The sequence below is a fragment of the Bufo bufo genome, chromosome 2 (genome assembly GCF_905171765.1).
Source record: "Bufo bufo chromosome 2, aBufBuf1.1, whole genome shotgun sequence".
Classification (NCBI taxonomy): domain Eukaryota; kingdom Metazoa; phylum Chordata; class Amphibia; order Anura; family Bufonidae; genus Bufo; species Bufo bufo.
This window is the reverse complement of record NC_053390.1, coordinates 462,996,687-463,140,865: the sequence shown is the minus strand read 5'-3', so window position 1 is coordinate 463,140,865 and position 144,179 is coordinate 462,996,687. Positions and strand designations below refer to the sequence as shown.

Here is a 144,179-nt window from a genome sequence, read left to right as displayed (position 1 = left end):
GATGCATGAGGGGGGGGGGGGCGGCACGTCTGGTTCCTATACTATATGTGTATGGATGCTTGGGGCACATCCATACACATATATATACATATATACAGTTATATTATAAGTATATGCACAATCATGGATGTTTGGGGCACATCCACAAATATGCATACACCCACACGTGACAATAAGCCCATCCATACATATATATATATATATATATACATAGAGATGTATGCCTGTCAAGGAGGCCTACATACATTTCCATGTATATCCCCTGGTCCCACCTGGACGGGCCCACAGTCAAGGGCCAATATACATGTATATATGTCAGGGCATATATACATATATATTTAAATATAACACTTCCTTCAACAATCCCCCTGTTGTCGGGAATACGACAATAAACATTTTGGGGGAAGGGTTGGGAGGTATTTACCCCCTCTCAATCGCACTCTAGGTGACAATTCAGGAAGGACTGAAGTAGTATGACCCTTAGGTACCTAGACATCACCTGTCATGACTAACATCTCCGACCTGCCCTTCACCAACGCCTCCGTCCACCGAATACACCGTCTTTTCCTTGGATAACTTCCTCGGCATCTTACATTATGTTCCTCAGGTGTCAGCCACTCCCTATGTAGTCTATTTCTGACTCCGGAATGGCTTCACCCTTGCCGTCTCTCTCTTGGCCAGTGTTGTTCTTCTGGCGTCCGTTACCCCCAATGTTAGTGCCGGTAATTCATGTAGCACCTCCTTATGGGGTATGGACGGCCGTACCTTTTAACACCAGTATGATTTTCATCTTAATTGAAGACTGAGTTGTTAGAGAGGTTCTCCCATGGACAGATACATAGGTTTTTACAAGGCAGGTCAGATTTTCTGGGGGGGGGAGGTGATGTCATAGTACCTAAATTCTACCTGCGGGAAAGAACCCCGCACTACCATCATTCAATCCAACCCCTACAAAAAGTCACCATTGTCGATATTGAAGCGGCAAATACTTTAGTAGATGAGGGGCCTGACCCTAGGGAATCTACTCTACCCCACTCACACGAACATGTCATATCCCTCCCAATACAGCCCAATTCAATTCAGTGAGTACCCATAGAGACTCATGCCTTGGCCTACTCTCTATACCTCCCAAGACACTGGTAGTTAACAGACCTTTGTGTCCTTGGGGAAACGACTATAGGATGCAAGTGTGCGTCCAGCCATATTGTAGTATGGCTGTCGCACATCTACACCTAGAGTGTCCATGGGTACATGAGGACACATATATACAAATAATCAATGTAAATCTATACACAATATGATGAGGTCACAGGGTGGCCTATGATTATACCCCTATCCTTCTTACGAAAATCTACTACAATACGTGATATACATGTACATAATGCTATGAGGTCACAGGATGGCTTTGGATGTTCACCCTGAACCCTCATAGGAAAAACCTACTACAACACAATATTTATATACACCCACCCCCACACACAATACTATGAGGTCACAGGATGGCTTTTGGATTTTTCATCCCGACCCTCATAGGAAACAGTATGTCCATGCGATCTCTGGCTCCAGGACTTTGTTGGAGCTAAGTCCTGAGCCTCCTACGATTAACTTCGTGAAGTTCTGTCTGGTTCTGGTTTAGTTGGTCCGCAAGTCTCTTGACCCTCCTGTAGATTAGACACAGTCCCGTGTACATGATGATTACCAGAACCAGAAGAACTATCACCGGATGAATCAATAGGTTGAAGAAGGATGTTGCCTTTGGACTGTAGCCGAACAGACTTTCCCACCAGGAGATCTTGGAGTCTTTGTCCAACGCAGTTGTGATTGCCGTTATTTTATTCTTGTCGTGCATCAGTTGGATGGTGGCCTGTTTCTCTGTTTCTCGAAGATTCTTAATTATTTCGTCTTCTTGGCTGAAGTCTAGCAGGAGATGTTTGAGTTCTATCCCAAAGCCAAGAGGGATCTTCTGGAGTCTCACGGGTACGTCAGGGCGGATGTCGAGTCTCTTCTCCGGGGTGATTGGTGTCCTTCCTTGTAACTCTGCGACATCTAAACCTAGGACGGGACTAAGGGTGCAATACGCTCCAGGGAGGAGCTCTCCTCTCTCAGTGCAGTTAGTTCCATAGATTGTATAAGACATGTTTTGCCTTTGGTACCAGCACCAATACCCCTGTCCCAAGTATTTAAGGGAGGAGGGTATTGGGCTGGCCTTCATCTCACAGGACCCCTCGGTGCTCCAACATTGGTGTCTTAACACCCGATCCTGACTACCTTGACAGAGGATAGCATCCTCTTTCTTCCAACATCCCTCTGTGTCTAACAGATAAGGATGGCCTCTTTCATAGGTTAGAACGCCCGGGGGGAGCTGTGGATGAAGCACCGTCTGGTTATTTATGACAATCCCTAAGTTAATTGCACTGTAACCCTGTCTAAGATGGCCAGATACAGGAGCCAATGATGAAGCAGTGCAAGTGAGATTCCTACAGCCGTGCCACTGGACTACCCACCAGTTGGTGTGATTGGCTGCAAAAGGAGATATAAGAGGACTTACCCGTTGGCGGAGGTTAAATGGGAAGTGGCCGCCGTACAATGATGATACAATATGTTTAAGGTTGCCTGAGAGTTCACTCTGGACCTGCGTACACGCCAGAGCGAGCTGAGCTCTATCCTGTTCTTCCAAGAGACCCACAACTAACCTTCTAAACTTCTCTCGTAAAGCAGAAGATAGGGAGGTAGTGGCATCTATGTGCGAATGCTGCAAACCCTCTAAGACGTGGTTTACATCAAGCTGGGTCTCGAATCCTTCTCCGGCGTGTCGCGCAACATCCCCAAGTTTACCTCTCAGGACTTCCATATCCATAGTGTTCAGGGCGCCCACTCCCAATGCACCTCCGCCTAGTCCCATGGCTATCAGATCTCTTCTTCCCCGGTGATTTCTATGTATGAGATCGTCTTTTCTTACCTCTTGCCCTGCCTCTATCCAACCTCTTATCATGTCAATTTGGTTCCTCACAAACTCCCCACATCTGTGATCCCACTGGTCGACTCGGAAGTCATCTACAGAAATTCTCCAAGTAAATAGGACGAATTTTGTCCCCGTGATGATCTTCCATGGGGAGGACAGTTGAGGAGCTATAGGATCTGCCAATTGATGGATAGGGGCGTTGCAAGAGTCTAAATGCATTTTTACAGGTTGTAGACCTGTCGCTTCATAGGGGATCCTTACCACCGTTACACAAACTTGCCCTCTACCTCTGAACGGATACCATTGGTCATTTTCTCCAACCTGTAGCACTAGTTTTCCTACGGGTTTGGATTTAGACAGATAGGCCCATTGTGTAAATGTCCAGCACCCTTCATCTACTGCCTCGCAAAAAGGCCATCTAAACGAACCATCTATATTGATGTCAAAGTTAATATCCCTGCCACTGGGGTCTTTCCAATCGGAAGACACATACCTACCCCGGTATTCCTCATTCATAGGGGTACCGTCCATCCATACATCCACTGTAGGGGTATCCACCCCATTGCACACTAAATCCCAACTCCAGGGATTAGTGTCCAAGGTTACCATCTGGGTATCTTGTTCCCAGTGGGCATAGGTGACGAAATAATATCCAGTCACCTCCTGAACACAATTGTCTCTCATGATGGTGATCATAAAGGACCGTATGGATGGAGATCCCTTTAACTGAGCATACCTGGGATCCTTGGCATCTGTCCGTACTTTTAAAACGGTGGCTCGGTAAAAGCCTTCCAGTTTTACCGGACCACTCTGGTCATTCCATAAGGCCTGGCCAGAGTTACTGCAGTTTAACTTTAGCATCACTATACTGGTTCGTATGTAATCTGTGGACACATGTCCTTGAACATAACTGGATTCCCTAGTGATAATCATCTGGGAATCTCTTAACATACAATAAGCTTTTAGGGTGCCCTTTACCGGAATGGGTCTGTCAAAATATGTCCTTACCCTCAGCCCATCTTGGCTATCCCTCCTTATGAAGGTAGCTTTAAGGATATACCAGCCACTATACTCTGCACCCGTGACATCCTCGGGACTCAGAACCCCCTCCTTGGTACACAACACTGTGGTAGTGTTGGCTTCCACTTGTTTGTAAGGATGTAAGTGAGGGTCCTTAGACACCCATCTTAAGGATCTCATAGGAGTAGGGTCAGAGTCCCGAAAATGTCTGAATTCTTTGAGGCAGAGTGCATGTAAATCATGTTGTATGGCAGACACATTCTCCACAGGGGTATAATGTTGAATTACACCTTGGGCAAAACTCTCCCTCTGGAAACCATACAGATACCACTGTCCTGGTGTAAATGAAAAGTTCTCGTATGGTGTCAGGATTTTGCCCTCCAAACATTCCACCATTAAAAGGCCGGGTTTATTCATAGATATGTCAGCCATATCTATATTAACTCCCAGGCCCTCCCCCAAAGAGGTTGAACCTGCCATCATCATGCTTACCACCAGTACCACAAGTTCGGGATATGCCATGTTCAGAGGATTTCTATATCTTTTCAGGCTAGTCGTAACCTTGGTGAGTCTCCCTCCCGTGATCTGTTAATTCAATGTGAATGTAATTAGCTTCATGGATCCACCTTCGACCCCACCAAAACACCCCCCCCTCCCCCCGGTCACCCAACTCTGTGAGGGTTCATGTTATTGAGTTGGGGAGGCTCGGGTGGCTTTGGCCTGGTCGATATGGATCCATAAAACTCCCTGTCGCCTACGTGACTTTTTCTTGGTCGTCATCGGCCTTTGCACCTTTAGCATGGTGTCACCCATTACTTCAAGGACCTGATAGGGTCCTTCCCAGTTTGCATCCCAGGGGCCGGCCCGACGGAAGATTTTCACCATCACTAGCTCTCCTACAGAGGGCATTGGCGTTTCCCCCTGTAGATACGGTCTGTGTAGCCGTATCGCTGCATGAGGCAATAACTCCTTCAGGTTTAGTTGTACCTGTTGGAGAAACAGGTCTCTGGCGATGGCGTTCTTCACTGGTTCTGACACTAGGGGTTCATTGGGTAGGCATAGGGGCATTTTGCGTCCGGTCATTAGTTCAAATGGGGTGATACCGGTACTAGTAGCCTCGGTAGCTCGGATTCCCATTAGCACGGCTGGCAGAGAGGTTACCCATGAGGAACCTTTCTCCAGTAGTGCTTTAGAAAGTCGTGTTTTTATGGTCCGGTTCATCCGCTCCACGATGCCCGCAGACTGAGGGTGGTAAGGCACGTGAAACCTTTGCTTTATATCTAAAAGACCACAAAGTGCTTTCATTACCTTACCCGTGAAATGGGTCCCTCTGTCCGACTCTATCAATCTGGGGATACCCCATCGTGACAGAACCTGTTCCCAGAGAACACGGGCAGTGGTTGTAGCCGAATCATTAACCGTGGGGATGGCTTCTACCCACTTAGAGAAGACATCCACTACCACCAGTGCGTAACGATAGTTACGACTTCCTGTTGGTAAAGGTCCTAGAAAATCTATTTGTAGTGCGGACCATGGACCATCTGCAGGAGGAACTCGCTGCAACACCGGCTTCAGGGCTGACGCCCTTGGGTTAACCTGAGCACAAACCAGGCACTGTTGTGTTACTTCCTCTACTGTGTTGGACATTCCCGGCCAGTATAATTTGTCTCTCAGGAGAGACAAGAGTTTATCCCGGCCCAGGTGTCCAAACAGTTGGTGGTTCAATCTGGTTAGCTCTGCTTGCAGATGCTGTGGAACCACGGGAAGAGGAAGTTGCTGTGTACCGGTATCGTAACACAGGATCCCCTGCTGTATTGACCAGGGATGCTGTGGAGATGTGAGGTGTGTCATTAGAAGAGGATCTTTTGCTTGTTCCTCCTCAAATGACACCGGGCCTTTACTCAGGTTGGTACGAACTGCAATCTGGTAGGCTGGTAACGGCTCAGTGTCTGTTTCCTGAAGGATCCCAGACACTGCCGCTAGTTTGGCCAATTCATCCGCCTTGTTGTTACCCAACGTCAAAGGCTCATCCCCTTTCTGATGCGCAGGGATTTTTATGATGGCTGCTTCCGCCGTGTGTGCCATGCCCCATTCCCAAAGTTCTTTCAGGACCGACAAATGAGCCAGAGGTTTGTTTTGGCTATCCACAAATCCTCGTCTTTTCCATGTGTCCAGGTGCAGGGTGAGAGAACGAACTACATATGAACTGTCGCTATATATAGTTCGTTTCCCTGGGGGTTGAAGAAGCAAGGCTTCCTTGACCGCCTCCAGTTCCGCCCGCTGTGCCGACATGTGACCTGGTAACTTGACCAGATTCTGGGTACCTGTGGTCTCATCCAGCACAGCAAAACCTGTGACATAGGTCCCATCCATGAAAAATCGAGAGCCATCCACAAAGATGACTCTGTCTTCTGGATGTTTATCGGTCCTGAAAATTTGTGGCGCGTTGATATGCGCTGGTTGGCCACAGTCATGTTCGGTGCCAGTTAGGTTCAATAACTGGGACAGAACATACTTGGCTTTGTGGTTCACCTGCAGACTCCGGCCACTGAGATCCATAATCCACCTCCCGAATCTCTGTTGGGAGACTCCAGGGAGTGTATCACGGAGCAAGAGGGCCAATGGAGAGTGTGGAGTCTGTAAAGTGAGGGGCCTGAAGCCTACAATATGCTCAGTGGTTTTGACGGCATAGTGTATGGCTGCCAGTTGTTTGGCACACTCATCGAACCCTCGTTCAACAGGCGAAAGTAACCTGGAGAAGTATCCCAGCGGTCTAGTGTCATACCCTATCTGCTGTAGGAGGACCGCTGAGATAGACTCCGTCCCTGCATGCGCCTGTATGGCTATTTCCCCTTCAGGATGGGGAGTGGCCAATACAGGGGCAGAGGAGAGGTCCCTTTTCAAAGTAGAAAAGGCCCCTTCCTGTGCATCAGACCAACCTTTGATTGAGGGGTCTTCTCCTCTGAGGAGTTCATAGAGGGGTTTTGCTTTGGCAGCAAAATCCTCTATGAACTCCCTCATAAAATTAGCAACTCCCAGGAATTTTCTCAAATCTTGTAGAGTGCCCGGTCTAGGTAACTTTACCATGGCTTCCACTCTGGCTGCCACGATTCCTTTGGCTCCAAAAGAAATTTGGACTCCAAGGAAAGTTACCTCTGTTCTGGCCAAATTTGCCTTGTGGGGACTCAGCTTGAGTCCTGACTTGGCCAGGAGTCCCAATAGTTCTTTTAACAGAACCAAGTGTTCTTCTATGGTTTCTGTGTGTAAGAGCAGGTCATCCACGTATTGCAGAAGGCATTCCGGCCGTGAGAATACACTCAGAACGGCCGCCAATGCCTGGTGGAAATACGTGGGACTACTGTGGAACCCCTGGGGGAGTACACCGAACATGTACTGTTTGTCCCCTACTGTAAAGGCAAATTTGTACCTACAGTTTTCAGTGAGTTCAATTGAGAAGAACCCATTGGCAACATCTATGGTTGAGAATATGCGACTTTTGCCGCTTATTCTGGCCATGATGTCAGGAGTCTGTGCCACCACTGGAGCGGACATTGGGGTGTATTTGTTGAGGACCCGGAGGTCTATGGTGAGCCTCCATGCATTGGTGTCCTTTTTCTTTACTGGCCAGAGGGCATTGTTGCATTTAGAATTGCCCTCTATGACCACCCCCCTAGTTTTTAATTCTTGGACGGTGTCCAAAATTGAATGGGTGGCTTCTGGCGGAAAGCGGTATTGGCGTTGAGGTGGAGGGTCGGGACCCTGTATGTCCACCTGAACACCAATCAGTCTGCCACAATCGTTTTTTCCCTGGGCCCACAGATCGGGGTACTCATACACAATAGCCTCAAGGTCTGGATTATGTGAGATATCAGGCCATTTGTGTTCAAGTACTTCAGTAGAGTCATCTATTGTTGGCAATGGTGGTCCCAGAAACTGGCGTTGGATGACAAACACCTTGGATTGTCTGGGACCCTTCCATACAATACTATTTGCCAGATCTAAGATCCACCCATTTTGTGTCATTACGTCGGTTCCAATAATGTTGTCAGAACCGGGGTAATACCACATGGGGATCCTAAGGGTCGTGTGACTGGTAATCTGGACAATTACTTCTTCTATTCTGTGGGCCCTCACCCCCCCTTGTTGGTGATCAAATCCGATCACCACACACTGAGGGCTGTTGGGATGTAAATCATGTTTGACATTGGTAATGGAAATTTCCGCACCAGTGTCAAGCATGATTTCGGCGTCCTGATTTTTGATTTTGGCCTTTATGTGGGGTCTCCCTGAAGAATCCAGTATGATGGGACATACTGGCGCCAGATCTTTAGGGATCCCTGATCTTCAATCAATTTCTACCAGACTCCCAGTAGGTACCTGTGAGGTACATACTGCCACTTGTGGGTTCTTGCTATGAACCCTTCGTGTGGATTCCAGGGATTCCACACTCATTACCGAACGCGCTGGGTCATTCACAACAGCCACACGTTTTGGTGTCTGGACCTGTGAATGTCCCAGATATTCCCCCACTGGTTTGGCATAATTAGGTTTCATCTTGAAACCGTTATTATTGCCTGTTCTCTCAGGATTTGTCCGGTTGTTACGTGACCATTGTGGACAATTCCTCTTTATGTGCCCGTATTGTAAACATAGGAAGCATCGAATGCCTCCCATCCTTTCCAATGGCGGGGCTGTGGGGCGAATAGCCGAGTTCCCTTTTGTGTGCTGTACCCGTTCATCTTGAGATGTATCGTGTACAGGCGCACGCTCCGTCACTTTGACGGATTTCTTATTGAGCAGTGTATCCTGTCTGCACTGCTCAATAATCATAGCAGCATCCGTGAGGGATGGCTCCCTAGCTGCACTCAACCGGATTGCAGTGTCAAGGTATGGAAATTTTTCCACAAACATACGTATCATACCCTGTGGAATTCCAATACCGTGATCTTTCGTAACCCTTCTGTACATTGCTTCAAACCGACTACACATAGACAGAGGTTCGTCATGTATAGTGGGTTTGAACTTGGACAGGATATCCGGAGTGACGTCCCAATGGCCCGTTGCCAGTCTCATGAGTATGGAGAGACGTTCCTCCTTGTCATAAAACTGTCCATTCATGGGTTGCGTCCTCCCCGTTACCTCATACCTTTGGTTTAGGTGTGTAGGTAACCATAACTTGAATAACTCCATGCGATATTCGTGAGCCACTGAATACTTGTTACAGTGACCCTCGAAGATATCACATGAAGTAAACGGATCTACACTGGGATCGTATTTTGGGATCTCCTTGCAGATCCGTAACAGGAAGTTTATCCTTTCCATACTGGAATGGTTAGGATAAAAATCTTCCTGTCTTTCCGGACGCGTTGGCGGATTGGAAGTGGTAAATGGCCAACCACTTTCCTCTCTCCAATCGTTGCCCTGTTCCTGGGATCGGTTGCTACTATTCTCCCTGGGTGTGTGGGTGAATTGTAGCGTCCGTTCCACCTGTCCCCTAGTGTCTACTGTATCGGATGTTTGATCCGTGGAAGATCTTGGCGCTGTCGCCGCTATCTCCCCCTGTGCCGTTTCCGAAACACAAACCTGTTTCGTGGGCACCATACTGTTAGCACCAGGCCGTGACAGATTCGAGATGACCTGCTGCAAATCCGCAATGGTTTGCGTTTTTGCAGCCAGGTCCTCTCGAAGTTGAACAATCATGTTATCCATAGATACCGTATTGTTCCTGAACTGGTTTATCTCAGTGTACAGTCTGAGCAGTTCCTTATCCATGTCAGAGTAGAAACTCTCCTTGTCCGAGAGTCTAGACTCTAACACGCAAATTTCCCTGCCCCTCTCGACCGTACACTGGGATTTCTCTTGTAGTTGTGTTTGTAATGTGTGTAACTGTTTAATGTTCTCAACACAACAATTGCAGTGGAAGTTTGCAGTGTTGGAAACTTCCTCTGCCTTTGCCGTGCTGTTAAGTGTTTCCAGATGTTCCGGCTTCCAAATGATATCCTCAAAGGTGTGAACCAATTTGGCTAACATTTGGAGCCGTTTTTTGGTTTTTTTAAACATGCTGCGATTAATGCAGAGTTTGTCATGAGCGTATGCCTGGTCCAATAAAGTGGACCATAGCAGCTCAGTGGATTTGTAGGTGGTGGGAATGATGGGGTTGTATGTGCTATGTTTGCTGAGGTGTTGCAGTGTGGCGAAGTTCATACTTACTTTTTGACGAGAGGCCATCTTCATTGGTGTCGTTTGTTGTGCTGTGTTGCTGCGTGGAGGAGGTCCTTCAATATTCGGAACGCCTTCTCCCGACCAGCCAGACGACTTATGTTCGACTTCAATGACGACGGTTCTCTCTTCAGTGGTGTAGGTGATGACTTCTCTCCAGTGGGCGTGTAAGGGAATCAGAAAATATTAATACAGAAAAATCAGAAAAGATTTTAGATTCTCTGCTGTAGAGATTGCTCTGTGTCTGGTTCTGATTGAACAAACCGCTTTACCTATACGAACTATCAGGCAATGGACGCTCAGAATCCACTGACCGCGTCCCTCCCGCCTGACTAGTTCACAGCGTAAGCGATTCTTTTCGCCAAAACCAAACACAGAAAACAAATTCTTAGCAGTGGGCCTGGCTCGCCAATGTAAAAGGGGGAATATTACTCACCAATATTTATGCAAATATTGATACTTAATATTCATAAATAGGAGGAGCCGTCTATTGATAACTCCGCCTATTTATACCTTTATATAATAATAACAATACCTTCACTATGCCTTACACTGATCGCTACACTAGCTGCATGCGCCTTACTAACTAACTATCGCCAATAACTACACGTTACCGACGGATACAAATATAACAGTATTTATTAACAATACACTACGCAATACATTTACAATACAGCACTAGATATACAGTACTCAACTACACTACACAGTCCCAATTCCACCCACAAACTAACTATACGATACACACATTCAATATTAACAGCCCACCCACCTAGTACTATAAACTATCCCTATGGGGTAGACGAAGGTTGACGGTGGTCTTACTAGAGTGTAAGCCAACCATAAAGCATAAATATACCGCGGGAGGTGATTAGGGTAAATCAGGGAAGGGATTACTAGGGGTGTTGGATTATCAGGGGTAATAAGGGGTAGGGTACCAGGGGTATATAGGTTAGGGTTACCAGGGGTATATAGGGTAGGGTACCAGGGGTATATAGGGTAGAGATGGCCCGAACTATCCGACGGCGAACAGTTCCCGGCGAACATAGCTTGTTCGCGTTCGCCTCTGCCGGGCGAACACATGCGATGTTCGGTCCGCCCCCTATACATCATCATTGAGCAAACTTTGACCCTGTACCTCACAGTCAGCAGACACATTCCAGCCAATCAGCAGCATACCCTCCCTCCCAGACCCTCCCACCTCCTGCACAGCATCCATTTTAGATTCATTCTGAAGCTGCAGTCTTAGTGAGAGGAGGGAGACTGTAACTGCTGCTGATTTAATTGGGAAATCGATAGCTAGGCTAGTGAATTCAGTGTCCACTCCAGTCCTGAAAGACTCATCTGATCTCTGCTGTAAGGACAGCGTCCTGACAGCACCCCAAAAAGCCCTTTTTAGGGCTGCAACATTAGTCTGCTTTTTTTTTTTCCTTTATATACATATTGCAGTTGCCTGGCCTGCCTGTGTGTGAGGAGCTGCAGGCCCACAGACTGTAGTGTGCCCACTGCCAGTGCTCACCCCTGTCATTCCGTGTGGCACAGGACTTTGCTTAAAAAAAGGCACTTCATTTTTACACTTTAATCTAAGGTTAGTTGCCTGCCAGTGTGTGTCAGGCTGACTTCCACTGACTGTAGTGTGCCCACTGCCAGTGCCCACCACTCATACCGGCTGGCACAGGACTTTGCATAAAAAAGGCATTTAATTTTTACACTTTAGTGTAATTTCAGCTGCTTGCCTGCTGCTAGTGTGTGTCAGGCCGACTTCAACTGACTGTAGTGTGCCCACTGCCAGTGCCCACCCCTGTCATCCCGTGTGGCACAGGACTTTGCTTAAAAAAAGGCACTTCATTTTTACACTTTAATCTAAGGTTAGTTGCCTGCCAGTGTGTGTCAGGCCGACTTCAACTGACTGTAGTGTGCCCACTGCCAGTGCCCACCCCTGTCATCCCGAGTGGCACAGGACTTTGCTTAAAAAATAGGCACTTAATTTTTACACTTTAATCTAAGGTTAGTTGCCTGCCAGTGTGTGTCAGGCTGACTTCCACTGACTGTAGTGTGCCCACTGCCAGTGCCCACCACTCATACCGGCTGGCACAGGACTTTGCATAAAAAAGGCATTTAATTTTTACACTTTAGTGTAATTTCAGCTGCTTGCCTGCTGCTAGTGTGTGTCAGGCCGACTTCAACTGACTGTAGTGTGCCCACTGCCAGTGCCCACCCCTGTCATCCCGTGTGGCACAGGACTTTGCTTAAAAAAAAGGCACTTCATTTTTACACTTTAATCTAAGGTTAGTTGCCTGCCAGTGTGTGTCAGGCCGACTTCAACTGACTGTAGTGTGCCCACTGCCAGTGCCCACCCCTGTCATCCCGAGTGGCACAGGACTTTGCTTAAAAAATAGGCACTTAATTTTTACACTTTAATCTAAGGTTAGTTGCCTGCCAGTGTGTGTCAGGCTGACTTCCACTGACTGTAGTGTGCCCACTGCCAGTGCCCACCACTCATACCGGCTGGCACAGGACTTTGCATAAAAAAGGCATTTAATTTTTACACTTTAGTGTAATTTCAGCTGCTTGCCTGCTGCTAGTGTGTGTCAGGCCGACTTCAACTGACTGTAGTGTGCCCACTGCCAGTGCCCACCCCTGTCATCCCGTGTGGCACAGGACTTTGCTTAAAAAAAAGGCACTTCATTTTTACACTTTAATCTAAGGTTAGTTGCCTGCCAGTGTGTGTCAGGCCGACTTCAACTGACTGTAGTGTGCCCACTGCCAGTGCCCACCCCTGTCATCCCGAGTGGCACAGGACTTTGCTTAAAAAATAGGCACTTAATTTTTACACTTTAATCTAAGGTTAGTTGCCTGCCAGTGTGTGTCAGGCTGACTTCCACTGACTGTAGTGTGCCCACTGCCAGTGCCCACCACTCATACCGGCTGGCACAGGACTTTGCTTAAAAAAAAGGCACTTCATTTTTACACTTTAATCTAAGGTTAGTTGCCTGCCAGTGTGTGTCAGGCCGACTTCAACTGACTGTAGTGTGCCCACTGCCAGTGCCCACCCCTGTCATCCCGAGTGGCACAGGACTTTGCTTAAAAAATAGGCACTTAATTTTTACACTTTAATCTAAGGTTAGTTGCCTGCCAGTGTGTGTCAGGCTGACTTCCACTGACTGTAGTGTGCCCACTGCCAGTGCCCACCACTCATACCGGCTGGCACAGGACTTTGCATAAAAAAGGCATTTAATTTTTACACTTTAGTGTAATTTCAGCTGCTTGCCTGCTGCTAGTGTGTGTCAGGCCGACTTCAACTGACTGTAGTGTGCCCACTGCCAGTGCCCACCCCTGTCATACCGAGTGGCACAGGACTTTGCTTAAAAAAAAGGCACTTCATTTTTACACTTTAATCTAAGGTTAGTTGCCTGCCAGTGTGTGTCAGGCCGACTTCAACTGACTGTAGTGTGCCCACTGCCAGTGCCCACCCCTGTCATCCCGAGTGGCACAGGACTTTGCTTAAAAAATAGGCACTTAATTTTTACACTTTAATCTAAGGTTAGTTGCCTGCCAGTGTGTGTCAGGCTGACTTCCACTGACTGTAGTGTGCCCACTGCCAGTGCCCACCACTCATACCGGCTGGCACAGGACTTTGCATAAAAAAGGCATTTAATTTTTACACTTTAGTGTAATTTCAGCTGCTTGCCTGCTGCTAGTGTGTGTCAGGCCGACTTCAACTGACTGTAGTGTGCCCACTGCCAGTGCCCACCCCTGTCATCCCGTGTGGCACAGGACTTTGCTTAAAAAAAAGGCACTTCATTTTTACACTTTAATCTAAGGTTAGTTGCCTGCCAGTGTGTGTCAGGCCGACTTCAACTGACTGTAGTGTGCCCACTGCCAGTGCCCACCCCTGTCATCCCGAGTGGCACAGGACTTTGCTTAAAAAATAGGCACTTAATTTTTACACTTTAATCTAAGGTTAGTTGCCTGCCAGTGTGTGTCAGGCTGACTTCCACTGACTGTAGTGTGCCCACTGCCAGTGCCCACCACTCATACCGGCTGGCACAGGACTTTGCTTAAAAAAAAGGCACTTCATTTTTACACTTTAATCTAAGGTTAGTTGCCTGCCAGTGTGTGTCAGGCCGACTTCAACTGACTGTAGTGTGCCCACTGCCAGTGCCCACCCCTGTCATCCCGAGTGGCACAGGACTTTGCTTAAAAAATAGGCACTTAATTTTTACACTTTAATCTAAGGTTAGTTGCCTGCCAGTGTGTGTCAGGCTGACTTCCACTGACTGTAGTGTGCCCACTGCCAGTGCCCACCACTCATACCGGCTGGCACAGGACTTTGCTTAAAAAAGGCATTTAATTTTTACACTTTAATGTAATTTCAGCTGCTTGCCTGCTGCTAGTGTGTGTCAGGCCGACTTCAACTGACTGTAGTGTGCCCACTGCCAGTGCCAACCACTGATACCGGGTGGCACAGTAGCTTGCCGATAAATAAGGCATTTAATTTTTAGACAGTAGTCTAAATTCAGTTGCTTGCCTGCTGCCAGTGTGTGTCAGGCCCGCTTCCACTGACTGTAGTGTGCCCACTGCCAGTGCCAACCACTGATACCGGGTGGCACAGTAGCTTGCCGATAAATAAGGCATTTAATTTTTAGACAGTAGTCTAAATTCAGTTGCTTGCCTGCTGCCAGTGTGTGTCAGGCCCTCTTCCACTGACTGTAGTGTGCCCACTGCCAGTGCCAACCACTCATACCGGGTGGCACAGTAGCTTGCCGATAAATAAGGCATTTAATTTTTAGACAGTAGTCTAAATTCAGTTGCTTGCCTGCTGCCAGTGTGTGTCAGGCCCTCTTCCACTGACTGTAGTGTGCCCACTGCCAGTGCCAACCACTCATACCGGGTGGCACAGTAGCTTGCCGATAAATAAGGCATTTAATTTTTACACTTTAGTGTAATTTCAGTTGCTTGCCTGCTGCCAGTGTGTGTCAGGCCCGCTTCTACTGACTGTAGTGTGCCCACTGCCAGTGCCAACCACTGATACCATCTCCCCGTTCGAAAAATCTATTCAATAAATGGCACCCAGATTGGGGACGTTAGAGGGATTAAACTGATGAGAATAGTACTACAGAAAATACCACTCATATCGGGTGTGACAGTAAATTGCACGGCGCAGACGCAGTCACCGTGGATAAAAACAAAGGGGAGGGAGCCAGCGTTTTTTTTAACCATCTCCCCGTTCGAAAAATCAATTCAATTGACCTTTCGGGGACCCTTGGTGTTGTACGTGGCTGGGTGGAGGAAGAAACCTTCAATGACATCACGGGACGTGGCTAGCTTGGTATCCAACCTTGTGCAAATGGGGAGTTTGCGGTTGTGCAAATGAACTGTTTGCGGTGCATTAAAAGGGGAGTTTGGTCTGTCAATGTCTGTGATGCGGGCGTAACCCTTACACTACCTGATCGATACAACATCATACCTGATCGTATACACACACTGGATGTTTTAAAGCACGTTATTCCAAACAATTTAGGAATGTTAGTTGATTTATGCCCTTTATGGATTAAAACCCGACTCTGCGTCCACTACGTAATTTTCCATGGGAGTTTTGCCATAGATCCCCCTCCGGCATGCCACAGTCCAGGTGTTAGACCCCTTGAAACAACTTTCTCATCACTATTGTGGCCAGAAAGAGTCCCTGTGGGTTTTAAAATTCGCCTGTCTATTGAAGTCTATGGCGGTTCGCCCGGTTCGCCAGTTCGCGAACATTTGCGGAAGTTCTCGTTCGCTGTTCGCGAACTGAAAATTTTATGTTCGCGACATCACTAATATAGGGTAGGGTTAGGGTTACCAGGGGTATATAGGGTAAGGTTACCAGGGGTATATAGGGTAGGGTTATAGTGAGTGAGAGTAGTGGGGTATATAGAGTAGTGGGGTATATAGGGAGTGAGAGTAGTGGGGTATATAGTGGGGTATATAGGGAGTGAGAGTAGTGGGGTATATAGTGGGGTATATAGGGAGTGAGAGTAATGGGGTATACAGTGAGGGTGAGTGTAGTGGGGTATATAAGGAGTAATGGGGTATATAGTAATAGGGGGGTATCAGAGGGGTACTTAGGTATAATGCTCGTTGTCCAGGGGTTGCTCGTTCGTCCAGGGATGATCCTCTCCGGCTGGGGCTCTGTACAGAAGTGCCTCAGCGTAGCGCCGCCTGACTATTTAAGTTTGGCGGCGCTCGCTCCCGAGGCAGCACGTCCGGACGTGCACGTGCGCGCCGCCGGCCAGAACACGTGGGCCGGCGCGGTGATATGACGTCACCGCGCCGGCCCGCGCATCCCGGAGCGCGCTTCCAGGCGGAGGGTTCCTTTGATCCTCCGCCTGTAGCGCATCTGCATACCATGCGGTGCGATAATTATCGCGCCGGAGGTGTGCAGATAACAGAGGGAGGGACGTTTGTTCCTCTCTCTGTTATGTTAACTATCCCCAACGGTTGGGGATAGTTAAATACCAAAAGGCATCGGATCTCTATTGATCCCATGCCTTTTGAGGTCACCAGAGGCTGGACATAATTGTCCAGCCATCTGGAGACCTTCTCATCCCCAGCAGGGATGCATGAGGGGGGGGGGCGGCACGTCTGGTTCCTATACTATATGTGTATGGATGCTTGGGGCACATCCATACACATATATATACATATATACAGTTATATTATAAGTATATGCACAATCATGGATGTTTGGGGCACATCCACAAATATGCATACACCCACACGTGACAATAAGCCCATCCATACATATATATATATATATATATACATAGAGATGTATGCCTGTCAAGGAGGCCTACATACATTTCCATGTATATCCCCTGGTCCCACCTGGACGGGCCCACAGTCAAGGGCCAATATACATGTATATATGTCAGGGCATATATACATATATATTTAAATATAACACTTCCTTCAACAATGACCCATTCTCAAGATAGGTCATCAATATCAGATCAGCAGGGGTCTGACACTAGCAACCCCCCCCCCCCCCCCCCCCCCCCCCCCCCCCCGCCGATCGGGTGTTTGAAGAGAAAGCAGCATTCATACAAGCACTGTCTTCTCCTCATTGTTTGCCTGCTTGCCCTCGCAACTGCATTCACTTCAATGGGACAGCTCCTTCCTGTCCAAGTGAGTAGTAGGGTAATGTCCTATAGAAGTGAAGGGGATGCCATAGTTGCAATTACACTGCTCTTCACTGCAGTCGGTAAGCAGGTTAACAATGAAAAGAAGACAGCGCTTGTATTAGTGCTGCCTTCTCTTCAAACAGCTGATCGGTGGGGGTGTTGGGAGTCGCCCCCACCGATCTGGATAGGTCATGAATAGAAAAAAAAAAAGACAAAGCCATTAAGGCCCACTTCACACGGGTGTCGCGGGTGAGGGCCGGATGCGTTCAGGGTGCATTGCAAGAAACCCGCACGAGTAGGCACGCAATTGCAGTCAGTTTTGTCTGCGATTGCGTTCCGATGTTCAGTTTTTTCCACGCGAGTGCAATGCGTTTTGCACCCGCGTGAGAAAAAACTGAATGTGGTACCCAGACTTCTTCACTGGAGTTCGGGTTTGGGTTAGGTGTTCTGTAGATTTTATTATTTTCCATTATAACATGGTTATAATAGAAAATAATAGATTTCTTTAATACAGAATGCAAAGTGAAATGTCACTTGAGGATTAAAAAATAATAAAAACATTACTCACCTCATCCACTCATTATAGACTCCAATGCTAGTTAACTACAAAAAGTTTATTTTTTTTCCAGTATCAAAACGCAAGAAAAACTATACATATATGGTATCCGCCAGATTTATACTGACCTGGAGAATCAAGATCACCAGTGAAAAAAATACCCCTGTAAAACTGTGGCAAAGTTTTTCCAGTTCCACCACCTTTGGAATTTTTTACCACTTCCCACTACATTTTATGCAATATTAAATGGTTGCGTTGGAAAGTACAACTTGTCCTGCTAAAAACAAGCCCTTATACAGCTATGTGAACGGAAAAATATAAAAAGTTAAGGCTCTGGGAAGGCGGAGAGCACAAAACGAAAATGCAAAAGGAAAAAAAGCCTCTGGGTAGAAGGGGTTAAAATACAACCTTTGAGAAAAAAGTTTTTTCTTTGCATCACCATTTTCTGACCGCCATAACTTTTTCATATTTCTTTATGAGGGCTTTTATGTGGGTGAACTGTATTTTTTATTAGTACCATTTTTGGGGTGCATGCAATTTTTTGATCATTGTTAGGTCATGCACACAACCGTATCCACTCTGAGACATACATTCTGTGAGCGAGCCATATGTCCCGGAGCGGCATTGATCATGTGCACAGGAGCGCACAGCATCATAGGTTATGTGCGCATTGGGTTGCACGCGAGACTACTGTCTCCTAATCATACGTTTTAGTAATCTATGAAGCTGTACGCTCCCGTGCACATGATCAGGACATATGGAATATGGTCGAGTGCATGGGCCCTTATTCAATTTTTTTGTTTGGTGCGTGTGTGTGTTGTGGGGGAGAGGGGGGAGTTGGTCACCAAAACTGTGTTTTTAGTATTTTTATATTTTAATAGTGAAGACTTTTTTTTGTTTATTTTTCTTTATTTAAAACATTGGGAAGGGGGGTGATGCTGTCTATAGCTTCCAGTATATGGCAGCCTCCCCTTTCTGCCCGCTGTTCTGACATGTACTAGTGCTTATTATGGCACATATAAGCGAACACCCTCTGCATATATAAGAGTAACAAAATAAGAAGTAGTAGATGGCAGAACAGCAAGCAGGGGGGCGCAGACAGTGGCCAAGGGGGCACAGACAAGGGCCAGGGAGGCGCACACAGGGGCCAGGGGCGCAGACAAAGGCCGGGGGGGCACAGATAAGGGCCAGGCCCAGGGACGCAGACAGGGGCCAGGGAGGCACAGACAGCAGACAGGGAGGCGCAGACAGTGCCCTGGGGGCCCACAGGCCAGGGCGGGCACAGACAAGGCCCAGAGGGGTGCAGATAAGGGTCAGGGGCTGTGCTGAAAGAGCCAGGGAGGCACAGACAGGGGCCAGTGGCTGCCCTGGCAAGGGGGGCACACAGGCAGAGGGCACAGACATGGATGGACGATGGAAGGATGATGATGGACAGGCCGGGCCCGGGCCCCCAATGTCCCCGGCGCCGCACTGTATGTGAAGGGGTCTGGCCTGAAAAACTGTATTAAAGAGGACCTTTCATGGGTCTGGACTTTGTTAACTAAGTAGCAGGACATGTAGAGTGGCGCCTAGGGATCTCCCTGCACTTACTATTATATATCTGGGCGCATGTCACAGATGATGTTGCAAATAGCTGGAACTTATGAATAAACGTCCGACTGGCTTGATCACAAACTAAGGAGCATATAGGTGAGCCCTATAAAACCCTAAGAGCTCTCCCTGACTGCTATGCCCATGCAAGGGTCTCAATGGTAGGCGATTGCATGCCCACGTACCTAAGACTGTGTGACACCTGAAAACCCTATAATAGTGAGGGGACACGACCACCGGCTCCCTGCACTTAATACGGACGGAGTCAGGGTCACCTAGAATCAAGCCAGCAAGGAAACACAATACATGAAAAGACTTATCTGAGCAAACAGCAGCAGCAGCCTCCAGCAGTGAACACTTCATCCAGGAAGTAGTATAAACCGCAAAGTGAGGCAGTATGGGAGGGAATATAAAGGGAGACGATTAGTCTAAATAGGTGACATCTGGGAGAAGGAAAGGAGATGACAAAGTGAAACCAAAACAAAGAACGTCATGCAAGAGGTAGAGAAAGACGTCTGCCAGACCTTCTCACAGAACTGGCGGTGACAGTACCCCTCCCTCTACGGGTAGACTCCGGACACTCAGAGTCCACCTTCTCAGGATGAGATGAGTGGCCTTAATGTCCGCCACTGGGACCCACATGCTCTCCTCAGGACCATAACTGTCACGGAACCATGAACCAGACGTACAACAAGAGATAAGTGAAAATAAGAAGGCTTTATTGAAAATAAAGCTGTAAAGCAAAAGTCCAAACGGATGGTGAAACCGAGCAGAGTCTTTGCGAAGCCAGAGGTCAGGAACCAGAAGGGTAGTCAGACGAAGCCAGGATCAGGAACCAGCAGGGTAGTCAGACGAAGCCAGGATCAGGAACCAGCAGGGTAGTCAGACGAAGCCAGGATCAGGAACCAGAAGCAGCAGCAGTCTTAGAAGCATGTGAACACAAGAGGACCAAGCAAGGAACTGAAGCCACAGACCTCCTATATATATGAGCTAGGCATCCAGCTCCTCCCAGTGGGAAGGAGGAGCCGCAGGGTGGAAGGCTACAAGAAACCCAGAAACCAAGATGGCCGCCAGCACATGTCAAACAAAGGAGAACAGCAGGAAGGTAAGACCATGACAGTACCTCCCCCTCAAGGGCCCCTCCTCCGCGGAGCACAAAACGGTTTCTGAGGGAAGCGTGCGTGGAAGGCTCGGAGCAAGGCAGGAGCATGGACATTTGCGGAGGGAACCCAGGAACGCTCCTCTGGACCATAACCACGCCAATGGACCAAAAACTGCAACCAACCGCGGACCAGGCGTGAGTCCAGGATATTGCTCACCTCATATTCCTCACGATTGCCCACTTGGACCGGACGAGGCCGAGGAACCGAGGAAGTGAAACGATTATACACCAGTGGCTTCAACAGGGAGACATGAAACACGTTGGAGATCCGCATGCCAGGAGGAAGCGCAAGGGCATAGGCTACCGGGTTTACCCTGCGAAGCACTCGGAAGGGACCAACAAAGCGAGGCGCCAGCTTGGGAGTGGGCACTCGAAGGTTGAGGTTGCGGGTGGACAACCATACACGGTCTCCGACCTGGTAGGAAGGAGCAGGCGCTCTTCTGCGATCAGCCTGGAGTCTCTGGCGCTGCGCAGAGACCTCAAGGGACTTCTGGATCTGTACCCAAGAAGCACGTAGGACGGAAAGGTGATCCTCCACAGCCGGAATATCCTGGGGAGAGAATACCTCCGGTAACACGGCAGGTTGGAACCCATAATTGGCCATGAAGGGAGACGTCCCAGAGGAAGAGTTCACCGCCGTCTTCCTGGCAAACTCAGCCCAAGGCAGGAGGTCAACCCAATTGTCTTGGTGATCGGAGACATAGCAACGAAGGAATTGCTCCAAGGCCTGATTGGATCGTTCTGCGGCCCCATTGGACTGAGGGTGGTAGGCCGAGGAGAAGGAGAGATGAATCCCCAACTGGGAGCAAAAGGCGCGCCAGAACCTGGACACAAACTGACTCCCCCGATCCGACACAATCTCCTTGGGCAAACCGTGCAACCGGAAGACCTCCCTGGCAAAAATCGTGGCCAACTCTTGTGCAGAGGGTAACTTCTTGAGAGGAACACAGTGGCACATTTTGGAAAACCGATCCACAATCATGAGAATGACCGTATGGCCTCGGGATGCAGGGAGGTCCACAATGAAATCCATCCCCAGGTGTGACCATGGGCGCTCCCCGGTGGCTATGGGTTGCAGAAGGCCCAACGGAAGGTGCCGAGGGGACTTACTCTGGGCACAAACGGAGCATGCCGCTACATATGCGGCAATGTCGGAACGTAGGGAAGGCCACCAGAACAGACGTGAAACAGCCCAGGACAGCTGATTCTTTCCAGGATGCCCCGCGGTCTTGGAGTTATGGTAGGTTCGCAACAACCGAGTGCGCAACTCCTCAGGCACAAAACATCTGCCGTTGGGTCTCCCAGAGGGAGCACCAGATTGAGCCGCCAAAATCTGCTCACCCAGGGGAGAGGTCAGGCTGGTGCGAATGGCGGCCAGGATCTGATTCGGAGGTATGACCGAAGTCGGAATCGACTCCTCCCTGGACAGCTCGGAGTACTGCCGTGATAAGGCATCCGCCCTGATGTTCTTGGAACCGGGTAGGTAGGAGACCACGTAATTAAAACGTGAGAAGAACAGAGCCCATCTGGCCTGACGTGGTGTCAATCTCTTGGCCTCAGAAAGGTAGGTCAGATTCTTGTGGTCCGTCAGGATGAGAACCGGAACCACCGAACCCTCGAGCAAGTGCCTCCATTCTTTAAGGGCCTGCACGATGGCCAATAACTCCCTGTCACCAATCTGATAGTTGCACTCCGCGGAAGACAGTTTCCGGGAGTAAAACCCACAGGGAAGCAGAGGACCCTCTGGTGTTCTACGCTGAGACAGAAGGGCGCCTACTCCCGTCTCAGACGCGTCCACCTCGAGGACAAAGGGCAACCCAGGGTTGGGATGCGAGAGAATCGGAGCCGACACAAAGGCGGACTTTAGGGCCTCAAAAGCTCGGATGGCCACGAGCGGCCAGACCTGGGAATTACTGCCCTTCCTGGTCAGATCCGTGAGAGGCTTGGCCAGCATGGAAAAGTCCCTGATGAACTTCCGATAATAATTGGCGAAGCCCAAAAAGCGCTGCAGGGAACGAAGACCACTGGGCTGGGGCCACTGTAAGACAGCCGAAACCTTCTCAGGATCCATGGAGAACCCCTCAGCGGAAATGATGTAACCTAAGAAGGTTACCTGGGATCGGTGAAATTCGCATTTCTCAAGCTTACCGAACAGCTTGTTCTCTCGTAACCGTTGCAACACTCGTCTGACATCCAGAATGTGGGCCTCCATGGATTCAGAATATACCAAGATGTCATCCAAATAGACCACCACACACTGCTGCAACAGGTCACGGAAAACATCGTTGATGAATTCCTGAAAGACTGCGGGCGCATTGCACAACCCAAAGGGCATAACCAAGGATTCATAATGACCGGTCCTGGTGTTAAACGCGGTCTTCCACTCATCGCCCGCCTTGATCCTTACCAGGTTATATGCCGCCCTCAGGTCGAGTTTGGTAAAGACCGTGGCCCCTTTAAGGCGATCGAACAGCTCGGAAATCAAGGGTATCGGGTAAGCGTTCTTGATCGTGATGCGATTGAGACCCCTGTAATCGATGCAAGGCCTCAACTCACCGCCCTTCTTTTTCACAAAGAAAAATCCAGCCCCTGCCGGGGACGAAGATTTGCGAATGTGTCCGCGTGAAAGCGCCTCCCTCACGTACTCCTCCATGGCCTCATTCTCCGCTACCGACAGTGGATAGACTTTGCCACGAGGAGGAACGGCACCAGATTGTAACTCTATGGCACAATCGTATGGGCGGTGCAGAGGTAGGGCAACCGCGCGCACCTTATCGAATACATCCCGGTACTCCTCGTATTCAGGAGGCAACAGAGAGTCCGAGGAAGTACACAGCAACTTGACAGACCCATGGATGCAACTAGCCCCACACTGCGGTGACCACGAGAGGATCTCGACTGATCTCCAATCGAAAGTCGGATTATGCTTCTGGAGCCAGGGGTACCCCAAGACCACCGAGTAGTGTGGAGACGAAATAACCTGGAGGCAGACCGACTCTCTGTGAACGGCACCAATGGCTATCCCCACTGGAAGGGTCTCATGAGTCACGTGTGGCGGCAGAAGGGGTCTGCCGTCTATCGCCTCAAGAGCCAGTGGGGAACCTCGAGCCTGCAGAGGAATGGAATTGGCGGCAGCGAACACACTATCAATGAACAAACCACCAGCACCAGAGTCCACCAACGCCTGGGTCGTCACCGAGCCCCCGACCCAGGAGAGGACAACAGTGATCAGTGGTTTGTCAACACGGGAAACCGGGGACGAGGAGACTCCACCCAAGATCTGCCCCCGACAGGATCTCAGGTACGAGCGTTTTCCCGGACGGTTCGGACATGCCAACCGAAAATGCCCACCGAGACCACAGTACATGCATCGGCCCTCGCGTCTCCGGAGTGCCCTCTCCCCCTCGGACAGGCGAGCAAACCCCAGCTGCATGGGTTCACCCCCAGACAAGTCATCCCCAGGAGGCGTGGGAGGAGAGGGAGGCACGGGTGGGACAGCAAACGTAGGCACCAATCTGTTAGAAGACCTCCGCAGGTTCTCCTTAAAGGAAGGTCTCTCCCTGAGTCTGGTGTCAATCAAAATCAGGAAAGAAATAAGAGACTCGAGCTCAACTGGTAGGTCCTTAGCTGCAACCTCATCCTTCAAGGCATCCGAGAGACCATGAGAGAAAGCAGCGACCAGAGCCTCATTATTCCAGCCCACCTCTGCTGCCAGGGTACGAAACTCTATGGCGTATTCAGCTACGGATCGTGAACCCTGTCTGATGGACATAAGGAGCTTCGCAGCAGAGGCAGCACGAGCCGGCACATCGAATACCTTCCGAAGAGAAGCAACAAAACCGGAAAACTCGGCAACCACCGGATTGTTGTTCTCCCATAAAGGGCTGGCCCAGGCCAAGGCCTTGTCCGAGAGCAGCGAGATCAAGAAGCCCACCTTTGATCTCTCAGTAGGAAAGGCATGTGGCAGCAACTCAAAATAAATGCCCACCTGGTTAAGGAAACCTCGGCACTGAGTTGGCTCTCCCCCAAAGCGCTGTGGAAGAGGGGCAGAACCGGTCATACCCCGAAACACCGCAGGCGCAACAACAGGTGTCGGGGTAGACTCTGGCGCAACAACCGGAGCGGCAGTAGGAGCGAGCCCAGGAGCGACAACCGACCCATCGGCAACGGGAGCGAAATGAGCCGTGCGTTCAAGCAGGGTTTGCAACGCCATAGCGAACTGACCCAACAGGTGATCCTGCTGATCAAGTCTGGCAACCAGCGTGGGTAGCGAGGATGGCCCTGTACCGTCAGAATTCATGGCTTGGTCCTAATGTCACGGAACCATGAACCAGACGTACAACAAGAGATAAGTGAAAATAAGAAGGCTTTATTGAAAATAAAGCTGTAAAGCAAAAGTCAAAACGGATGGTGAAACCGAGCAGAGTCTTTGCGAAGCCAGAGGTCAGGAACCAGAAGGGTAGTCAGACGAAGCCAGGATCAGGAACCAGCAGGGTAGTCAGACGAAGCCAGGATTAGGAACCAGCAGGGTAGTCAGACGAAGCCAGGATCAGGAACCAGAAGCAGCAGCAGTCTTAGAAGCATGTGAACACAAGAGGACCAAGCAAGGAACTGAAGCCACAGACCTCCTATATATATATGAGCTAGGCATCCAGCTCCTCCCAGTGGGAAGGAGGAGCCGCAGGGTGGAAGGCTACAAGAAACCCAGAAACCAAGATGGCCGCCAGCACATGTCAAACGAAGGAGAACAGCAGGAAGGTAAGACCATGACAATAACCCTCCCAATAAACGAGGTACTGGAGAGAACCGCGGATAATGCGAGAATTCACAATCCTAGAGACCAGAAATTCAAGATTACCATCAAAAAAAATTGGAGGAGGAGGCAAAGAGGGTACAGTGGATTGGACATAAGGTTTTAATAGGGACCTGTGAAAAACATTATGGATCTTCCAAGTCTGAGGAAGATCAAGACGGAAGGGAACGGGATTGATGACGGACAAGATCTTGTAAGGCCCAATAAACTTAGGACCCAACTTCCAGGAGGGAACCTTCAGTTTGATATTCTTTGTAGACAACCACACTAGATCACCCACATTCAGGTCCAGACCAGGCACACGTCTCTTATCCGCCACACGCTTATATCTCTCACTCATCCTCTTCAGATTACCCTAAATCTTTTGCCAAATAAATGACAAAGACGAGGAAAAATCTCTCCTCATCAGGTAAACCAGAAGACCCCTCTCCAGAGAATGTCCCAAACTGCGGATGAAACCCATATGCACCAAAAAATGGTGACTTATCAGAGGACTCCTGGCGACGGGTATTTAAAGCAAACTCAGCAAGGGACAAAAAAGAATACCAATCCTCCTGATTCTCCGCCACAAAACAGCGCAGATATGTCTCCAGATTCTGATTAACGCGTTCGGTCTGACCATTCGACTGCGGGTGAAAAGCAGAAGAGAACGACAACTGAATCCCCAAGCGAGAACAGAAGGCCTTCCAGAATCTGGAAACAAATTGCATGCCCCTATCAGAAACGATGTCTGAAGGAATGCCATGCAATTTAACAATGTGATCAACAAACGCTTGCGCCAACGTCTTAGCATTAGGTAACCCAGGAAAGGGAATAAAATGTGCCATTTTGCTAAAACGGTCCACTACTACCAGAATCACAGTCTTCCCCGAGGAACGAGGCAGGTCTGTAATGAAGTCCATGGACAGATGCATCCAAGGACGGGAAGGAATGGGTAACGGGAGGAGAGAACCCGATGGCCGTGAATGAGGGACCTTGGCACGAGCGCAGGTCTCGCAGGCTGCCACAAAACCCTCAACCATCTTACGAAGAGCCGGCCACCAGAATATCCGAGCAATGAGATCCACTGTGGCTCTACTCCCCGGGTGCCCAGAAAGGACAGTATCGTGGTGCTCCTTAAAAACCTTGTGTCGTAAAGCGAGAGGCACAAACAACCTCCCAGGAGGACAAAGATCAGGAGCCTCTGCCTGGGCTGCCTGAACCTCTGCCTCCAAATCAGGATAAAGAGCAGAGATGCCACCCCTTCAGCCAAAATGGGACCCGGGTCTTCAAAGTTCCCCCCTCCCGGAAAACAACGTGACAGGGCATCCGCCTTCACATTTTTAACCCCAGGGCGGAACGTGACAACAAAATTAAACCTAGAAAAGAACAAAGACCATCTGGCCTGTCTCGGGTTCAGACGCTTGGCCGATTCCAAGTAGGCCAGATTCTTATGGTTGGTAAACACGGTAATAGAGTGTCTGGCTCCCTCTAACCAATGGCGCCATTCCTCAAAAGCTAATTTGATGGCCAACAACTCCCTATCTCCCACATCGTAATTTCTCTCTGCAGAGGAGAGTTTCCTTGAGAAAAAGGCACACGGTCGCCATTTGGCAGGAGAGAGACCCTGAGATAAGACCGCACCCACACCCACCTCAGAAGTGTCCACCTCAACAATAAAAGGTAGAGAGACTTCAGGTTGTACCAAAATGGGAGCGGAAGCAAAACTCTCTTTGATACTAGAAAAGGCTTTAAGCGCATCTACCGACCACGAGGAAAAATCTACCCCCTTTTTAGTCATATCAGTGAGTGGCTTAACAACAGAGGAATAATTCTAAATGAACTTTCTGTAATAATTGGCAAAACCCAAAAACCGCATCAGTGCCTTCTGATTCTCAGGAAGCTCCCAATCAAGCACATCGCGGACCTTCTCAGGGTCCATACGAAAACCAGAAGCGGAGAGAAGAAAACCAAGAAATTGAATCTCCGGAACCGCAAACACACATTTTTCTAGTTTAGCGTACAATTTATTCTCCCGCAGAATCAGCAAGACCTGACGTAGGTGGTCCCGATGAGTCTTGAAATCAGGAGAAAAAATCAAAAGTCATCTAGATACACCAGAACAAATTTCCCCATTAAATGATAAAAAATGCTGTTCACAAAATGTTGGAAGATGGCCGGAGCATTCATTAAACCAAAGGGCATAACTAAATTCTCGAAATGACCCTCAGGGGTATTGAAGGCCATCTTCCATTCATCCCCTTCCCTGACCCTGACTAGGTTGTATGCCCCTTTTAAATCCAACTTAGAAAAAACATTAGCCCCAACAATATGGTTAAACAGGTCCGGGATCAGAGGAAGCGGATATGGGTCACGAATTGTGATACAGTTCAGCTCCCTGAAATCCAGACAAGGTCTTAAAGAACCATCTTTTTTCTTAACAAAAAAAACCAACGGCAACAGGTGACTTCGAGGGTCGGATGTGTCCCTTTCTCAGGCTCTCAGAGATATAAGTACGCATAGCGACTCTTTCAGGTTGGGAGAGATTGTATAAACGTGATTTTGGCAGCTTGGCGCCTGGGATGAGATTAATAGGGCAGTCGTACTCCCCGTGAGGGGGCAACTCCTGGACACTACTCTCGGAAAACACATCCGAAAATTCAGAGAGAAAAGATGGTACAGTCTTGGTAGAAACCTCTGAAAGAGACGCCGTGAGGCAATTCTCTATGCAAAACTCCAACCATTTATTTGCCTTGCTTGCCAATCAATAGTGGAGTTATGTTTAGTGAGCCAGGGTAGCCCCAACACTAGAGGAGTAGGTAATCCGCTTAGGACGAAACATGCCATATCCTCAACATGAGCGTCACCCACAGTCAAATGGATATTGCGAACTATGCCCTTTAACGATCTTTGAGAAAGTGCAGCTGAAACGATAGCAAAAACAGGTATATCCTTTTCCAAAGTGCATACCTGGAAACCATGCAGTATTGCAAATTGATTATCAATGAGATTGACAGCTGCTCCACTATCTACAAAAATCTCACAAACAATGTTCTTGCTGTCTAGCACCACCCTGGCAGGTAGGAGAAAACGGGAACGACAAGCAAACGGCAAACCTTCAATTTCCGCATCAACCTTGCTAATAGTAGCAAATAGAAAGTTTTTAGAGGGTTTTTTTTTTTTTTTTTATTACCCTCAGAAAACTCCATGAATCTCCTAGAGGGGCAAACATTAGCCAAATGATTTATACCCCCACAACAGAAACAAACAAACTCTCCTCTGAGAGCTGAATCCTCTACTATCATAGGCAAGCAAACCCAGCTGCATGGCCTCCTCCTCAGAGGGGATTGAGAGAGACTGAGACCCCTGCGCACTGAATGAGACAGCCCAACTGTCCTTGGGTTGAATATGACAGGAAGGAGTAGTCTCCTCTCTCTCTCTCTAAGATGCCTGTCAATACAAACAGCTAGAGACATGGCAGATTCTAACGAGGCTGGTCTCTCATGAAAAGCAAATGCATCTTTCAATCTTTCCGAAAGACCATGACAAAATTCACTTCGGAGTGCAGCATCATTCCAACCAGTATCAGCTGCCCATCTCCGAAATTCAGAACAATATATCTCTGCGGACTGTTTACCCTGGCATAAAAGATGCAGTTTAGATTCAGCAAGAGCAATACGATCCGGGTCATCATATATCTGCCCCAGGGCTACAAAAAATTAATCCACCGATCGGAGAGGCCGTGCCCCCACCGGCAGCAAAAAGGCCCAAGACTGAGCGTTATAACTGAGCAGCGAGATGATGATCCCCACCCTCTGCTCCTCATCACCAGAGGAATGGGGAAGTAGGCGAAAATGGAGTTTGCAAGCCTCTCTAAAGCGAACAAAATTCTCACTACCCCCGGAGAACGTATCCGGAAGCGAGATCTTAGGCTCGGAACAAACTCCATGAACGCCAGCAGAACTGGTCACCTGAAACTGAGACACAGTTTTACGGAGATCTGCTACCTCCAGCGAAAGACCTTGCATGCGGTCAATCAAGGCTGAAACCGGATCCATGCTTAAGACGGTTACGGCGGTTTATAATGTCACGGATGATGTTGCAAATAGCTGGAACTTATGAATAAACATCCGACTAGCTTCATCCCAAACTAAGGAGCATATAGGTGAGCCCTATAAATCCCTAAGAGCTCTCCCTGACTGCTATGCCCATGCAAGAGTCTCAATGGTAGACGATTGCATGCCCACGTACCTAAGACTTTGTGACACCTAAAAACCTATAATAGTGAGGGGACACGACCACCGGCTCCCTGCACTTAATACGGACGGAGTCAGGGTCACCTAGAATCAAGCCAGCAAGGAAACACAATACATGAAAAGACTTATCTGAGCAAACAGCAGCAGCAGCCTCCAGCAGTGAACACTTCATCCAGGAAGTAGTATAAACCGCAAAGTGAGGCAGTATAGGAGGGAATATAAAGGGAGACGATTAGTCTAAATAGGTGACACCTGGGAGAAGGAAAGGAGATGACAAAGTGAAACCAAAACAAAGAACGTCATGCAAGAGGTAGAGAAGGACGTCTGCCAGACCTTCTCACAGAACTGGCAGTGACAGTGCCACTCCATTCGCCCACTGTGACCCCCGTTACCGTCTCCCGCGCTGTATGATAATTACTACTATCCGAGCAGGGAGGAGGAGACTGCCCTTTTTTCTCAATGAGCGTTTCTTCTCCCTGGCTGTAGCGCTGTCCAATCGCAGCCAGGGAGAAGGTGAGTTTTTTTTTCTCCCTGGCTGTGACGCTCTGCGCTGCTATTGGACAGCGCTACAGCCAGGGAGAAGGAACGCCCATTGAGAAAAAGGACAGTCTCCTCCTCCCTGCTCTGATAGTAGTAATTATCATACAGCACGGGAGACAGTAACGGGGGAAACAGCGGGCGAACGGAGCGGCGCCCAGATATAATAGTAAGTGCAGGGTGATCCCTGGGTGCCTCTCTACATGTCATGCTACTTAGTTAACAAAGTCCGGGCCGATGAAAGGTCCCCTGCTTCCCCGGTAGTTACGCCCACTGTCCATTGCTTTGTCATCTCTATGTTATCAGTAAACTATTTTTCTATATAAGGGTTGTATGATACTCCTGGGGTGTATGAAGGACTGGAGGGGTGTATATCATACACAGAATAAGCAGGTTATATAGGAAACAAAGACAACAGTCCAATCTTGTATTGTATGTGTAGTGGCCCAAAGAGACACTACCACTCATACATTCCTATTGCTAGCCTGTTTGCCGCCATTGTATTGGCTTGCTTCACCAACTGTACCATCAGAAGCAAAGTATTATTTTTTTATATGCAAAAACTGTTAAGTTCATGTACTGTGCCTGGTTCATCAGCAGGTGGCAGTGTATCTGGCAGAGAGAACCTTTAGATACAATGGAACTTACCATTCCATCCCCCCCCCCCCCCTATTTTTGGGAAGAAGTGGGGAACTCCTGCTTCCTACCAAGTGAGAGGTTGCAAAGATTTGAGCTGGAGTTCAGTTTAAGAGTCCAAAGGGACCAGACCTTGGGCCGTGAGGGGAGCATTTCCCCCTCCTGCAGCAAGAATCTTCCAGGGGAAGCACCTCGTAAAGCCCCCATCTCCTTGCAGTTAATAGACGGAGTATTACTAGGGGGTCAATGTCACGGCTGAGGATGGGGGAAATCCTCAGCCGTGTGAAGCCCGGTGATGTTTCGGCTGCTTGGCCATGAAGACAGGATTAGGGAGCATGTCACCTCCTAAGGCATCCCTAACCTGACCCTAGCTCCTAGCTGCATGGGCCAACCTTGATGGTAGGAGGGCCCATGCTCCGGAACCTAAAAGTCCCTGCTGGCCCTCAAGATGACCCTCACCTAGGAGCTGAGTAAGACAAGCCCACTCCTCCTAGACACGGAGGAGCAGGAGTCTCAACGGCCAAGCTGCAGGAAAAGGGGAGACATAAACAGCTCTATGGATATGGCAGGTGAACTAGAGTTCCACCTACCTGCCACAGCCTTGCTGACTGGATCCCTGTGTTAGCAGGGTGCAGATCATAAACGCATCCCCACACAGGGACCCAGATCCATAGCTGCACAAAGGGAGAAATATAAAACATCACACGGACATCACACATAACTGGAAATAACTTAAAGCGACATTATGGTTATGACATTAAGGTTTATGACCACAGGGGTGGCTCTTACTGGCAGGTAACAAATACATGAGGCTGCTCTCAGCTAAGCATGGCTGAAGCAACCAGCAGGCCTACAAAAGCAATGAGGCTTTATAGGCCAAGAAGCCACACCCCACAGTCGGACACACCCAGTGATCACACACACTAGGAAGGGGATTAACCCTTCCAACACCAGGGAAGGGAAAACACCACTTAAAGGGGACGTGCACACAATAACAAAACACAGTGCACACATCCACACATCACACACAAAACCGCATGCGCAGCGTAGCGAGCTGCATGGCACAGCTCAGCCTGCTACGCTGCCACATACATACTGTTGCCAGCGGCAACCACAGGTGAGGCCAATACCACAGCCCTCACCTGTGATTGAACACCAATGAAAACCGCTGACAACCGCATGCGGTTCAGGAGTCACGGTCATAGCCATGGCCGTGACAGTCAACAGCTAAAGGTACCCCACTCAACAGTACCAGAACTTCTAGAAAGTCCAGTAACTAGACTGAAGACAGAGATTAGCAGAGTAGCAGAGAGATAAAGCAAAGTATTCAATCCACTTGCCAGTTTAATTATTTCATAATAGGCATGAACCCTAAAATATACACCTTTATTTAGATACTTTAAAAATGTTTATAAATGATGATGCTCAAAATATAAGTCAACAAAAAGAAAGAGGTACCATGACCAAAAGAAAACACATGAAAAAACACAGGCAAATGTCGTAAATAAAAATTAGTATACTCGCGAGTTCAAGTGTGGGTCAGAGGAAGGAGATAGAGAGGGAAAATCTATCCCTATAGCTCTGTGAAGGTTCTCATTTATCCAGGTCATGGTATATCTGTAAATAATAAATCAAGGCAACTGGACTTACTGTAGATTTCTTGAAACCGTTTCACTCGTTCTTCCAACGAGCTTTCTCAATTCTGAGTGACTGTACAAGAATTCTCTGGGATTAAATGTGTAACTGAATCAACATCTGGTAATTATACCCAGCATGGGGTCAGAGGTCATTATACCCAGCATGGGGTCAAAGGTGTTGATTCCATTATCCTAATTGGAGTCAGTAGGTGATAATGACCTCCCAGAAAAAGGTGTCAAGACAGCAAGACAGCATTGTATGTGACAGACAATAGATGTCTAACACAAGATGGACAACATTGTGTACGCATCCAGTGCAATGAGGAATGCTCAGACCTGTATATCAGCGAAACAAAACAACAACTACGTCAGCGTATGGCTCAGCATAGAAGAGCCAAAACCTCTGGTCAAGATTCAGCCGTGTACTTACATCTAAAAGAAACAGGTCACACCTTTGAAGACAGTCAAGTACGTGTTTTGGATAAGGAGACCGATTGGTACAAACGAGGTGTAAGGGAGGCCATCTACGTAAAAATGGAGAAGCCAAGCTTGAATAGAGGCGGGGGGGGGGGGGGGGGGGGTTAGACATCTATTGTCTGCGACATACAATGCTGTCTTGCTGTCTTGACACCTTTTTATGGGAGGTCATTACTACGTACTGACTCCAATTAGGATAATGGAATCAACACCTTTGACCCCCATGCTGGGTATAATTACCAGATGTTGATTCAGTTACATATTTAATCCCAGAGAATTCTTGTACAGTCACTCAGAATTGAGAAAGCTCGTTGGAAGAACGAGTGAAACGTTTTCAAGACATCTACAGTAAGTCCAGTTGCCTTGATTTATTATTTACAGATATCCCTATAGCGCCCTATGTATCCCTCAGCACAAGGATGCCCCAAAATGGTAGGGACTCCCTGTCCTCGTGCCTTACCTGGAACCACCTAAAAACCCTATGAAATCCGGTGATACCAATATCCCGCACCCTGACGCATTTCCCCCAAAAAGTGGGTTCCTCAGGGGGTATGTACAGGGAGAAAAAGTTATATAGATAGATGTAGGGTAATAAAAAACTAGATATTAATCCCTTCTACCCGAGCCAGTTTTCACCTTCCTGCCCAGGCCATTTTTTGCAAATCTGACGTGTCACTTTGTGGTAATAACTTTAAACTCTTTTGCTCATACAGGCCATTCTGAGATTGTTTTCTCCGTCACATATTGTACTTCATGACAGTGGTAAAAATTAGTTTAAAAAAATCATTATTATTTATAAAAAATACCAAATTTACCCCAAATTTTAAAAAATTTGAAAATTTCCAAATGTCAATTTCTCTACTTTTATAATAGATAGTAATACCTCCAAAAATAGTAATTATTTTACATTCCCTATATGCCTACTTCATGTTTGGATCATTTTGAAAATGACATTTAATTTTTTTAGGACGTTAGAAAGCTTAGAATTTTTTATGACCAGTTCAGTTATGAAGTCACTTTCTGGGGCTTACATATTAGAAACCACCCATAAATCACCCCATTTTAGAAACTACACCGCTCAAGGTATTCAAAACTGATTTTACAAACTTTGTTAACCCTTTAGGTGCCCCATGAGAATTTAAGGAAAATGGAAATGAAATTTCAAAATTTCCCTTTTTTTTAGCAGATTTTAAATTTTTATCTATTCTTTCTTCAACACATTAAGGGCTAACAGCCAAACAAAACTCAAAATCTATTACCCTGAATCTGGAGTTTACAGAAACACCCCAAGTGTTCTCAAAAACTGAAGTATGGGCTGTGTGGGCTTCAGAGTGGAAGGAGCACCATTTGGCTTTTGGAGAGCGGGTTTAGCTGGAATGGTAATTGGGAGCTATGTCGCATATGAAGACACCCTTGGAAACTACACCCCTCAAGGAATATTTCAAGGTGTTAGTGAGCACTTGGACCCATCGGGCATTTCACAGAATTAGGAAACGCTTGGCTGGGAAGTGACACCTGTGTCTGTTTGTCCCCTCCCTGACCTAGGAGGAGACATGGGCTGATGTCATCAGCCACTCCCACCTCTAGCCGAGCCCCCCTGCAGCTCCATACATTGCCGGTGCTGCGATGGGCCGATCTTCACTAACCGGCCAATCGCAGCGATCGGGGCTGCAGGGGGGGCGGAAAAAAAACTCCTCCTCGCCCTCAGCTAAGATGGCTGCCTGCCAATTAGTGCAGCCATCTTATTCCGGTCACCGCACGATGCAGTCACGGTGACCGGAGTTAAACCATGATGCACTATTATGTCATGATGCGGGAACGCACTGGCTTCCATGACGTAATAGTATGTCATGTGTCGGGAAGGGGTTAATGAAACTGATGTAACAATCAATGTAGAGGAGCAGTACACACATTATATAAAGGCCCGCCCCTTCTAACAAGGATACATTTTGTTCACCCCATGTTAGTAAAATAGATAGGTGTAGCTGTACTATAGCAGTGCGGTACCTAAAAAAGAAAACATAACAACAAATGCTTAAAGGAACCTGTTTACCTGGATTTTGGGTATAGAGCTGAGGACATGGGCTGCTGGATCACCGCTAGCACATCCGCAATATCCATTCCCCAAAGCTCTCTGTGCTTTTATTGTGTAAAAAAAAACATTTTATATATAAGTAAATGAGGCTACTAACGTTTCCGTAGCCAGCCACGCCCACTGTGAAGGAGCCCAGCTCCTGCCCCCCATTTTCTGTCCCATGTGAGTATCTTGGTTTTCGGTTTGCCTACATGTTTATTGTTTGGAAGGCTGCATTAAGCATCTGTTATGTTTTCTTTTTTAGGTACCGTGCTGCTATAGTACAGCTACACCTATCTATTTACTAACATGGGCGGACAAAATGTATCCTGTTAGAAGAGGCCTTTATATAATGTGTGTACTGCTCCTCTACATCGATTGTTACATCGGTTTCATTAATATCTAGTTTTTTATTATCCTAAATCTATCTACATTACTTTTTCTTACTGTACATCCTCCTGAGGAACCACTTTCTGGGGAAAAAGCGTCGGGAATGCGGATTATTGGTATCACCGGCTTTAGTAACATAGTTTATAACAGGGTTTTTTAGGGTGGTTCCAGGCACGAGGACAGGAAGCCCCTACCATTTGGGGGTGCCCCTGGGCTGAGGGATACATCTCCTTCCTCTGACCCACACTTGAACTCGCACAGGCTCGGACTGCCCCACAGGGGTACAGGGGAATCCCCGGTGGGCCCCTGAGTAAGGTGGGGCCCCTAGTCTCCCACTCCCTGCCCAAGTGGCACATAACACATAGATTTACTGCACTACATATATATATATTCAATGTACCGCACCTCAACCAGCCTATGTTCATATAAAAAACTTGTTAGATTATTTATTATATTTGAATGTATCCATCCGGTGGGCCCCCAAAATAAATGTTACTGGTGGGCCCAAAGTACCCCAGTCCGACACTGAACTCGCGAGTATACTAAGTGAATTTTTATTTACGACATTTGCCAGTTTTTTCATGTGTGTTTTCTTTTGGTCATGCTATCTTTTTCTTTTTGTTGATCTATATTTTGACCATCATCATTTATAAAAAATTTTTTTTACATATTCAATTTTTATTGAGGTCCTTAGTATAACTGTCACCGCCAGCTCTCTGAGAAGGTCTGGCAGACGTTCTTCTATACCTATTGCATGATCTTTGTTTTGGTTTCACTTTGTCATCTCCTTTCCTTCTCCCAGCTGTTACCTATTTACACTAATTGCCTCCCTTTATATTCCCCTCCCATACTGCCTCACTTTGTGGTTTATACTACTTCCTGGATTGAAGTTTCACTGCTGGAGACTTCTGTTACTGCTTGTTCAGATAAGTCCTTTCATGTATTTGTGTTTTCCTGCTGCTTGATTCTAGGTGACCCTGACTCCCTCCATATTAAGTGCAGGGAGCGGTGGTCGTGTCCCCTCACTTTATAGGGTTTTCAGGTGTCACACAGTCTAGGTACGAGGGCATGCAATCGTCTACTCTGAGACTCTTGTATGTCCTTAGCAGTCAGGGTAAGCTCTTAGGTTTTATAGGGGTCATCTTTATGCTCCTTAGTTTGGGATCAAGCCAGTTGGATGTTTATCCATAACTTCCAGCTATCTGCAACATCATCCGTGACAATAACATATTCTGGTCATAAACAAATGATACAAGCTTACAATAATGATGCATGTGAAAGAGCACACATAACATATAGTTCTCAGAAGTAATAAGCCACGCAACAGCGTGGGTAATGAAAATTGCAAAAACTGGTATATAACAACTGACAAAATAACTTAAAGGTGATGAGAGTAGTGTTGGGAGAGCATGCTCGGCCCGAAGCAATATTTTGACTCGCCAAACACCCGTGTGCTCAAGCACGATGCTCGAGTCTCCTCCCCGCACGTTTACTGGCACTCACTATAATGCCGTAGCCATGGTGGTTTCAGGCTTACAGTGATTGGCTGGCAGGTACGCGTCATCGGGTGCTATATAGCACCCAATGGACACGTGGTTCGGCTCAGTACTTAGTCAGGGCGAGCTGCAGCAGAAAGGGACAGGAATTGTTTTGTTTTTTAAGGCAGGGTTTATTCTTGAAAGGTGTTAAAGACCCAAAAGTCCTTTTAAGGACTATTGTTTTATCTGGCTGCAATATATATTACTAGCGCAACTGCGCTAAATTGCTTGCAATCTTTAGCCGCTGCTAACAGTGACACAACCTCTATACATCTGTTGTGTTACATTTGCGCATCCTAATTACTGTGGACATTTAGCGCAATTGTTTGACTGCTGCTGACAGCGACATTACCTGCGCTACATCTCCTGTATAATGTTTGCGCATCCTATATACCTGTGACATTCAGTTTAGTTTTTCACCGCTGGTGACCGCAACATTAATGGCGCTACATCTCCTGTATAACGTTAGCGCATCCTAAATATCTGTGACATTCAGTTTAATTTTTTCACCGCTAGTGAAAGCGACATTACCTGCGCTATATCTCCTGTTTAACGTTTGCGCATCTTAAATATCTTTAACATTTAGTGCAATTTTTTTGCCCATAGTGACTGCGACATTACCGCGCTACATCTCCTGTATAATGTTTGCACATCCTAAATATCTGTGACATTCAGTGTAATTTTTTTTAGCCGATGGTTGACAGCGACATTACATGCGCTACATCTCCTGATATAACGTTTGCGCATCCTAAATATCTGTGACATTCAGTGCAATTTTGTCGCCGTTGGTGACAGCGACATTACCTGCGCTACATCTCCATGTGTAATGTTTGTGCATCCTAAATATCTGTGACACTCAGTGTAAATTTTTTTGGGAGCTGGTGACAGCGACATTACCTGCGCTACAATTCCTGTATTACGTTTGCGCATCCTAAATATCTGTGACATTCAGTGTAATTTTTCTTAGCCGATGGTGACAGCGACATTACATGCGCTACATCTCCTGTATAACATTCGCGCATCCTAATATTTGTGAATTCAGTGCAATTTTTTCGCCGCTGGTGACAGCGACATTACCTGCACTACATCTCCTGTGTAATGTTTGTGCATCCTAAATATCTGTGACACTCAGTGTAAATTTTTTTGGAGCTGGTGACAGTGACATTACCTGCGCTACATTTCCTGTATACGTTTGCACATCCTAAATATCTGTGACATTCAGTTGAATTTTTTCACCACTGGTGACAGCGACATTACCTGTGGAACATCTTCTGTATAATGTTTGCCACATCCTAAATATCTGTGATATCCAGTGTAATTTTTTCGCGCGGGGTGACAGTGAATTGTGGCGTGGTTATAACCGGGGGGAGCAATTCCTCCGCATGTGATCCGTTTGCTAACGGCAATCCCCCAGCAAAATGCATACAATGGGAGGATGTTGGCAGCGGACCACATGCACCACAAAAGCATCTTACATAGATGGGATAATGTGTGGTGTGAATATAAAAAATGCATAAATCACTGCGAAAGGTGCACCATAATGATATGCAACTGACAACACTGGCTAATCCATCAAGCTGATGTTAAGAACTGAGACTTTAGCAATGTATTCCTGTCAGGAACACATCGGAGCCCTTTTGCACACCGTCAAGGTATCTCAGTGTGCCATGGGTTCCTACCTCTAGACTACCTACGGTGTGTGAACACGGTCTGAGAGGTGCTAAGATACAACTTACAAGCCAAGCTCCCACATACCTCCATAGTGAGATCACTCAGGTAGTTAGCATTTCCTCCCATTTAGGCCACTTCATTTCAGTTATTTTTCTTGATATGTTTAGAATGTGCCATTGCATACTGCTGGTAGCATTCTTGTTGCCACCTGGTAGCCTGGTTCACATGGCCTGTTATAGGTGGGGCTTACTGCCTTATCATTTCTCCCACTACCTGAGTGATTTCACTATGGAGGTATGTGGAGAGTTTAGCTGTAAGTTGGAGGGAAGAAAACCAAAAAAAACTAAAATAGCGTGGTTGCATATAACTGGGGGTGTAGCTCTGTTCAGAATTAAGCAATCACGTTCAAAATATGTTAATAGGAGTCAGCATACCACCTGCCATCATTTAAAGTGCCTCTGTTATCCATCAAGCTGCTCTAGTTGGTCTTTCCTGAAATTTTCTTAGTCACATCCCACAGCAAAAGCCATGGTCCCTGATGCCTCCCGCCTGCACCTGGACCTTGCAAGCACTATCATCTAGCACATCCACTTCTGTGTCCCAGCGCAGCGTACAGATGTCCATACCCAGGCCTTTGAACGAAAGCGCAAATACCCAGCCACCCACCCACAGGCCATAGCACTAAATGCACACCTTTCCAAATTGCTGCTCTGGATATGTTGCCATTTAGGCTTGTGGACACTGAGGTTTTCAACAGCCTGATGGCGGTGGCCGTCCCTCGTTACTCAGTCCCCCAGCCGCCACTTTTTTTTCCTGGTGTGCCGTCCCGCCTTACACCAGCATGTGTCCCGTAACATCACCCGTGCCCTGATAAACTCAGTATTGAGAAGGTTCCACTTAACGACTGACACATGGACAAGTGCTTATGGGCAGGGACGCTACATTTCCCTGACGGCACCACTGGGTGAACATTGTGGAGGCCGGGAGCGAGTCGTACCCTGGGATGGCACAGGTGCTACCCGACGCCAAGGATTGCGGACCCTACTTCCATCAGGATTTCGCCACCACTACATTAGTGGCTGCAACTCCTCCTTCTCCACTTCCATCTCTGAATTCTCATCTTTTTTTTGCATCGCAGAAGCATATGGCGTCATTGGTTGCTATGACGCCGTGCGCTCCTTCAATGCCAGTCGGTATCTCACGGACGCGTTCCACGGAGTCTGCATGAGGCTTAATAAAGGCTGTATGAGAGATGCCGGTTCCTTGTAATTTTTGGCAGCCCTTTCACTTAGTGCATAGGCTTTATGAGTGTAGGAGTCCCCACTACATGAACAATTGTACCACAATGTAAATGAGGCCCCTCCTTTATTGTGATATACAGGTTGGTATCGGAGTGCCTCTTCCTTGTAATTCTTGGCAGCACTTGCACATTACACTCACCTAAAGAATTATTTGGAACAACTGTTCTATTTCTCATTTAATGCATTTATCTAGTCAACCAATCACATGGCAGTTGCATCAATGCATTTAGGGGTGTGGTCCTGGTCAAAGACAATCTCCTGAGCTCCAAACTGAATGTCAGAATGGGAAAGAAAGGTGATTTAAGCAATTTTGAGCGTGGCACTGGTTGTTGGTGCCAGACGGGCCGGTCTGAGTATTTCACAATCTGCTCAGTTACTGGGATTTTCACGCACAACCATTTCTAGGGTTTACAAAGAATGGTGATGGAAAAGGGAAAAACATCCAGTATGCGGCAGTCCTGTGGGCAAAAATGCCTTGTGGATGCTAGAGGTCAGAGGAGAATGGGCCGACTGATTCAAGCTGATAGAAGAGCTACGTTGACTGAAATAACCACTCGTTACAACCGAGGTATGCAGCAAAGCTTTTGTTGAAGCCACAACACGCACAACCTTGAGGTGGATGGGCTACAACAGCAGAAGACCCCTCCGGGTACCACTCATCTCCACTACAATAGGATAAAGAGGCTACAATTTGCACGGAGCTCACCAAAATTGGGACTGTTGAAGGACTGGAAAAATGCTGCCTGGGTTGATGAGTCTCGATTTCTGTTGAGACATTCAAATGGTAGAGTCCGAATTTTGGCGTAAACAGAATGAGAACATGTATCCTTCCTCTGATGGCTATTCCAGCAGGAAAATGCACCATGTCACAAAGCTCGAATCATTTCAAATTGGTTTTCTTGAACATGACAATGAGTTCACTGTACTAAAATGGCCCCCACAGTCACCCAGATCTCAACCCAATAGAGCATCTTTGGGATGTGGTGGAACGGGAGCTTCGTGCCCTGGATGTGCATCCCTCAAATCTCCATCAACTGCAAGATGCTATCCTATCAATATGGGCCAACATTTCTAAAGAATGCCATCAGCACCTTGTTGAATCAATGCCACGTAGAATTAAGGCAGTTCTGAAGGCAAAAGGGGGTCCAACACCGTATTAGTATGGTGTTCCTAATAATTCTTTAGGTGAGTGTATATACAAGTACTGTATTTTTCGCTTTATAAGACACATTTTTTCCTCCCAAAAGTGGGGGGGAAATGGCAGTGCATCTTATAAAGCGATGGTGCCATTTTTACATGGCTGACACTGATGTATCGTGGGCCGGTATGCAGCACAGCACGGCCGGCGATACATTAGTTACAGTTATGCGGGGTGAGAGGAGGGGCTGGAGGCTGGCAACTCGCGGCGGGGCCCGATGCAGTCACTGTATTACACCAGGCCCTGCGCACTGCAGTCTCTTTGTATGTAAAGTCGATTTCTTTAATGCTGAAGTAATTGCTCTCCTTTGATAAACTAGCCTAATCGCCTGAAACAGTACTCACTCTATGAATGCAGCGGTCCGGCCAGCGCGTGGCGTCAGTCAGTCAATCGTGCTCCTTCTCCTGCTTCATTAATGAAGTGGGAGGAGCGTGACTGACTGAGCGACGTCACGCGCCGGCCGGACCGCTGCATTCATAGAGTGAGTACTGTTTAAGTCGATTAGGCTAGTTTATCAAAGGAGAGCGATTGCTTCAGCATTAAAGAAATAGACTTTACTTACAAAGAGACTGCTGTGCGCAGAGTGTAATGGGACCCATATTAATAAAGTAGTGATGTGAAACATAGGGCCATGAGGGGGACCAGCATAAGATGCCATATGTGTGTCATCCACACATATAGCATCTTATGCTGGTCCCCCTCCTGGCCCTATGTATGTGTCACAGCACACATCTCCCATAACAGTGTGTCATCCACAGATCCTCATAACAGTGTGACATCCATAGGTCCCCCATAACAGTGCGTCAGCCACAGATCTCCCATAACAGTGTGATCCACAGGTGCCCCATAACAGTGCGTCAGCCACAGATCCCCCCCATAACAGTGCATCAGTCACAGATCCCCCCATAACAGTGTGTCAGCCACAGAAACCCCCCATAACAGTGCATCAGTCACAGATCCCCCCATAACAGTGCGTCAGCCACAGATCCTCCTTAACATTGTTATCCCCATATCCCCCATAACAGTGCCTCATCCACAGGTCCCCCATAACAATGTCATCCCCAGACCACCATTAGTTCAAAATCCACCCAAAACACACCTTTTGGTTCACAATATTTTTTTTCTTATTTTCCTCCTCAAATACTAGGTGCGTCTTATAATCAGGTGCATCTTATAAAGCGAAAAATCCAGTAAATATACAGGAAAGAATGTTTCCTAACACTTTCTCCTCTAAAATCGATTTTATCTTTGGTTTTGTGCGTATTATTGTCAGTCTGTAAAAGTGGCGTACTACTCGGACAACATCATTCCCCGCAGCGACCTGGGAGTCCAAGATGCATCCAGACATCCTCCCCATGCTTTTCCCGAACCATTTCAGTGGTGTTTCCATCAATTTCTGACCTTTTCCTGTGAACCAGACACCCTCCCCTCTTCAGAGCAGGGGGTGCCTGGTTTAATGCTCTGGTTCTCCCATTGTGCTCCCGAGCATCCCCAAGTGCACTTTGATGCTCGATCAACACTAGAAGAGAGACAGTCAGAGGACAGTATGGAAGGGGCGGGGGAGGGTAAGGAGGGGTAGGGAGTCAGATATGGAGAGTCACATCTGTATATTCCAGAACATTCCTCCATTCTCTGGTATACTTCCTCGAACCATTCCTCTGGTGAAGGAGGGGAGGGGGATTTCCAGTGTTGTGGAATAACTGCTTTTGCTGCTTGAATCATGTATTTGAGGAGTGAGTTTTTGTAGGCAGGGATATTTAGGTCGAGTACAAATAGTAGAAGAGCTTCAGGGGAGTTCAGCACAGGAATGCCCGTCACCTCTCCGATGGTTTTGTGCATAAAGTTCAAAAAGGGGCACAGGACAGTACAATTCCACCAAATATGAATTATCATACCCTCCTCTGTGTGACATCTCCAGCAGCGATCTGACACTGTGGGAAAATATTTATGGAGAAGCGCGGTCACCCTGTACCATCTGAATAGCATTTTATAACTCGTTTCCTGGGCGTTAGTAGAGATCAGCTATTTATGAGATAAGAGGAAGCTCTTATTACACTGAGATAGAGTAAATTGTCCACCTATATCCAGCTCCCAAGCTTGACAAAAAGGGGGCAGGTGTGAGAAACGTTGATGTATTAGTAGTATAAACATTTTTTAAGTATCTAAATAAAGGTGTATAATTTTAGGGTTTATGCCCATTATGATATAATTAAAAGATTATTTTCATGACTCATGATAGGTATCAACTAATATCTTTTTATATATTTGGCAGTTTACCTGCCAGTTTACCCTTAGCCTGCTGGTGCCAAGAGAAAGATCAAGTATTGTTTGGTTGACACAAGTTAAGGGCTCATGCACACGAACGTATTTCCTTTCTGTGTCCGTTCCGTTTTTTTTTTGCGGATCGTATGCGGAACCATTCATTTCAATAGGTCCGCAAAAAAAAACAGAAGGTACTCCGTGTGCATTCCGTTTCCGTATAAAAAATAGAACTTGTCCTTTTTATTGTCCACATTACGGACAAGGATTGTACTGTTCTAGTAGGGGCCAGCTGTTCCGTTCCGCAAAATACTGAATGCACACGGACATCATCTGTATTTTTTGCGGAACCGTCTTTTGCGGACTGCAAAATACATATGGTCGTGTGCATGAGTCCTTATTGCGAGTTTATTTAAATAAAAACCATTGAACTTCACCAAGTCTGGACTTTTACTCCACCAACTACAACTCCTTTGCTGCTACAGAGCCTAACCCAGGGAGCGACAGTATCCAGGTAGAAGCAACGTGACACAAACTATTAGGGCCACAACATATCTCTCTGCATTACTAAAACTTGGGACCCGATCGGCCCTGGGGGGCGGCACATTGCATATGTTCAGTGAAAATAGTCTATTTCTGTTTCTCACTTTTGCCTCAATTGTAGTTTGACATCTGAGGAGGTTCCAGGTTTAAGTTGACCCTGTGCCCCATTACATGTGGACATCTAAAAGAATAGACCTGAAGATGCCTCATATGTGAAGAGACTTAAAGGCTATGGACTAGGGATGAGCAAATAGATTTGTCTCCTCAACCTGAGTTCTTCACCTCTGAGGGCTATGCCTCCCTGCTAGTGAAGAATCTTTAGATTCCTTGATTGACAGGGCATCCCTGACAATCTCACACCTGCGCTGCTGCTCTGAGTAGCATTGCAAGTGCAGAGGCTCTGCTTCCACTTCCAGACCAGAGGATGTTCATATTCTACAGGGTGGGCCATTTATATGGATACACCTTAATAAAATGGGAATGGTTGGTGATATTAACTTCCTGTTTGTGGCACATTAGTATATGTGAGGGGGGAAACTTTTCAAGATGGGTGGTGACCATGGCGGCCATTTTGAATCCAACTTTTGTTTTTTCAATAGGAAGAGGGTCATGTGACACATCAAACTTATTGGGAATTTCACAAGAAAAACAATGGTGTGCTTGGTTTTAACGTAACTTTATTCTTTCATGAGTTATTTACAAGTTTCTGACCACTTATAAAATGTGTTCAATGTGCTGCCCATTGTGTTGGATTGTCAATGCAACCCTCTTCTCCCACTCTTCACACACTGATAGCAACACCGCAGGAGAAATGCTAGCACAGGCTTCCAGTATCCGTAGTTTCAGGTGCTGCACATCTCGTATCTTCACAGCATAGACGATTGCCTTCAGATGATACGAGATGTGCAGCACCTAAAACTACGGATACTGGAAGCCTGTGCTAGCATTTCTCCTGCGGTGTTGCTATCAGTGTGTGAAGAGTGGGAGAAAAGGGTTGCATTGACAATCCAACACAATGGGCAGCACATTGAACACATTTTGTAAGTGGTCAGAAACTTGTGATTAACTCATGAAAGAATAAAGTTACGTTAAAACCAAGCACACCATTGTTTTTCTTGTGAAATTCCCAATAAGTTTGATGTGTCAAATGACCCTCTTCCTATTGAAAAAACAAAATTTGGATTCAAAATGGCCGACTTCAAAATGGCCGCCATGATCACCACCCATCTTGAAAAGTTTCCCCCCTCACATATTAACTTCCTGTTTGTGGCACATTAGTATATCACCAACCATTCCCATTTTATTAAGGTGTATCCATATAAATGGCCCACCCTGTACTATCTGAAAGTGTAGTGGTCACATGCACAGTTGCTGCTCCAGTTGTAGAAGTAGATCCTCTGCATGTGCACTGCTACTTGAAGCAGTGGCACAGGCTTGAAATTGTCAGGGCTGGGCGAGATGTCCAGCCTTGTCAATCAAACGACAGGGGGAGATTCTTCACCAGCAGGAATGGCCCCTCACAGGTGAAGAACTCTGGTTGATGAGACAAATCAATTCATAAGAATCAATTCACTCATCCCTACTATGGACATGGCTATGCATGCATTAGAGATGAGTGAGTCCATTCGTATGAATCAATTCATTTACCAAAACAGACTCATTGAGATAGAGATAGATTGTGCATGCACTCCTACATATCCCAGTACCAGAGAGACAGAAGTATGATGCAGAAAGGGGTTGCATCAAAAAAGTTTATATAAACATATCACCATAACATTAAAATTAAACATTTAAAATATACCATTTAAAACAAATCAAACCATTCTATAATATTCGAATATAAATCGATGTTATAATCGACTCTTGAGAATAATAGTCGAATAATATCGATTGAAATACTCAAAAGGATCGGTTGTTAAGAGCATCGATTATTGGAAGAACCACAGAAAGTAAAGGATAATAGGGAAAAAAGGGGAAACGTAAAAAAAAGTCCTCCAGGTGCTATTCCCAATGGTAGCATGTAAGACCACTTAAATTTCCTTTGTTAGGATATATAACCAGGATATATAATAGCTTGAAATAAACAGATAAACGAACATATGGATAGAAACAAGCAGTCTCTTTACCGTGTCTTCGCCACTTCCCAGTGGTATTTTTTATTTAGCAAGACAGACCGCACGCTTGATCAGCGATAATTTCTTTTTCCAATAGTCCGATATAAGTGTGGGTTTCAGTAACGTATCAAGCAAAACTTTCGAATGGTGATCTCATATATTCGGATAGTAATCGCGTACCTGGTGGCGTCTCACGTGGCATCCCACGTGGTTTCTGTACGAAACCTATTTACGAATTACAGCGCGCTGTTTCTTTCAGATTATATCATCCATAATTATTGTAGTCAAATTGCCATACGCGTTTCGAGGTTTGAACACCTCTTCTTCAGTGGCTGTTATAACATATTGTGCAGCACACAACTGCCGCACAATACAAATGCACTATAATATATTTTCTAACATAGAAAGTATATTATAACATTGTACAAGGAAGGCAATCTATTAGAATATACATAAAGATAAAACGTAACCTTTAATAATGTTACTATGAGGGTCCATTCACACGTCCATAAGTGTTTTGCGGATCCGCAAAACACGGACACCGGAAATGTGCATTCCGCAATTTGCGGACCGCACATCGCCGGCACTATATTGCGGACAAGAATAGGACATGTTCTTTTTTTTGCGGAAACGCAGCACATTCCAGCCCCATTAAAAAATGTATAGGTCTGCACCCGTTCTGCAAAATTGCAGAACGGATGCGGACCCATTTTGCGGACGTGTGAATGGAAAAGATATCCCTCAAAATGAAAATTTATTATTAAAGTTAAGCAAAAAGCATAGATGTGGTAGGCAATAACAAGTGCTCAGCGGCACTAAATCAGGTGCTCGGCGACACCAAATCAGAAACCATATGTCCTACCACAATCCGGGGGCTTCCAGTGCACATCGATGAATCCCGGAGGGAAAGCAAAAAACCTATCCCTGGGCTAGATGATGACGTGGTATTGAAGGACAGGGTGGGCAAAGAACTGTCCCTGATATTGCCCTACAGGGGGGTGCTATTCTGGCCCTGATAGCCTAACCACAGACCACCCGCCCTGATAAGAGCGACCCCGTCTGGAACCTTACCCTATATAAAAATGGCCCTAGTAAGCTCCTAGCCCCTAGGCCCCTGACTTCCAGGTGATCACTATATAGATCTATGTGTTTTTGACTAATTATAAAAGTATATTATAAGTATATCGCACCCCTATACCAGTCCTTAAAATGACTTTTGTGGCCCTATTAGCTAGCGTTTGGTGTCCCTAACAGCCTGTCCCTGCTCCACACAGCAACCTCTCCCTACAAAACACTGAATGTAAAATGGCGGCCAGATCAGGTTTATTTATAAGGTAGGTGGTATGTCCATGTGCTGAAAAATCTCAATTAGCTGTCCTGTACCACCTGATGGATGTGTCATGGGTCAAAGTTCTTCACAATGTAAAAGAATATGGCGGACGCGAATATCTCCATATGTTCGGCGAATCGCGAACACGCAAAGTTCACCGCGAAACGACCGCCGGGCGAACCGCAAGGCCATCTCTACTCACTGCCTTTCTCAAAATGGCAGAAGCACTGAACTTCAGCAAATGTGGGACAGGTGCTGGAATAGAATGATGCACACAGTTTTTAGAAGTAAATTATGGTTTATTAGTAAGTTTATTTCTTTTACTTTACGAAGAAATAATTTTTCAGAAGGGGTGGTGCTTAGCATGATGTTCCTATAGTAGATGTATAAATATATTTTGGATTGAAATCTAAAGTACATTTCCATGATTTTACTCTTGGATTTGTGATGCAGATTTGCTGCAAATGTGCTGCAGTGTGTGCAGCAGATTTGCATAGGTATTTATTGTCATTCAATAGGGCTAATCCTCTGTGTTTTTTAACCAAAATAAGTGATCAGAGTACATATGTATGGGATATGAATTTAGGCATGGAAGCCGCGTCAAAATCCATATGAAGTCATACGTGTATGAACATATACTAATTTGTTTCTATTTTAGGAAATAAACACGAAAAAGGAACATAAGCTTCAAGTAGCATTTATACATAGTTTTTTTGAGGAAAATAAAATGGCCCAGATTTACTAATTTTCTGGACAAAAATGTCTAAAAAAGTGGCGCATCTAGGGTTTCTTTCACAATAGCACTATTGAGAATACCCCGCCCTGTAGGGATATGAAGAACCCACGAAGAGAAGTTTAAAAGCCTCCTCCCATTCCTCCCCTTTCAATGATTTACCAAGAACCTCCAAGGCAAGAGTAAATTATAATAACTCCATAAGAGCACTGGGGGGAAAACCAGTTACAGGCAAGTGCAGTTATACGTTTCCCTAGTTGTCTCCACAACAGCACTGAGATATAGCAAAAAACTAATTTTTAGGGAGGGACCTAACACAAGCGGCATAATAAAAGCTAAATTGAACATGCTGAAATATCAAAAAACTATCACTGCATAAATTTTTTTAAATAGAGTTTAGTGTAATTTTCAATTGTTACTTTAAAGGGACACTGACAGGCCAAAACAGCATATATAGTTAGATATATCACATTACAGGTCTTATACAGTCTTTTAAAAGCATATAAGTATCCCCCCTGTCCACCTTATAAAGAGCGAAATATAAAGTTTTATAACCTGCTTCTCCGGTCAGCAATCTGCCCAAGGGGCGGCGTTTCATGTGAAAATGCACCCAGCCAGCCTTCCCAACTGCCGTTTGAAGCCCCGCCCAGCTCATCAATATTCACTTCGCTGGGCGGCGGCTAGAATTCTCCCCAGTCCCGATCCTGCGCCTGCGCAATTCAATCCTCCGGGCATCGTTCATGCCCAATCTTCTGCGCCTGCGCCCCGCCGTGCCGTTAGATCGCGCCTGCGTACACACACCAGCCTGCGTCTTCGAGGCAGCTGCAGCTGCCTCGAAGACGCAGGCTGGTGTGTGTACGCAGGCGCGATCTAACGGCACGGCGGGGCGCAAAAGATTGGGCATGAACGATGCCCGGAGGATTGAATTGCGCAGGCGCAGGATCGGGACTGGGGAGAGTTCTAGCCGCCGCCCAGCGAAGTGAATATTGATGAGCTGGGCGGGGCTTCAAACGGCAGTTGGGAAGGCTGGCTGGGCGCATTTTCACATGAAACGCCGCCCCTTGGGCAGATTGCTGACCGGAGAAGCAGGTTATAAAACTTTATATTTCGCTCTTTATAAGGTGGACAGGGGGGATACTTACATGCTTTTAAAAGACTGTATAAGACCTGTATTGTGATATTTCTAACTATATATGCTGTTTTGGCCTGTCAGTGTCCCTTTAAGCTTCCAGGCAGCCGGACAAACTGAGTAAGCGGCAGCTGTGGGCCGAGGTTCAGAAGCTGTAAGGCAAAGCCCAGAGGCAGCAGGCCGAGGCTCAAAGCTGCAAAAGTAAAAAACTGATTTGCCTGGGTTCCCTCTGTAGCTATGGTATCAATTCCAACTGTGGACCTTCCAGAAGCAAGGGCCATTCTCAGAAGTCAACCTGGGATAACTCCAGTGCCAAGGTAAAGGGTGGGAGATCTCTAGGGTGGCACAAATTAAGAGCAGAAAGCTACTTGGACTTGAAGGTGAAACTGAAAGCCCCAGGTGTATGTGACATGGTGTTGTAAGAGAGACAATAAAGTGTGGAGGGAGAGGTCTGCTAGAAGTTGTATGGAGGAGCCATATATTGGATTGAGACAATCTCCCGTGCCTTCCACATGATGGCCTCTTTTTGTTGGTAACGAACTCTGCATATGACATCCCTGGGGTGGTTAACATCCAAAGCGATGCGATGAGCACAGTCTAGCTTTAAGGGTGTCTCCTTGGAGACCCCCAAAAGATCATTAAAAATGGAGCACAGAGTGCGAGTCTCTGAGAGGCCCCTCACACTTGTTTTGATGGCTTTTGTTTCCAACATCATCCAACATGTTTGCCAGGTACTGCAGTTGAGAAGTGTGGGAGGTCAATGTACAGTTGTGGCCAAAAGTTTTGAGAATGACACAAATATTAGTTTTCACAAAGTTTGCTGCTAAACTGCTTTTAGATCTTTGTTTCAGTTGTTTCTGTGATGTAGTGAAATATAATTACACGCACTTCATATGTTTCAAAGGCTTTTATCGACAATTACATGACATTTATGCAAAGAGTCAGTATTTGCAGTGTTGGCCCTTCTTTTTCAGGACCTCTGCAATTCGACTGGACATGCTCTCAATCAACTTCTGGGCCAATTCCTGACTGATAGCAACCCATTCTGTCATAATCACTTCTTGGAGTTTGTCAGAATTAGTGGGTTTTTGTTTGTCCACGCGCCTCTTGAGGATTGACCACAAATTCTCAATGGGATTAAGATCTCGGGAGTTTCCAGGCCATGGACCCAAAATGTCAACGTTTTGGTCCCCGAGCCACTTAGTTATCACTTTTGCCTTATGGCACGGTGCTCCATCGTGCTGGAAAATGCATTGTTCTTCACCAAACTGTTGTTGGATTGTTGGAAGAAGTTGCTGTTGGAGGGTGTTTTGGTACCATTCTTTATTCATGGCTGTGTTTTTGGGCAAAATTGTGAGTGAGCCCACTCCCTTGGATGAGAAGCAACTCCACACATGAATGGTCTCAGGATGCTTTACTGTTGGCATGACACAGGACTGATGGTAGCGCTCACCTTTTTTTCTCCGGACAAGCCTTTTTCCTGATGCCCCAAACAATCGGAAAGAGCTCATCGGAAGAATATGACTTTGCCCCAGTCCTCAGCAGTCCATCACCATATTTTCTGCAGAAGATCAATCTGTCCCTGATGTTTTTTTTGGAGAGAAGGGCTTTCTTTGCTGCCCTTCTTGACACCAGGCCATCTTCCAAAAGTCTTCGCCTCACTGTGCGTGCAGATGCGCTCACACTGCCTGCTGCCATTCCTGAGCAAGCTCTGCACTGGTGCACTCCGATCCAGCAGCTGAATCCTCTTTAGGAGACGATCTTGGCGCTTGCTGGACTTTCTTGGACGCCCTGAAGCCTTCTTAACAAGAATTGAACCTTTTCCTTGAAGTTCTTGATGATCCTATAAAATTGTGATTGAGTGCAATCTTAGTAGCCACAATATCCTTGGCCTGTGAAGCCATTTTTATGCAATGCAATGATGGCTGCACGAGTTCTTTGCAGGTCACCATGGTTAACAATGGAAGAACAATGATTTCAAGCATCACCCTCCTTTTAACAAGTCAAGTCTGCCATTTTAACCCAATCAGCCTGACATAATGATCTCCAGCCTTGTGCTCGTCAACATTCTCACCTGAGTTAACAAGACGATTACTGAAATGATCTCAGCAGGTCCTTTAATGACAGCAATGAAATGCAGTGGAAAGGTTTTTTTGGGATTAAGTTAATTTTCATGTCAAAGAAGGACTATGCAATTCATCTGATCACTCTTCATAACATTCTGGAGTATATGCAAATTGCTATTATAAAAACTTAAGCAGCAACTCTTCCAATTTCCAGTATTTATGTAATTCTCAAAACTTTTGGCCACGACTGTAGAAGCTAGAGTCCTGGTTAGAAGACACAGAAGCTGTAGTTCGTTCAATAGAGGAGTACCTTTTCCCCAGAGAAATCAGATATTTTTTTATATTAGTGACCTCTGCCTTCTAGGCAGATTCCAGCCTGAAGGTATAAGCCTCCATATCATCCCTAGTCAGGATAGCATGTAGCTCCCTCAGTTCTTGTAGAGCAGGGGTCTCTCAAACAGAATATGGAGGAGTGCTCGTGACAGGGGAGGGGGAGGCCATTGAAGATGGTGGAAAAAGCACAGTCAGAGGATTAGAATACTGGGGAACATGTAAAGGAGAGTTCTCCCTGGCCCCCATGCCCCACTGCAGTGTCAGCATTGTCCTCTTAAGTTGGACCACGTGGCAATGGCAGCGGTCCACCTCTCATCAGATCTCTTTCCTCTTCCCTCTCAGTCCAGTCCGCTTGCCATGGTGTCAGCAGGGTTCCGATCGTGGTCCGGTTCATTATGGGGGGAAGTAGATCCACCTACACGGGATATGGTTATCAGTGGCGTCCACTGGTTCATCTGTTGGAGCCGCCATGGGGGAGGAAGCACACAATGAGCTGGGGTAAGGTAGTGTTCAATACCTTAGATGTCGGCATGTCAGGACGGCTAATGGGTCTGATTGTTCCTCTTCTTCCTGCCACCCATAATATTGCTTTTGTGATGTCTGAGAAGTCCTTAAGGATCTCTATCCAGGGCCAGTAGTGGAGGTGAAGTGCATCTCTACTCCTCCATAGCCAGGCCACGCCCCCTGGTACACCAATATAAAGAAATGCCATAACACTTCATGCAACAGAAGCATTGCTGACAAAGAAAAACATCTTCATGGTGCTATATCTAATTAACAAGCACATTGACTACTGCTACTCTATCCCACAAGGCAACTGTTCTAAAGCACACAGGCAGAAAAGGCCAAAGCACAGTCATCAAGCCGCATCTCTCAGGCACTAAGCCAAATGAGAAAGGCCTAAATCATATATAACAGGCACTAAACCAGACATCTCCAGCAGATCCAAAAAGGAGATTTTTGTGAAACTCACCTGTAAAATCTTTTTCTCGTCTTTTCCATTGGGGGACACAGACCATGGGTATAGCTTAGAGATATTACTAGGAGGGACACTATGCAAAAAAAGAAGCTCCTCCTCCTCGGGCTATACCCCCAGGCACCTCCAGGAGAACTTCAGTCGTTGCAAAAGCAGTAGGAGAACGGAAATAAAACACTATGGAAACCATCACACAGCACACCATAAGGCGTAAACCAAAAAAAGGGGCGGGAGCTGTGTCCCCCAATGGAAAAGACGAGAAAAAGATTTTACAGGTGAGTTTCACAAAAATCTCCTTTTCTCGTTCATTCCATTGGGGGACACAGACCATGGGACGTCCCAAAGCAGTCCATGGGGTGGGAAAAAAGAACAAATCCAACACCGCCAGGAATAAACGTCCAGCAGTCAAACAGGAACCACAGCCTGCAATACCCTGCGCCCAAGAACAGCATCAGCCGAGGCCAGAGAGTGTAACTGATAAAACTTTGTGAAAGTATGTAAGGACGACCAAGTGGCCGCCTTACACAACTGGGAAACGGATGCGCGATTGCGTCTAGCCCAGGAAGCTCCCACTGCCCTTGTGGAGTGAGCGGTAATCCGCGACGGCGGAACCTGGCCACGAGCGCGATAGGCCGCAGCAATAGCGGAACGGATCCACCGCGCCACGGTGACCTTGGAAGCCGCCAGGCCCTTACGAGACCCTTCAGGAATCACAAAGAGAGAGTCTGAACGCCGGAAGGAGGCGGTAGCCCCCAGGTACACCTTCAGAGCCCTGACGACGTCCAGGGAGTGGAGAGCGCATTCCTTGGGGTTCGCCGGAGAAGGACAAAAAGAGGGCAGGACAAGATCCTCGTTAAGGTGGAAGGGAGAAACCACCTTGGGCAAAAAAGAAGGCACCGGTCTGAGCACCACCTTATCCTGGTGAAAGACTAGAAAAGGTTCCCGGCAGGAAAGTGCGGCCAGCTCCGAAACTCGCCTGATAGAGGTTATGGCCACCAGAAAAACTACCTTCCAGGTGAGTAAAACCAGAGAGACCTCCCTCAGAGGCTCAAAAGGCGCCGCCTGAAGGGCGCGCAGAACCAAGTTGAGATCCCAGGGGGGCAAGGGAGGCACATACGGGGGAACAGAATGCGCCACCCCCTACAGGAAGGTTTTCACAGGTCCCAAAAAGGCAATGGACCTCTGAAAAAAGATAGCCAAAGCAGAAACCTGACCCTTCAAAGAACTGAGCGACAGACCCATGTCGAGGCCGTACTGGAGAAAGGACAGCACCATTGGGACAGAGAAACGTAGGGGCGGGTAGCCCGATTTCTCACAAAAAACCAGGAAGGCCTTCCAGGTGCGATAATAGATCCGTGAAGAAGCCGGCTTCCGAGTCCTGATCATGGTTCTCACCACCGCATCAGAGAAGCCTCTCTTCCTCAGGATGGAGGTCTCAACAGCCACGCCGTTAAACGCAGCTGCCGTGAATTCTGGTGGAAGAGCGGCCCCTGAGACAGGAGATCCTCTCTGTCGGGCAGAGGCCACGGAACGTCCGCCAACATACGAGCGACGCTGGAGAACCAGGCGCGGCGAGGCCAATCCGGAGCGACGAGAATGGTTGGTATCCCCTCCGCCTCGATCTTGCGCAGCACCTTCGGCAACAGAGGAATCGGAGGGAAGACGTAAAGGAGGCTGAACCGCTGCCATGGAGATACCAGCGCGTCCACCCCGCCCGCCCGCGGGTCTTGAGCGCGGGCTAGATACACCGGCACCTTGTGGTTGAGCCGGGAAGCCATCAAATCTACGTCCGGACGGCCCCATCGGTGGCAGATGTCCTCGAACACCTCCGGATGGAGAGACCACTCTCCCGGATCCACCTTGGTGCGACTCAGAAAATCCGCCGTCCAATTGTCGACTCCCGGGATGTACACTGCCGACAATACTGGAAAATGAGACTCCGCCCATAAGAGGATCCTCGCTACTTCCCGCATTACTGCCCGACTGCGGGTCCCGCCCTGATGGTTGACATAAGCCACAGCCGTGGCATTGTCCGACTGAACACGCACCGGGCGAGTCGCAAGAGAGGAGTCCAGTGGGAGAGGGAGTGGAAAATCGCCCTTAATTCCAAAACGTTTTCGGGAGACGGGATTCCTCCGTCGACCAGACACCCTGAACTGTGAGGTTCCGGAGAACACCTCCCCAACCGATGAGGCTGGCGTCGGTGGTGACTATCGTCCAGGAGAACGGAAGGAAGGACTTTCCTGACGATAGGTTCAGGGAAGACTGCCACCAAGGGAGAGACGCTCGAACTTGCCGGGACAGACGAACAGGAGTGTCTAGACCCCGAGGGTTCTTGTCCCAGAGGGCAAGGATCATCTGTTGTAGCGGACGAGTGTGAAATTGGGCGTACGGAATCGCCTCGAAAGGGGAGACCATAAGGCCCAGCACCCGCATGCACTCCCGAATGGTGGGACGTGGAGAGCGTAGAAGGAGCACCAGACGAATCTGGGAAGCCTTGGAATCCGGAAGAAACACCCGAGAAATCGAGGTGTCCAAGATCATCCCCAGGAACGAGAGTCTCTGGGAGGGGTGCAGAGAGGACTTGGGGAGATTGATCAGCCACCCGAACCGTTCCAGGGATTGAACCGTGATTTGGATGCTGTCCTCGGCCTGTGGAAGAGACGGAGCTTTTATCAAGATGTCGTCTAGGTATGGTAACAAAGAGATGCCCCTGGTGCGAAGAAGTGCCATGAGAGGCGCCAGAATCTTTGTAAAAACTCGAGGGGCGGTCGCCAACCCAAAAGGTAGGGCGACGAACTGGTAATGACGCCCCCCTATGGCAAAGCGCAGAAAGCGATGGTGGGACTCTGCAATAGGGACGTGCAAGTAGGCGTCTTGAATGTCCACAGACGCGAGAAATTCTCCTGGAAGCAGAGAAGCAATAACGGAGCGAAGGGACTCCATGCGAAACTTCCGCACCCGTAGAAACTTGTTGAGAAGTTTTAGATCCAAGATCGGACGCACTGACCCCTCCTTCTTTGGAACAACAAACAGGTTTGAGTAAAAACCTGTCCCTTGCTCTTCTGGGGGAACGGGGGAAATGACACCACGGTCCAGAAGAGAGGAGACCGCAAAAAAGAGGTCCGAGGCCCAGATCCCCCGGAACGCGAGAAGGGAAAAAACGTTCCGGCGGACTGGACGCGAACTCCAACTTGTAACCGGACGTCACCACTTCCAGAGCCCAGGCGTCCTGAACGTGAGCCCTCCAAACCTGTTGAAAGGAGAGCAGACGGCCCCCCACCACGAGGGGTGGGGGCACCCCTTCATGCGGAGGGTTGCTTGGGAGCAGGAGGACGGGCTGACTGCGCCCGAGGCCGCCAAGAGGGCTGGGGCTTGAAGAAAGGCTTTTTGCGGGAGTCCTGGGATCCCCCTGCTGATGAGGACGATGGCGTCCTGGCAGTGGAGAAGCGACGAAAGGACTGGCCCCGGAAACCTGAAGGCCGAGACCGAAAAGGGACGCTTGGTCCTGGGCTGGGGTAGATGAGTGCTCTTGCCCCCAGTTGCGGCAGAAATGAATTAATCTAGTTGAGCCCCAAAGAGCCTGGACCCTTCAAAGGGAAGGTTAGCGAGGGAACGCTTGGATGAGGCATCAGCATCCCACACCGTCAACCAGACGTCCCTGCGCTGAATGACCGAGAGGGCCGAAATACGGGCAAAGAGGGAGCCGATGCCCATTGAAGCCTCACAGAGATATTTAGAAGCTTGAGACATCTGGATGATAAAATCCAGAGTATCTGCAGAGGCGTCCTGCGCTGACAGATCCTGGTGGTGGCGCTGCAACCACGTCGTAAGGGCTCTGGCGACCCAAGCCGACGCAAAGGCCGGTCGCAGGGAAGCGCCCGCCAGGGAGAAGATGGACTTGGAAAGTGAATCCAACCGTCTGTCCACCGCATCCTGCAGAGAGGAACCGTCTAGGACGGGAAGGGCCGTGTTCTTGGCTAACCTGGCCACCGGAGGATCTACCTTAGGGGAAGAAGTCCACTTTTCCACTGTGTCAGCTGGAAAAGGATAAAGCGTATCCATACGCTTGGTGGCCGAAAATTTTTGATTAGGTCGATCCCAAGCTTTTGATATGACCGCAGTAAATTCCTCATGAATAGGGAACACAGCGGACTCCTGCTTCTTGGGTGGAAAAAGGGAGAACTCCCGACTAGTCACGGACAGCTGCCACCAACTCGGTTACCATGGTGGAAAGCTTAGGCAGGTGTTCCCGCTCCGTGACTTCGTCCGATCCGGACAATTCCCCATCCGATTTGCGCTCCCTGAGAGGGGGAGAGTCAACCGGGCATGCCTTAAGGCGATGGGGAGAAGCGGAGTCATCCGAGGAGGAATGCTGCCGCTCACGCTGTCTTTTAGAAGTCAGACCCCCTCTGTGAGAGTCACTGAGAGGGGATGGAGTGGTGGATGCCACTGGGGTAGTAGCCGCCATGCGCTCCATGAAGGACATGGCTGCCTTGGCAACTAAGGCCAGATCAGCTGCCGCATTAGACATGGCGGAGGCCCAGGCGGGTACCGCTGGTTCCGCAGGGGCAGAGGGAGGACCGGGCTGAGCAAGAGAAGGAGGCTGATCCTGTCCAGGAGCAGGGCATGTGTCACAGGAACCAGTGACAGAAAAAGGCATAAGGCATATCTTACATGACCCCAGTGGAGCCTGAGAGGAAGCCTTGGAAGACTTAGGGGCCCCAGGTTTAGGCATGATGGATTCCAAATGTAAACAGATTTCCTACCAGGTTGCTGCAATTCCTACCACCCAGGCAACAGCAGAAGTCTCTGGTCACCGAGAACTGAGGAGCTACACGGCCGCAATCCAGCAGAGTCTCCGGTGTAGGGAGAGACAGAGCGGGACGCCGAAGCTCCGCCCCCTTGAACGCGTCATTGCGGCGCGAAATAAGCGCGCGATTTAAAATACACCCCTTCGCCTGATACGGCGCAGCGGGGGTTAATATATGAAGGAGCGGTCCGGCGGGAGCTGCAGAGAGCGCGGCGGCCATAGTCTAAGTGAATCAGGAATACACCATCTGCAGAGGCGTCCTGCCTCTGCCGATACCAAGTTGCTGTTGAACTGTAGGCAGGTAGGAAAAGCATAAGGAATCATCAGCCCTACCCAGAAGGCCCCCTCCCATAGGAAAAAATGCCCTCAGCAGGTCCTTTTCTAGCTCACCCAGGCGGCCTCAGAGCGCCAGACAGACGACATGAAGAGAGGGGGGAGGGGAGAGAGAGGAGGGAGATTGAAGCAGGCAATACTTATCTGCTCAGCAAGCTCCCTCGATGTCCAGACCAGCAGGGATTCACCTCTTCAGACATCTGACCCCAACCTAGGAGAACAGTGCTCTGGTGGAGGGTAGGAAGCAGGTGTCCCAGCAGCTGGTGGGATGAAAGAGCTAACATGTCGAGCCTGGATCCACTTTTCTTCTGTGGGGGAATGGGAGGTAGCCAGGAACCTTCAGAAGACCGTGGCAGACACTCCACAGGGGCCAGGAAAGCGCAATGCTGACCTGCGTCCCCATCTGAAAACAGAAAATAACAAACAGGAGAAGAATAAGCGTCAACCTCCTTGAACGGACACTAAGCAAAGACTGAAGTTCTCCTGGAGGTGCCTGGGGGTATAGCCGAGGAGGAGGAGCTTCTTTTTTTGCATAGTGTCCCTCCTAGTAATATCTCTAAGCTATACCCATGGTCTGTGTCCCCCAATGGAATGAACGAGAAATACCAAATGCTGCCAAGCTACAGGTCCTAGTCAGAAACATAACTCGCCATGTGCTGTTTAAACAGCTACAGTATATTGTAGCACCTGCTGAGTGCAGGCATGGTTCTCCCATCCAGACCAAAATACAACTCAACTCTGCTGAGCTTCCAACCTTAGGCAAGGACTAGGAGGCTACAGACCCATATTAAACAAAAATTCAACCATGTCACGCAAATAACCCAGAGCACAGTAGACTTATAAACCTAAATGAGTTCTAGTCATTCTGATCTCTTGGGGATAGTAGGGCACAAACTCCGCTCTTGGTTGTCCCCCCCCCCCCCCCAGCACACAGCAGCAAGGGAGCTAACTATGGCAGCCAGGGCTTCAATAGCGTCCTGGCTGCCATGGTAACCGATCGGAGCCCCGCGATTACACTGCTGGGGCTCCGATCAGAACTGCCACTGCCACCAATTAAATTACTTTGGTTGGGGGACCCTGTGGCCACTGCCACCAATGATTAATACTGGGGGGGGCTTGGGTGGGGGGGCGCACTGCGCCACCAATGTCTAATACTGGGGATGGGGGGGGGCGCACTGAGCCACCAATGTCTAATACTGGGGTTGGGAGAGGCGCACTGCGCCACCAATGATTAATACTGGGGTTCGGGGGGCGCACTGCGCCACCAATAACTAATACTGGGGTTGGGGGGGGCACACTGCGCCACCAATGATTAATACTGGGGTTAGGGGGGTGCACTGCGCCACCAATGTCTAATACTGGGGTTGGGGTGGGGCGCGCTGCGCTACCAATGAAGATAACGCTCTCATTAATTCATATACAGGCTGCAGAATCAGATAGCTGGCTCCCGACTTCTATGAGCGGTAGCTGCGATCCGCGGCAGTTAACCCCTCAGGTGCGGCACCTGAGAGGTTAACCACCGCAGATCGCAGCTACTTGTCATAGAGGTCAGGAGCCAGCTATGTGATTCTGCAACCAGCTCCCGCCTCCTGTATATGAATTAATGAGAGCGTTATCTTCATTGGTGGCGCAGTGGCCACAGCCCCTCCCCTCCTCTTCTCCTCCCTCCTCATTGGTGGCAGCAGCAGCAGCACAAGGGGAGGGAGACACTGCTTCCTTCTCCTCTGTGCGCTGACACAGCGCAATCCTTGTTCCCCATATGTTATCGCTATATCGGAAAAATAAATGCCGATAACGTTCAAAATCCTGAATATCGGCCGATAATATAGGTAAAACTGATAATCGGTTGATCCCTAATACACATCCCTTGCTACCTGGAAATAAATCTTGTGGTAGTCTCAGCTCTCTAGGACATTCGCAAAACGAAGGTTTAGTCTTACCGGTAAACGGTTTTCCAGGAGTCCGACATGACAGTACCCACTGGAGGATGTCCTATTGGATCTCTGTAGGGACAGGAAGCGTGAGAGGTTAAAAGGCCCCTCCCCTACCCTCCCACCAGTGTTCTTTCCAATTACTACACCAGATAGGATCCAACGTATTTATTAAACTTCCATGTTAGACACACATCGGAAAGATAATTTTAAGGATCCTGGCAATAACTGAAAAGAATTATGGGGGGGAAAATAACGGGTACTGTCATGTCGGACTCCTGGAAAACCGTTTACCGGTAAGACTAAACCTTCGTTTCCAGGACGTCCCTCCATGACAGTACCCACTGGAGAACTACCAGCTAAACAACTAGGGGGGGACCACAGCCTGAAGGACCTTGCGACCAAATGCCAGATCCTGGTTGGCCAGGGAATCTAATCTATAGTGCTTAATGAATGTAGAGAAACTGGACCAGGTTGCGGCCTTGCAAATCTGCTCTACAGAAGCATCTGCTTTCTCTGCCCACGATGATGCGACTGCTCTGGTGGAGTGGGCTCTTAAGGGAAACGGACAAGGAAGTCCTTTTTGTGAGTAAGTCTCTCAAATCAAGTCTCTGATCCAGCGGGCTAGAGTTTGTTTCGAGGCCTTGTTGCCTCTGTTCTTTCCCCCAAAGGAAACAAAGAGGTTCTGTGATCTTCTCCACGGCTCCGTCCTTTGGAGGTAGGCGAGAATGGTTCTTCTTACGTCGAGGCAATGGAACCTTTCTTCTTTCGTATTCTTGGGGGAGGTACAAAAGGAGGGAAGAATTATTTCCTGCTCTCTGTGAAACGGTGATACCACTTTTGGCAAGAAAGATGGGTCTAATTTCAGAATGACTCTGTCATCCAGAATCCTCAAGAATGGTTCTCTGATGGAGAGGGCCTGAATCTCCCCAATTCTACGAGCTGTGGTAATAGCTAGTAAGAAAACAGCTTTAAGGGAAAGCATTTTATCTGATAATTGGTCAATAGGTTCAAAGGGGGGCCTACAAAGACTCTCTAGGACTACATTTAAGTCCCATGGGGGAACCGTCTGTCTAACAGTGGGTCTTAACCTGGAAATCGATTTAACAAACCTCCTAATCCACCTGTGGTCGGCCAGAGGGGTGTCAAGAAAATTACTCAAAGCCGAAATCTGGACCTTAAGGGTACTGGGCTTTAGGCCCAGGTCGAACCCTGCCTGTAAAAAGTCCAGAATGCAGCCTATAGATGGGACCGAGATTCCTGGATGAGTGTCTGCGAGCCATGATAAAAACCTTTTCCATATCTTTAAGTATATGGCAGAGGTTACCGGTTTTCGGCTCTGCTGCAAGGTTGAGATTACCTTATCCGAAAGGCCCTTACTTCTCAGGATCTGCCTTTCAGGATCCAGGCTGTTAGCATTAACTTCTCGAGATTCGGGTGTTCCAGGGGCCCCTGAACGAGAAGGTCCTTCCTTGCTGGAAGGGCTATTGGGTCTTCTAGGAGTAAGTCCGTCAAGAGCGGAAACCAGGCTCTCTTTGGCCAGGCTGGGGCTATCAGGATAAGGGTCGCTGAGCAAGCCTTTAGTTTTTTCAGGACCAGCGGAATTAAAGGAAACGGAGGAAAGGCATAAGCTAATTCCATGTCCCATTTGTGGGATAAGGCGTCTACCCCCCTCGGATTGTCTCTGGGGTTCAGGGAGAAGAATTGATCTACCTGGGTGTTCCTTCTGGAGGCAAATAGGTCTATCTGTGGGAACCCCCATTGATGGCATATTTGAAGGAAAACTTCCCGGTTTAGACACCATTCGCCTGCATCGAGACAGTGTCTGCTCAGAAAGTCTGCCGTGGAGTTCTCTGTCCCCTTTAAGTGGACCGCTGTCACCGAGAGGACTTTCCTCTCTGCCCAGTGAAATATTTTTCCGGATAACTCCAGAAGTAGAGGGTTCCTGGTAACCCCCTGACGCTTCAGGTAACATACGGTGGTTATGTTGTCTGACAGCACTCTGATGTGGTGGTCGGAGAGAATATATTCGGCTGATATTAGTGTCTTCCATACCGCCTTCAGCTCCCTGTAGTTTGATGATCTGCGGCTGTCCAGGGTGGACCATTTGCCCTGGAAGACATGTCCTTCCAGATGGGCCCCCCAACCCCACTGGCTTGCATCCGTGGTGATGATTATAGAAGGAGAGAGGTTCCAGGCAACCCCCTTCTTTAGGTTTCCGGGATTGGTCCACCAGGATAGAGAATCTAGACACCGCCTTGTAAGTGTTACCTTCGAGTCCAAGGACTGATGATCCCGGTCCCAAGCTGCCAGCACTGCGGACTGTAGGCCCCTGGAATGGAACTGGGCCCACGGGATCACTGAGATGCATGAAGTCATTAGGCCAAGGATCTTCATTGCCTCCCTTAAAGTATGACCCTTCTGTTTCTGGAAGGTCAAAATCTTTCTCCTTATCGTCTCCTGTTTGGATTCTGGAAGGAAGGAGAACTGACTTTCTGTGTCCAAGAGAACCCCTAAGAACTGTTTTTTGGTGTTTGGTACCAGGTCGGATTTGGGGTAATTTATCACCCAACCTAGATCCTTGAAGAGGGCTAGGGTCTGATGAATACTGCCCTCTAGATCTTGTTTTGTGTTGGCTATAAGAAGAAAATCGTCCAAATATGGAACAATCCTTATTTGCTGCTTTCTCAAATGCGCCACAATCTCCGTGATGACTTTTGTAAAGATTCGAGGGGCTGAAGAGATTCCAAAGGGGAGACACTGGAATTGATAATGAAGAACCGTCCCCTCCTGAATGACTGCAAACCTGAGATATTTCTGGTGTAGGGGGTGAATCGGGATGTGGTAATACGCATCCTTCAGGTCCAAGGTGCATAGAAGGTCTCCCTCTGAAATCAACGGAATTGCCGACTTTATGGATTCCATTTTGAATTTGTGATAGGTTAATGATTTGTTCAGGGACTTCAAATTGATAATTGTCCTGAAGGATCCGTCTGGTTTCTTTATTAGAAAGAGACTTGAGTAATGACCTAGAAATTTCTGATTTTCCGGAACCTGGACGATAGCATTTAATTTTAGTAGCTTCTGCACGTCCAGACCTAATTGATTCTGCTGACTCACTGAATGGACTTTTGTAACCAGGAATCTTTCCGGGGGAGGACCACGGAAATCTAATTTTACCCCTTCTCGGATGGTTTTTAGGATCCACTGGTTTTGGGTAATCCGAGTCCAGGATTCCCAAAATAAGCGGAGCCTGCCCCCTACTGGCCTGATGTCATTGCTTACTTGGGCCTGAGTTGGGATTGAAGAGGAACCCCCTACCTCTCCCTCCTTTAGGGTAGCTCCATCTACCTGTTTTACCTTTCCCTCTCTCTGAGGGTGTATACTGTTTGGAGGTCTTACGAAAGGGCTGCACAGGCTTTTTTGCTTTTCCCTCCGGAAACCCTTTCTTTTTATCGGCTGCGCTTTCCAGAATGGAATCAAGGACCTGGCCGAAAAGGTATGTTCCGGTGAAGGGAATTGCGCATAATTTGTTTTTAGAGGCAATGTCTCCTGTCCAGGATTTGAGCCAGAGGGCCCGTCTTGCAGTATTCGTAAGAGCGTCGTTCCTGGCAGCGAAACGAATGGACTCTGCTGAGGCATCCGCCATGAAGGATGCAGCAAATTTTAATAAGGGTAAGGACTCAAGAATTTCCTCCCTGGAGGTTTTCATCTTGAGATGCTCCTCCAGTTGCTCCAGCCATAAGCACATAGCTCGAGCCACTGAGGTTGCTGAAATGTTAGCATTAATAGTGGCCGCTGAGGATTCCCAGGCCTTCTTCAGGAGTCCATCCATTTTCCGGTCCATGGGGTCTTTTAATTGTGAAGAATCCTCAAATGGAATAGATGTCTTCTTCACCACCTTGGCCACCTGGATGTCGACTTTTGGAATTTCATCCCAAAGTTTAGTCTCCTCTGGATTGAAGGCCAGTCTGCTCTTGAATTCCCTGGGAATATAGAGCTTTTTGTCACCTTCTTCCCATTCCTCTTTGATCAGATCTTGAAGGTAAGAATTCACCGGGAAAATCTTTCTTTTCCTGGCCCTTAATCCGCCGAACATCTCGTCCTGTATAGAACGTTTCGGCTCCTCCTCCTCCACTGCCATGGTCTGCCTTACTGCAGTAAGGAGCGAGTCCAGCTGATCCGAGGAAAACAGGTATTTCCTTGGCTCCTCTGACATTGAAGGGGGGATCTGATCCTCCCGATCGTCTGAAGGGTACCCGGTTTCTTCCTCTGAATCCGATACTAAGTGTACCCTGGTACGCTTGGACGGAGGGGAAGCGGGAACTGGAAGAGAAGGGGGCTGATTCATTCCGGCCGCCTGTACTTCCTCCCTGACGATGGTTCTCAGCTCTTCCAGGAAGGAGGGTTGTTCTTCCTTCAGGATCCTTGCTAAGCAATCCATGCAGAGGGCTTTTTTATACGACTCAGACAGCTTTTTTGTGCATGTCGCACACTTCTTAGCTTTTTTCTTGGTGTCTCCATGCGGTCTATGTCCCGCCTCTTTTTCCACCTTAATAGGGGGAGAAGGAGATATAAAAACCAGCCTAGGGGGAACTATACACCTGCCAGCCGGATACTACTTACATTACTCTGGACGAGGGGGTCAGCTACCGCATCTAGCTTGCTCACACCTTGGCCCTCCATGATGCAACCGCCACATAAGCATACATCATAGCATTTAAATAAGGTTCCTACCTTACAGGCCCTCCCCTCATCGCCGCCGGGACCGCCTCCTCTTCTGGGGGACTCTTCCATAGAAAAATCAACCCCACATGCGAGGCCCCAAACCGAGGCCTCCAGCATGTATGCGCGCCGCCATCTTGGACGCGTCACTTCCGGGTCATCAGGAAGAGACGCCGATCGCATCATCGAGGAGGGCGGAGCCGCTGCTGAGCGCAGAGCTCCGTCGGAGAAGCCGCTCAGCGTCCGGGTACCTGCGGCCTGCTCAGGAAAAAAAGGTACCGGACAAGCTAGGGGACCCCTCCCAGAGGGGTGCTGGCTTTTAGGCCCCACGGAGGCTGAAGAGGAGAGGCAAGAGCCCCCCGACCAGCCTCGGCCTAGTGTTTTCTCCCTACATTAAGCAGGGATCCACTCACTGCTCCTATCCTTGTAGGGACAGGAAGAACACTGGTGGGAGGGTAGGGGAGGGGCCTTTTAACCTCTCACGCTTCCTGTCCCTACAGAGATCCAATAGGACATCCTCCAGTGGGTACTGTCATGGAGGGACGTCCTGGAAAAATGCTTTAGCAAATAAAAACTTGGTCACATGATGTGTTAAAGGGGCGGGGTGCTGTAGAGGTCACTGTTATGGGGGATACTGTCGATATCTTTTAACGACATACAGAAATATTAAATGAAATATACCTGTGCGATGCCGGGTCCTTCTGCTAGTATTTTATAATGTCAGCCTTTGACTCCACTGAAAAGGACTGAAATGTTTTCAGCAAGGTCTCAATCTCTTTATTGAACACAGGAGGAACAACCTTAACGACCTGTAGCCATGGGTGTGGTTCCATATTCTGGTCTAAACCAACCCGTATAGATATTTCCCAGCAAACATAAATGGTAATCACAAACATTTTACAAGAAACCTGGATTAAATACATGCTTCACCGAATCCAACCGTAAGATTCCAGGCTGCAATAAATAAATTATTTTACAGATCTTTCTGTATGGTAGGCGGGAGATTTACCATTAGACATGCCAACCCAGAACTTACCCCACTCAATTTCAGCTGGTGTTTTTGATCAAGATATAGAACCAAGTAGGCCTCGAGACTGATTGCATAAACTCCCCTTGGAGCACTGCGGCATGACTAGTGGGGTAAGGAAGGTGTACTCTTAGGCTCTATTCACACGTCCACAATTTCGTTCCGCATTTTGCGGAACGGAATTGCGGACCCATTCATTCCTATGGGGCAGCACGATGTGCTGCCCAGACACGGAATTGCGGATCCGCACTTTCAGGTCCACACTTCCGTTCCGCAAAAAAATGGAACATGTCCTATTCTTGTCTGCAATTGCGGACAAGAACAGGCATATTCTATTAGTGCCGGCAATGAGTGGAACACACATTGCCGCTTTTAGTGTTTTGCGGATCCGCAAAACACGTTGCGGACGTCTGAATGGAGCCTTAGAGTGTAACGTTTCCCAAGCATAATTTCATGAAGAGTGCAGGGAGCTGCTTATTCTTTTCATCAGGGTGAAGGCTAGTTTCACATATGCGACAAGAGATCCAGCAGGCTGCACACAGTGGTTTTTGTCCGGATGATTATTGGCATATTTGTCGGGTGGGTGCCGGATCTCCACTGGACCGCATTATAGTAAATCCAGAAAACTCAGGCAGGTTGTTCTCTACCGGAAAAACCTGTCAGACCTCTTGCCATGTAAGAGACAACCAACCGCTATAACGGTACAAACCACTGTGTGGGAACAATATACGACATGCATAAAATGTAAAGCCACGCATAACGTATAAATACATTCTTTATTACTTCATAGAAAAGAGATAAGATCATAAAAAAAAATATGCAGTATGGACTCACAAAGTGAGCCCTCCCACCTAGACTGCAAGTACAGGGGGTCCCCAGGAGGAAGCTGGGCGAAACTTACGTTGGGGGGTCTGTACTCTACCATGCTCTTGGATATGACATTTATTGTATATGTAACCCTTTGTATATGTATGGCATAGCACTTTATATGGTTTTTATTGCATATATAGTCTTTAATGGTCCCACAATATGTTGGAACTGCTCTAATCAACTTACTATTCATACTATTAATCGCCCACCTGGAACAGTTCTAGATGGTGTGGTGATCCTTTGAGTTAGGTCTCATGCACACGACCGTATTTTTTCACGGTCCGCAAAACGGGGTTCCGTTGGTCCGCCTGGCCGTGCGGAGCCAAACAGATCCGTCCTGAATTACAATGTAAGTCAATGGGGACGGATCCGTTTGACGTTGACACAATATGGTGCAATTTCAAACGGATCCGTCCCCCATTGACTTTCAATGTAAAGTCAGGAGTTAATATACCATAGGATCAGAGTTTTCTCCAATCCGATGGTATATTTTAACTTGAAGCGTCCCCATCACCATGGGAACGCCTCTATGTTAGAATATACCATCGGATTTGAGTTAGATCGTGAAACTCAGATCCGACAGTATATTCTAACACAGAGGCGTTACAATAGAGGGAGGGAGGGAGGGCCTGGCAGCCCCTGATCTCTTATAGGGGGCTATGATATGCACAATTAACCCCTTCAGGTGTAGCACCTGAGGGGTTAATTGTGCGGATCACAGCCCCCTGTAAGAGATCAGGTGCTGCCAGGCAGCAGGGGCCAGTCATGTACACAGTTCTCAGTATATTCTAACTAGAAGCGTTCCCATCACTATGGGAACGCCTCTGTATTAGAATATACTGTCGGATTTGAGTTTTCACGAAGTGAAAACTCAGCTCTGAGAAAGCACGTTGTCCGTCAAAAAAATATTTTTTTGACGGACAGGAAACACGGATCACGGATGCGGCTGCAAAACGGTGCATTTTCCGATTTTTCCACGGACCCATTAAAAGTCAATGGGTCCGCGAGAAAAAACGGAAAACGGCACAACGGCCACGGATGCACACAACGGTCGTGTGCATGAGGCCTTAGGCTACATGCACACGGTCGTGGTGTGTTTTGCGGTCCGCAAAACAAGGATGGCGTCCGTGTGCATTTAGCAATTTGAGGAACGGCAGGACAGCCTTTAATATAACTGCCTATTCTTGTTTTACTGGTTTTGTTCCCACACCATTTTGTTTATGGCAAAACTAACCCATGCCCTTCATTCTCTGGGCCAGTACGATTACAATGATACCCCATACGTATAGGTTCTTTATGTCTAAATAGTGTAAAAGAAAAAGTTAACTTTGAGAATTTTTTATATCACCATATTCTGACCCCCATAACTTTTTTATACTTACGTCTACTGAGCTGTTTAGGGGCTCATTTTTTGTGGAACAATCTGTACTTTTAATTGATACCATTTTGGAGTATGCGTGCCTTTTTGATCACGTTATTTAAAAAAATTGGGGTAAGAAGTAATGAAAAAAATGGCAAATTGGCAATTTTTATACTTTTTTCCGTTACGCCATTTGCCATATTGGATTTTTTTTTTTTCTATTTTAATAGTATGGGCATTTTCTGTCGCAGTGATACCCATGATGTTTATATTTATTGTTAATTAGGTATTTATTTTTTAATTATACGGAAAGGGGGGATGATTTAAACTTTTATATATTTTTAATTTTTTGTGATCATTATGTGCCTCATATATGAGCTTATTAAATTTGTATTTATTTTAATTTATCAGGAATTTATTATTAGCTTATATTGCTCACTTTTGCTCATTTCTTATCCTGGCCTGCCATCTGGTGGCCAAAAGGAGAATACCAGTTTGAATACTGTTAGCTTACTCAGTAAGGCCTCTTTCACATGGGCGTCATAGATTTGGGCCGGATAAGATTCGGGTTCGTCGCGGGAAAATGCGCGATTTTTCCACGTAAGTGCAAAACATTTTAATGCATTTTGCACACGCGAGAGAAAAATCGGTTTGGGTTAGGTGTTGTGTAGATTATATTATTTTCCCTTATAACATGGTTATAAGGGAAAATAATAGCATTCTTAAAACAGAATGCTTAGTACAATAGGGCTGGAGGGGTAAAAAAAATAAAAATAAAATGTAACTCCCCTTAATCCATTTGTTCGCACAGCCCGGCTTCTCTTCTTTCTTCAGGACCTGGGTAAAGGACCTTTGATGACATCACTGTGCTCATCACATGGTCCATCACCATGGTGATGGATCATGTGACGGACCATGTGATGAGCGTAGTGACGTCACCACAGGTCCTTTTCCTCCTGCACAGGAAGGAAGGAAGGAAGGAAGGAAGGAAGGAAGGAAAGAAAGAAAGAAAGAAAGAAAGAAAGAAAGAAAGAAAGAAAGAAAGAAAGAAGAGAAGCCGGGCTGCGCGAACAAGTGGATTAAGGCGAGTTAAATTATTATTTTTTTATCCCCTTCAGCCTTATTTTACTAAGCATTCTGTATTAAGAATGCTATTATTTTCCCTTATAATCATGTTATAAGGGAAAATAATAAAGACAGTGTCCCCATCCCGATCGTCTCCTAGCATCCGTGCATGAAAATCGCACCGCATCCGCACTTGCTTGCAGATGCTTGCGATTTTCAAACACAGCCCCATTTTATGGGGCCTGCGTTGCGTGAAAAACGCATAAAATAGAGCATGCTGTGATTTTCACGCAACCCACAAGTGATCCATGAAAATCACCGTTCATGTGCACAGCCCCATAGAAATGAATGGGTCCGGAATCAGTGCGGGGGCAATGCGTTCACCTCACGCATTGCACCCGCGAGGAAATCTCGCCCGTGTGAAAGAGGCCTAAAGCTACCAAGTATTCAGCGCAACTACCTATGCTCGGATTGGCACACATGGCACATAGGTAGGAAGCACGGAAGCGCGAGCTTCCGTGTTTTTGCGCATTTAGGTGCCGGGATCTCACTTGATCAAGGCATCTGAAGCATTTAATTATCGCGATTGGCATTCTTGACGTTCACGGTAATTAGCTGCAGGTCTCTGCTGTATGAAACAGCAGTCATCTGCTGGCCATGACGCCCGCTGCACGTGCGAGCGGGTGTCGTACATGTACGGCGCTGGTAGCCTAAGGGTTAAAGAAACACATCTATATTAGGCTACTTTCACACTAGCGTTCGGGTGTCCGCTCGTGCGCACCGTTTGAAGGGGCTCACGAGCGGCCCCGAACGCATCCGTCTGGCCCCAATGCATTCTCAGTGGAGGCGGATCCACTGAGAATGCATCCGCCTGCCAGCGTTCAGCCTCCGCTCCGCTCAGTGAGCGGACACCTGAACGCTGCTTGCAGCGTTCGGGTGTCCGCCTGGCCGTGCGGAGGCGAGCGGATCCGTCCAGACTTATAATGGAAGTCAATGGGGACGCATCCGCTTGAAGATGACACAATATGGCTCAATCTTCAAGCGGATCCGTTCCCCATTGACTTTCAATGTAAAGTCTGAACGGATCCGCTCAGACAACTTTCACACTTAGAAAATTTTCTAAGTTTTAATGCAGACGCATCCGTTCTGAACGGATGCGAACGTCTGCATTATCGGAGCGGATCCGTCTGATGAAACATCAGACGGATCCGCTCCGAACGCTAGTGTGAAAGTAGCCTTAGAATGTTGTGGTATGAGGGACCGGACCACAGAAAGTATAAATAATGAGGTCATGGAATAGAAGTGTCTTCTCTGTGGGATAATCTTTCAATTCTAATTTGTGAAAAATAAATGAAACTAGTCCCTGTTCTTTAAACCATCATCAATTTATTAAATGATCAAAAAACAAAATATCCTACAAAAAAATTCTGAAAAATAGTCAAGAACACATATAGACTCAATTTGTTGGAGGTGGTGGTGGGATATTTGTTGGTCCTTCACTTGGCAGAGGGGGCCTCATCATTGGGGGCATGGGTCCAGGTGGGAGAACCCCAGGTGCTGGAGGAGGCACACCTGGAGCTGGAGGAGGAGGGACTCCAGGTGTTGGTGGTGGAGGTACCCCTGGTGGAGGTATTCCTGGGGGAGGAATTCCTGGTGGAGGTACCCCAGGTGGAGGAACAGAAGGATTAGGTGGTGGCGGTGGTACACCAGGAGGTGGAACACCCGGAGGTGGTAAGGATGGAGGTGGCACAGGAGGCGGTACACCAGGAGGTGGCACTCCAGGAGCAGGAGGAAGTTGAGGTGGTGGCACTTGGGGAGCTGGTGCACCAGGAGGTGGTATAGGAGGTAATGGCATTCCACCTGGAGGTGGAGGAGGCATGTTTTCTGGAAGGGGTGGTCGAGGTGGCATTCCATTCAACAGAGGTGGCGGGGGCCGTTTAATACCAGGAGGTGCAGGGGCTATGCTGGCTACAGGTGGTGGTTTCTCCATCTTAAAGTGAAACTGTAAGAAGAACTGAAAATACAAAATAAGACAATTGACATCTTGCATTTAGAAACTAAGTATTAAAATAAAACTAAGAAGAGGGTAACACCATTCTGGAATGTGTATAAAAATAAATTAACACAAAGTAACATTGTATGGGACAAAATATTCCTTGCATTCCAGTCCTATCAGTTTGTTTTGATTCACAACTAGAATCTTCTTGGCAAGGTAAGATGACCGATAGCTTACACTTTTAAGTCTGTACTATATTATACTACCATTAAAGCATTTGTACCAAGATTACAATGTATGCCCTATCTGCAGGGGTCTAACTGTTCTGAACTCTGCTATTTCCAGCAATCCTGAAGAGAATGAAATGAGTTGTGCCCCACATGCTATACCACTGCTCCTTTCATTTGGGGGAAATTGGGACCCCTCATTCTGAGAGCTGGCTGGTACCCGCACCTATATTGAGAATGGAACTCCCGGAAGCGATGGAGGGCACACTGCACATGTGCAGATGCCCTCCATTAAGTTCTCATTTCTATGGGGCCGACAAAAATAGCCGAGCGGTGGCCGGTCATGCGCGGTGTGCTCCCATTCACTTCTATAGGAGAGCGCTTGGTTGTGGTCAGACCGGAGCCCTCTCCAGCCACCACTTTGCTGGGCTCCGTTCTCGATATAGGTGCGGGTCCCAGACAACGGGGGCATGTCTTATAGATATGATTTTTGTCTCAGATGAGGCAAACCCTTTAAAGCTTTGTATCATAGTAACTTGAGCTTGGGCCACTCTAATGATATAATATTATGAAATTAACCAGCACAGAATGCCAGACCTAAAATGACAATGTGGTACATTTAAGGGCACTTTACACGGGCCGAGAATCCTAAAGATAATTGCTAACAAACGTTCATAGGAATGCTAGTTAGCAATTATCTGGCAGTGTAAATGTAATGTTCGTTCATCTGGTAATACAATTGTTCGTGCATACACAAAAATCGTAGTTTGTTGGCAGCAGATTGTGGTGTGTAAACACGACAACGAGTCTGTATGGGGAAGAGCAATGGAATTAGTGACCTCTCCTCCCCATACTGTGGAGGGGATCACTCCATGTAGCAAAAAATAATTTAAATGCAATCATAAAAACAGGTGTACATAGCCTTTAAACCACCTATTGGTTGACTGCTGAGCCATGCTGAGCAGATAATTATGGGCACATTTCATAAATAGGTTGAACTTGATGCACATTATGTGCCAGAAACACACCAATTTTTTGTATTAAAATGGAAATTCAACTTAAAGAGGTATTCCAGTTCTTAAAAGTCATCCCTTATCCACAAATTAGGGAATAACTATTAGATTGGTGGGGGTCCTAAGACTGGGACCTCCACCGATCACAAGAACGGGGGCCCCATACCCTCAGCAGCCCCCCTGAAATAAACAGAGCAGCTGGTCTGGCATGCGTGCAGCAAATCCAGTCATCTCTATAGGAATTCCGGATATAGCTAAAGGGGTTCTGCAGTTTATTTAAACTGATGATGTATCCTTTGGATAGATCATCAGCATCTGACCGGCTGGGGGTCCAACACCCGGGACCCCTGCCAATCAGCTGTTTGAGAAGACAGTGTCGCTGGCAGTAGCGCCGCGGCCTTCTCGCTGTTTACCGCAGGCACAGTGACGTCACGACCAGTATCCAATGGCCTGGGCAAAGCTAAGCTCCATTCAAGTGAACAGAGCTTAGCCCCACCCAGGCCATTAATACTAGTCGTGACGTCTCTGGGCCAGCGGTAAACAGAGAGAAGGCCACGGTGCTACTGCCAGCGACACTGTCTTCTCAAACAGCTGATCGACAGGTGTCCTGGGTGTCGGACCCCCGCCGATCAGATGCTGATAATCTATCCATAGGGTAGACCAGTTTAAAAAAACTGCAGAACCCCTTTAAACGCTGTAGGCACCAAACACACTCCAGACAGAAAGGCCTCATGCACACGACCGTGCCGTTTTTTGCGGTCCGCAAAAAACGGAAGCAGCCTGTGTGCCTTCCGCAAATTTGCGGAACGGGAGGCCGTCAATATAATGCCTATTCTTGTCCGCAAAGCGCGGACAATAATAGGACATGTTATATTTTCTTAGCGGGACCGCAGAACGGAGCAACGGATGCGGACAGCACACGGAGTGCTGTCCGCATCTTTTGCGGCCCCTTTAAAGTGAATGGGTCCGCATCAGAGCTGCCAAAACAGCGGCTCGGATGCGGACCCAAACAACGGTCGTGTGCATGAGGCCAAAGGCATATTAATATCTGGGTCATGTGCAGCTTTTTACTGCACTTACCGCAGGAGTGCTACTGGGACTCTGATCTCTCACATAGCAATTTATTTAGATGAAGGAACTGCTACTGTAGAGTGTATCTAGGTTCCTGCATGTGTACAGCTTTACAGTGAGGTTAGCTGCAGATATTAGATAAACCTTGTTACCTGTTTAGTTTCTCTGTTCCAATGTGTCCAGAATTTTCCTTCCACTTTATCAATCTCCCTGCTCGGAACCTAAACACAATGTTATAAGTAAAAAGGTCGCCTTTTATAGTTCATTAAAGGGGTTATCCCATGACCAATGTAAAAAATTTAAATCAGACTTCATATAGCACATGACAATCTCTCTCTAACAAAGCTAGAACCAGCCCTGTACCTCACTTTGATCCAGAGATCTCCCCATTCATTGCTCTGCTAGATTTATATCAAACTGACAGCTCAAGGGGAGGGTCTTTTCTGCTGTAGCTAAAGGGGGCGTGTCTCAGCTCTCCCTATCACAGCTCAGGAGGCGGACACTGAGCATGTGCGGGCTTCTCAGTGAGCAGGTCAAATAAATAAGGGCTCATTCAGACGGCTGTATGCAAAAATGCAGATCCGTTTTTTTTTTTGCGGACAGTTCAGCATGTCCGCAAAAAAACTGATTGCATTCCGTTTTTTTGCTGATTTGCTTCAATAGGGCCATGTCCTGATTTTCACTGAAAGTATAGCACATGTTATATATTTTTTGCTTAGCTGTGCAATGGAAGAAAAGGGCTTCATAGAAATGAATGGGACAACATCTAATCAGCAAAAAAAAGGATCTTAATTTTTGCAGACAGTTGACGGCTGTCTGAATGAGCCCTAAGAAAAAAAGCAAACAGCAGGTGGCGCTAGACAGATACATTTTATTGAATAACTCAGTGGCTATGCTAAGTTTTAACCCCTTAGGGACCGGGCTCATTTTCACCTTAAGGACCAGGCCATTTTTTGCAAATCTGACCAGTGTCACTTTATGTGTGAATAACTTTAAAACGCTTTGACTTATCCAGGCCATTCTGAGATAGTTTTTTCGTCACATATTGTACTTCATGACACTGGTAAAATGAAGTAAAAAAAAAATCATTTATTTATTTAAAAAAAACAAAAACCAAATTTACCAAAAATGTGTAAAAAATTGCAAATTTCAAAGTTTCAATTTCTCTACTTCTATAATACATAGTAATATCTACAAACATAGTTATTACTTTACATTCCCCATATGTCTACTTCATGTTTGGATCATTTTGGAAATGAAATTTTATTTTTTGGGGATGTTACAAGGCTTAGAAGTTTAGAAGCAAATCTTGAAATTTTTCAGGTGAGGCTTACATAATAGAAACCACCCAAAAATGACCCCATTCTAGAAACTACACCCCTCAAGGTATTCAAAACTGATTTTTACAAACTTTGTTAACCCTTTAGGTGTTCCACAAGAATTCATGGAAAATAGATATAATTTCAAAATTTCACTTTTTTGGCAGATTTTCCATTTTAATAATTTTTTTCCAGTTACAAAGCAAGGGTTAACAGCCAAACCAAACTTAGTATTTATAGCCCTGATTCTGTAGTTTACAGAAACACCCCATATGTGGTCGTAAACGGCTGTACGGGCACACGGCAGGGCGCAGAAGGAAAGGAATGCCATACGGTTTTTGGAAGGCAGATTTTGCTGGACTGTGTTTTTGACACCATGTCCCATTTGAAGCCCCCCTGATGCACCCGTAGAGTAGAAACTCCAAAAAAGTAACCCCATTTTAGAAACTACAGGATAGGGTGGCAGTTTTGTTGGTACTAGTTTAGGGTACATATGATTTTTGGTTGCTCTATATTACACTTTTTGTGAGGCAAGGTAACAAAAAATAGCTGTTTTGGCACCGTTTTTATTTTTTGTATTTACAACATTCATCTGACAGGTGAGATCATGTGGTATTTTTATAGACCAGGTTGTCACCGACGCGGCGATTTTTAATAGGTATACTTTTTTTAATTTATGCAAGTTTTACACAATGATTTCATTTTTGAAACAAAAAAAATCATGTTTTAGTGTTTCCATAGTCTGAGAGCCATAGTTTTTTCAGTTTTTGGGCGATTATCTTGGGTAGGGTATGATTTTTGCGGGATGAGATGACGGTTTGATTGGCACTATTTTTGGGTGCGTGTGACTTTTTGATCGCTTGCTATTACACATTTTGTGATGTAAGGTGACAAAAAATTGTTTATTTAGCAGTTATTTTTTACGGTGTTCATCTGAGGGGTTAGGTCATGTGATATTTTTATAGTGCCAGTCGATACGGACGCGGCGATACACAATATGTATACTTTTTTTTAATGTAAGTTTTACACAATAACAGCTTTTTTTAAAACAAAAATGATGTTTTAGTATCTCCATATTCTGAGCCATAGTTTTTTTATTTTTTGGGCGATTGTCTCAGGTAGGGGCTCATTTTTTGCGGGATGAGGTGACGGTTAGATTGGTACTATTTTGGTGGGCATACGCCTTTTTGATCGCTTGCCGTTTTACTTTTTGTGATGTAAGGTGACAAAAAATGGTTTATTTAGCAGTTTTTATTATTTACGGTGTTCATCTGAGGGGTTAGGTCATGTGATATGTTTATAGAGCTGGTCAATACGGACGCGGCGATACGTAATATGTATACTTTTTTTGCCAATTTTTTTTTACTTTATTTGGCGAAAATGACGTTTTTGTTTATTTTTACTTGAAACTTTTCATTTTTTGGGGGGAAAACTATTTTTTCACTTTATTTTTTGTCCCACTTTGGGACTTGAACTTTTGGGGGTCTAATCTTTTACAATGCATTCCAATACTTCTGTATTGGAATGCATTGGCTGTATGAGTAATACTGTGTGTATTACTCATACAGCTTCCGGCCTGTGAGATCCAGGGGGCTGGATCTCACAGGCACGTCACAGGAAGGCAGCAGCGATGCCTCAGGAAGGCATCACGCTGCCTTCCATGCCATCGGGTCCCCCCTACAGCCCCATGGGGATCCTTGTTCCGATCACCGCCCGCCGGGTGGCGGTGATTGGAAATACACATGAGGTACCGGGCCAACATGTGCCCTTAAGTACCGGGCCAACATGCCGTATTGGTACCTCATGTGTCCTAAAGAGGTTAAATTACATACAATTACAAAAGTATTGATTATTTTTTACGATTAATCGAGTACTCTAATAAGAAAAAATAAATTAATAGACTGTTTTCCGTTATCAAAACTCATCAGACCCCCCCCCCCTCACACAGTGCAATCGGATCTGCAAGGCTGGCGTGCACGGCGCCACGCCATCGGATCTGCAGGGCTGGCGTGCACGGCGCCGCGCCATCGGCTCTGCAGGGCTGGCGTGCACGGCGCCGCGCCATCGGCTCTGCAGGGCTGGCGTGCACGGCGCCGCGCCATCGGCTCTGCAGGGCTGGCGTGCACGGCGCCGCGCCATCGGCTCTGCAGGGCTGGCGTGCACGGCGCCGCGCAATCGGATCTGCAGGGCTGGCGTGCACGGCGCCGCGCCATCGGATCTGCAGGGCTGGCGTGCACGGCGCCGCGCCATCGGATCTGCAGGGCTGGCGTGCACGGCGCCGCGCCATCGGATCTGCAGGGCTGGCGTGCACGGCGCCGCGCCATCGGATCTGCAGGGCTGGCGTGCGCGGCGCCGCGCCATCGGATCTGCAGGGCTGGCGTGCGCGGCGCCGCGCCATCGGATCTGCAGGGCTGGCGTGCGCGGCGCCGCGCCATCGGATCTGCAGGGCTGGCGTGCGCGGCGCCGCGCCATCGGATCTGCAGGGCTGGCGTGCGCGGCGCCGCGCCATCGGATCTGCAGGGCTGGCGTGCGCGGCGCCGCGCCATCGGATCTGCAGGGCTGGCGTGCGCGGCGCCGCGCCATCGGATCTGCAGGGCTGGCGTGCGCGGCGCCGCGCCATCGGATCTGCAGGGCTGGCGTGCGCGGCGCCGCGCCATCGGATCTGCAGGGCTGGCGTGCGCGGCGCCATCGGATCTGCAGGGCTGGCGTGCGCGGCGCCGCGCCATCGGATCTGCAGGGCTGGCGTGCGCGGCGCCGCGCCATCGGATCTGCAGGGCTGGCGTGCGCGGCGCCATCGGATCTGCAGGGCTGGCGTGCGCGGCGCCGCGCCATCGGATCTGCAGGGCTGGCGTGCGCGGCGCCGCGCCATCGGATCTGCAGGGCTGGCGTGCGCGGCGCCGCGCCATCGGATCTGCAGGGCTGGCGTGCGCGGCGCCGCGCCATCGGATCTGCAGGGCTGGCGTGCACGGCGCCGCGCCATCGGATCTGCAGGGCTGGCGTGCACGGCGCCGCGCCATCGGATCTGCAGGGCTGGCGTGCACGGCGCCGCGCCATCGGATCTGCAGGGCTGGCGTGCACGGCGCCGCGCCATCGGATCTGCAGGGCTGGCGTGCACGGCGCCGCGCCATCGGATCTGCAGGGCTGGCGTGCACGGCGCCGCGCCATCGGATCTGCAGGGATGGCGTGCACGGCGCCGCGCCATCGGATCTGCAGGGATGGCGTGCACGGCGCCGCGCCATCGGATCTGCAGGGATGGCGTGCACGGCGCCGCGCCATCGGATCTGCAGGGCTGGCGTGCATCGGATCTGCAGGGCTGGCGTGCACGGCGCCGCGCCATCGGATCTGCTCACACTCACTTAGGCTCCATTCAGACGTCCGTAGTGCATTGCGGATCCGCAATACACCCAGCCTGCACCCCCATAGAAATGCCTATTCATGTCCGCAATTGCGAATATTGCAGACCGGAAGATCGGGGCTGCGCTCCGAAAATGCAGATGCGGACAGCACAGAGAGAATGAATGGGTCTGCACCTGTTCCGCATAATTGCGGAATGGATGCGGACCCATTCTACAGACGTGTGAATGGATCCTTAGAATGAGCTGTTCAAAAGGACACGCCCTCGATCCGGTTAGGCCACTCTCCCTCCCACTCCTCAGCCGACAGATTGAAAAAATGAAGTTAAAAATCAACTTCTAGGTCCTGCTAAGCCACGCCCATATCTGGTTAGGCTACGCCCCCTCCACTCCTTAGCCGACAGGGATTTAAAAAATTAAGGCAAAAATCTACTTCTGTCAGTTGCAGAGGTGGGAGGGAGGGTGACATTCTCCCTGCAGCTCACACTCAGACAATACAGTGCTGCTGTCTTAGAATAAGCTGTTCAAAAGGACACGCCCCGATCCAGTAAAGGCCACTGTTAAGGGGGAGGGCCCCTGTGGAGGTCACGATCAAGGGGGTGGTATGCTGTAAAAGTCACTGTTAAAGGGGAAGGCTGCTGTAAAGGTCAAAGTTAAGGGGTAGGGGGCTGTAGAGGTCACTGTTATAGTGGATAGTGTTGATATCTTTTAACGACACACACAAACATTAAATAAAATTGATTAAATATACCCGAGCGAAGCCGGGTCCTTCAGCTAATATTTATATATGTCTAGCATTCACATGAAAATAAATCAAATAACAGAAAGCTATATATTCCCCTCTTATTCTAGGCTATCTTCAGATTCGGGAGCATAGGAGACCTGACAGATGAAATTCAGATAAATGAGGGGGGAGAAAGATGTCAGTGAAAGCCAGGCTCCCCATAGGAAAGGAAAATACAAATACGTCCCACGGCGCGAATTACCATCAACCAGTCGCCAGGATCAGAATAAGAATCTTTTATTGCAGCGATACAACACCTTGTGCAGCTTTTTTGTACCTGATGAAGGGGAGTGATTCCCCGAAACGCGTTGTATCGCTGCAATAAAAGATTCTTATTCTGATCCTGGCGACTGGTTGATGGTAATTCGCGCCGTGGGACGTATTTGTATTTTCCTGTGCCAATCATCTTCTTGGGGACTACAGGCATCTCCACTTAGAAGATTCTCTGTGATCCCGTGGCTGCAGACCATCACATTCAGGTGTCCAGACTTACCATACTAACTCTCATTAGCGTTGTGCCTACATTTGCACAACCACGTAAGGTGAGCCTTGCAAGTTATTTCCTTCATACTTTTTTACTCACAGAATTACCCTATGGTGCGCACATCTGTTTTTTTTACAGTTTTACCCGGCCTGTTATATCGTATCCCCATAGGAAAGGCAGAGATGGTTTATTACCATCCACACCTTCCTGATCACGGTATATAAGGCACTTATGGAGCACTGTGTATAAAGTTCTAGAACCTGCATCATACGGGTAGCTGCAGAAGCTACTGGGTCTCAGCCCATCCAGATCAGCTCTGCAATGAGGGCCTAGAAGCCTGTTCCTTCTGTTACTGGGGTTGTCCCATCTGGAAAGTTATGGAATAAATGTCTGATAGGAGTACATTCCAGAGATATGGGACATGCACCCATCACGAGAACAGGACCTCATGCCAATTTGTCACGGATTAGTTTCTCAATTTAAAAAAAATTGTTTCTAAAAAAAAAAAAAAAAAAAATCTAAATATTTTTCACATGTCCAGACAAAAAAAATTAAACAAAACAAACAAATAAAGATGACATAAAAATTAAACATTGCATATCACAGAAAATAGGTTACAACAATTACCCGAATTTTACTATGGAAAAAAAACTGCATTTACTTAAAACAAAAACAAAAAAAACATTTGGTAAAAAAAAAAATAGTTAAACTAAACAGGTCCAAAAACCACCAGCTACAGTTTTAGCATTCAGTCATATGGCTATGTGCAAAACTAGGTAAATGAACCTGTTGCGGACACAAGACGTACCGGTACGGCATGATGTCCCGGTACTTAAGGACACATGACGTACCGGTACGTCATGTGTAGTTCCGATCACCGCCGCCCGGTAATCGGAACAAGGTACCTGCTCAAATCATTGAGCAGGCACCCGGGGACAATGCGCGGAGGGGGTCCTGAGACCCCCCCCGTGTCGGCAAGTCAATTCAGACCTGCGGTTTGCGGCTTTTACAGGTTGCGGCGGCGGTGCCATCGGGTCCCCGTGTGGCTGTAGGGGGGACCCGATGGTATGGAAGGCAGCGCGATGCCTTCCTTAGGCATCAGCGCTGCCTTCTGGTGACGAGCCTGTGAGATCCAGCCCCCTGGATCTCACAGGCCGGAAGCTGTATGAGTAATACACACTGTATTACTCATACAGCTAAGGCTACTTTCACACCTGCGTTTGTGCAGATACCAGACGGATCCGCACCTATAGTGCAAACTCTTGTATCCGTTCAGAACGGATCCATTTGCATTACCATGAAAAAATATATATATAATCCGTTCATGATAATGCAAACGTTTTGACTTACATTGAAAGTTAATGGGAGGCGGATCAGTTTTCAATTGCACCATATTGTGTCAGTAAAAACGGATCTGTCCCCATTGACTTACATTTTAAGTCAGGACGGATCCATTTGGCTCAGTTTCGTCAGACGGACATCGGGGTCCGCCTCCAGAGCGGAATGGAGGCTGAACGAAGGCAAACTGATGCATTTCGAACTGATCCTTATCAATTCAGAATGCATTGGGGCTGAACTGATCCATTTTGGGCCGCTTGTGAGAGCCCTGAAACGGATCTCACAGGCGGTCCCAGAAACAGCAGTGTGAAAGTAGCCTAATGCATTCCAATACAGAAGTATTGGAATGCATTGTAAAGGGGATTAGACCCCCAAAAGAAAGTAGGGATGTCCCGATACCATTTTTTTAAGACTGAGTACGAGTACCGATACTTTTATTTAAGTACTCACCGATACCAATTACCGATACTAATTTTAACAATAAAATACACACACATGTATTTTCTGACCACTGACCAACCAAAAGGCCCAAAAACAGAACTATAACATTCCAAGGAGACGTTACACTGTATGGGGGCAGCCACAAGGAGATGTTCTACTGTATGGGGGCAGCCACAAGGAGACGCTACTGTATGGGGGCAGCCACAAGGAGACGTTATACTGTATGGGGCAGCTACAAGGAGACGTTATACTGTTTGGGGGCAGCCACAAGGAGACGTTATACTGTATGGGGGCAGCCACAAGGAGACGTTATACTGTATGGGGGCAGCCACAAGGAGACGTTATACTGTATGGGGGCAGCCACAAGGAGATGTTATACTGTATGGGGGCAGCCACAAGGAGATGTTATACTGTATGGGGGCAGCCACAAGGAGACGCTACTGTATGGGGGCAGCCACAAGGAGACGTTATACTGTATGGGGCAGCTACAAGGAGACGTTATACTGTATGGGGCAGCCATAAGGAGACGTTATACTGTATGGGGCAGCCACAAGGAGACGTTATACTGTATGGGGGCAGCCACAAGGAGACGTTATACTGTATGGGGCAGCTACAAGGAGACGTTATACTGTATGGGGCAGCCATAAGGAGACGTTATACTGTATGGGGAGGCCACAAGGAGACGTTATACTGTATGGGGGCAGCCACAAGGAGACGCTACTGTAAGGAGTCAGGAAAACAATTTTTGAAGCCCCTCCCTCCTCAGTATAATAGTCATGTGGCCATCATACAGTAATGTATATTTCTTCTTGCCCTAATGCCTGCTTTTAGAGATCAATGTGCAGCTTGCAGGCAGGAAGGGAGGGACCAGGGCCATAGAAGACAGACACTATCACCTTTGGAGGGACTCGCTCCTGGCAAACACAGCTCTGCTGCAGTGAATGCAGTGGAGCAGACTGATGTAATTACAATGTATAGTTATTGCAGGGACTCAGAATCGTCTGAGAGTTTATTAGTTAAAAGAATCGAATGAGTCAGAGACTGTGTCACCGAGTCCCTGCCAGACTTCCTGCTCTGCTACATGCACCCTATACACACACAGCTCCACTACATGCTATGCTAATAATGCCCCCCCCCCCCCCCCCCCGACGGACTTACAGGGAGCCGCAGAGCAGGAAGTCAGGTAGGGACTCGGTGACACGGTCTGTGACCCATTCGATTCTTTTAACGAATAAACTGTCAGACGATTCTCTGAGTCTCTGCACTGTGAGTCAGTGCTGGTTGCCTCTGATTGGTTGGAGGGCAGGGAGGGGCGGGGCTAGCTTCCACTGTAGGCTCCTATTACACTGCCTGCTGCTGCCTCTGAAGCTGTTAGCTGTGCGAGATGCAGGGGCCGCGGACGGACACAGACACATTTAGAAGCGGCACACAGGTATCGGCAGTGGTATCAGGGACATTTGCACGAGTACATGTACTCGTGCAAGTGCACGGTATCGGTCCCGATACCGATACTGGTATCGGGACATCCCTAAAAGAAAGTGAAAGAAAAGTTGGAAAAAGAAAGTTTTCCCCCCAAAAAATTTAAAGTTTCAAGTAAAAATAAACAAAAACGTAATTTTCCCCAAATAAAAGTAAAAAAAATTATTTGTAAAAATTGGGAAAAAAATAAAGTTGACATATTAGGTATCACCGCGTCCGTATCGACCGGCTCTATAAACATATCACATGACCTAACCCCTCAGATGAACACCGTAAAAAATAAAAAAGGTGTAAAAATAAAAAGCCATTTTTTGTCATCTTACATCACAAAAAGTGTAGTAGCAAAAAGTCATATGCACCCCAAAATAGTGCCAATCAAACCATCATCTCATCCCGCAAAAATCATACCCTACCCAAGATAATCGCCCAAAAACTGAAAAAACTATGGCTCTCAGAATATGGAGACACTAAAACATGATTTTCTTTTGTTTCAAAAATGAAATCATTGTGTAAAACTTACATAAATAAAAAAATAGTATACATATTAGGTATCGCCGCGTCCGTGACAACCTGCTCTATAAAAATACCACATGATCTAACCTGTCAGATGAATGTTGTAAATAACAAAAAATAAAAACGGTGCCAAAATAGCTATTTCTTGTTACCTTGCCTCACAAAAAGTGTAATATAGAGCAACCAAAAATCATATGTACCCTAAACCAGGGCTTGACAAATTTCCTTGGAATCTAGGAGCCAGCTAAAAAAGTTAGGAGCCAGGCGGAGCCGCGTCATAAAATCTATATTGCGATATAATTTTAAGCATGTATATCGCAATATATCGTTTTCCATATTTGGGGGGGTGGGGGGGTGTTCAAACTTTTTTTTTTTTTACTTTATTTAATAACTATTAGCCTCCTTAAGGGCTAGAACCCTTGTCATATTCACCCTAATAGAGCTCTATTAGGGTGAATAGGACTTTACACTCTCCCTGCTGTCCTGTGCTTTGTGCACACAACAGCAGGGAGCTGACCATGGCAGCCAGCCTCTGATCAGCCCCCCCCAGCCTCTGATCAGCCCCCCCCCCCAGCCTCTGATCAGCCCCCCCCCCCAGCCTCTGATCAGCCCCCCCCCCCAGCCTCTGATCAGCCCCTCCAGCCTCTGATCAGCCCCCCCCCCAGCCTCTGATCAGCCCCTCCAGCCTCTGATCAGCCCCTCCAGCCTCTGATCAGCCCCTCCAGCCTCTGATCAGCCCCTCCAGCCTCTGATCAGCCCCCCCCCAGCCTCTGATCAGCCCCCCCCAGCCTCTGATCAGCCCCCCCCAGCCTCTGATCAGCCCCCCCAGCCTCTGATCAGCCCCCCCAGCCTCTGATCAGCCCCCCCAGCCTCTGATCAGCCCCCCTCCAGCCTCTGATCAGCCCCCCTCCAGCCTCTGATCAGCCCCCCTCCAGCCTCTGATCAGCCCCCCTCCAGCCTCTGATCAGCCCCCCTCCAGCCTCTGATCAGCCCCCCTCCAGCCTCTGATCAGCCCCCCTCCAGCCTCCCTCTTATCAGCCCCTCCAGCCTCCCTCTTATCAGCCCCTCCAGCCTCCCTCTTATCAGCCCCTCCAGCCTCCCTCTTATCAGCCCCCTCTGGTAACAAACCCACCCTGCCTCCCTCCCCAGTATTAATCATTGGTGGCAGTGGCCACAGGGTCCCCCTCCTCCTCCTCCCCCCATCATTGGTGGCACTGGCAGTGGGCAGTTCCGATCGGAGTCCCAGCAGTGTAATGCTGGGGCTCCGATCGGTTACCATGGCAGCCAGGAGTCACGCTACTGAAGTCCTGGCTGCGATGGTATGTTTGTAAGCAGCATTATACTCACGTGCGCCGTGATCGCCGGGAGCTCCTTCTTCTCATAGGTCTGTGCGGCGCATTGCTAATGCTATAAGCATTAGCAATGAGCCGCACAGACAGAAGAAAGAGCGCCCGGCGGCCACGGCGCACGTTAGTATAATGCTGCTCACTAACATACCATCGCAGCCAGGACTTCAGTAGCGTGACTCCTGGCTGCCATGGTAACCGATCGGAGCCCCAGCATTACACTGCTGGGACTCCGATCGGAACTGCCCACTGCCACCAATGCAGAGAGTCGAAACTGAAGAACCCGGCCCCCGACCTCTGACAGGACGCTGTGATCCGCGCGAATAACCCCTCAACTGAGGGGTTAATCGCGCGGATCACAGCGTGCAGTCATAGGGGCCGGGATATGGCCGGCACATTCATTGGTGGCGCAGTGGCCACAGTCCCTCCCCTCCTCCTCCTACCCTGTTCTTAGTGGCCAGCGGCAGCCGCGCACAGTGGGGAGGGAGGGACTCCTCTCCTCCACTGTGCCGCTCAGGAAACCATGGTGCGCGCCGAGAGTGCATCTTTGAAAACGGGCTGACAAATACCCAAGCGCCAGGACCAAATTCCTGGTCGCCATGGCGACCTGGCGCCCGGGATTTGTCGAGCCCTGCCCTAAACTAGTACCAACAAAACTGCCACCCTATCCCGTAGTTTCTAAAATGGGGTCACTTTTTTGGAGTTTCTACTCTAAGGGTGCATCAGGGGGGCTTCAAATGGGACATGGTGTCAAAAAAACAATCCAGCAAAATCTGCTTTCCAAAAACCGTATGGCATTCCTTTCCTTCTGTGCCCTGCCGTGTGCCCGTACAGCAGTTTACGACCACATATGGGGTGTTTCTGTAAACTACAGAATCAGGGCCATAAATATTGAGTTTTGTTTGGCTGTTAATCCTTGTTTTAACTGGAAAAAAATTAAAAAGGAAAATCTGCCAAAAAAGTGACATTTTGAAATTGTATCTCTATTATCCATTAATTCTTGTGGAACACCTAAAGGGTTAACAAAGTTTGTAAAATCTGTTTTGAATACCTTGTGGGGTGTAGTTTCTAGAATGGGGTCATTTTTGGGTGGTTTCTATTATGCGAGCCTCACAAAGTGACTTCAGACCTAAATCGGTCCTTAAAAAGTTGGGTTTTGAAAATTTTTGAGAAATTTCAAGATTTGCTTCTAAACTTCTAAGCCTTGTAACGTCCCCCAAAAATAAAATGTCATTCCCAAAACAGAGAAATTGAAACCTGCAAATTTTTCCAAATTTGGTATTTTTTTATAAATAAAACATTTTTTGACTCCATTTTACCAGTGTCATGAAGTACAATATGATAAAACAATCTCAGAATGACCTGGATAAGTCAAAGCGTTTTAAAGTTATCACCACATAAAGTGACATTGGTCAGATTTGCAAAAAATGGCCTGGTCCTTAAGGTGAAAATGAGCTCGGTCCCTAAGGGGTTAAAGCTCTGTAGTGCGCCGATCCTTAAAAAGGTAAACTAATCAGGTGTTTGATGTGGTCAACACCACTGGTGCTGAAGCATCTGCTCCTTTTGTCTCAATTTTTGCAATATGAGAATAGTGTTCAGCATGAAAGGGCAATAAAGTCAAGCTGAAAAGACTATCCTGTTTTTACTTGAAGCGCGACTTGAGTAGTTCTAAGGCCTGTTTCACATCTGCGTTAGATAGATCTGCCAGGCTCTTCCAGCTAGGAACAGCCTGCTGGATCGGTCACTGCCGGAATTCCGTCCGGCCACTGCACGCAGTGGTATTTGTCCAGTCGAGTCTTTTTCGAGCATATTTTCTAGGTTGCAGTTGAGTCCCCCCCCTGGTCCCCATTATAGTGAATGGAACCAGACAAAATTCTGGCAGTGACCGAACCAGCAGGCTGTTCCTGGGCGAATCTGCTTGAACGCCTAAGGTGTGTGCGGGGCTGTGAAAAAGGCACACATATTAACGCAGATCCATCATTAAAATATAATGATAGGTCTGGTGGGCTAATATACTAAACAGGGCACAAAATATATGTTGTGTGGTGTAAATAACAGCTGAGAAGGAATAACAGTGGACTGACAGTTATGAGTACTCCTCTGCCCTCTCCCCAATGACTGATGACTACTGATGTACACGTTTGTATCCTCATACCTAAGAGTCCACTGCATTCTGAGATATTAGTTGGGACCATTTGATATAATAACTTACCGAACTTCAAATCCTATGTATATCTAACTTGATTAATAGCAAAAAAAAATAAAAAATACAAACCTTAAATGCAATGGTTTCATAGGGTTCTGCTGCCATTAGAAGGTATTGCCAACGCCTATCTGGGGGTTCAATTCTCTGCTCATAAGCGGACATAAATCGGTGTCTAGGCATGATGCTCTCTGCTATCTCTGGATAGTCAATCTGCAAAAGAAAATGACAGAATATAAGCTTCATGGAATATTTTCCAGCTTTTTTTCTAGCCTATGTTGGAATGGCCAACAATATTAGATAGGATGTGGTACGCTCCTCCTGTACGCCAGAATTACTCGAGTACCACACTCATCAAAATAATACATCCCACCGATGAACGATACAAAATGATGCATCTGTTGTCCACTTCCAACATGGCGAGAAGAAAGAAAACGTGCAAATTGCATGGCGTATGCCACACTTTGCACTTTTTTTTGTTTTTTTAACACCAACATTCTGGAGCAAATCTGTTGATAAATTCTGCCCATTGTAAGAACTGGTACCTGGAAGAGCAGAGACTGCTGGGCACTTTCTGAGTCCCTTTGCTTTGTCACTGGAAGTTGAAAACACAAGAAATTAGAAAAAACACAAAATGAATGCAGATGGTCAAACAGATTCCAATCTCACACCTTTATAACCAGGGCGTCCAATCTTCACAAACTTTTTCACTTCAACTTTAACCTTTTCAGGGGCTGGTTGTGCAGGGGCTTCTTTAGCTTCTTTTGCTGCCCGTCGAGCCCTACATATAACAAGAAAGTGAGCCAAAAATCCCACAATCATACTCAGACTTCGTCAAATCAGACTTATCTCACAGAAAACAAGTAACTTACAAATTGGTCTGATGCTTTTTTCCTTGTGTATGTGCCAGATAACTTCCCTAAAGAGGAATTAAAGACATATTTATTCAAGTGTCTTAGGATGCACTGTGTTTGCATATGATTCGGTCATGTATGAGCTCCTGCATCAGTGTCTATCCACATCTGGCAATCCAAGAAGTCACAGGGATTGATGCATGACAAATACATACAATAGTTGTTGTTTTTTTTGGGGGGGGCAGGGGTTTGGTGTACAGGGAGCTTAAGGCCCCTTTCAGACGAGCGACTGTCTCGCAGCGAGGCACCCAGCCTGCCCTTTCAGCACTGCCAGGGTCACATAGCAGTATATTGATTTATGATGCTATGTAACCCTTACAGTTCTGGAATGTATTGGATAACATGTGCCATCTAATACATTCCAGAACTGTAAGGGTTACATAGCATCATAAATCAATATAATGCTATGTGACCCCAGCAGTGCTGGAAGTTCAGGACGGGTGCTGCTCTGCGAGTCCGCAATGAGACGTTCGCTCGTCTAAAAGGGGCCTAAGAAGCATTTCTATATGTACTATGTGCGCTCTCTGATAAAAGACTCCACACAATGGTCATTCCTCTGTTTGTACTGGGAACAGCAGCTCTACAAGCTAAGATACTGAAACATGTAAAATACTGGCTGAGAAATGGTAGAAACACAGAAAGCATTGAAATAAAGGAAACAGGCAAACATTATAGTAAAACAGACACCAGGTCGGGACGTCTGCAGGACATTTTCACAGATCAAAAATGGTTTATGGGTCTTACCTCATTATTGTGCAGAGTAAGACACAGCTTGCATTCATATGAACCCAAGTGATTCTTCATAAAATAGGGATCCTATGAGACATGTGATGAGTATAGTAAGACAACAGACACTGTACAGATCAGGAAACAGTCTATTATGAGACACAGGGCATCATCCCACACTAATTCCTTGACATTATTTTTTCTTATTCCGATTTGGGGAAAAAGATAAATCTCGCAATAAATGCCAAGCATGCACCTTTGTATTTTTCCATAAGAGAGTGAGTCTCAGGAGACACACTGCCCCTGCTTACATATGTCCACATGATTGACATCCAAACTTTGTCCATCTCCTGTTGTTTCCATGTCTTCAGTGATTGGGACGGCATTGATATATGCACATAAAGCTCTTTTTAGGTCAGTTTCAGGTGAGCAAGTTGTCTGCAGGAAACACACTCTGTGTGGGGCATGATTTCCCATCCTGAACTATGCTCCTGTAACAGAACCTCGTAGCATTATAATGGTTTATAATGCTGTGTGTCCCTGCCAAACATTGGCTGTGATAAATAGTACTGACATAATACCGTCAGTACAATTTACTACTGCTGATGCTAGGCAGGGACAACCAGCATCATTATAAATGAGGTTCCATTACAGAATTCAGGCCAGGAAATCACATTAAGCATGTTTGCTACCTCGCTGGTCTGAAACTGGCCTTAGAGATGATTGTGTGAAAGCTGGGGACATGGACCTCTGTATGAAAAAATATTTACAGATATATTATTAAATTCATTTGGGTAGAATTTTTGGCCTACGTAGATAAAAAAAATAAAAAATTATATCTATATCTATATATCTATATTATAACACGTCAATGGAAAAAAAAATATCTTAAGCTAAAATGTTTTAATCTGCCCCAACTACCATGAGAATGAGGGCCTATGTTCTGCTGTTTGAATGGAGCAGCGGACACGCTTCTGAGGTTGCCAAGGATATCTGTGCATGTGTACTTCGCTATCTACGGGAGTCCTATAGATCTGAGTGGAGGACATGCATGTGTCTGCCACTCAATCCAACACGGCCTCCTTTAGCACCAGTGGGGGCCCCAGAAGTCAGACCACCAGCGATCAGACACTATTCTCCTATTCTGTGGATAGGGGATATGTTGTAATGGGTCAACCCCTTTATATTACTCAATGTAATGTTTTCACTCTGATTATTGCATGGATCTCTTGCACAATTCCAGTCATAACCATAAAATGTGCACAAGATTTGTTAAGATTCTAAAACAAGAGTCAAATCTGACCAATTCTGAAAAGAGCACAATGCTCCTGTGTCTACCAGCTAATAAAACAAGGTATGGCATTGTTCAAACACTGCTTACAGTTTTGTTACATTTGCTAGCATAACAGGCCACCCGGCACATTGCCTCCCATATCGTGCATATTTCTTGTCACACCTTGTTGATATCAATTGTCTCCAATGCCAGCTGCCTGAGACGTTCCCTTCTATCTCGGTTACTCTCGGATGCAGAGGCAACTCCTCCGCTGCCAGTCTTCCCACCAGCTCTATGTTGGAAATCCATGGTTGGCGGGTCTTTGGGGACACGCTAAGAAAGAAACCTGAATGACAAAAGATGACACTTGTTTTACATCAATCAGAAGTTCCTCACTGAATATCAAATCTTTATAAAGTACAGTTCTAAAAGTAAATAGATCACTCTGGAACATGAGACTGCATTGCACATTATTTCTGTGTTCAGTATACTGGCAGCCGCTAGCAATACAAGGTTTGTGGTGTTCAGCTCGTGGCAACGACTGTCAGTTTAAAGGGCCAGGGCATTCACGGAAACGCTGCAGGCTCTGCGCTGCTTTTATGTCCATCCATTTACAGTTTTGGTCTGCATATTTTGCGGACTGCACGCGGACCCATTCATTTGTGTGCTATCCACATGGCCATTTCACAAATTATAAAACATGTCCTATTCTTGTCTATTTTGTGGACAAGAATAGCCTTATCTACGGATGGAATGCATGCCGCTGGTATCCATATTTTGTGAAGCCGCAGTTTGTGGACTGCAAAATACATAGTCATGTGCATGAGACCTAAATCTTTTGCAGGGACACACTTTTGTCTAGCTGTATACCAATTATCTGTTGGCCTACTTTCATTTTTACGCCAGAAATGTGGCGCAAAATGGTGCATACTATGCCCAGCCCCCTTTCCCACAAAGCACCGCCCCTTTCAACTAAGCCACATGCCCTTGTCAAGCATGTTGCCAGGAAGTGCAGAAACTCTAGATGCACCAAATTGCGCCACTTTTTAGGATACTTTCACACTAGCGTTTTTTAAGGGAAAAGAACTGATCAGATACATCCCCATGCATTCTGAATGGAGAGCAATCCGTTCAGGATGTCCTCAGTTCCATCATTTTGCCTTTCCATTGAAATGTATTAGTGCCAGATCCGGCATTAAGTGTTTCAGCAAAACGGATCCGGTTTGCGCATGCGCAGACCTTTAATAATGAAAAAAAAAAAAAAATAAATTATAAATACTGGATCCTTTTTTCTGGATGACACCGGAGAGACGGATCCGATATTTCAATTCATTTGTCAGACGGATCCACATCCGGATCAGTCTGACAAATGCCATCCATTTGCATCAGGATTGCCGGATCCGGCAGGCAGTTTCGGCGACAGAACTGCCTGCCGGAATCCTCTGCCACAAGTGTGAAAGTACCCTTAGACAGATTTCTGGCCAAGATGCTGTATTTAGATCATGGTTTCAGTTATTTTAGGAAAAATGCTGTTCAGCCCTACCCGGCTGTATGTAAAAAAGTAACTGTCCCCTTAGCTACTAAAATCAACCAGTTAACCAAACTATGGGCTGAAAATCCACCAACAAGAATTCAAAGAAACACTCATTAGCCATTATCCGGTGGTGTTAGGCTAGGTCTACACAATGACAATAAGTCGCGCGACAGATGGGCACTGCAACATTTGTCGCATGACATTTTGTCACACCAATGTTGCGGAACAATTTTTAATGGTAGTCTATGGTGTCGCAATGCAACATGCTGCAACAGTCGCAGGAAAAGCCATCTCGAATTGATTTTTTGCGACTGTCGCGTCACAGCATGTCGCAGTGTGACATCATAGACTATCATTATAATAATTGTCGTGCGACATTGGTGCTGGCGATTACCCAATGTATGAGTGAAACACTCGTCTGTTCGGTAATTGGATCGTTTGTGCGGACACCTTAAGCGTCCATTCACACATCCGCAACTGTTTTGCGGTCTACACATGGCCGGCACTATAATAGAAATGCCTTTTCTTGTTCGTGGATGCGGACAAGAAAAGCATATGTTCTATTTATTTTGGGCGGGGCCGCGGAACGGAAGTGTGCTGTCCGCATCTTTCCTTGAAAAAGAATGGGTCCTCACCCATTCCACAAAATTGCAGAACGGATGCGGACCCATTTTGCAGACGTGTTAATGGACCCTAATCGTCATTTGCCAGCAGCAGATCGTGCTGTCAAACCAGCTTCTGCTGCCGGCAAATGAGTCTGTGTGGGAACGAGCAGTGGCATTAGCATTGTGTAAATGACGGGCAGGAACGCTTCCTTCCCGACAATCGCCTGCTGATGTGTCCCATCTAAAGGGACCTTTAGTTTCACTAGTCGCACACAGGTATGACTGCTGCCAGACCTGCTGAATTTACACCACTTAAAGTGGACCTAAACCTTCACTTTATTAAAACTATAGTGAATGCGCTAAAAATAATTTCTACTGTACTTAATTTTTTTTACTTTTTCCTGTGAAACAGGCACCTAAAGTTCAGGAGTGGCCTAAGGCTACATGCACACGACAGTGAAAACTGACATCTTTAATGGACGTTTATTTCACTGATGCCTTTCTGAGAAACGGACATTAAAAATTGACCCATTCAATTGTATGGGGACAGTCTGACAGTGTGTCCGTTTTTCACTGACAGTCAAAAAAACTGCCGTGTGAATAACCCCTAAGACTACCATTGGTCTTAAATCAGACTTGTGATGGCCGTCGTGTGCATGTAGAATGTAAAATTGTGCATGTAAAATTGGGAAAGGGGGGGATTTAAAATTATTAGTTTATACTTTCTATTTAATAACTATTAGCCATCTAGGGGCTAGAACCCTTGTCCTATTCACCCTGATAGAGCTCTATTAGGGTGACTAGGACTTTACACTGTACTCGTGCTTTGTGCACACAGCAGCAGGGAGCTTACCATGGCAGCCATGGATGACTTTAGTAGGGTCCTGGCTGCCATGGTAACTGATCAGAGCCCCGCAATATCACCGATAGGAAGCTGCCACCAATGAAAATACTTAGGATGGGGGGCCCCGTGGCCACCAATGAATATAATACTGAGGAGGGTGGGCCCTGTGGTCACTGCGCCACCAATGATTATAATTAACCCGTGAATACAAATGTTTGTGGCAGGTGGCGGTAATGATGGGGAACAGCGATCCAGCCAAACCCCATCATTTTACTCCTCAGGTGCGCCACCTGAGCGGTAATTGATGGGTTCTGGCTGTCCAACCATAACTTCCCTACAGCAGGAGTAGATGTGCTATGTCAGGCTGTAGCAGAGCTGGCACAAGCAGGAGAGCCGTGTGAGCTTCTGCCCTTCACTCGCTCCAACCTGCTAATACCCTGCATCCTGGCAAGGGCTCACATAAGACATTGCTCCTCTATCCGCTCTGCTAAATTCTATGCCAAGACTTCTGCCATGATATTCTGTGGACTGAGAAATCAAAGCTGGAACTTTTTAGAAGCGATGAATTGCATCTGGTGTAAAGCTAACACCTATTCATTCCACCATAAGAACATGGTGGTGGTAGTGTGATGTTTTGGGGCTGCTTTGCTTCTGAAGGACCTGGACTTCTTGTCAAAACTCATAAAACCTGAAGGAGAAGGTCCGCCCATTGGCTCAGGACCTAAAGCTCAAGCGCAGTTGGTTTATGCAGCAGGATGATGATCTGAAGCACACATGCAACTCCACCTCTGAATGGCTCAAGAGAAACAAAATGAAGGTTTTAGACCTGAATCCCATGGAGACAGTAAAACTGTTGCACAAAGAGTCCCCACAGTGATGTAAAACATCACAAGCTCTCAAAGGCCACACTTGGCAGCAACAACTGCAATCACCCACTTTTAAGGGGGCAAATACTTTTTCACATGGGTGGTATAGTTTTCAACAACTCTTTATCCTTAATAAATGGAACAAACATTTCAAGGAATTCATCACACCGTGAACGTCAGAATTCTGGCTCCGAAAAGTCACAAAATAGGGGTTCGCAACTTTTCGGGCTCATTTGCAGACACTTTTTGTGACATTTTGTACTTTTACACCACTCACTCCAGTTTGGAAAAGTGGGATAAAGGGATTGGGGCTCATTCCATGCTGGAGGTTATCCGTTCACTCATACTGGGTACAGACTGCGCATGCGCTAGTTTCCCTGGTGGAAGCAGGAAACCTCCATCATGTTCCCAGCGCCAGCACTCTGGTCAGGGGACCCTGGTATAAACAGGAATTATTCAGATTACACATTAATAATGCTTATTACTAGCTGCATGCAGGTACTGTTACTAGTAATATAAACTGCCCAACCACATTCACAAAGTACCAGCTTCAAGTGGAAACTCTGATTCGCTGCAATGAGAGGGCCACAGACATGAGGCTCCAGCCCTACCAGAAATGTATGCCCCGGGCATGGCTGCTTCATTACCAACAGCCACACGTGTGCAGACATTGAAAAGACGCCGACGACACACATTACTGGTGCAGAGTACACACACAGCGTCTTCCCTCACCTCTTTCTGCTCCCTGCTTTCTTCGCTCTCCCCCGGAAGTGCGTCTCAACTAGCCGGATATGCCGTCACCCTTAACATAACTTTATTCCTCGGAACAAAACGTGCACTTCCGGTTTCAGGTGTAGTGTAAAGATGGGCGGCCGTAGCGTGTGCAGGTGTTAGTGTGGCTCTCCGGCTTCATTACTCTGGGCCGTGCCATGGTCTCAGGATGCGGTACAACGAGAAGGAGCTGCTGTCCCTCTCCAGACAGAGAGCGGAGAAAGCGGCGGAGCTGAACATGAGGGTCCCCAAGAAAGGCAGCGGTGAGTGACAGGAGGGCCCCTGCTTCCCCCATGGACATCACTGGTCACACTTCATTCATGTGCTATCAGTCATAATGACAGGTGCCTGATCAGTGGCGTAGCTATTTGGGGCCCGGGAGCAGTCATTGTACTTCCTCACCCCGGGCCCCTGTCAGAGCAGCTGACTTCTCCTAGACCAGGTCCGGAGTCCTGCCCTTGCACCCCTGTCACTGACCTGACATCAGTGACATTGCTCCCTCCCCTCCTCAGTTCTGATGATAGACAGTGACCAGCATCGGGACGGTCCAATGTGGGCGGAACATCAGTTAGATTGCCACAACTGCACCAGTGATGTGAGTGGCAGGGGAACTACTGCGGTTATATTCATCTTTCCCAGACTGTGCACATGTGACCTGCAGTACAGTAGGAAAGCTGTGTGAATTATATCATGAGATGTCATCCAGCTTCTCTGCTATCCTGCATGGCACAAGTGCAGAGGCATTAGTGTATGGGGGAGAGGTACAGCAGGAAAGCTGGGTGTCTATATAGGTGTATTGTGTATGTGTACACCCGTGTGCGCCCGTGTGTGTGTGTGAGTGCGCCCGTGTGTGTGTGAGTGCGCCCGTGTGTGTGTGAGTGCGCCCGTGTGTGTGTGAGTGCGCCCGTGTGTGTGTGCGCCTGTGTGTGTGTGTGTGTGTGAGTGCGCCTGTGTGTGTGAGTGCGCCTGTGTGTGTGTGTGTGTGAGAGTGCGCCCGTGTGTGTGTGCGCCTGTGTGTGTGTGTGTGTGTGAGTGCGCCTGTGTGTGTGAGTGCGCCTGTGTGTGTGAGTGCGCCTGTGTGTGTGTGTGTGTGAGTGCGCCTGTGTGTGTGAGTGCGCCTGTGTGTGTGAGTGCGCCCGTGTGTGTGAGTGCGCCCGTGTGTGTGAGTGCGCCCGTGTGTGTGAGTGCGCCCGTGTGTGTGAGTGCGCCCGTGTGTGTGAGTGCGCCCGTGTGTGTGAGTGCGCCCGTGTGTGTGAGTGCGCCCGTGTGTGTGTGCGCCCGTGTGTGAGTGCGCCCGTGTGTGAGTGCGCCCGTGTGTGAGTGTGTATGAGTGCGCCCGTGTGTGTATGAGTGCGCCCGTATGAGTGCGCCCGTATGAGTGCGCCCGCCCGTGTGTGTGTGTGTGCGCCCCTGTGTGTGTGTGCGCCCGTGTGTGTGTGTGCGCCCGTGTGTGTATGAGTGCGCCTATGTACAGTCAGGTCCATAAATATTGGGACATCGACACAATTCTAACATTTTTGGCTCTATACACCACCACAAGATGTGCTTTACCTGCAGACTGTCAGCTTTAATTTGAGGGTATTTACATCCAAATCAGGTGAACGGTGTAGGAATTACAACAGTTTGCATATGGGCCTCCCACTTGTTAAGGGACAAAAGTAATGGGACAGAATAATAATCATAAATCAAACTTTCACTTTTTAATACCTGGTTGCAAATCCTTTGCAGTCAATTACAGCCTGAAGTCTGGAACGCCTAGACATCACCAGACGCTGGGTTTCATCCCTGGTGATGCTCTGCCAGGCCTCTACTGCAACTGTCTTCAGTTCCTGCTTGTTCTTGGGGCATTTTCCCTTCAGTTTTGTCTTCAGCAAGTGAAATGCATGCTCAATCGGATTCAGGTCACGTGATTGACTTGGCCATTGTATAACATTCCACTTCTTTCCCTTAAAAAAGGGGCATACTAAAAGGAATGACAGAATGGAATGCCAATAGAGTTTGACAGGGGACGAGAATGCCCATAGACTATAATAAAGCCAAACGCAATGCCCATAGGATATAATGGGAAGCAAAGTATCAGATAATTTGTAGGCAAATCTGCAAAAAATATCAATTTATCCTTTACCACAGATCTTCCCCGTGTATAGTAACATGTTTTACAATTGAAATAACTTTGGATTTTTCCTGTTTTTTATGGAATGACAGGTGAATAGCACAATGGAATGCCTATAGAGTATAATGGGGTGAACGATGGGCCATGGAGAAGAGAACTATATGACACATCAAATAAATCTTTAGCAGGCATACTATCCGAACACAGTAGCATTGATCTAAATGAAGATTAGGTGGGATTATCATTATTTTCTATGTGATTGCAATGGGACTCTGCTGCATCAAAATTTCCAAGTGTAATTCCTGAGCAGAATTTTACTTGTAAAATGTAGGGGGGAACTGAAGAAACTCCTATAGCATGTTGGTATTACTGAGAATGAAAACTGACAAGTTTATAGAAAATGTGTAAATACTTATTTTATTTAAAACTTTTCTTATTTAAAGGGGTAATCCAGGATTAGAAAAACTACAGTTCTCTACCAAAAACAGCACCACACCTGTCCTCAGGCTGTGTGGTATTGCAGCTCTGCCAAGTGAATACCACCCACAACCTGAGGACAGGTGTGGTGCTGTTTTTGGAAGAAATAAGCTCTGTTTTTTTATTCCTGAATAACCTTCTTTAATTTTTTTTGCATTCAACAGAACTTTTATTGAAAGTTTTTATTTTCTTCTTTTGTAGAACAGGAATTAAAAATAGGAGGGAGGCAAAAGCAAAGAAGGGATGGGAGGTGGGGGGGGGGATCAAAATAATAAGTATACAAATAAACATCGACATTTCTGACCCAGCAGGAAAAACATGACACTCCGAGACAAAAAAGAATGCACTGGTAAATCATGACAGCGCCATAGGGGAGTGTATGACGTAGCAAAGTACATTGTCAGAGAAAAGGGTAAACAAACCAAGAACAATGTAACAACAAATTGATAAACCTAAAAACATAGGGGGAGATTTATCAAAACAGATTACGTTGTTAATTTTTCAGAGGCTTTTTTTTTTACAAATTTAGGGCCCTTTCACACTTGCGTTCTTGTCTTCCGGCATAGAGTTCCGTCGTCGGGGCTCTATGCCGGAAGAATCCTGATCAGGATTATCCTAATGCATTCTGAATGGAGAGAAATCCGTTCAGGATGCATCAGGATGTCTTCAGTTCCGGAACGGAACGTTTGTTGGCCGGAGAAAATACCGCAGCATGCTGCACTTTTTGCTCCGGCCAAAAATCCGGAACACTTGCCGCAAGGCCGGATCCGGAATTAATGCCCATTGGAAGGCATTGATCCGGATCCGGCCTTAAGCTAAACGTCGTTTCGGCGCGTTGCCGGAGCCGACATTTAGCTTTTTCTGAATGGTTACCATGGCTGCCGGGACGCTCAAGTCCTGGCAGCCATGGTAAGTGTAGTGGGGAGCGGGGGAGCAGCATACTTACCGTCCGTGCGACTCCCCGGGCGCTCCAGAGTGACGTCAGGGCGCCCCAAGCGCATGGATCACGTCATCCATGCGCATGGGGCGCTCTGACATCATTCTGGAGCGCCCCGGTAGCCGCACGGACTGTAAGTATACCGCTCCCCGCTCCTACTATGGCAACCAGGACTTTAATAGCGTCCTGGGTGCCATAGTAACACTGAAAGCATTTGGAAGACGGTTCCGTCTTCAAATGCTTTCAGTACACTTGCGTTTTTCCGGATCCGGCGGGCACCTCCGGCAACGGAAGTGCATGCCGGATCCCAACAACGCAAGTGTGAAAGAGGCCTAAGGGTAGGGTCACACTGAGCGCATACGCAGCACATTTTACGCTGCGAAAAATGTGCCGGGCAGCAGAAAATACGCTATGTATGCGCTAGGAGCAGACACACAGGGCTTTTCTCCGATGTGTCTGCAGTGTATTTCCCTCTGTCCGGCACATATCTCACAGCCTCAAATACGCTGCGTATGTGCGTATTCGTATCCTGCACATATTTGACGTTGTGTTCAGTCATTCTATAGAAAACGGTTATAATCAAAGGTAATTTTAATTTTACAATATGCTACTCTACCCAGGGAACACTTGCGGTAAAGGTTAATGTCCTACATAACACAGATTTACCTGCAAATGAGCTCATAGTTTACTTCCCATTATAGTCTATGGGCATTCCATTGTGTCATTCCCCTTGTCATTTCATAGAAACCAATGATAATCCCACTTAATTTCAATTTTAAATAATCCCACTGAACTTGAAGAGTAAGCCTGCTAAAGATTTACTTGATATGTTAAATGGTTCAAACTCCAAATCAAATTTTGCCTCCCATTATAGTCTATGGGCATTCCATTGTCATTCACCCTCGTCATTCTGCAGAAAACAGTGAGAATATCACTTAATCTGAACATTAAATAATCCCACTGAATTTGGAGAGTATGTCTGCTAAATAATTATTAGATATGTCAAATGGTTTTGTCTCCAATTCAAATATTACATTTCCATTATTCTCTATGGGCATTCCACTTTCCTGTTAGTCTATGGGCATTCCACTCTGTCATTCCTTTTAGAGAGTGTGTGAGTGCGCCCACGTGCGTGGAGAGTGTGTGAGTGCGCCCACGTGCGTGGAGAGTGTGTGAATGAAAGGTACAGAGGCTAAAATACTTGTGGATATGTAGAGGTAAATCGGACATGTCTATTACAATTGCAGCGCAGGTTTTAAAGGGGTTGAGTTGAATATAAACTCCGTCAGCAACTGTAAATGATAAAAAAAAAAAAGTTGTGCTAAAAATGACAGGCAAATAAATAAATACAGTAAATAGTCACAAAATAGCCATATGAGAGCGGTTTGCACAGGAGGAGGGGGTTTGTGAAGAAGTGTGTAAGTGTGTGTGGGGGGCCCCGTACATTTGCTGTGGGGCCCAGTCAGTTCTAGCTACACCTCTGTGCCTGATGGACCCCCTGTACTTACAATAGTGTCAGGTAGGTTATGCTATTTTGACAGGAAGAGCAGACACTGTTATTCCCGTCAAATATGATAGAGCCCCCAATGGTGGTGAGAACAGAGCAAAGTTCTGTGTTTCCAGGATGCTGCTGCCTTCACTAGCTCATGTATTCCTATGCTAATTTCTCCTTATCCAACTCATGAGGGATAACCTCCTCTCATATACTTAAAGGCTATGTGCACCTTCAGAGGCAATTTTTGTTTATGATTGCATTTTACTCATTATTGGCTAAAATCATATTTTTCCCTTCACCCATGACAGCACCACGAGAGAGGATCCGCCCCAGAGACAGGAAACCTGCAGAGAACAAAGGGGCGGACACTCTCCCCCCAATTCAGTGTGGTTTCCTGTCTCTGGGGAAGCCTGCAGTTTTCTTTTCAGGTCCTTCTCTCTGGTGGTGCTCTGTTTATACCTGCGGTCCTGGGGTAAGTAGGGCGGCATCAGCGGGTGCGCACGGGGACAGCAGAGGCACAGCTAAACTCCGGAGGGGGTGATAGTGTGCTGGAGCGAAAGGTGCCTGGCAGCATCACTTGATGCGCTAGAGGCACGGATGCCGAACCCTAGTGGGAGGAGGAGAAGTCAACGCTGCCGGCAGTGAGTAGGCCGGGTAAAGCGGTCGCGTGATCGGCACATCGCCTCGCGAAGTGACACTATTCAGATGCGCCTTTTGAGAAGAGCGCATTTTTCTAATTGCCTGGCGTTCCTAGCGATCCTGGTGGCCAGCAAAGGGAAGCATGGAGGAGGACAAACTTGCTGAGGAATCGGTCCCTCCAGTCTCGGTACCTCTGAGGGGGTGAGTGCATGGGTCTCTTTGTTATGCTTCCCTATACTGATGCATTTATGTTAATCAATTTCCAGACAAAACCTAAAAAAGTGTTTTCTAAGAGGAAGAACAAAGAATGTGCCATATGTAAATCCAATTATCTTCAGATTGGGAAAAGATGTTCCAATGTTGTATATAGCAGAAGAATCTCCTTTTTATGAATGCTTACAGACCCTGGTTAGATCCGAAGTCAGCGCTACACTATCATCTAGGAGGGGAATGGGGGGGAAAAGACCCAAAAGCAAAGCATTGGGAGTCTGTAGAGGAGTATATATCTTTTGACCCTGAAGAGGAAGAGATACACTCCTCTTTGTTGGACCAATCTGAAAATTCCTCAGACTTAGAATCCTGCTCTGAAGATGGCGAGATTAGTGGAAGACCCTGTTTTCCCTTAGGCCCCTTGCAGACGAGTGTGTCCGGATGCGTCCCGTTGCATTGCGGCAAACCCGCGCGAGTAGGTACGCAATTGCAGTCAGTTTTGATGTTCAGTTTTTATTGCGCGGGTGCAATGTGTTTTGCACGCGTGTGATAAAAAAATGACTGTGGTACCCAGACCTGAACTTCTTCACAGAAGTTCAGGTTTGGGTTAGTTGTAGTGTAGACTGTATTATTTCCCCTTATATCCCATATAAGGGAAAGGGATTTTCTTTTTATCCCCTACCTGGACGATTTTTTAATTGTTGGAACTACAGAAAATGTTTGCAGAACGGCGGTAGCAGGAGTGATAAATGTCCTAAACACCTTGGGATGGATAATAAATCAGGAAAAATCAAAACCACTTCCAACAAAGAGACAGCCCTTTCTGGGATTAATTCTAGATTCGTCCCTCCAGAGATGGTGTTTTTTTTTTTTTTACCAGAGGAAAAAGGTGAGGCTTATCCAAGAATAAAATCAGGGGCCTGATGAGACCCTGTAACTTCAATCCGGAAAGGGATGTCTATCCTGGGGTCTCTTACATCGTGCATTCCAGCAGTACGATGGGCACAGCTCCATTCAAGGGGGACTACAATGGGAAATCTTGTCCCAATGGAAAGAGCGACTCTCTAGAAGCAAAAATAAAGATATCGAGCCAGACCCTACAAAACTTAACATGGTGGTTGGACGAAAGAAATCTAATCCAGGGCATTCCATGGAAATTAGAAAAATTGATTTGTCTGACCACGGATGCAAGCCCATGGGGATGGGGTGCCCATATTCAGGAAGTCTCCCTTCAGGGCCTTTGGGGAGGTGTCCAAGAAAAGGGGTCCTCCAACCTGAAAGAGCTGATGGCTGTGCATCTAGCAATGAACTCCGTTCTTCCCAGGATAAAGGGAAGAGATTTAAGAATCCTAACAGACAACAAGACAGTAGTTTCATACTTGAACAAACAGGGAGGCACGAAGAGCAGTACCTTAATGTAAGAAGCCTACAAAATCCTAAATCTAGCAGAACTAGTAGGTACTTCAATCTCGACAGTCCACATCAGGGGCATCGAAAACAAACAGGCAGACTTTCTAAGTCGGTCTCTTGACCAATCCGTTTTCAAGAAGATAACGAACCTCTGGGGACATCCAGACATAGATTTATTCGCGACTCGCCAAAACAAAAAAGTCCAATTTTTTTTTTTCTTCCCTAGACCAAACCAGATCCCTTTATGGGATAGATGCCCTGATTTCAGAAGTGGGACTTTCACCTGGCCTACGCCTTCCCTCCCTTTCCATTAATTCCCCGTGTGGTGCGGAAGATCCGGGAAGAGAGGACAAGAGTGATCCTCATTGCCCCCTTTTGGCCGAAAAGATCTTGGTTCACGTGGCTCCGGATCCTGTCTGTCTCGGACCCATGGGTGCTTCCAGAGATCAGGGGCCTGTTGAGCCAGGGACCAGTATTGCATCCTCGCATAAAGAACCTCCACTTAACTGCTTGGAACTTGAGAAGTACATACTAAGGAAAAAGGGGTTTTCTGAGGCCTTAATTTCGACCCTTATAAATAGTAAGAAGCGGGTTACTATCGCCATTTATACTAGGGTATGGCAGAAAATTCTAACCTTTGCACAAATTGATATTAACGATATTCCACCTTCTGCTCCCATAAACTTGGTTTTAGAGTTCCTCCAAAAAGGGTTAGACCTAGGTATAGCAGCAGGTAGTACCCTAAAGGTGCATGTCTCAGCTCTATTCAATCAGAAGATTGCAACATGTCCATGGGTATCTAGGTTTTTTAGAGCAGTTGACAGATGTTCTTTGGTGTTGTCAGTCAGGCCTCCTCCTTGGGATTTGGATATAGTCTTAAAAGCCTTATCTTGTCCTCCATTTGAACTTCTAGATTCCATTTCTATAAAATATCTCACCCTGAAACTATGTATCCTGGGTGCATTAACATCTGCCAGTAGTGTAAATGAAATCCAGGGCATCTCCATTAACCTGCCGTATACCACGATTTTTGAGGACAAGGTGGTGATTTGACCTGACCCGGCTTTCCTACCAAAAGTCGCTTCCAAATTTCAATGATCACAAGAGATTACTCTTCCTACCCTTTATTAAAAATCCAGGTTCTGAGGAAGAGAAGTCCCTTCACTGTTTAGATGTCAGAAGGGCTTTAATTAAATATATTTCCCGTACAAAAGAATGGCGCAAATCTTCTTCGCTCTTTATTCTATTCCAAGGAGTGAATAAGGGAGGCGCAGCTTCAAGAAGCTCTAGATGGATTGTTTCGGCTATTTCTTTATCTTACATGTCTTCGGGGTTATCTCGACCGATGGGTCTCAGAGCACATTCAGCCAGGGCAGTGGCTACCTCTTGGGCAGAAAGATCCTCGGTCCCCATCGAGGATATTTGCAAAGCTGCCACCTGGTCTTCTCCTTTAACCTTTTATAGGCACTACCGTTTGGACTTAAATTCTCCTTCGGGATCTTCCTTTGGTGAAAAGGTTCTTCCTTCTACTCGCCCACCCTGATTGTTCCTCTGTTAAAGGGTTTCTATCACTTTGTTTCACCTATTTAGCTTTCAGACACTAGCGATCCGCTAGTGTCTGCTTTATCTAACCATCCTAATATAAGAGCTTATTGTCCTGCCGTTTAGCTAAAAAAATAACTTATATAGATATGCAAATGAGCCTCTAGGTGCTATGGGGGCGTGATTAGCACCTAGAGGCTCCGTCTACCTTAACAAACTGCCGCCGCCCAGCGCGTCCCTCCAGCCCGCCCATCTCCAGCTGAAGCGATCCTCTCCGTGCGCGTCTCTGTTCTGCGCATGCGCAGTGAATGTCTGATCGCTTCCCTGCTCAGACATCTCCACTGCGCCTGTTCCTCGGAGCACTATGACGTCATCGGCGCAGGCGCAGTGGAGATGTCTGAGCAGGGAAGCGATCAGACATTCACTGCGCATGCGCCGAATACGAGGAGCATCGCATTCCGGAGGAGATGGGCGGGCTGGAGGGACGCGCTGGGCGGCGGCAGTTTGTTAAGGTAGACGGAGCCTCTAGGTGCTAATCACGCCCCCATAGCACCTAGAGGCTCATTTGCATATCTATAGAAGTTATTTTTTTAGCTAAACGGCAGGACAATAAGCTCTTATATTAGGATGGTTAGATAAAGCAGACACTAGCGGATCGCTAGTGTCTGAAAGCTAAATAGGTGAAACAAAGTGATAGAAACCCTTTAAGTCTCTCGTGGTGCTGTCATGGGTGAAGGGAAAAATGATTAGTTACCGGTAATTTGATTATCCAGAGCCTGTCTCTCTGTCTCTCTGTGTCTCTGTGTCTCTGTGTCTCTGTGTCTCTGTGTCTCTGTGTCTCTGTGTCTCTGTGTCTCTGTCTCTCTGTGTCTCTGTGTCTCTGTCTCTCTGTGTCTCTGTGTCTCTGTGTCTCTGTGTCTCTGTGTCTCTGTGTCTCTGTGTCTCTGTGTCTCTGTGTCTCTGTGTCTCTGTGTCTCTCTGTCTCTCTGTCTCTCTGTCTCTCTGTCTCTCCCTCCTAACCCCACATCCTTAGAGGGGGAGTGCGTTCTCAGCACAGCCCTGATAGTAGTGATTTATTGATTTACTTCTGTGCCATAATGCCTTGCTCAGCCTCTTCAGTCTATGGGAGTATGTGTGGCCCTGTGTTTGATGCCAGTTTGTACAGTTTATGCAGCGGACTCACTGTTTTTTTTTGTATATTTGTTTCTTCATTCAGTACTGAAGAAGCGTCTGGTGAAATTGGTTGTGAATTTTCTATTTTACTTCCGGGCTGATGAAGAGGAGGTAGGTGAACGTAATGGACTAATAACCAACAAGCCCCTAAGCCAAACCAGTGCACTTGGTCATATGCCTATTACAGTGCCGGGATACCTCACTAGCCATCACACACGGTATACGTGATGCCTGGAGCGATTACATGTGTTTATTTAGAGAATAGGAAGCCATACAATGGTGTAATATACATGTATTGCTCGCAGACCTTTTATAGTACAAAAATAAACCTGATACAGGGAATCTCCCACTTACAGCTCAGAGAACCACTATATCCACAAGGCTGTCGGTGTGTCACGGTGAGCAGAGACTCTTGAATCCAAGTGAGAAAAAAAACAGCACTGCCATATTCCAAACTGGTCACTTTATTGGAATAAAAAACATATACTTGACGCGTTTCGGGCACCCAGGCCATTTTGTCAAAATGGCATGATCATGAAAAACTGGAGTCATCACTTTCTAACCCTATCAACTCACTTTTCTATAAATAAGTTTTAATACATTAATAATGATATTCAAATCAATTCTGAACGAACTATCATTTTAGAGAAAAACCTAAAATAAATATATGTAAATGAGCCTTACATGAGTCCTGTGTCCGCCATGATTCAGAGATGAGTCCAGCGTTCCTTGACTCTCGGAGCCCAGCCACGCCCACAAATGAATAAGATACACGCTCATCCTGCGTGCCGATCAAGAGCTTGCAGCATAGAGAAGCACTCATCACCAGCTGTGTTTATTAGGAGATTTGGAGCACCCGATAAGGGAGGTAATTATCAGTGATTTGACTTCTATCTTTTAAAGGCATCTTTGAATGTTCCGTGCTGGGTCACATGATCAGTGTGGGATGAGAAGCGAGATGACTGGTTCTGAACATGCGCGGGATTTGGGACGTGAGTTCGGGAGGAGGGTAGAATCTTTAGATTCTGTCAATCATGTAACGGGAGGTGGGGTTAGGAATGGGAAGTGATGAGGCAAGCAGTTAATTTACATACTGTAAAATAAGTACTTAGCGGTGTTTAAAAAACAAAACAAAAAAAAAACACCTAGGATGATTAGGGTGGGGGAGACATATCTCAGGATACCGATGAAACTTGGGGTTGAAAACTGGTTACAGGTTCCCTTTAAAATACATGTTAGAAAATAGATTTACCTATCGAGAAGACACGTCATTAACAGGTGGGAGTAAATCTGGTGTTAAATTAGCTCTAGGGTTAGGCCTCTTTCACACGAGCGTGACTGATTAGGTCCAGATGTGTTCAGTGAAACTTTTTGCAAGCAAGTAAATTTTTGTCTGCGATTGCATTCAGTTTTTTCCGCACGAGTACAATGCGTTTCAATGCGTTTTCACGCCTTAGATAAAAAAACTGAAGGTTTTCAAACAACATCTCTTAGCAACCATCTGTGAAAAACGCATTGCATCCACTCTTGTTTGCGGATTCAATGCGTGAAAAACACAGAATATAGAACATGCTGCGATTCTCACGCAATGCAGAACTGATGTGTGAAAAAAAAGTTCTTGTACACACTCATTGAAATGAATGGGTCAGGATTCAGTGCGGGTGCTATGCACAAAGCACCTGCGCGGAAAACTCGCTCGTGTGAAAGGGGCCTAACAGGATGGAACACGCTTCAACAATTCATCAGTACAAGTGAATAGAACACTGTTCAGACACACACAGGATGCACTATCAACACCATTGAAAAAATACTAGAAATAAAGATGGTAAATTTATATATGTATAATCTCCAACATCAATAATAAAGAACATCGTCCTATTTAAATCTGTTGGAAATCTAGCCTCAAGCCAAAAATCCAAAAGGTTACCCTTGCCAAAAAGCAATCCCTTTTTTCCTGTGATCCCTTTTCCTGTATGGTTTAAATACCCTTTCAATTCTGCAGAAGGTGAAAAAAAAAGAAAAAAATCACCCCCGTGGACATGAAAAAAAAGGCATTCAGTGTTTCCGAATCCTGGTTTTTAACCCCTTAAGGACCCATGACGTACATGTGCTTCATGGTGATCGGGCGGGCGCATTAACCCTTCATGTGCCACGGTCCGCGCTGACCGCGGCACGTGCGATGTCGGGTGGGGATCAGAGCTGCCATCGGATCCCCGTGCTGCTATGACGGGGACCCGATGGCATGGAAGGCGGTGGAGAGCCTGTGAGATCCAGCCCCCTGGATCTCACAGGCAGGAAGCTGTATGCGTAATACACACTGTATTACACATAAAGCCAATGCATTCCAATACAGAAGTATTGGAATGCATTGTAAAGGGGATCAGACCCCCAAGTAAAAAAAAAATTGTAAAAAGAAAAGTTTACATATTTATTAGGTATCGCCGCGTCTGTATCGACTGGCTCTATAAACATATCACATGACCTAACACCTCAGATGAACACTGTGAAAAGAAAAATAATAAACTGTGCTAAATAAACCATTTTTTGTCACCTTACATCATTAAAAGTACAACACAAAGTGATCAAAAAGGCGTATGCCTGCCAGAATAGTACCAATCTGTCACCTCATCCCCTCCAAAAATGAGCCCCCTACCTAAGACAATCGCCCAAAAAAATAAAAAAAACTATTGTTTAGATTATCAACCTGCTCTATAAACATACCACAGGATCTAACCTGTCAGATGAATGTTGTAAATTAGAAAAAATTAAAACTGTGCCAAAACAGCTATTTCTTGTTACCTTGCCTCACAAAAAGTGTAATATAGAGCAACCAAAAATCATATATACCCTAAACTAGTAACAAAAAACTGCCACCTTATCCCGTAGTTTCCAAAATGGGGTCACTTTTTTGGCGTTTCTACTCTAGGGGTGCATCAGGGGGGCTTCAAATGGGACATGGTGTCAAAAAACCAGTCCAGCAAAATCTGCCTTCCAAAAACCGTATGGCATTCCTTTCATTCTGCGCCCTGCCGTGTGCCCGTCCACGTTTAGGTGTTTCTGTAAACTACAGAATCTGGGCCATAAATATTGAGTTTTCTTTGGCTGTTAACCCTTGCTTTGTAACTGGGAATAAATAGATTCAAATGGAAAATCTGCCAAAAGTGAAAATTTGATCTCTATTTTCCATTAATTCTTGTGCAACACCTAAAGGGTTAACAAAGTTTGTAAAATCAGTTTTGAATACCTTGAGGGGTGTAGTTTGTAAAATGGGGTCATTTTTGGGTGGTTTCTATTATGTACTGTAAGCCCCACAAAGTGACTTCAGACCTGAGCTGGTCCTGAAAGTGGGTTTTAGAAATTTTCTGAAAAATTTTAAGATTTGCTTCTAAACTTCTAAGCCTTGTAACATCCCCAAAAAATAAAATGTCATTCATAAAATGATCCCAACATGAAGTAGACCTATAGGGAATGTAAAGTAATAACTATTTTTGGAGGTATTGGTATCTATTATAAAAGTAGAGAAATTGAAATTTTGGAAATTTGCTAATTTTTCCAAATTTTTGGTAAATTTGTATTTTTTTTATTTTTTTAAAATAAATAAAATTACATTTTTTGGACTAAATCTTACCACGGTCATGAAGTACAATACGTGATGAGAAAACCATCTCGGAATGGCCTGGATAAGCGTTTTAAAGTTATCACCACATAAGGTGACAATGGTCAGATTTGTAAAAAAAATTGCCTGGTCCTGAAGGGGTTAAGGTATTAGTAGTGCATCCCACGTACTGCAGTCTACAGAGGTGCAGCAGATTAGGTACTCAACGGATTTCGTGTTGCAATTAATATAAGAAATCTTATAACTGATGTTAGTTTTATATGATGAAAAGGTTTTTGTTGCAACACCGGCAAAAAAATTTTGTCCACACCTATAAAATCCTTTCAATTTCAACCAAGTGCATGATGGTGTTTCAGAGGGGAACATGCTAGAGGAAGTATAGAACCTACAGCAGGGACCCTTTTAGCAACACATTGAATACCCCCTGTAAAATTCTTGAAAAAAATCTTGGTACGGTATGGGAATATGTATTTATGATGACAACCTGTCTGTACTCCAAGCTATATACTGTAGAAAAAACACCACCTTTCTTTTCGGGCTGGCTCATACGTGTACTCCTAGAAGATGAAGCCAAGAAGTCCCTCCTCCTAGTTCGGGAGGCATATTCAACGCTTCGATCCAATGACCAGGTGGGATATTCTCTCGCTAATAAACGATTCTTTGGCGTTCACACTGAAAAGTCGCATCTGAACAGTTACGCCTAGACCTTATAAACTCGCCCTTCGGAATATTTTTAACAATATGTAACGGATGACAAGATTTTGCATGTCGTAAAGAATTGCCCGCAGTGGGTTTAGTGTAAGTGGCAGAAACAATATCGTGATTATATGCAGTAAGCGACAAATCCCAAAAATTCCTATTCGTTGTGTCATCATTTTAAAATGAAACTCTAGTTATAATTGGTCTCCTCTGTGTGTGTGTGTGTACATTTTTTTTACAGTTAACTTTCTTAAAGGGATTCTGTCACCAGGATTAACCATATGTAGATATTTATATGTGCCAATTAGTCTCCATGCAGTGTTTACAATGATCCCTCTGTTTATGCTGTGTGCCTTTATATTCTTATAAAAAGCGATCTTATTCATATGTAAATTACCTTCCGGTCCGATCGGGGTGCGCAGGGAGCCGACGCCTGCGCAGTGGACAAGTGGAAGACGGTGCCAGTAGTCCGCACGGGCGCAGACTACAGTGTCCACTGCACCTGCGCGAGACTACAGAGCAGAGATTGCATGACGTCAGGATAGTGCAGTGAATAAAGTAAGTGGTAGGTGGTGCTGGGCTCCGGATCGATGGGCGGTGCTGGGCTCCAGCAGATCGTGGGACCACCCCTTGGGCTCCTGACAGAGGTGATTTACATATCAATAAGATCGTTTTTTATAAGAATCTAACACACACAGAGCATAAACAGTGGGATCATTTTAAACACTGCATGGAGACTAATGGGCACATATAAATATTGTTATATCGTTAATCCTGGTGACAGAATCCATTTAATATCACCTAGAGACAGGCAGCCATGTAAATGCACACTGTGAAGTAGTTATTGTAAAAACACAATCTTTATTCCACAATTACTCCTATTCTAGTTGTGACATGAATGTGGCCTTTGTGCAGTTCCTGCTCATGTATGTCATGTAACACTGTTGATTACGAATTGTCAGAGGCCACATGTCATGTTTTACTTAGACCACGGATATATTGTACAGGACCTTTACAATGGACTATACCTCTGATGGCTAACCTCTGGCGCTCCATCTGTGGTAAGACTGCAACTGCCAAAATGCACACTTGCTTGGCTATTCTCAAAACTCCATAGAAATGAATGGAGCATGCTGGGAGTCGTAGTTTCACCACAGCTGGAGTGCCGGAGGTTAGCCATCACTGGGCTATACACATTCTACTGTGCAGATAGGGTCTATTGCCTGATTAAAAGAAAGGTAGATTAGTAGAATTGTAAATACATGCATATTAGAAAATTTTATGATTTCTTAATATATAATCAAATGCACTTAAAAAATAAAGTGTAATAGCCCTTAAAGTTTGAAATCTTCACCTTTTAAAGGGAATGTGTCACATGTATTTTTTTTCTGCTAGTTAAAACCAGATTAAAACACTTAGGGCTCTTTCACACCTGCGTTATTGTCTTCCGGCATAGAGTTCCGTCGTCGGGACTCTATGCCGGAAGAATACTGATCAGGATTATCCTAATGCATTCTGAATGGAGTGAAATCCGTTCAGGATGCATCAGGATGTCTTCAGTTCCGGTACGGAACGTTTTTTGGCCGGAGAAAATACCGCAGCATGCTGCGCTTTTTGCTCCGGCCAAAAATCCTGAAGACTTGCCGCAAGGCCGGATCCGGGATCAATGCCCATTGAAAGGCATTGATCCGGATCCGGCTTTAAGCTAAACGTCGTTTCGGCGCATTGCCGGAGCCGACATTTAGCTTTTTCAGAGTGGTTACCATGGCTGCCGGGACGCTAAAGTCCTGACAGCCATGGTAAGTGTAGCGGGGAGCAGCATACTTACCGTCCGTGCGGCTCCCCGGGCGCTCCAGAGTGACGTCAGGGCGCCCCAAGCGCATGGATCACGTGATCACATGGATCACGTCATCCATGCGCATGGGGCGCTCTGACGTCATTCTGGAGCGCCCCGGGAGCCGCACGGACTGTAAGTATACCGCTCCCCCGCTCCCCGCTCCTACTATGGCAACCAGGACTTTAATAGCGTCCTGGGTGCCATAGTAACACTGAACGCATTTGGAAGACGGTTCCGTCTTCAAATGCTTTCAGTACACTTGCGTTGTTACGAATCCGGCAGGCACCTCCGGCAACGGAAGTGCATGCCGGATCCCAACAACGCAAGTGTGAAAGAGGCCTTATCCTTTTTTCCGATCTGTTTTTGTTTGATAATAGATCTTATGTTTATTCTATTTTCTGAACATGATTATTGGTGGGGAACCATCTTGCCAGCATTTACAGATGTGCTTTATAGTAACCACTGTGGGTCATAGACAAGCTGTATGTTTGTTATTTTAGCCCATCGGAGCACTGCTTTTAGAACACTGTATAGTGAAGAAGGAAGAGGAGAAAAGTTTCTCAATATGTAAGTACTTTATTTTCATTGTTACAGTTTGACTAGTTAGTGTTTAAAGGGTGACCGCTGAATAGAATATTTATATCTAGAGGTGCAGATTTTTCATCTCTTGGCCCATCTCTCTTCCACCCCCAGGCAGGAGGAGTTGGGGGACAGTCATGATGTCTATTACCAGTTTGTAAAACCAAGGCAGTTGGTATTCATGAAATCGCATGTAAAATAAATTATAACAAAAAAAGTACTCCAAAAAAAAAAGGAGAAACTACATAAAAGCGCTGTAGGGATTCTCTACTTGCAATAGGGTCGGTGATGATACACTCAGACTTTGGGGTTGGTAGTCCAAATAGTGCTTTTATTTTTCATCCAGCGCAACACAATACAGGGCATCATGTTAACCGTCACTTGGTTGAAGCCGCACACGTAATGCACAACGCAAAACATCAAGTGAACACCTTCCCATCTGGGCGCTAACTATACAGAGAACTTCTCTCTCTTACTTGTGCTTTCAGCAAGTCTTTTTTTTTTTTGGGGGGGAGGGGGCAGGCTTCACACAGCCTCACGGTCAAACAACCACCATAATTGCTGTCCCCCTCAATTTTAAAGTGTTTGTCATCAGAAAAATTGTTATGTAGCTGGCTGACATTAGCGATGTGCTAATGTCAGCAGGACATAACTGTATGACTTGTATCTCCCTGACACTTATAATATTCAATTGAGCCTCTAGGTGCTAGTGTGGCGTTGCTGCAGCACCTAGAGGCTCCGTCCTCTCAGTTTGGCACGCCCTTGTAAAGGTGATTGACATCCTCGGTCTCCTCCGTGCCCCGCAAATCCTGCGCCTGCACCGTCCATTTTAGTATTAGGCGCAGTGAGTGAAGGACGCTCGCCTGCTGCCGTCCTTCACTCACTGCGCCTAATACTAAAATGGACGGCGCAAGGGTGTGCCAAACGGTAAGAGGACGGAGCCTCTAGGTGCTGCAGCAACGCCCCATTAGCACCTAGAGGCTCATTTGTATATTATAAATGTCATTATTTAGGGCGAACGGCGGCAGGCAGGGAGATATAAGTCATATAGTTATGTTCTGCAGACATTAGCATCGCTAATGTCAGCCAGCTACATAACTATTTTTCTGAGGACAGAAACCCTTTAAGAAAAAATAAGTAACCAGTGTACTATTGGGGAAAATGTGCAATACAATATATAAAGAAACTCTGATTACAAATGCAATGAAAAATTCTTTGTTGTGAAATAAGTTAAAAAAAATATTCAAAAGCGCTTTCGTGCGTATCAACGGTTTGGTGTGCAGAATGTTAAAGGATAACTGTCATGTTTTCATAAATAATCAATTTTAGCATATGTTACTGCTGCAGCAGTATTATGCATAAAGCAATCTTTAGTTTCTTCACTTACCACTGTTTTCCTTGAGTTTTCCCCTTAGTTACGGCTGTCTTGAATCCTGCAATATGAGGATCTTCTCAAAATGGCTCCTCTGCCAGTTCTCTGAGGCCAAAACTGCTTTCCCTCACTTCCCATACACACATGCTGTAGCCAGCAGCTTCCTGACAGCCAATCAGATTGGATTACTGAGAGACACGCCTCCTCACTCTGAAGCCTAATGCATGCATGCAGTGTGAAGGACCGCCCCTCTGTCTGCCTAGCCAGAGACAGATGAGCCCTAGCAACGGTCTTTTAAGGGAGCAGTGGAAAGGGACAGAGGACATTAATGAAAGCTGTTATTAAATGTTCTTGCATGGCAATCTCACATATATATTCTTATTATAGCCAAATTTACTAAGCTAAATCCTCCCACAGTTTTTACATTACATAGACAGTAATATACCGAAACGTGCGGATTGTTCCAGATTGGTGTGCTATTACTTTGTGGAATGTTTTGCCGAATGGTTCACAAAATATTGGTGTTTTTGTGGCAGAATGTTCAAAACTAGAGTGGGAGCTGAAAAATCAGGACATGATTTCTAAACTGCCGCCACTCCCTCATTTTCAAGCCCACCTACACAAATCTTGTATCAAAACGTTCAGCTATCCCTGCTGCCACTAAAAATGCTGCTAAGCCATTGTCCTAATAGTTTTCACAATATGACCATTTGTTTGCAACTCACAGCGCCCATTGACATTCATTGAAACTGCACTCTAGCCACCTCAGATTTGAAGGGCAATTTCTAAACTGCGACTGCCTTCATTTTAAATATTTCAGAGACCTACTATGCATCAAAATGTAGGCCTGGGTCTTGTGATTCTCACAATATAAAGCTCATCGCTGTAGGATGTATAATTTTTCAACTACAACTGTTTGAAAATGCCAACCGCCAGTGAAGTGAGCCAGTTGGAGCAGTTTGTTGTTAATCGCTCTTCTCTGCCCTTGCTGTAGGGTGTGTGAGCAGCCAGCAGAGTGACAAAAGCTAGAGTGTGAGCTGAAAAATCAGGAGATAATTTCTAAACTGCCACCTCTCACTCATTTTCAAGCCCACCTACCCAAATCGGCTGCTAATGGGTTTTATAAATGTATGTTTTAATGTAACTGTGAAGCACTTTGGGCAACAACATTGAAATGAAATGTGCTATATAAATAAAAGTTGAAATGCATTTCTCACTCTATCAAGCTTGCCATGTGCACTTTTTAAATTTGATCATTTAATTGGTTAGTGTAAGGTTTACTATCTTTACTCACTCCAAACACTCCACACAGTTACTCTGCCCACTTCATAAAGTTACTCTGCCCAGTCCAACCTTTCCACAGTTATTCCAGCCACTCCAACCACACAACAGTTACTCAAGCCACTCCACCCAGTTACTCCGCCCACTCCAGTTGTAGACTACTGGTGGAGGCAAGAACACTTCACACAATTTCCCCAGAAATTGTAGCTTTTCTAGTTATAAGGTAATTACAGATCTTTTTAGCAATCATTGACAGACTAACTCAGGTATATATGCCTAGCTCTAATAAACTAGCAGGTAAAAAAAAAAAATGACCGTTATCCTTTAATCATATTTTCAGCAGTTCTTGGTATATCTAGTATCTATGTGTAGCCAGCTTCACTTTTATGCATAGTCAAAAATCTTACCAATGTCTTTATCTCTAGCCTTCATTGATGAGCCAGACAGGAGGTACATGTTTGAATGCAGCAGTCAAGAGCAGCGTGATGAGTGGGTAGAAGTACTGACCAATGCAAGGTGAGGACTACATGCAAGTTACAGTAGAAAAACCTTTAAGAACTTAAAAGGATTGTGCAAGTTTTCCTTTTTGCCATCTTGTTCTACTGGATGGGGGAAAAGGGATGCTAATCCTTACTTTCCTATCCTAATATGGAAAAGACTTCTGAGGGTATGCTGGGGTTCTTCCTGCCATGCAGGAGTCCCAGAGCTTGGTCCCATAGACTTCAGTCCTGGAATCACATGGGAGATGTGGTTTCTTCACCATATGCTGCTCCTTCTGGTCAGTCAGCATCCAGGAAGTGGGGCAGGACTCCTGTATGCAGTAATGGATTCTAGGTGCATTGGAAGTGATGCAGAGATCAGCCAGTCCTACATCAATCCTGTGTAGGATTATTTTTCTTCCTGCTTGCATAATGAAGAAAAAAAGGAAGCCCTGAAACTGTCCCAGAAGGGAAAACTATTGTCTGTGATACCCTACAAAACTGTATATTAGTTCCCAATATTATTTCTGTATCTTATAGGAAGCTAAGGACACCCCCATTCCTAAGCAGACTACTGCCAAATTTAAAGGGAGAGTATGTGCAATATGTAAAATGAGTCTGTTACACATTTCGAGTCAATTTTTCAGCATTGTCTGCAGAGGGAGATGCACCATCTTTAATCCAGAACATAAAACAGATTTGCTTGTCTAGTTCTATCAAGGTTTTTAAGAAACATCTGCCTAATACATGTTCTGGGAACTCCACTGCACCTGCAAATAATTTCGATATTGAATTCTCTAATGAGGATGAAAAAGGTGAGGTCATGGATTCAGATTCCTACTTTGAAGATGAGTTGGGGGGGGGGGGGACACCTTTTTCCCTTCCCCCACGACAGCACCACAGAGAGGATCCGCCCCCAGGGACAGGAAACCTGCAGAATAAAAAGGTGGAGCCTGTCTCCAACCTCAGTGGTTTCCTGTCCCTGGTGCGGGAGACCTGCAGTTTTCCTTTCAGGTACCGCTAGCCTAGGAGATCCCAGAAATGTTCTGGAGGGCAATGTGTAATACCTGCCGGGGTCTATCGCGCCATAGTGTTGGGCTGACAGGACCCTAAGAACCGGGGGAAGGGGGTCCAGGCCCTCTGTCCGGTTCTTGCAGCTGGTGTGTGGGCCCCTCAGTGGAGTAAGGCCACGTGACTTTAAAGCCCAGGTCCATGGGTAAGAGGAAGCAGCCCAGAGGGGTATTGCATTCCACTGCATGCAACACAGATCCATGGAGGGTCTGCCTCATGGGAACATGTATTCTCCAGCATGCGGTTCAGACGAGGAAGGAGCCTAGATCATGCAGCTCCCATGGCTGTGAAAGAAGGCATTCCTTGTAATGACTCTACTTTAAGTTACACCGCAAATATTTTGGTTGTCTGCCTCAGGGCTTTGGGGCCTGGCTGTCTGCCTCAGGGCTCTACCTTCCTGTTGGCTCTTAAATCAAAGGTTTTGAACAGTCACTGACATGTCAAAAGTTTTCAGAGTTCAGTGGCACTTTAAGGATTTAAGTTTTCCTTAACTTTTTAACACAACCAGTGGATCCTCTCTCCAAACTACCTGTCCCATAAATTTTAGATTTTCTTCCAGCAAATTGAAGGTTTAGCTTTCAAAACAAAGTGCTTTTGATGTATCCTCACCTGAACACCCGTGGATTAGATTTATTAAGGTGGCTAATTGGATTACATGCTCTCCCTTGTCTATCTTCCCCATGGGACTTACATTTTGTCCTGTCTGAACCAGCCTTTGAACTTATTCAAGATTTACCAAATAACATTGACTCTCCTAGGGATTGGAAGAGCTCTTCATTCTTGTTGATCCAGTTTCAGATTCATAACTGGGAGAAGTTTTTTGCAGGACCTTCGATTGTAAGGGGAGGGGGGAGAGCATATAATTTCTTTATATTTGATTAAGGACAGTAAAACTGAGGTGCATGGGGGTGTTTCCCTTTTTTTTTTTAAAGCCCTCCATAGGTGTTCATGTTTCCTGTCGTGGATTGAGGGTGCTTGTCTTATATTTTTGTCACTACTATTAAAGATGAGCAAATCGAAGCTGATTTAAGTGGAATTCGATCCGAATTTCAGGAAAAATTTTGATTCACACCAAATTTCCTCACGCTTCGTGGTAACGAATTGCATTTTTTTCTAAAATGGCTGCTGCTCGTGTGAGGACATGGAGCAAGGAACTTTGGGAAGGCAGGATCACCCATAATGCCATGCATGCAGTCAATTGGCAGCCAGCCAGCCCTGTGATGTCACAACCCTATAAATAGCCTCGGCCATCTTGGATGCTCCCATTTTTCCAGTGTACTTGGTGCAGGGAGGAAAAAAAATACAATTTACAAGTGCAGGGAAACTATTCAAGGTGTAGGGAAAGGATGGGGAGGAATCATTCCACCGCATTTATGTTGAACAGGGTTCAGTAGGGGAGCTTACAGCCTGGGTAATAGGAACAATCCTATTACACCTTGCTGCACTGACTGGGCACCCAAATTGCCATTATACAGCTCTGTAATTCCAGCAAACCGTTCTTGTTATTGGGGTGTTACAGCCATTAACCGGGTTTATCCCAAGGAAATATTTCTACGTCTTATTTGCCCTTGTGCGGTGCAGTTATGTTCTAAAGCATTTTTTGGCTTGTATTAGTGGAGGAAAAAAAGGGCTGTTGGTGTGGCGAAGTGCTAAAAATTACAGCACTTTTTGTCGTGTTTTAGTGGCAAAAGAAGAATATATTTGCCGTTCAGCGGTGTAGTTATATGTTCTAAATCCTTTTGTGGCGTGTATTAGTAGCAAAAGATAAAATAATTTCTCTTAGGAGTCCATGAGAGAGGGTCCGCCTCCCATAACAGGAAACCCACAGGCATAAGAGGAGCCTCTCCCTTCCTCAGTGGTTTTCAGAGACAAGAAGCCCTCCCATAATCCAATCATCCGACTTTCCTCGCTTGCTTGACTGAAGCCATATGCTCTCTCCACGTTTCATATGCGGGCTGCCATCTTTTTTCACAAGTCCGGCGAGGCACAGGTAAGCCCTTACCTGTGCCGCGAGCCGGTCTGAAAACAAATGCGGTCACCGGGAGCAGGCAGTTCTGAAAACAGCCCGATAAACGCCCCCGGTGGCTGTTCTCTGAGCTGCCTACTCCCGCTGACCACACTTGTTTTCAGACTGGCTCAGGCACAGGTAAGGGCTTACCTGTGCCTCCCCGGACTTGTGAAAAAAGATGGCAGCCTGTATATGTTTGCATTCGAACTGGCAATCACTGGTCATGGACTCCTGAAAATCTAATTACCAGTAAGAGTAATTATCATTTTCCCCTATCATCCATGACAGCACCTTGAGAGATCAGAGAGAAAATCTAGGGTGGGACTACGGCCTGGAGAACCTTATGACCAAAGGACAAGTCAGAAGAAAGATCCAATCTATAATGCTTATAAAGGGTCAATGGAGATGACCAAGTCGCGGCTTTGCAGATGTCTTGGATTGAAGCTTCTGCTCTCTCTGCCCAAGAAGTTGCCACCGCTCTTGTTAAGTGAGCTGACCATCCTCGGGGAACCAGCTTCTGCAGGGAAACATAAGCTAAACAGCCTGCCTTATCCACCTGGCTAAAGAACCTTTGCTAGCTGATTTCCCTCTATTAGGGCCCTCAAACTGTACAAACAAAGAGGTTGCATTCCTCCACCCCCTGGTAGCCTCTAAATAGGTCAACACACATCTCCTAACATCCAAATGATAAAGCTCAGCTTTCTTAGGGTTCTTAGGGTGATCACAAAAGGAAGGAAGAATTACTTCCTGGCCCTTGTGAAAATCCAAGACTACCTTGGGGAGAAATGCTGGATCGGGGCGAAGACAATTCCCATCCTGCTGAATGGACATATAAGGAGGGTTGATGGAAAGAGCCTGTATTTCACCTAATTTCCTGACTAATGTGATGGCCACTAAAGACACATTTTAACCCCCTAAGGACACAGCCTTATTTCACCTTAAGGACCAGGCCATTTTTTGCAAATCTGACCAGTGTCCCTTTAAGTGGTGATAACTTTAAAACACTTTGACTTATCCAGGCCATTCTGAGATTGTTTTTTCATCACATATTGTACTTCATGACACTGGTAAAATGAATTCAAAAAAATTCATTTTTATTTAAAAAAATACCAAATTTACCAGAAATTTGTAAAAAATTGCAAATTTCCAAGTTTCAATTTCTCTACTAATATAATACATAGTCATACCTACAAAAATAGTTATTACTTTACATTCCCCATATGTGTACTTCAATCAATTTGGGAATGATATTCTATTTTTGCGGGATGTTACAAGGCTTAGAAGTTTAGAAGCAAATCTTGAAATTTTTCAAAAACCCACTTTTTAGGGACCAGTTCAGGTCTGAAGTCACTTTGTGAGGCTTACATAATAGAAACCACCCAAAAATGACCCCATTCTAGAAACTACACCCCTCAAGGTATTCAAAACTGATTTTACAAACGTCGTTAACCCTTTAGGTGTTCCACAAGAGTTAATGGCAAATGGTGATAAAATTTCAGAATTTAGAATTGTTTGGAAAATTTTCAATTTTATTCCATTTTTTGAAGGTGTCCGGTTGCCATGGTAACCATCACTCGCTGTCACAGCAGAGCAGTGGGTGATGGGGAGGGGGGCCCCCTCCCTCTCCCATCGGGGGCTGAAAAGGCACAGCAGCGCCCGATGGGAGAGGGAGGGAGCTCCCTCCCTCTTAACCTTTTCCATACAGTGGTCCCTACGGACCGCGGCATGGAAGGGGTTAAACGCATGACATCTGTGTCAGCACAGATGTCAGGCGTTTCAAGCAGAGTGTCAGCAATGTGCTTCCAAAACCACAGGTCTGAATTGACCTGCGGTTTGCTGCGATCGCCAACATGGGGGGGGGGGGGGGGGGGGGGGGGGCGGTCACAGGACCTCCTGGCGCATTTAGCCAAGGTGTCTGCTCAATGATTTGAGCAGGCACCGGGTTCCGATCACCGCCCGCCGGGCGGCAGTGACGTATCGGTACGTCGTGTCCTGAAGAGGTTAATGTTAGGATCTTGATGGAGACTTCAGAGAGGGGTTCAAAGGGCGCTTTAACCAAAGCCTGAAGGACTAGGCCAGGGTCCTAAGGAGGGACTCTTGCGATCCTAGCTGGGTGAATTCTAGTAACAGCCTTACAAAATCTAACAATCGGAGGATGTGCACCTAGACTTAAATCAAACAAGGCACTTGGGGCCGAAATCTGAACCTTTAAGATATTTAAGGCCAACCCTTTATCTAATCCCCTCTGGAGAAACTCTAAAATCCTAGGGATACTAAAGTGGCAGGAAGGAGAAGGAGGAAAAGAAAACGGACCATACTCTAGCGTATATGCCTGTAGTCTCTTCCTACTCCTTCCTGATCAACAGACATTTCAAGCACCAAGCCATCAAGTGAAGGCCCCTGACTGGGGGATGTATTACCAGGCCTTGACATGAGATCCGGAATCTCCAGAAGAACCCATGGCTCCCTGACCGACAGTCTTAACTAGGTGAACCATGCTTAACGGGGCCAAAAGGGGGGCTATCAAGATCACAGAAGCTCTGTCTTACCTTATTTTGTTAAACACCTTGGGAATCAATGTAACGGAGGGAATGCATGCAGAAGACCCCTGCCCCAGGGCTGAAGGTAGGCATCTACTGCTGTGGGAGAATCCCCCTGGACAAGGGGAAAAGAACCTTTCCACCTTCCTGTTGCTTCCCGTAGCAAAGAGGTCTTTGTCTGGCAACCCCCACAGGCTCACTATTTTGGCAAATATGTGCTGATTCGAGGACCATTTCCTCTGGTCTAGTGTGTTTCGACTCAGTCTGCTTTCCAGTTGTCTATACCTCCTAATAAGTAGGGTTGATGGTGACAACGCTCTCCCTTACAACAAGGGGAATATTTGACTTGTAATTCCCATCAACTCTTTGGTTCCGTGGTGGCCTACTTAAATCCTCAGGGGGAAACCCGATCCATTGTCGGACAGAACTTTTAAATGTCGGTTCTGAAGCCAAGGCAGAATCTCCTGCAAAGTCTTCAGAACCACTGTCAATTACTTTGCATTGGAAGAACTCTCCCAAACTGCACTACCCCAGGATCCCTGAAAAACTCTGTCCAGAGCATGGTCGTCGCCCTCCCCATCCAGACGGACTGGCGTCTGTAGTGACTATTAACCACCTCAGCCCCCAGTGCTTAAACACCCTGAAAGACCAGGCCACTTTTTACACTTCTGACCTACACTACTTTCACCGTTTATTGCTCGGTCATGCAACTTACCACCCAAATGAATTTTACCTCCTTTTCTTCTCACTAATAGAGCTTTCATTTGGTGGTATTTCATTGCTGCTGACATTTTAACTTTTTTTGTCATTAATCGAAATTTAACAATTTTTTTGCAAAAAAAATGACATTTTTCACTTTCAGTTGTAAAATTTTGCAAAAAAAACGAGATCCATATAGAAATTTTGCTCTAAATTTATTGTTCTACATGTCTTTGATAAAAAAAAAATGTTTGGGTACAAAAAAAATGGTTTGGGTAAAAGTTATAGCGTTTACAAACTATGGTACAAAAATGTGAATTTCCGCTTTTTGAAGCAGCTCTGACTTTCTGAGCACCTGTCATGTTTCCTGAGGTTCTACAATGCCCAGACAGTACAAACACCCCACAAATGACCCCATTTCGGAAAGTAGACACCCTAAGGTGTTCGCTGATGGGCATAGTGAGTTCATAGAACTTTTTATTTTTTGTCACAAGTTAGCGGAAAATTATTTTTTTTTTGATTTTTTTTTTTTTTTTTTCTTACAAAGTCTCATATTCCACTAACTTGTGACAAAAAATAAAAACTTCTCTGAACTCACTATGCCCATCACGAAATACCTTGGGGTCTCTTCTTTCCAAAATGGGGTCACTTGTGGGGTAGTTATACTGCCCTGGCATTCTAGGGGCCCAAATGTGTGGTAAGGAGTTTGAAATCAAATTCTGTAAAAAATGACCAGTGAAATCCGAAAGGTGCTCTTTGGAATATGGGCCCCTTTGCCCACCTGTGTGACACTTTTTTGCAGCCTATGTGGTATCTCCGTATTCAGGAGAAGTTGGGGAATGTGTTTTGGGGTGTCATTTTACATATACCCATGCTGGGTGAGATAAATATCTTGGTCAAATGCCAACTTTGTATAAAAAAATGGGAAAAGTTGTTGTCTTTTGCCAAGATATTTCTCTCACCCAGCATGGGTATATGTAAAATGACACCCCAAAACACATTCCCCAACTTCTCCTGAATACCACATGTGTGACACTTTTTTTTGCAGCCTAGGTGGGCAAAGGGGCCCATATTCCAAAGAGCACCTTTCGGATTTCACTGGTCATTTTTTACAGAATTTGATTTCAAACTCCTTACCACACATTTGGGCCCCTAGAATGCCAGGGCAGTATAACTACCCCACAAGTGACCCCATTTTGGAAAGAGACCCCAAGGTATTTGCTGATGGGCATAGTGAGTTCATGGAAGTTTTTATTTTTTGTCACAAGTTAGTGGAATATGAGACTTTGTATGAAAAAAAAAATATATCATTTTCCACTAACTTGTGACAAAAAATAAAAAATTCTAGGAACTTGCCATGCCCCTCACGGAATACCTTGGGGTGTCTTCTTTCCAAAATGGGGTCACTTGTGGGGTAGTTATACTGCCCTGGCATTTTCCAGGGGCCCTAATGAGTGGTAAGTAGGTAAATGACCTGTGAAATCCGAAAGGTGCTCTTTGGAATGTGGGCCCCTTTGCCCACCTAGGCTGCAAAAAAGTGTCACACATGTGGTATCTCCGTATTCAGGAGAAGTTGGGGAATGTGTTTTGGGGTGTCATTTTACATATACCCATGCTGGGTGAGAGAAATATCTTGTCAAAAGACAACTTTTCCCATTTTTTTTTTTATACAAAGTTGGCATTTGACCAAGATATTTATCTCACCCAGCATGGGTATATGTAAAATGACATCCCAAAACACATTCCCCAACTTCTCCTGAATACGGAGATACCACATGTGTGACACTTTTTTGCAGCCTAGGTGGGCAAAGGGGCCCAAATTCCTTTTAGGAGGGCATTTTTAGACATTTGGATACCAGACTTCTTCTCACGCTTTGGGGCCCCTAAAATGCCAGGGCAGTATAAATACCCCACATGTGACCCCATTTTGGAAAGAAGACACCCCAAGGTATTCAATGAGGGGCATGGCGAGTTCATAGAAAGAAAAAAAAAAATTTGGCACAAGTTAGCGGAAATAGATTTTTTTTTTTTTTTCCTCACAAAGTCTCCCTTTCCGCTAACTTGGGACAAAAATTTCAATCTTTCATGGACTCAATATGCCCCTCAGCGAATACCTTGGGGTGTCTTCTTTCCAAAATGGTGTTGTTTGTGGGGTGTTTGTACTGCCCTGGCATTTGAGGGTCTCCGCAATCATTACATGTATGCCCAGCATTAGGAGTTTCTGCTATTCTCCTTATATTGAGCATACAGGTAATGAGATTTTTTTTTTCCGTTCAGCCTCCGGGCTGAAAGAAAAAAATGAACGGCACAGATTTCTTCATTCGCATCGATCAATGTGGATGAAAAAATCTCTGCCAAAAAAAGAAAAAGGAGGGGAAAGGCGTCTGCCAGGACATAGGAGCTCCGCCCAACATCCATACCCACTTAGCTCGTATGCCCTGGCAAACCAGATTTCTCCATTCACATCAATCGATGTGGATGAATAAATCATTGCCGGGATTTTTTTTTTTTATATATACAAAGTGTTTGCCAAAGTATATGAACACCGCCACCTCCTCAGCTCATATGCCTCGGCAAACGTATCTTTTACTGCAGAGGAGAAATCTCGTCTTGCAGCGCCGCATACACCGACTTGCGTGTAATCTGACAGCAGCGCAATGCTTCTGTCCGAATGCACATCAGTGCTGCAGCTAGTCGATCGGTTGGTCCACCTGGAAGGTAAAAAAGAAAAAACCAGGCCGCAACGCAATAAATTTATTAACTTTTGAACAGAACATATTAAACTTTTTTTTTAACTTTTTTAACTGAACGTTAACTTTTTTACTTACCGGTATTTTTTTTTTTGTTTAGTTTTTTTTACCTTTATAGAACAAACCTCTCCTTCCCCATGGGACAATGTGCAAAGCGCAAATCGCCCAAAGATGTGGCGAAGTACGTTATGCACTTTATTCCAGGTGAAAGGAGAGGTTTGCAGCAGCTGTGAGTAAAAGGGCCCTAATAGCCCTGTGTGCCTGTCCTGTGAGATGCAATCCCTATGCTAGGTGTACCTGTGTGGTACTTCCGGAAACACTCACCAAAGCATAGGGCAGGGTGGTCAGGACAGAAATAGCGGGTGTCACGCCTTATTCCACTCCTGCTACAGACACGACATCTTTTTCGGGGGTGACGGTTGGGTTGAGGTACCAGGAACGACACTGGGGAAATGTCGCTCGTGTAGACGGCTAACTACACTGGTGGATGGGGCCACGGAACCTCCTGGATACAGGAGGTTCTCGATGATCTCTTCCTGGAATTTGAGGAAGGATCCTGTTCTCCCAGCCTTACTGTAGAGAACAAAACTATTATACAGCGCCAATTGAATTAAATATACAGACACCTTCTTATACCAGCGTCTGGTTCTGCGGGAAACTAAATACGGAGACAACATCTGGTCATTGAAGTCCACCCCTCCCATGAGCGCATTATAGTCGTGGACACAGAGGGGCTTTTCAATGACACGGGTTGCTCGCTCAATTTGGATTGTCGTGTCTGCGTGAATGGAGGAGAGCATGTAAACGTCATGCTTGTCTCTCCATTTCACCGCTAATAGTTCTTCGTTACACAAGGCAGCCCTCTCCCCCCTTGCAAGACGGGTGGTTACAAGCCGTTGGGGGAAGCCCACGCGACTAGTTCGTGCGGTGCCACAGGCGCAAATCCGTTCTAGAAACAAATGCCTAAAGAGGGCCACACTTGTGTAGAAATTGTCCACATAAAGATGGTACCCCTTGCCGAATAAGGGTGACACCAAGTCCCAGACTGTCTTCCCACTGCTCCCCAGGTAGTCAGGGCAACCGACCGGCTCCAGGGTCTGATCTTTTCCCTCATAGATCCGAAATTTGTGGATATAGCCAGTGGCCCTTTCACAGAGCTTATACAATTTGACCCCATACCGGGCACGCTTGCTTGGGATGTATTGTTTGAAGCCAAGGCGCCCGGTAAAATGTATTAGGGACTCGTCTACGCAGATGTTTTGCTCGGGGGTATACAAATCTGCAAATTTCTGGTTGAAATGGTCTATGAGGGGCCGAATTTTGTGGAGCCGGTCAAAAGCTGGGTGGCCTCTGGGACGGGAGGTGGTGTTGTCGCTAAAATGCAGGAAACTGAGGATGGCCTCAAATCGTGCCCTGGACATAGCAGCAGAGAACATGGGCATGTGATGAATCGGGTTCGTGGACCAATATGACCGCAATTCATGCTTTTTAGTTAGACCCATGTTGAGGAGAAGGCCCAAAAAAATTTTAAGTTCGGAAACTTGACTGGTTTCCACCGGAAAGGCTGGGCATAATAGCTTCCCGGGTTGGCGGATATAAATTGTGTGGCATACCGGTTTGTCTCTGCCACGACTAAGTCCAAGAGCTTCGCAGTCAAGAACAGCTCAAAAAATCCCAGGGCCGAACCGATTTGAGCCGTCTCAACCCGAACTCCAGACTGGGCGGTGAAAGGGGGAACTAATGGTGCGGCTGAAGTTGGTGACTGCCAATCAGGGTTTGCCAGCACCTCAGGTATTCTAGGGGCTCTACGGGCCTGTCTGTGCGGTGGCTGCGACGGGGTAACTAGTGCACGTGCCACCGTACCAGCTTCAACTGCCCTTCTGGTGCTCGCCACGTCACCATGTTGTACAGCAGTGCTGGTACTAGGTCCAGGGAGGGCTGCGCTGCTGGTGTATGCCTCACCACGTGATCCGGCAGCGACAGCCCCACTCTGCTGCTCTTGAAGCGGATCCTGCATAACCTGTGGTCTCGCGAGATGACGCGTATATGCGTGATTGTGCGCAGCGCTGCCACCTCCGGAACGCGAATCTGCGTTAGGCGGTCCGGAGGTGGTTAAAGGGTTTACCACCTTCCATGGGACCCGACAGGTCTTCCTGGAGATTAGAATCTTGCTGTTCAGCTCCTCTGGCCTCCCTTACCAAGACTGAAGAATCTCCTACTGGAAATTCCTGGAATGAGTTTGAGCCCACAGAACTGCTGGAATGTGATGTTGAGGTACCGAGAACTGACATAGCTTTCCTGACTGAAACGTAAGGCATAGAATAAGATCTCGCACCACTGACCTTGCTTTGTCCACCTTGTCCAAGGTCGGAAAGGATCTCTGGGAGGTAGATTTGAACAATATCCCCAGGAACCTCTGAGACTGTAGGGAGATCATTCTGGATTTCTTCATATTCACAATCCAACACAAGGACTCCAGGATCTGAATTACTTGCTCTGCCTGTGCAAGACAACTCTGCCTGGATGGGACTACTATTGAAAAATCATCCAGGTATGGGACTAACAAGATGTCCCTCTCTCCGCCACCACCATGGTAATCACGAACGGAAGCACCTGGAACTGAAAGTCTCTTACTCTCCCCTTCAAATGCAGAGCCACTCTCAGAAATTTTTGATGACCAGGAAAAATTGGCAGATTGTAATATGCATCCTTTATATCCAGAACTACCATAAAACAATCCTTGTAAAGGAGATCTATTAGAGATCTGACTGTCCATCTTGAACTTTTGATTTCAGAAATTTGTTCAACCCTTTTAAATTTATAATTGTCCTATAATCCCCGTTTGGTTTCTTCACTAGAAAAAGATTGTAATAATAACCCAAACCTTTTTCTCCAGGAAGGCAAGGAATAAGAGCACCTTTTTTCTTTTTTTTTAATAATTGTATTTTTATTAAAGTATTTATAAAAGTAGAAGAAACATACACTGCTTCATAGAAAATCCGCCTGTCATCAGGCAAACAGTAAATAAACATATTTTGACAATTTGAATAGGCCATATAAATGCAGAACAAGCACTTCAAGTGTCACCCATTATAATTCGAATAGTAATATATCTGAGCAAAGACTGCCTATTACTGAGCAGTCACAATATAAAAAGAACAAATTCAAAATATCATAAACATAGGACAAGACACAAAAGGGTAGACAAAAGGTTGGGTAAGAGCGATAGAAAGGAAACTAGTCATCAGTCTCTGTGAGCATGTCCCAAGACTGCCATACCTTATGGAATTTATCCATAGAATTATTGATAAGCGCAGATAAATATTCCATACGTCTAACCTCCATAACACTAGAGAACAGATCAGACTTAGTCGGTATGTCACGCCTTTTCCAGTATTTAGCTACAAGGCGTCTAGTAGCCGACAATACATGAAGAACCAAGCAAAGCATGTGTTTCTTTAGTATTACTGGGGGCATGTTTAGTAGGAACATAAACGGATCCAGTGAGAATTTTATATTGGTAAGTTGTAAAAGAAGTTGTTGGGTCTCCCTCCATAAAGGAAAGATAACATGGCAATCCCAAAAGATGTGTAATAAAGATCCTCGGCCTGAGTCACATCGCCAGCAGGCATCAGAGATAGTAGGATTCAAGTGTTTAAGCATCTGGGGCGTGTGATACCAAAACATCAAAAGCTTATAAGCATTTTCTCTGTAGGTCTCACAAGTAGATGACATTGCTGCTCTACGCCATATAAGTTGCCAGTCGCTCGGCGATATTTCCTTCTCTAGGTATCTCTCCCATTTAGACATATATGTATGTCGCATAACTTGTGGAGGTTCCGGAGTTGAAAGAAGAACATAAATATCTGATATTAGACCCCTAGTGGAAGTGGAAAGTTTACAAAGTCGTTCAAATATTGTCGGAGTAGACACCTTTTTATCATTAAATAAGGTTCTAAACAAGTGCTGAATTTGTATGTGCAGCCACCTAGAGGACTCCGGTAGGTTATACCTACTCTTGAGCTCTTCAAATGGTATAATTTCAAAGGTTCTATACTCCACTATATCAGCAAATCTGAATAATTTGTTGGAGAACCACGGCTTAAAGGATGTGAACTGCAATCCTAACGGGAATATTGGATTAAATAAAAATGAGGTCATGGAGGACTTATCAGACATTAATACAAATTTCAGTCTGCACTGTTTCCAAATATTATATGTTAAGGACATAGGGCCCAACAATTGTATAGTATAGGTGGTCGGTAATGGCGACCATAAGAGGGCATTACGGTGAACAGGGGCTAACCACAGCTTCTCAATTTCCATCCATCTGGAAAATGCCAGGAGGGAAGACCATGCAGGTATACGACGTAAATGCGTCGCCCAATAATATTTGGTTACATCGGGGAGCCCCAAACCACCTTGTGATTTAAGGGCTGTGAGTATTACAAGAAATTCAGTGTCTCTTCCCATTCCAGACAAACCTAAGGATGGAAGATTGCAAAGCTCTTAGGACCTTTTTAGGTATGGGAACTGGAATCGTTTCCATTACATATAATAACTTAGGCAGTATGGTCATCTTGACCGCTGCAATGCGTCCCATTAGGGAAATTGGGAGGGGCATCCATTTTACTACTTTTATAAGATTTCTAAAATCCTCTTTGGTAGGAAGGTGTTGCAGGGACTGTGACAAGGAAGCTGATGGTAATGATGATTGTATGACCCCATCATCAGTGTCCTCAATTAAATCAGATTGTGAGTCCCAAGGGGTGTCCTCTCCCTCCAATCTCCCCTTGGTCCGAAGGTGATCTAGGGGGTCCTCAGGAGGCTCAGCCCAATCCTTTCTACGCTGGGATGGTGTAGCTGGATTATTGTTGCGCTTGGGCGACATTTTTGGCGGCATGCTTGCAGCCGCTTCAGGCTCTGACAAATGTCCCACTATGCCCAAGGTCTCCTCCTGTGTTGCAGGCTTGTATGTGAATTCTGCAGCTAACGGGGACAAGAGGGAGCTAGTTACCTGCTGCACGTCGCTACGATCCGACCGCTGTGGTAGAGGATTCTCCCCTCCATCTCCACCTGTAATGGCGCCTGCAGCGGTTTCGCGCCTCAGGGAACAGTCGGTGCTTGAGCGCGGCGGTCTAGGTAAGCGGCGATGCCGTAGTTCCGCAAATTAGGTGCCGGGCTGCCTCTAGATCTTTTGGAGGGCAGCGATTTCCCCATGGGATTCGGGCACTGTGCTGGTAAGGCTCCTGCAGTAGCTCAGGACGGCGGAGCTCTTACATTAAGCTGCCATCTCGCCGGACTGTCAAGCCACGCCCCCTGGACAACCAAGAGCACCTTTTCTTAACAACGTATCCACCTCTTTCTAGTGCCCCTTGCATATTCTGACCTATTTCTGAAACGAACAAAAAAATTCTGGTGGGGAAGAGCTGAACTCCAACTTGAACCCCTCTTTTAGAGTGGTTAAGATCCAACTGCTGTTGGAAATTCCAGACCAGGTGGGGAGGAAGTCTGACAATCTTCCTCCCACCCTGGAGTCATTGTGTATTATCTTTCCTGGAGCCAGAGCCCTGATCCTTGAACAGGAAGCCCTTTTGATTTAGAGCAGGAGAATTTCCACCTGTTATCCTTCCTACCCGTGTTTCTATCTTTACCGGTAAATCTTTTATTCTCACAAAAGGGATTATATTGCCTGCGGAAGCCAGAGGGGAATCCTTTTTTCCTATCGCCAGCTTTTTCTAAGATATCATCTAAGGTAGAGCCAAATGAATACTTTCCTTCACAAGGAATATTACATTGGTGGCTCCTTACCAATTTTTTTAACCATAAGGCCCTCTGGGAAGAGTTTTGATAACGAAGCGGCTCTGGCAGATAATCTAACAGCGTCTACAGAGGCATCCGCTAAAAAGTCTGCCAACTTGGCAATAACTGGAATATTCTCTAATAATTGTTCTCTGGGAACTCTGTTAATTCTGAGACTCGAGCTGTGCAAGTAGCGGCAATATTGGGCTTAAAGGGAACCTGTCACCGGGATTTTGGGTATAGAGCTGAGGACATGGGTTGCTAGATGGCCACTAGCACATCCGCAATGTGTGTGCTTTTATTGTGTAAAAAAAAAACGATTTGATACATATGCAAATTAACATAAGAGTCCATATCTTACTTGTGTGACCAAAGAGTCAAATTTTCAAGCTCTGACTCTTCTCAGGTTAATTTGCATATGTATCAAATCGTTGTTTTTTTTACACAATAAAAGCACACAGCTATGGGGACTGGGTATTGCGGATGTGTTTACATGTTTCCCCTTAAACCACTCAAGAGTTGCTTTAGCATTGTGATTGGGGTCATTGTCCTGCTGGAAGGTGAACCTTTGTCCTAGCCTCAAATCACGCACAGAGTGATATAGGTTTTGCTCAAGAATATCCCTGTATTTAGCACCTTCCATCTGTCCCTCAACTCTGACCAGTTTCCCAGTCCCCGCTGCTGAAAAACATACCCACAGCATGATGCTGCCACCACCATGTTTCACTGTGGGGATGGTGTTCTTTGGGTGATGTGATGTTGGGTTTGCGCCAGACATAGCGATTTCTTTGGTCGAAAAGCTAAATTTTAGTCTCGTAAGACCAGAGCACCTTCCTCCATACATTTTGGGAGTCTCCCACATGCCTTTTTGCAAACTCACAACGTGCCTTTTAGCTGAAAGTAATGGCTTTCTTCTGGCCACTCTGCCATAAAGCCCACGTCTATGCAGCGTACGGCTTATTGTCGTCCTATATACAGATACTCCAGTCTCTGCTGTGGAACTCTGCAGCACCTCCAGGGCTACCTTAGGTCTCTGTGCTGCCTCTCGGATTAATGCCCTCCTTGCCCGGTCTGAGTTTTGGTGGGCGGATGTTTCTTGGCAGGTTTGCTGTTGTGCCATGTTCTTTCCATTTGGTTATGATAGATTTGATAGTGCTCCTGGGGATCATCAAAGATTTGTATATATTTTTTATTTTTATTACCTAACCCTGACTTGTACTTCTCAACAACATTGTCCCTTACTTGTTTGGAGAGTTCCTTGGTCTTCATGGCAGTGTTTAATTAGTGAAACCTCTTGCTTAGGTGTTGCAGCCTCTGGGGCCCTTCAAAAGGTTGTGTGTGTGTGTGTGTGTGTGTATATGTAATGACAGATCATGTGACACTTAGCTTGCCCACAGGTGGACATCATTTCACTAATGTGACTTCTGAAGGTAATTGGTTGCACCAGAGCTTTTTTGGGGCTGCCTAACAAAGGGGGTGAATACATATGCACATGCCAATTTTCTGTTTTCAATTTCTAAACAATAGTTTTATTTATATATTTTTCTCATTTCACTTCACCAACTTAGACTATTGTGTTCTGATCATCACATAAAATTCAGAATAACAAAACATTGAACTTAAGGCTGTAATGTAACAAAATACAAAAAAAAGTCAAGGGGGGTGAATACTTTTGCAAGGCACTGTATGTTCTAAAGCCTTTTGTGGTGTGTATTAGTGGCAAAAGAAAAATATATTTGCCATTCAGCGCTGCAGTTATGTTCTAAAGCCATTTTTTTTGTGTTAGTGTGACAGAGGCCTAAATGTTTCTGGTGTAGGCAGAGGTCACAGCAGAGTAAGGCGCCGTGGCAGCAGGGGTCACTTTGAGAGGCCTGGGCTCCCAATGTCGGCTAGCGGTCATGTCTTGACCAGCAACCCAGCGGTTCTTGAATTGTTGACTCTATCTTCGACTTTGTCGCAAGTGACATCAGACACCCCCAGCCAAGAGTCAGTGGGTTCGTCAGACACAACCCTTAGTTGGCATGGCCCGGGAGCAGGCCCTGTGCCCTCACCTGTCTTCAACCTGCCTCTGACCTTTTCTGTTCCCTCAGCCAGAGAAGTTTTGTATGCTGTGGGCTCAGCTTCACTATAAACTGAGGACGAGCTACTAGAAGACAGTCAGCGGCTACTGCCCAGCAAAGATCTGGAGGAGACATCCACCACTTCCTCCGGTAGGCGGGCAAGTAGTGATGAGGAGAGTGGCGTGGGAGCTGGTGTTGCGAGCGGTCAGGCTCCTGACCCAGAGACTGTTGAGGACATCAGTGACGTGCAGACAGTACTCGATGTAGGTGATCGCACTTGGGAGCTGGGTGACTAAGGGGCTTCGTCATCATCCGGAGAAGAGGGTGGCAGCTTGCCCGTGAGGCAGCAGTGGAGCCAGCAAGACGCTAGCGTGGTCAGGAGTCAGCAGGGTGGCAGATGTGTAGGTCGGGAGCCAAATGTGCCCGGGTAGACCATTCACTTCGCAGGAGCCTACCTGCCTGGGATTTAGCGGTGCACGGGTATACGGAGGCAGCGGCGGTGTCAGTCAGTGTGTAGTGTTGGGGGTAAAATCACCTACTCGGCTGTGTGGCAGTTTTTTGTTAAGCCGCCGGAGGAGGTGAACATGGCCGTATGTAGAATCTGTGGGCAGAAGGTGAAACGTGGCCAGGGTGTCAATGTTGGCACCCCTGTCCTTCGTCAACATATGCAGCGTCGCCATAAAGTGGCTTGGGAGAACCGTGGCTCCGATGTGGTCCAGCCTGCCGCAGCAACCGCTGCATCACCCAGTGGCACACAGCCAGTTTCAGGCAGTCGAGGCTGCACCACCTCAGCCGAAGGGAGCTGTCTGTCCTTCCCATCATCTGATGCTTTTGCTCCTCGTCAGTCATTCCGTCAGCAATCAATCACCGAAGCTATTGCCAAGAGACAACAGTATGCGTGCACTCCAACTGCACTGAAGCTGAACGTGCTCGGGTCCAAGTTGCTGGTGCTGCAGTCCCTCCCTTTCCAAGCGGTGGACTCTGCACCTTTCAGAGAACTGATGGATTGTGCTGAGCCGAGGTGGAGAGTCCCAAGCCGTCATTTCTTTGCCAAAAAGGCATTACCAGCCCTGCACAAATATGTAGAACAGAAGGTGGGCCAGTCCTTGAGCCTATCGGTGTCTGCCAAAGTGCACGGCAGCGCTAACGTGTGGAGCTGTAACTACGGTCAGGGACAATACATGTCCTGCACAGCCACACCAGCAACTTGGCCAGGTGACTTCGCTTCTGCCTCCATGTTGTCACGCCATTGGTCCTGCGACAATGTCCGCCCCTGCTTTCTCATCTTCCACCGTGTGCTCAGCCTCCACTGCAGGGACGATTCAGTGCCCCTCCAGTGTACCACATGTGCAGGGCATGGCAGTGTCGCGCTATTCTGCACCTTGTTTGCCTGGGCGAACTGAGTCCCACAGGGGAGGAACTGCTCCGTGTCAGTCATCAAGAAATTGAATCATGGCTTTCCTTGCGACAACTCAAAATCGGAACCATGGTGACCGACAACAGGAAGAACATGGTGTTGGCGCTGCGTCAAGGAGGGCTAAGCCATGCACCCTGCATGGCGCACGTGTTCAATCTGGTTGTCAAGTGGTTCCTGAAGTCTTCCACCCATCTGCAAGACATCCTAAAAATGGCCAGGAAACTTTGCATGCACTTCAGCCACTCGTACACCGCAAAGCACACCCTCCATGAGCTGCAGCAGCAGAACGGCATCCCCCAACATAGGATGATATGCGACGTTTCCACCTGTTGGAATTCCAACTTCCATATGTTGGACCGACTATACAGAGGCCATAAACGATTTCTTGATGATCCAAGTGGACAGGAGTACTCCCCTGTGTAACTTCGATGTTAGCCAGTGGCAGCTCATGCGTGGCACCTGCTGTTTGCTCAGGCCCTTTGTAGTAAAATATGGTGTTTTTATACACAGGTGACAGGAGAGGAGGAGCAGCCAGTGGAGCTACAGGGCGATGAGGCAGAGGACCCAGACACACCGTGGCAGTATGCAGTGGACATGGAGGCAGGGAGTCCCTCTGAGTCACTTGCACAAATGGCCTGATGCATGCTCGCTTGTGTAGTGACAGCCGAATTGTCACCATTCGGCAGGGGGATGACTTCTGGCTCTCCACCTTGTTGGACCCTAGCTACCAGTCCAAAATGGGGACCTTTTGCGGAGGGGGAGGACAAACTGAATTACTATAGAAACATCCTATGTAGTCAGATGGCCCCTTCCTATCTGCGCCATTGTCCATCCTCCCTCAGGTCTGACCAGGGGGGCCCTCTGCGCTCACGTTCCACTGCCATGGCGGCTGGGGAGGGGTGGGGTGGCAGGAGCAGTACTAGCTCCATCAGCAGCAGCCAGAGTCTAGATTTGCACCCGCATAGTGAAGAAACTACTCCCCAGCAGCAGCTAGACTTGGAGCAGGATCTGAACCAGCAGATGGTGGCATACTTGGACAGCACCCTGCCACCTTACATTGAAGATCTGCTGAACTACTGGGCAGCCAAACTGGATTTGTGGCCGCAACTGGCAGAAGTTTGCCCTGGAAAAGCTGTTCTGCCCGGCCAGTAGTGTGGCATCAGAGCTGGTGTTTACTGCGGCGGGGGCCATAGTTTCCCCCTAGGAGAACTCCCCTGTCCACCCAAAATGTGAAGAGACTGACCTTTGTCAAGATGAATCGGGTGTAGATCAGCCAGGATTTCCACCCACCAATGCCTGATGCATCAGACTAGATCATCCATGGTACAACACCAACACTTTGACAAGAGACCGGTTTCTTCTGGCTACCAACCTCAGCTACTATTCTGATGCTGTTACCCATCTGATGCCAAGTGCTCCTTACACCCACCATCGTCAGTAAGTACTGTTATTGCCACCCACCTGCCCACTCTGTCACCGGGTCACTCTGGCCTCCTCATGCTGCTTCCACTTCACCACTATGTCATAGGGCCACTCTGTGGACTTCTCATGCTGATTCCACTTCACCACTATGTCATAGGGCCACTCTGTGGACTTCTCATGCTGTTCCCACCCTCCCCGCTTCATGACTGGACCACTGTTTTGCCTTTCGGCCTCGCTGACATCATTTATTTGACTCTCTTCTTCTGATCTGTCAGAAGGAAGGAAAAATGAGACGCACAACGGATCCAGTCTGTGTAGCAGCTGTAAGGCCTGTATGGTCCATCAGAATTTGCTTGTGATTTGGTAGCCAAAAGCAGGAGTGGGTAAAAAACACAGAAGTATTCCATTCAAGTGTCATCTCTGTTTTGGATTCACTCCTGTGTTTTGTTTGTTTTTTGGCATTTGCAATACTGTTGGATTACTGACCAAATGCTGACCGAGTGAAGACGGATGCTCCACAGACATGATACATTTTTGGGGGTTATTGTTCTGACTGATCAGAGGATGGGGAAAATAATCAGTGACATCAACACAAACATACTACTGACATCCTCTCCACTCTATCGGGGGGGCTCTACTTGTATAAGCGTTTAATAGAACAGGTTCTGTAGACATCTATGTGGAATCAGTTGACGACTGTGTAAAAAGTGTGCTTCTTCTTGATGCTAATATCGACCTGTAAGGCTGAGTTGATACTTGAGCTATTTGGTCAGTTTTGACCCCGTGACTGCCCAAATAAGTGAAGTGTGCAGTGATTCTAAGAGTGACACCTGTCAACTGCATGTCATACTGACTCACAGTATTTGGCTACCACAGCAGACTCCCTGTGTTAGTCTGACAACTTCTGTCCTTGGTAAACCCATGTTGGTTATCACTTATAATATTATTTACAGTCACATACTACTGTATATAGTCCCTTAAGAGTCCTTCAAACGTTTTTCTTACAACAGAAGTTAAACGAACTGGTCTATAATTACCTTTGGAGGACCTTTTTTTATTTTTTTATTTTTATTTTTTATTTGGGCACCATGTCTGCCTTGTGCCAATCACTTGGCACTGTACCAGTATCTAGAGATTCTCAAAAAATATATAAAGGGCACAGCAATGACTGAACTGAGTTCTTTAAGCACTCTTGGTTGTAATCCATCTGGACCCGGAGCCAGAGGCCTTGTAATGTTACTGGCCTCTGAGAAGGCCACAGGGCTACTGCGAGCTCCGCTGCCTTCTGAAAGAGCTGATTGGTGGGGGTACCGGGTGTTGGAGGATAGAACCTCACTAAGAAAAAGGTAAAGAACCCCTTTTATGAAGTGGAAGGGGGTTCTAGTCTGTGTCCTTGATGAATCTATGTACTTCTAGCTTCAGTACTGTGTTCGTTCACTGCTCCTACATTTTATATGAAAGAAAAGGGGCAAAAATGTGTGTAGGTATGTAAAGTTTACACAATGCCTACTATATTATTGCTAAACTAATCATTTATAATCTTTTATTTTTATGAAAGAAACCATGTGAATTAACCCCTTCTTGCCAAATTCTGGGCAGAAAGGGGCTAATTCTCAAGCACGGTCACACTTTATAGCCAGCATGGTCTCTCTCACACCAAGATGATCTTTTTCTAAATTACTTTCATTAGAATTTTTTATAATTTTTATTTTTATTTTTTATACTATAGATCACTGTGACATGCCCAGTGACCACTTTGATTAGTCTCCAGGGTCTTTACTGTCACTGCAGCTGTCTAATAACGGCTCTGTCACAGCGATCTGCAGCACTAGCAGATTGTAGTGTGATATAGAGATAGAGAGATAGAGATATATATATATATATATATATATATATATATATATATATATATATATATATATATATATATCTCTATCTCTATCTCACATATATACACTTATACAGACCGGGTGGCACTGCCCAAATTCCTCTTGTAGGTATCTGCTCTCTAGTAGGGTCTTCTCCCCCACTAATGGCAGTGCTCTGCTCTCAAGTCTTCATACATATATCCCGCACAAGAAAAACACTAAGAGGATGGGTTTCTTTCTTTGTGAACCTTCACATCAGTACAGGCATAGGGCGGATCAACATACTGTAGGTGGTAGCTCGTGGCGACTGCCGTTTCGCACCTTCAGCGCTTCCTCAGGCCACTACAAAAAACAAGAGATCACGAACCAAAGTTATGTACTATCTACAGAAATACTCCTAAATTGATTGTCATTTAAGCCTAATGGGCCCATAGCTCCGGATCTCAGTATCCATCTGTTCTTGGTCTATCGCAACCCCCCCCCCCCCCTGTGGTGGATTACACACTAACTCGATCCCTGCAAACCTCAACACCTTGCTGTCACTATTATGTTATCATCTCACGTGTTCTATTAATCGTGGGAAACCTTTCCCTGTGTGGATAGAGTTCAAATGTTCTCTAAAACTTTTCATTCATGTTCCTAATCGTCTTGCCTACATGAAATGATATAAACAACATATTTGCTCCTGCATGTGATCAAAGTACTTATATTGCAAACCTCCAAAGGTTAATGAAACCCATTGGGGGGTTGTACTTACAATAAGAACTGTTTCAGCAACGGCAGTTCCCAGTGAGTACCCAATCTCTCAACCACATATGACTTTAACTCTACAAAGCGACTTCTAACCAATCTTTCTTTTAAAGTATGACATTTCCTAAAAGCCACTAAGGGGTTAGAACCTTTCATTCCCTTTTAGGCTTTCATCCTTCTCCACTATATCCCAATTCTCCCTCATCACTCTCTGAATTTGGTCTGCCATGGGGCTATACTTAAACAGAAACGCTTTGTTTGTTTTTTATCTACCTGTCTCCTAGTTTTTGAGTGCCGCAATCATAATGATTGTGGCACTCGAAGGGGACTTACTATGGTTACAAGTTGCTTTGTAGAGTTAGTCAGATATGTGGCTGAGAGATTGGGTACGCACTGGGAACCACCGTTCTTATTGTAACCTTTTGGAGGTTTGCAATATAAAGTAAATACTTTGATCACATGCAGGAGCAAATATGTTTATCGGAGTTCATGTAATTGTGGCAGATTTTATGTAGGCAAAACTATTATGAACATAAAAAAAAGGTTTAGAGAACATTTTAACCCTATCCACACAGGGAAAGGTTGCCCACGATTACTAGAACATGTGAGATTAGAACATAATAGTGACAGCAAGGTGTTGAGGTTTGCTGGGATTGAGTTAGTGTATAATCCACCACAGGGGGGCGATGGACATCGAGAACTTCTGAGAAGAGAGGCAAAATGGATACTGAGTTTCGGAGCTATGGGCCAATTAGGCTTAAATGACAGACTATTTAGGAGTATTTCTGTAGATAGTACATCACTTTGGTTTGAGTTTTTTTTTTTTTTTTTGTTATAATATGTTTTTATGTATAGAAACCGAACCTCTGGTGATGTCACTAGTGTGTGCCGCGCAGGGGTTCTGATTGCATAAAGATGATGTTTGCACGTCAGAACGTCAGTGGCCTGAGGAAGCGCTGAGGCGCGAAACTGCCGTCGCCACAAGTTACTGCCTGTGGTTTGTTGATCCGCCCCATGCCTGTACTGATGTGAAAGTTCAGAAATAAAGAAACCCATCTTCTTGGTGAGTGCCGGTCATGTGTTTTTCTTGTGTGGGTTATAAGTGATTAAAGAGAACCCATCATTGCTAAATTCAGTGCAATCTGCAGCTATGTTATACAACATCTCCTCTTTCTGACTTCAGTTGTACACAGGGAAGTGTTGTCAGTGATTTGAAAGCTTTCTGTTTATACACAGGGAATACTATCATTCCCTGATATAAAAAAAATGGCCCCTATGTACAACTGAAGTCAGAAAGAGCAGAGTTAAAATTACACAATTGATTATTTTTCTCTCAATCTGCTTCGCTTGCCCTGCTGTATAACATGTTGCTTGCATTTCATGGTGACAGGTTCAGGTCCAAAGTAAGCCAACCAGTAGTTGGTATAAAGCTAGACAATAGTGTCTAGCTGTGTACCAATTTATCATCCAGCCTGAGTCACTGTCCCCTATACATTTTCAATGCTGTCATTTGAATGACAGCCATCTCTAAAACGGAGCCCGCAGAGAGAAGGTGAGCGGACCACGAACGTACGGCCACCCTCCGTTCATTTTTATGGGAGTGGAGAAAATAGCCAAGCAGTGTGTTCAGCTATTTTCAGAAGTCCAATAGAAATTAATGAGAAGAGCACAGCACAAGTTTGGCCACTGCTCCATTTACTTATATGGGGCTGATGGAAATATCTGAGCCAGCGCTTGGCTATTTTCGTCAGTCCCAGAGAATTAATTGAAGGGTGGCCACACGTGCGTGGTATACCCTCCTCTCTGTGGGCTCAGATTTAGAAATAGTTGTGGATATGCCCCCAATGTATGAAATGGGCCAACCCTTTTCAGAACTGGACCTACTGGAAGGCAGCATAAATTAAATGTTATTCTTCTGATCTGCATTATTTTAATAGACTATTGGGACTTCTTCATGATGAGATACCAGATTAAAGGGATTGTGCTTTACACAGACTCAAAATATTGTGTACATTAAAAAGTGCTATGTAGATTTAGCAAGCTTCCTTGTGTTTCTGAGCATATGCTTTTGTTTCAGCTACGAGTTCATGAGGAAAAGTCTCCTGTTTTATAGGAATGAAATTCTGAAGATTAGTGGGAAGGTGAGTTAAGGGAATGGGGGGCATTTTTAAACATCACTTGGGGGGCTTCTCTCTCTGATAACTTTGGCTTGTCCATGTAGGATCCTTTGGAGCAGTACGGGATATCGGAGGAATCTCGGTTTCAGCTGGAACCCTCAGGCATCTAAAGTCTTGTCTTTTTAAGCAACACAATTGTCCTAGTCCAGAATGCGACGCTCCAGGCTACAAAATTTATTTTTTATTTTTTTTGAATTAAGAGCCAAATGTTCATTCTTGGCTGCTTTGGCTTTAGCCACCATCTGGAGCTTTGGACTGTGCTTCAGGAAGTCATTTCATTGCACAATCAGTACTAGACTGTACCTGACATCATACCTCTCACTGGGTGCTCACCAGGCCAGGCTTAATTATGCAGAAGCTGATCAGCTCATAGCAGATGTCAACCCTTGTCCTGTGCTTGTTTGTAAATGCTTTTATTACACAAGTCTTAATTTAAAGATGTATGTGCACTTATGTTTCTAGGAGTAGTTTCAGCACTGACATTACCATTTGTCTACTTGCTGTATATCGCATGGCGCTGAGCAGCAACGTGTGTGAATTGTGTCCCTCTATGAATTGATACAATGGTAATGATACTGTGACAGTCTTAAAGGGAATGTGTCATCAGAAAATGACCTATTGTTCAAATCACATTTTTATGTTAAACATTTTCTTAGCATATTCTTTCTTTGTTCAATGTTTACAGTTTTTGCACTTGCCACTTCTTTGAGAGCAGCTACATGAGCTTTAAACACTGGTCTGGAGGGGACCCTGTTGACTTCTATGGGAGGGTTTTCTAGGCATGCTCTGTGACCTGAGCAGATGAACTGTGATATCACCAGTTCTGGTTATTGTAATTCTGCCTAACATAACGAGATAGTCACTACTGTACAGACAAGGAAATCGTGACCATTGTGAAACCTGTAGGATTATATAGATTATATACATTTTTAAAATATAAATAGTGACATGGAAATAAAAAAACTCTACAAATTCTAAAATGATTTAACATAAAACACATGATTTACTGTACACAGTAGGACACTTTCCCTTTACACATTAGATTTTTGGTTGACCAAGCAATCGTCTGCTGAATAATTGTTACTCAGTTGCAGCCATACGACTTTAATTCATATCCATATTTATCACTAGTTGTTCAGGTTGGTTTCTGGGGACATTGGGGGTCACTTATCAAACTGGTGTAAAGTAGAACTGGCTTAGTTGCTGATCCAATCAGATTCCACCTTTAGTTTTTTGACTGCTCCTTTTGTAAAATGAAAGGTGGGATCTGATTGGTTGCTATGGGCAAATAAGCCAGTTCTACTTTACACCAGTTTGAAATAGGCGACATTTATCAAAGATTGTGAACTAGCGAACTTGAAAGGAAAATTAGTTTTGATTTAACTTTAAACTCATGTGTATGGCCACCTTATGGAGCTCAAAAGCGATCTGTCACATACAATGGTAGTTTATATTGATTAAGCAGAACTGATAGGCTGTTTAGATGCCTTGTTTAAAGTGAACCTTTCACTGGTCCTGACATTACAATATTAGTACACAATAGGACACTATGTGAGGTGGATGGTCATACCTGACTTCCCCTCCAGTTACTCAGTGGTCTCAAAATAAAGCTGTGTTATACTGAGTGTATCTTTGTGAATAAATAATACATAACTTTTTTATTTTTTTTCTACTAAAATAAGTGAGACCGTGTTAGTAAAAATCCTATTATACACACTTCCTTTGTTGAAGGAGAGGTGGGATTTTTTGGCAGTTGGCCCTGTTCACCTCATCGGTTTTGCGGGGAGACCTCCTGACAGAGTACTCTTTAATGGAGTGCTTTATAAACAGCCTACTAACCCCTACCAACCGGTCTGAGTCGGAAATGGCTCACAGGCTGTAGTCGGAGCACTCTCCCTGAAAAGAGCGACCCCCAGCCGCTGGAACCTCGGGCCTGGACTATAAATCCCTTCTCTCCTATCATCTAAAAGCACCAACCAACGCGTTTCGCCATGATTAGTGGCTCATCAGGAAACGATTTTGTGCTTAGCCAAGAGTCTGGGCAGTGGCAGCGCTTCAGTTAAGCACAAAATCGTTACCTGATGAGCCACTAATCATGGTGAAACACGTTGGATGGTGATTTTAGATGATAGGAGAGAGAAGGGATTTATAGTCCAGGCCCGAGGTTCCAGCGGCTGGGTGTCGCTGGCAGTGTAGAGCATGATTAGTGTGTCCATACAGATACGCTGCTTCATTCCCCCGCTGTGCCCCCGTTGTCTTTTGCTGCCCTGTATGCTAATTAATAGCATTGGAACAGGGAGGAGGACATGGCAGTGTTTCTCAAGGGGCGTCTCCATCTCCCTTGCTGTAAGTTGGCCAATCGCAGAAGAAGACGCTACTTGAGAAACACGGCTGTCTTCTCCTTCCTGTACTGATTGCTATTAATTGGCATACAGGGAACGGAGCAGCGTATCTGGAAAAAATTTGTGCACGGGCCTCTACTGACTATGCCCTACACTGCCAGGTGCTAATATTGTAATGTCAGGACCAGTGATAGGTCCTCTTTAATTGACACATTTCATTAGCATTCGTAGTATGACTGTTAATTTATCATTTTGTGGGTCTAGTTCCTATGGTGTTCATTAATTCTTTTCCTATTTTTCCTCCCACTATCCTCCATTGTCACTTTTAAGCATCACCCCACATTTTCTAAAACCTACTGCTTGCCACAATATTCTGACAGATCCTTTCAGCCATGGACTGCATATTACCACTGTCTCCACATGTGTTGACAAAGGGGTTGTCAACAAGAGTAGCCTTTTTTTTTCTAATCTTATTTAATGGTTTGTCTTCAGTCGCTATGGATCAACAGACAGAATTTTACGACACACAGCAAAAGCAGCTATATTTAAAGTATATGTTCACACATTGGATTTTTGGCACTGGTCTCGGCATGGCCTCTGTGCTGAAACCACCTCCCATTGTTTTCAATGGGAGGCTGTGTTACAGTTTATGCGACCTAGGATTTTCACGTGCGGTTTTCCAGACCGCACCAAGAATGGACACCAAGGATTCTGGGAGTTGTAGTTTCAGAACAGCTGGACTGCCGGAGGTTGCTGATCCCTGCTTTAGGGTAGTTTCACATGTTGCATTTTGACAGTCAAAATTTGACATGTGAAACCACCCTAAAGCAGGGATCCGCAACCTCTGGCAGTCCAGCTGTTCTGAAACTACAACTCCCAGAATCCTCCTTTCACTTACCGTATATGGGAGTTACAAGAACAGAAGAGTGTGTGCTGGGAGTTGCCGATTCCCTGTCCTAAAGGGATTAGTGGTTCCCACATCCCTCTATTGGCCAGAGCTGCTTAATGGCTACCTATGAAGGACCATATTACATTGTCGCATATTCATTTTATTGGATGCTGTTAAATGGAACAGCAGTCATGGCAATTACATTGTAATACATAATTATTTTCCTTTATTTTCAATGGAAACGAGCTATGCAGATGAATTACATTGAGAATGCGTGCTTTAGAAGAAGCTTGTTAAGTCATCTTAGGCAAAGGGTACAACCATATGGTGCAGTTATGTTGCTGTTGTGAGGCGGCCACACGAGCTGCAGCAGGCTCTAATCAAACTAATTAGGACCACATTGTTAAGGGTGGGTTCACACTAACGTTAGGGATTCCGTTATGGCTTTCTGTTATAACATGGTTATAACTGAAAATAACAGAATCCCAAGACCGAATGCAAAACGGAAGCCTTTAAAAGGTATTCCGTTTGCTTTTGGTCCTAATAGAAGTCTATGGGAAAGCATAACGGATCCGTCTGGGTCCCATTATGCAAGAGGGAAAACTAAGTCCTCTCGACAGGACTTTGTTTTCTGTCTTGCATAACGGGACCCAGACGGATCAGTTTTGATTCCCATAGACTTCTATTAGGACGGAAAGCAAACGGAATACTTTTTTTAAAGGCTTACGTTTTGCATTCCGTCATAATACAAGTCTATGGGCAGAAGATCAGATCCGTCCTTCAGTCTTATGGATTCTGTTATTTTCCATTATAAACCTGTTCTAACAGAAAGCCATAACTGAATCCCTAGCGCTAGTGTGAACCTACCCCAAGTCAGTCTGCGTTGTTAATGGCTGCTCAGCACCTGCAATACTGCACACCCATTAAAAATGCAGACTGCAGTACTGTCCTACAGCGCGATTGTACCCTTATGATTCAGTGAATATAACTAATTAATTAATTTATTGGTCAGTTAGATAGCAGTATTCCCAAAAAATTCAATCAGGATTGTGGTAGCTGTGGTCTGCCCGTGCATGTCCATAATAGTCTATTTGGATTCTAAATCAGCTGAAAGCCATGGCATCCTGGTGAAAATGTAATATATATTTTTTTTAAATCATTTCGTTTTACTTATGTGCCAGTGATGTCACTGGGCCTATGGAAAACAGTGAGAAGGCAGTGGCACTACTGCCAGCACCACTGTCTTCTCAAACAGGAACCCCTGCCAAAACTGCAGAACGCATTTGTGTACGTTGACTGTTGGTCTATTGTGATATTGCAATTACATTCTTCGAAAAAGGGGCACTAAATTTTATTTTTCCTATCTTTGCTGTGGTCTGCAACCTTATTAAAGAGGACCTTTCACCGATTCTTACCCTATGAACTAACTATACATACATGTGGAGCAGCACCCGGGGATCTCACTGCACTTACTATTATCCCTGGGCGCCGCTCCGTTCTCCCGTTTTGCCCTCCGGTATCTCCGCTCACTAAGTTATAGTAGGCGGAGATTCCAGTCCCTAAGTTATGGTAGGCGGAGTCTGCCCTTGTTCTGCTCTAGCGCTGGCCAATCGCAGCGCAGAGCTCACAGCCTGGGAGGTTATTTTCTCCCAGGCTGTGAGCTCTGCAATACGATTGGCCAGGTCTACAGAAGAACAAGGGCAGACTCCGCCTACCATAACTTAGGGAACGGAGATACCGGAGGGCATAGCAGGAGAACGGAGCGGCGCCCGGGGATAATAGTAAGTGCAGTGAGATCCCCGGGCGCCGCTCTACATGTCTGTACAGTTCATAGGGTAAGAATTGGTGAAAGGTCCTCTTTAAGGGCTGTTTCACATGAGCGAGTCCATTGCAGGAATCCCGCTCCGTGTGTGTGTGTGATCCTCCACTCTGGACTTGCAGGATCGCACGGCATTATCATGATTTATTATGCTATGTGCCTCTGCTTGACCTTATTTCTACAGAATCATACTAACTGCTTTGTCACTATGATTCTGTGGGGAAAAAGGCCATGCAGAGAAGAGGCACATAGCATTATAAATCATGATAATGCCGTGCGCTCCTGTAAGTCCAGAGCGGAGGATCACACTCGCACACAGAGCGTGATTCCTGCAATGGACTGGCTCGTGTGAAACAGCCCTAATATGTAGGGTAAAGAAATCACTGACCTTTACTTTTTGTAAAATGATGGCATTAAAAAAGCAAAATCTAAACATCAAATACTTAGCAGAATTATTTTTAATATGAATGTAAAAATTAAAAATACATTTTTGAAAAGAATACAATGAATGTGTGGTTTGTGTTTTCATGCATACAATGACAACTATCAATGCTGTTCGTATAAAAGTCTTGTTTAACCCGGTCAGGACCAGGTCTGTTTTGATGAGGATGTTTTCATTGACTTACCTTCTAAGACCTAACATTTTCCATCAATCTAGCTGGATAGAGCCTCATGCACACAGCTGTAGTTTTTGGTCTGTATCCAATCCACGTTTCATCTCAATGGGGCCACAAAAGATGTGGACACTTGTGCTGTCTGCATCCGTAAGTCCATTCCGTGGCTTTTCTAGGACTTTTCTCTAGATGAGGGAGGGGGGATG

At 46.3% G+C, this 144,179-nt stretch overlaps 2 protein-coding genes across 2 annotated transcripts; one reads left to right on the top strand and one right to left on the bottom strand.

Annotated features, from left to right (window-relative positions):
* Positions 1-70,160: 70,160 nt before the first annotated feature.
* SF3A2 (splicing factor 3a subunit 2) lies at positions 70,161-93,912 on the bottom strand. The gene is made up of 9 exons (XM_040417654.1): positions 93,848-93,912; positions 89,450-89,612; positions 88,012-88,083; positions 87,226-87,272; positions 87,025-87,134; positions 86,899-86,948; positions 86,426-86,566; positions 73,246-73,314; positions 70,161-70,800 (listed from the first exon to the last, which is right to left on the bottom strand). The coding sequence occupies exons 2-9, from the start codon at positions 89,573-89,575 to the stop codon at positions 70,243-70,245; spliced, it is 1,173 nt and encodes a 390-aa protein (XP_040273588.1). The 5' UTR covers positions 89,576-89,612; positions 93,848-93,912; the 3' UTR covers positions 70,161-70,242.
* PLEKHJ1 (pleckstrin homology domain containing J1) lies at positions 93,900-138,482 on the top strand. The gene is made up of 7 exons (XM_040417655.1): positions 93,900-94,012; positions 94,044-94,149; positions 103,926-103,993; positions 110,535-110,601; positions 113,692-113,782; positions 138,210-138,273; positions 138,354-138,482. Exons 2-7 carry the CDS (start codon positions 94,056-94,058, stop codon positions 138,417-138,419), a joined length of 450 nt encoding a protein of 149 aa, XP_040273589.1. The 5' UTR covers positions 93,900-94,012; positions 94,044-94,055; the 3' UTR covers positions 138,420-138,482.
* The last annotated feature ends 5,697 nt before the right edge of the window (positions 138,483-144,179 follow it).

Bases quoted from the DNA above. Each gene is read 5' to 3' on its own strand.
- SF3A2 (XM_040417654.1), bottom strand. From the start codon at position 89,575: ATGGATTTCCAACATAGAGCTGGTGGGAAGACTGGCAGCGGAGGAGTT. The intron at 88,084-89,449 runs GTGTGACAAGAA...CATGTCTCATAG, and splicing joins AGACAATTGATATCAACAAG to GATCCCTATTTTATGAAGAA. The intron at 86,949-87,024 runs GTGTGAGATTGG...TTCAACTTCCAG, and splicing joins TGGACGCCCTGGTTATAAAG to TGACAAAGCAAAGGGACTCA.
- PLEKHJ1 (XM_040417655.1), top strand. From the start codon at position 94,056: ATGCGGTACAACGAGAAGGAGCTGCTGTCCCTCTCCAGACAGAGAGCG. The intron at 94,150-103,925 runs GTGAGTGACAGG...TTCTTCATTCAG, and splicing joins GGTCCCCAAGAAAGGCAGCG to TACTGAAGAAGCGTCTGGTG. The intron at 138,274-138,353 runs GTGAGTTAAGGG...TTGTCCATGTAG, and splicing joins TTCTGAAGATTAGTGGGAAG to GATCCTTTGGAGCAGTACGG.